The following is a 144,179-nucleotide window of genomic DNA, read 5'->3' on the forward strand; positions in this document are numbered from 1 at the left end:
TGCTGTTCACCCCCACAAAATCACACACACACTTTTGTACTGTATGTAGCTTTCACCCATGAACATTTAATGATAGTTGGGGTGGGAGGGGGGGCAATGCATATGTGAAGGTCCTACAGTTTTATCTTCTATAAAGGTAAACGCCACTAAAATAAGAGCCCAGTTGATGCAATTTTTTTTGCATTTTGAAAATGTTTAACATTTCCATAAAGCACATTTTTTTCCCTGCCGGTGGCTGTTGGTCGCGGTTTCTATTGCTGCTGCACTGCTGGAGCTGTGCGTCACACACTAATAATAATAATAATCTGAGGTGTTCTGGTAGCCTTAGCGTGATGAACATATTGATTGTATAGCTTTTTAGTGCAATACGGAATAAAAGTTGAATAAAAAAAGTGAACAAAACTGACTTTAATCAGTTTAAAGGAGGGTAATGCTAACAGTAAAATTGTACCCCGACGTGAGCGTTGACCTTGCACTGTGCAAACCGATGCATCGTAGCCGTGACTTATTCATTGTGGAAATATTTAACTTGGCTATACAGTTAAGCAAGTAAACCAATCGCGTCAAAAGAAATCACTCAGCGACTTTTAACAACGCTCTCTGTTTTCCAGGGTGGCTCCGGGCAACGCAGCCAGCCAAACGCAATGCAGCAGAAGTCTCAGGCTAACAAGACCGCCTATGCCAGTTCTCCATACTGGACAAACTAAAGCCTTTCACGTGGAAGGTGCAGTTTAAAAATATAATAAAAAATGATTCACGCAAAATAAAGGAAGAATATGCTAGAGCCCATTCCTGGAAGCCACCATTTATTTGAATATTTTACAGAAGAAAACAACTGTGATCAGCCAAAAACATCTGTGCGGGAGATATCTGCGAGCACCTCCTGGGTGTGACAATTGCCCGCTTTCTTTTTGGTTTGCTGTTGTATGTAATATATTTATGTATGTATTTGTAAATGTAATAGAGCCTAAATGTGGTTTTTCTGCATTTTGCAGCCTTTTTTTTTTTTTTTTCCTTTGTAGGGGGCATTTGAATTAACATCTGCATCAGTGCAAATATATATATATATATATATATATATATATTATTTTTGTTTTAAGCTCCTAGGTTTGTAAGGAAAGTGCCATTTTAAAAGAAAAAAAAAAAAGCTAGAGCCTTCTTATTTAAGTCAGATAAAATGTTACTGTTCTGACAGAAAAAGATTAATCACGTTTCTGTCTCCTACGTGTTTTTTTCATTGAATTTTTGTTTTGCTTTTCCACCATCTTCCATCGCAGAAAGAAAACTAATTTGGAACCAGAATGTTTATATTAAAGAGAATGGTGGTCCCCTTAAAAGTTCTGTCCATGTCTTCACGATCATAATCATCACATTTCCTTTTTTCTTTTTTTTAAATAAAACCTAAGGATCATCTGCAATTAAATATCTGTATTTTTAATTTGTCCATCCGCTCTGCATGAGTTTTGCACTTAGCCTAGCTAACAGTAGAAGTCTGCTGTTCACATGCTTTTTATTGTTAATTCCCGAGGCCATCATTGAAAAGCATTAATCTCTTGTTCTGACGTGATCTTTGTGTGGAAAAAAAAAAACCCCTACATTTCAATGACAATAGCTGAAATACACAATGGAACAAATGTAGAATTCCATAAACCGATTCGTAAAAGTTTTAATACATTACTTTTGTCACAACAGACCCCGAGTATACTGTCTAGCAGAACTTGTTATAATTAGAAATTTCAACTGTATAGCAGTTTCTTAAATAAAGTATATGCTGTGTCTTGCACCCTGTACTTTCCCCATACAGTTTTTACAACTGCTAGACAGGATTTGTGTTTGAGAGTAAACTTTAATTTTAAGGTCTTGAATTCACCGCAGTTTAGACTAATTTTTTGGGGGGAGTGGGGGGTTTATTAAACCAATTTTGGGCAGATCGAGGCACTATTGCACGGAAGCTCCCATTGAAGGCAATAATTTTTGTGTGATAGTGCTCTGATCGGCCGTATCTGTTTGTAATGAGTAAACCCCCTAGTATTCAAACATGTACAGCCCTCCACACAAACAATCCCTTTCCTTATGGTCTATGGAAAGTGACTTGGTCAGGGGGGAGCAAGCTGTCATTCTTATGAACCTGTTCCAGTGTGTGGGGAAATGGGTCCAGGGGCAGAGAGTCCTGCGTGTGCAGCCAACACAACATAGACAAACACACTTCACAATGCGGGTCTCCTCTAGGACAGAGGTACAAAGTGCATCTCTCCTCACACATTCATAATGCAATTCTTCATTTATTTAATGTGACAGCCAAGAACAGAGGAGTCACCTGATGAAAGTACCTCATGGGACCTGAAACGTTGTTCCTCTCTTCTTGGCGTTCACAATAAATGAAGAATTGCATTATGAATTTGTGAGGAGAGATGCACTTTGTAACTCTGTCGTAGAGGAGACCCACATGCAAAATGTAGTGGATTCATTGGAAGTGGTGAAGACCGCAACAGTAAAATGGTTCAGAAAAACGTATTTAACACACTGGTATCCTGACTATAAAGAAAAAAAAACACACAGGAACCAAATGAGAACAGCGTTTTACAGCAAATTACAAACACTGATTAGGTTAGCCGAGTAAATATGTTGCGTGAGACACAGGAATAGCAGGTAAATGTTGTCATTTTTGCTCCGTTTGCGCACGTGAAGGGGGGAAGTAAGGAAGAGAGATATAAATGAAAAGGAGGTGGTCACAAGACCAGTCAGAGTTCTTAATAGCACTGTGAAAGTGGACAATTTAATGCGGCAAAAACACCTATAAAGGGGCCTATTTTATATTGGCTAAAGTGGATGATTGAGGTTTTTGGCTGAAATTTCTCATTTGGTTTCAGCAGCTGCTTCAGAGAATGTAAAATAAACTTGGGCGAGTGCTGGCCATAACAGAATGATTTAAATGGTATTTATTAACGGCTCTAGCTCCAAATGACTGAAGAAGCACAAATGTCCAATTTCGGAAGGCCAAAGTGGAGAAGAGGTTTTGGTGAATGATGTCTAGTGGGGAAATTATAGGAAGACCTGCTGAGAGACTTGTTCAATATTTGATATTCAACTTACAAGATTCCAGGTTGCATAGATTTATAGTGGGAAGATAATGTCGAACGAACCTGATATTTTTTTTGGGGGGGGGGGGGGGGGGGGTGGTCTGGATAACCAATGTAAGAGCTTATGAAGTTTACGTGGATTACAGTAAGGAATTGTACACACTAACAGACTGATAAACAAGTTCCAATGCTTGTGTTTGGATATTGACGGTTGGGTAGCTGCTGTAGCAATAGACCTTTCTCATTGTTGATCTTGATGTTCAAGGGATTGTCCTCACTCAATCAGCCTGAATTCGCTCCAACCCATGTGAGACATTGATGGGTTCTTTAATATCTATTGGTGTCACTACAAATAATCCTGAAGGTAAAGTATGCCTTTCTGGAGATGATAAAGATCTGCAACAGGGATAACAAGGGGGTGGATAGGGAGTTTAAATGATTTGTTATTTAGAGAAGTTACAATTTAATGCCACAAAGTGCAAATTCACAATGCACTTGTTTCACAAAAATCCAAAAGCAGAATATAGGCTTAATGGCACTGTCAGAGGAAAGGGACCTGGAAGTCATTATTACAGCTGACAAAAAGTAGGCAAGCTATGTAACAATGCTATTGGTAAAGCCAGCAGGTTGCTAGTTTAGGGAGAGGTATTCGCAGCAGAACGAGAAGGGTGCTGATGCCACTATATAGATCGATTCGATCTCGCCTAGAGTATTGTTCAGTTCTGGAAACCATATCTACAGAAGGGCATAAATAAATTGGAGGTTGTACAAAGAAGAGCTACTAGAATGGTGCATGGTTACATCATTAAGCCACCAGGGAAGTCTTGGTCCCCTGTTGGTCTGTGTTGGTGTAGCTCGAGGCTTTGTTCTGCGCCCTATCGTTTTCTCTCTACACATTACTGTGAAGTGACTGCATCAACGCATTTGGCTTTAGGTATTGTCTCTACGCAGATATATCTATCAATGGCCGCCAACTGGGAGGAGACAGCTGGCACAGTTGTCCTTGGCTCGGACCCCTGCTGGCACATCTGTTCTCTGCAGGGGATTCAGATACAGGAAGCACTGGGAAAATCCCTTCCTCTGCAGAGCCCCTGACAGGGCTGCAGCAGAGGAAGGTGAGAGGGAAGGGCTAAATAAGGGAGAAATACTGACACGGAAGGGAAGAAATAAAACGGGAGAAAAGAAAGATGAGTGAGAAAGGGGAAGGAAAAGAGTAAAATATGCTGGGGAGAAAACTTGGATTGTTAAAGAGAGGATGACATGAAGGGGAAGTAAGGAAAAGATGGGATAGAAGGAGAAATGGAATTATAGAAAGAATGGGTGTTAAAATAGAATGAAATCGCGTGAGAAGAGAAGGGGGAGGATAGAGAGATGGGAAGAGAAAAAAATGGAGAGAAAGGGGGAAAAGCATGAGGGGGTTGAGAACGAAAACACAGGTTCCCTCATGAATGCATTCAGATGGAAATCGTGAGGTAAGTGGAGTATACTTAAAATCAATTTAATAAATAATACTTAATAAAAATAATTTTGTATAGAGGGATGTGTTAAGAAGGTCCAAAACCACCCCCTATTGACAGACCAAAAGAAGCTTCCACATAAAGTAAATAGGGAAAAAGACCTCTTCCACATAAAGTAAATAGGGAAAAGGCCTAGAGTGTCACTATAAGAGGCCAAATGGTATATAGGCTACGACATTAATTCCAACAGAAAAAATGCCCTTATGCAGTGAAGCGGCACTATTCACTAAAAAACTGGCAGTATAATGAAGTAATATCAACCAGTACTAAATCTGTGGGAATATAGTCAAATAGCGTAAAAGTAATTACCAAAAGATGGCCAATAGTAGGTACATAAATAATGTCATATAATGGTAAACATGAGTAGCGGTGTGTAGTCACAGCTCAAATGCACTATGGTACATAATAATAACCTACTTATATATTATAATCCAAATCCATAAATGAGGACACTATAGTGAAAACATGCGACCCTAAATAGGGCTAGCATAAAATATGCATATATAAAGCCCTGAGGCACGGTTCAAAGACCATATCCAGTTATAGCCTCTTAAAAATGGGATATCAGGAACACTTGCAAATGTATATAGGGTAATTAGGATCGTCACAAATAATCACACAAAAATACAATGTGGAATAGGTATCATAATAGTGTCCTTAAAATAAAGTCAAAACCTTGATTGAGTGTGACAATCAAGGTGTAGAAATACATGCTGATAAGGTATGAGTGCTACAATATAATAGCGCTCATTGTAGGTATGAGAGAAATACAGACAGCAGTGATCATACTAGCTGTCAGATACCAACGTGACACGGAGCTGCAAAGCTTCTGTACAAGCCCCATCAAGTGCAAAGTACCATTGTGTAGAAGGGGCTAAGCAACAATGTACTTAACTTGTTGCTGTTAGCAGGAGCTCTTTTATGCTGCCCTTAGAAGAAACACAAGCAGGAGTTCCAGCTGCAGTATGGCTAGCGCGTGTCTCCGTGTACCGAGCGCTGAGGAGTGACGTCACGTCATGAAATCACCTGACGTACGTTTCGCGCTCTAGTACATCTTTGCAGCTCCGTGTCACGTTGGTATCTGACAGCAAGTATGATCACTGCTGTCTGTATTTCTCTCATACCTACAATGAGCGCTATTATATTGTAGCACTCATACCTTATCAGCATGTATTTCTACACCTTGATTGTCACACTCAATCAGGGTTTTGACTTTATTTTAAGGACACTATTATGATACCTATTCCACATTGTATTTTTGTGTGATTATTTGTGACGATCCTAATTACCCTATATACATTTGCTTCTCATGCATTTGCAAGTGTTCCTGATATCCCAGGTTTAAGAGGCTATAACTGGATACGGTCTTTGAACCGTGCCTCAGGGCTTTATATATGCATATTTTATGCTAGCCCTATTTAGGGTCGCATGTTTTCACTATAGTGTCCTCATTTATGGATTTGGATTATAATATATAAGTATGTTATTATTATGTACCATAGTGCGCTTGAGCTGTGACTACACACCGCTACTCATGTTTACCATTATATGACATTATTTATGTACCTACTATTGGCCATCTTTTGGTAATTACTTTTACGCTATTTGACTATATTCCCACAGATTTAGTACTGGTTGATATTACTTCATTATATTGCCAGTTTTTTAGTGAATAGTGCCGCTTCACTGCATAAGGGCATTTTTTCTGTTGGAATTAATGTCGTAGCCTATATACCATTTGGCCTCTTATAGTGACACTCTAAGCCTTTTCCCTATTTACTTTATGTGGAAGAGGTCTTTTTCCCTATTTACTTTATGTGGAAGCTTGTTTTGGTCTGTCAATAGGGGGTGGTCTTGGACCTTCTTACCACACCCCTCTATACAAAATTATTTTTATTAAGTATTATTTATTAAATTGATTTTAAGTATACTCCACTTACCTCACGATTTCCATCTGAGTGCATTCATGAGGGAACCTGGGTGTTTTCGTTTATGACCCCCTCATCCCTTTTTGCACCGGATGAGATCTCAGATCACATCATTTACTATATTATTACTTTAAGCTGATGCGGGGGCTCCCTCCCTTCTCTCCCCTTCCCCTTGTTTTTCAGGGGTTGAGAAAGAGGAGAGGGAGAGAGAATGAGAAGAGGGAGAAAGTGGGGTGTGAGACAGAGAAGGGGAGAGAGAGTAAGGTAGGGGAGGGAGAGGGAAAGGAGAGAGAAAGGGGGAGAAGAGAGGGATATGAGTAAGTGATAGAAAGGGAGAGGAGAGAGAAAAAGAGGCGAGAGAGAAAGGGTGGAAAGAGGAGGGAGAATGAGAGGACGAGGAGAGAGAACAGGAATAGAAAGGGGGAGAGAGGGGGGAAGAGAGAAAATGGACGGAAAATGAAGGAAATAGAAAAGAGGAATAGAGAGAATGGGGGAGAGCAAGAGAAGGGAAAGAGTAAGAGAAAAGGAGGAAAGGGGGAGAGAGAGAAAGAGGAGGGAGAGGAAAAGGGGGGAAGACTGATAGAGAGAGGGGGATCTATAAATTGGGGGGAGGGGGTGCAGTTGGTAAAAGTTGCCCTGGGAGCAAAAATACCTAGTTCCCCTGTATAAAGGATTTCAACCTAGTACAGAAGGAGGTACAGAGAAGTGTTAAAACAAGAGGTTATGCTGAGAGCTGCATTGTGGCGAACACCTCTTTAATTCACTGCAATGGGGCTTGCAATGCAGTATGTTAACTTCTGGCAGCAAAGGTATTCACTTCTCTTTTGCATGTGGTGGCTACGTTACCTGGGTGCAATGGCAAATATTCCTTTGACAGTGAGAATCAATGCTATCGACCAAAATATACATGTATACTATGGCTCATTTATAAGATCAGACACATGGGGACAGTGTTACACCACAAATTAAGACACGCCAAGCAGGCTGGTAAATATTATTTCAGTTATTCTTGCCTCCAGCCCCATACCAAAATGTGCAAAAACTGCTGGATTACTGGTGCGCCTCTAAATCGGTTCATTCTGTTCTGTCTGCTGGGCATGAGCACACATCACCCAGCAGACAGAGGCGGGACGCGCGAACGTGAAGTACCTAGTCTGAACTCCGCCTTAGGCTAAGGCCCAGGTCTCTCCGCAGTAACGCGCTTTTGGCGGCGTGTTCAGCCGATTCCCCGGTCTGCAGCTCACTGCAGGAGGAGAGACCGGGGGGGGGGGGGCATGGCGGGGGAGTGACGGGGGCGCGGCCATGACGTCACCCGGCAGGTTCGCCCTCATTGGCTGAACTGCCGGGGGGCGTGCCTAATCGCTCGACGCGAGTCCTGCTCTCAATTCTATTGAGAGCAGGAATAGCTCTCGCGCGAGCGCTGCGGCCCCCCCTCGCAGCGGGCCCGGCGCCATTGCAGGGAGGGCTCTCGTGCGCGCAGCGTCCGCCACAGCGGACGCTGTAGTAGGCAGCGGGGGCAAGGCCATAGGCTGCGGACATAGAGGGGTTGTCAGTGCTGGACCGCGCTGACGCTGAGGCTCGCCTGCTGAAATCTGTGCGATTTCATGCCCATGCAGGCGAGCCAGCGGGCGCGATCGGGAGGGGGGGGGGGAGACTGAGGGAGGCGGGCAGTGACGTCGCTGGGCCAATCGCCCGCGACGCACCGACGTCACGGCGCCGTGACGTTGACGCTGCTCCGCGCTGATTGGATGTTTTCAGCCGACAGCGCTCTGAAAAACAGCTTGGCTGTCGGCTGAAAAATCCAGCGCCTCAGCACGCCTGCGGACGCTCGCGTGAGCCCCCTCTAAAGACATCCTCATGGAGGATGCAGGGGCTCAGCACGGCGCGTCAGCACGGCCTCCCCTGCTATGGACTCGGCCTTAGGTTCAACTTAAGCTGCTTGCCTGTATTAGTGTTTCTGCAGTAGATAATAAACTGGCTGCATATTCTGACTTAATACACGGCACACCAAAGCAGCTTCATCTACTCGCAACTACTACACTACTACTACACCACTACTAACTGCCCGTTTCATCTGGGTGACATGATCACACGTTCAGTCACGCACTCCCGACATATGTTTCACTAATGCTTCTTCTGGGGAGGAGCCACTCCTGTGAAAGGTAAGTTTAAATACCCTCCCCACCAGCAATGGGTGGGGATAGGGGCCGCATCAGGTATAGTTAACCCGTTGAGGGGTCGCAGATAGGAAGTTACAGTGAATCCTATGTGACAGTGTTAGGGATTTACCTCAATGCTTAAAGTATGACTTAATGCTTGAGATAATTCACATTTTAAAGTAAACAGAAAGCCTTAATTGAGGCCTTTTGGGAACTGGGATTGTAGTTGGTATATCCATTTTGTCTCTCTTTGTAGGAGAACTTTATCCCAGTTCCCTTTTCTTGGGCCATTTTTTAATATGATCAATACCTCTGAAACCCCCAGTTTCACATCACCAGCATGTTTTTCATTTATATGATGTGCCACCGGTCTAATTTTTTTCTTACCGAGCCCAACATGCTCCAGTACCCTTCACCGCATTTGTCTTCTGGTTTTATCAATGTATTGTTTGCCACATTTATAGACCATCTGGTATATTACTCCCTCTGTTGGATAGTTGATGAAATGTTTTACTACAAACTGTCTTCTATTTTCCGAGTCCTTAAATTTCTTTGAATGCAACATTAGGGGGCATGCCTTGCACCGCCCACATCTAAAATGAGCCTTTTGGCTTACCCGGAATCCATGATGGTGTTTGGAATAGTGGCATGTGGCTTCTAACCAGAATGTCTTTCAGATTCTTCGCTCTTCTAGATACGTGTAGGTACCGGCTTGGGTACTTCCTCTAGATCCTTGTCATCCAGCAAGGGTGTCTATTACTAATACACCCATGTCTGTGTTTATGCGTTTCCTATATCCCCCTTTAACATTAAGTTTATTAAAGATTTATATTTTTAACTAAGTCCATTTATCTGTCTACATAAGGGGTTTATCCCCAACACTGCCTGTTCCTATCAGGACATATATAGTGTTGAGGCCAGTGGAAGGCTACAGCCAGGGGCACTAGGATACATCCTCCCTCTGGTGATAATCTCCTCACGACCCCGCATGAGGAGCATAATTATGCACCACCAATAATTGTGCCAGGCCACAGAATTACAAGACATAGAAAAACAACACTGAAAGGTTAAAAATTGTATCTGTCAGCTCTGTTCTTTTCAGGGACTGAAAAAATTAAAACAGTATGTGTCAACCTTTATTTTCTCAGAAGACTAGATGGTAAAAGTATTTCAGCTTTGGACCAGCTTTCCCAGGATATCTATTACGTAAGAAATAAGATCATAAGAAACAAGACCACCAGTCTTATTTCTGACCCCATTAGTAGTTGTTATTAACCTTTTATCCCTGTTCCCACCAATTTATGGAAAGCATTCCAGATGGTATATGTAATTTTAGATGTATGATCTATACATGGGAACTCAGTTTGTAACAGATGTATAGAATTGACACACAATGTTTTGTCCTTGCCTTTGTTATAAAAGACTGCTCTGTGTGCATATTAAATCAGTTGTTAGAACTCGGCATTCATTGTGGTACTGCTTTCTCGCACTCCAGGCTCGTAACTATCATATCTGAGACCAGACGCATATAGCAGGGCCGTGGAAAAGCTCCCCGGGTCGAATAAAAAGGTTTCATGCCCTAAGTCCGACCAGGTAAATGGACCTATCAACTTGGTGTCAGAAGTAGTGGGATTTGCACAGAAAAAAGGTGAGTAAAACGTATTTTAGTGTTTCTCAACCTTTTCTCTGCGAATCTAAAGAATCTAAATTTTATAGGGCAGAAGAATCTAGGGTTTAAGTCCCTGATTTATATAACAAAGGGTTGAAGTCCCTGTTGTTTAATTGAGAATCGAGGGTTTAAGTCCCTGATTTATATAACAAAGGGTTGGAGTCCCTGTTTAAATGAAACAGGCTGTATATGGTGTCTCAGATATGATGGTAATTTAGGTTTAGATAAGAATTATAAAACTAACCTTATTGTATATTGTTAAGATAAAATTCCTTTATAAAATTGATTATAGGTATATGAAGAAATGAAGTTATGTTGAAGAAAAGGAGAATGTCGGGGAAATAAGATAACTCCAAATTACATTAATTACAAGGAAATTGAAGGGTCTGTATCAAAATATGTCAAAATCAGCTCTGTCTCTCTCCTCATTTGCCTGCATGTATAAGCTGCTCTAGCCCCCACCTTTTTTTCTCAAGTGATTTTGTTACACAGGACAGGCATAGGAATGTTGTAGACAGAGATCGTGAAAAGTCAGCAGAGCTCATAGGAGAGACAAAAGCAGAAAATCTAATTTTAAAACATGCAAACCCAAATTATTTGTGCCACATTAATGTTTTATACATATTTGCCACATATTTAATGTTGCCACATATTTTTTTCCCTCAGAATGTTTTTATTACATTTTCAGGCATGAATATGATAAAAAGGTTGATTGTATGAATAATCTCTGTGTGTGTGCTTGTAAGAATCTGAGTGAATTCTATTCATGTGAAAGTTTCATGTGTATTGAATAATAAGAATACCGGTTTATTGTATGTATACAAAATTACTATTCAGGGACTTGCAAGTGCTTCTAAAGTAAGAATACCGTTAACTGCTCATGTTGAAATCTAATTTTTAAAGGTGTACACCCCCACTATAATATAAACTAATTAACACTGGGCAGGGGAAAGTTTGTGGTATCTGTGGAGAAAAAGAAAGGATGAAGAAAGGACAAAATTCGGAAAAGTCATTTGATTTTTACCATCTTTTTGTAAACAGTCCGGTCACTGAAATAATAAGGATGTTTATCGTACTGGCCAGGCGATTTATTTCCTTAACCAGAATTACAATTCTTTTCCTCTAAATTTCTACAGATACAATCAGGTGAATAACAGGCATAATATATTCTAGACACAAAGCTAACTAGAAGCTCAGTATTTTAAAATTAGTTTAAAAAAAAAAGTTAATTATGATATGGGGAAAGAGAAGGATACCTTAATTAATTTAGTTTACAGGATCAAACTGTTTTGTTTTACTATTTACTAGAATAAGTGAGAAAATATGTGTTTGTTATTTTTCTAAAAGCTGGTGGAATGTGTGAGAGACTCCCCTGTTCTTCTCCTTGGGGACTTCAATTGCCACATTGATGACCCCTCTCTCCCTTGGGCTTCCCGCTTTCTTTCTCTAACCTCTTCTTTTGGCCTTCAACAGTGGACTGCAGCCAGCACCCACAAGGATGGCCACTACTTAGACCTGGTTTTCACTAAAAACTTCTCTCTCTCCGATTTCTCATTTTCCTCTCTCTGACCATCACCTCATCTCATTCTCTCCATCTCGCTTCTCCCCTTCTCCACCTCCGTCTACCCCCCGGTTTTGCAGAAACCTGCGCTCTATTCACTTACCTGACTTTGAGTCCACTTTACACTCCTCCCTCTCCTCTCCCAGCTCTGCTACAGACCCTGACAACCTGGCCAGGAACTACAACTCTGCCTTGTCCTCCTCTCTTGATCTACATGCCCCGCTTTCTCTCTGCCGCACTCGCCCTTCTAACCCTAGACCCTGGTTCCCACACGCGCATGCTGCGTTCCTCCTCTCGTTCCTCTGAACGCCTCTGGAGGAAATCTCATACTCTCGCAGACTTCCTTCACTACAAATTTATGCTATCCTGTTTCAACTCTGCCCTCTCGCAAGCTAAACAAGCCTACTTTTCTTCACTAATCAACATGCACAAGTCTAACCCACGCCGACTGTTCTCTGTCTTTGATACTCTACTCAAACCACCCTCAGCTGCCTCTCCTTCCTCCATCTCCGCTCAGGACTTTGCTGACTATTTTAAGGAAAAGGTGGAATCCATACGTCAGAACATCCCCTCTGTTTCTTCCTCCCATCCTACACCTCTTCCTAACTCTCCTCCTGCCTTCCTTGACTCTTTTTCCACTGTCTCAGAGGAGGATGTGTCGCTGTTGATCGCCTCTTCTCCCTCTACCACTTGCCCTCTTGACCCCATTCCCTCCCATCTCCTAAAACCTCTTGCTCCTACTATAATCCCTACGCTCACACACATTTTTAACTCCTCCCTCTGCTCTGGAACCTTTCCATCCTCCTTCAAACATGCAACAGTTATACCATTACTCAAAAACAGCAAGCTTGACCCTACCTGTCTTTCTAACTATCGACCTGTCTCCCTCCTGCCATTTGCCTCTAAACTCCTTGAACGTCTTGTATTCTCTCGCTTGCTCCATTTTCTCAACACCTATTCTCTCCTAGACCCTCTACAATCTGGCTTCCGCACTGCTCACTCCACGGAAACAGCCCTCACTAAAATTACTGACGACTTCCATGCTGCCAAAGACAGAGGTCATTACACTCTGCTCATATTACTCGACCTCTCTGCAGCATTTGACACCGTGGACCACCCTCTTCTCCTTCACATTCTCCATACTCTTGGTATTCGGGACAAAGCTCTATCCTGGATCTCATCCTACCTCTCCCATCGTACTTTCAGTGTCTCTTCTGCTAACACCTCCTCCTCCTCTATTGATCTCTCTGTGGGGGTACCCATGGGACCTCTTCTCTTTTCTCTGTATACACTCTCTCTAGGTGACCTAATAACATCTTTTGGGTTTAATTATCACCTCTATGCTGACGACACACAAATATACTTTTCCACACCTGACCTTACACCTGCTGTACAAACCAAAGTTTATGAATGTCTCTCTGCTATATCATCCTGGATGGCCCTCCGCCGCCTTAAACTCAACATGGCTAAAACAGAGCTAATCATACTTCCTCCCAAACCTGGCCCTACTACCTCCTTCCACATTACTGTTGGAACTACGATCATTCACCCAGTAGCCCAAGCACGCTGCCTAGGGGTCACACTCGACTCCTCTCTCACATTCGCCCCTCACATTCAAAACATTTCTAAAACCTGTCGCTTTTTCCTCCACAATATTACTAAGATACGCCCTTTCCTCTGTTGCTTGACTGCTAAAACTCTGACTCAGGCCCTCATTCTCTCCCGTCTTGATTACTGTAACCTCCTGCTGTCCGGCCTTCCTGCCTCTCACCTGTCTCCCCTACAATCTATCCTAAACACTGCTGCCAGAATCACTCTACTCTTTCCTAGATCTGTCTCAGCATCTCCCCTCATGATATCCCTCTCCTGGCTTCCGATCAAATCCCGCATCTCGCACTCCATTCTTCTCCTCACTTTTAAAGCTTTACACTCTTCTGCCCCTCCTTACATCTCAGCCCTAATTTCTCGTTATGCACCATCCAGACTCTTGCGTTCTTCTCAAGGATGTCTTCTTTCTACCCCCTTTGTATCTAAAGCCCTCTCCCGCCTTAAACCTTTTTCACTGACTGCCCCACACCTCTGGAATGCCCTTCCCCTCAGTACCCGACTAGCACCCTCTCTATCCACCTTTAAGACCCACCTTAAGACACACTTGCTTAAAGAAGCATATGAATAGCACTGTGGATATTCTGAACACATGATACATAAAGCTTGGCCCCCTGCAGACGCACTTATCAGAACTCCCTCCTACTGTCTCTGTACGTTCTCCCTAACTACCAATTAGACTGTAAGCTCCTCGGGGCAGGGACTCCTCTTCCTTAATGTTACTTTTATGTCTAAAGCACTTATTCCCATGATCTGTTATTTATTTTATCTGTTATTTATTTGATTACCACGTGTATTACTGCTGTGAAGCGCTATGTACATTAATGGCGCTATATAAATAAAGACATGTATTTACAAGTGTAAAATTCTGTTTGTTTTGTGTCTGTGCTCTGTGTTCTTTGTGTGTAAACAATAACTATAAACTGTTTAAAGTATGTTAAGCCTATAATTTTCTGTTTAACAAAGATCCAGTTTTAATTTTTGAATAACATAAATAGACAGACAAGTTCCTCCTTGAATGCACTCAGAAAGGTAAGTCAGAGCGATATGGTTGATAACATTAAAAACCTTTTAATCACCAAATAGTAAGAACATATTGTATAGAGGGAAATGGTAGAAGTAGTCCACGGCCAGTCCCTTAAAACAAACCAAGAAAAGATCTTCCTAAATAGGTGTATGGAAGATAGTGGGGACAATACACCACCTAGGTGTGGGCTACAGAAAACTGCAAAGTCTCGCCACAAAATAACTTCAGACTTGAGAACCTGTCCTGTTGGCAGGAATTCTATTATCAAAAACCAGCACACCTATAGAAAAAAGTATGCTGATACTAGATCTGAAGAAGGTGTGGGCTACAGAAAACTGCAAAGTCTCGCCACAAAGTAACTTCAGACTTGAAAACCTGTCCTGATGGCAGGAATTCTATTATCAAAAAACCGGCACACCTGTAGAAAAAAGTATGCTGATACTAGATCTGAAGAGGCGGTTCATATACAGTTCGTGAGTAATAAAGCCCTTACATCCGTATACATAGACCACAAGGAATGGGGGTGTATGTCAACTCCAGAACACAAATGAAGTCAACGAATGATGTGGAGAGTAATACATATAACATAAATTAAACCACATACATAGCTATTAACTACGTGGCTAGTGAGTAGTAACCTCTGCGTAGGGCAAGCACAAAGCGTGCTGTGCTAGTGCCCAGAGGCACGGTTCAGTGACCGTATCCAGTTATGGCCTCAGAATAATATAACACAGTTAATGCAGAGGTCACTGCCCAAACAGGTGTATGGACGATAGTGGGGACAATACACCACCTAGGTGTGGGCTACAGAAAACTGCAAAGTCTCGCCACAAGGTAACTTCAGACTTAAGAACCTGTCCTGTTGGCAGGAATTCTATTATCAAAAACCAGCACACCTATAGAAAAAAGTATGCTGATACTAGATCTGAAGAAGGTGTGGGCTACAGAAAACTGCAAAGTCTCGCCACAAAGTAACTTCAGACTTGAAAACCTGTCCTGTTGGCAGGAATTCTATTATCAAAAAACCGGCACACCTGTAGAAAAAAGTATGCTGATACTAGATCTGAAGAGGCGGTTCATATACAGTTCGTGAGTAATAAAGCCCTTACATCCGTATACATAGACCACAAGGAATGGGGGTGTATGTCAACTCCAGAACACAAATGAAGTCAACGAATGATGTGGAGAGTAATACATATAACATAAATTAAACCACATACATAGCTATTAACTACGTGGCTAGTGAGTAGTAACCTCTGCGTAGGGCAAGCACAAAGCGTGCTCTGCTAGTGCCCAGAGGCACGGTTCAGTGACCGTATCCAGTTATGGCCTCAGAATAATATAACACAGTTAATGCAGAGGTCACTGCCCAAACAGGTGTATGGACGATAGTGGGGACAATACACCACCTAGGTGTGGGCTACAGAAAACTGCAAAGTCTCGCCACAAGGTAACTTCAGACTTGAGAACCTGTCCTGTTGGCAGGAATTCTATTATCAAAAACCAGCACACCTATAGAAAAAAGTATGCTGATACTAGATCTGAAGAAGGTGTGGGCTACAGAAAACTGCAAAGTCTCGCCACAAAGTAACTTCAGACTTGAAAACCTGTCCTGTTGGCAGGAATTCTAATATCAAAAAACCGGCACACCTATAGAAAAAAGTATGCTGATACTAGATCTGAAGAGGCGGTTCATATACAGTTCGTGAGTCATAAGGCCCTTACATCCGTATACATAGACCACAAAGAATGGGGGTGTATGTCAACTCCAAAACACAAATGAAGTCAACAGATGATGTGGAGAGTAATACATATAACATAAATAAAACCACATACAAAGCTACGTAGCTAGTAAGTAGTAACCTCTGCGTAGGGCAAGCACAAAGCGTGCTCTGCTAGTACCCAGAGGCACGGTTCAGTGACCGTATCCAGTTATGGCCTCAGAATAATATAACACAGTTAATGCAGAGGTCACTGAATAGGGTCTCTGCTAGATGGAAATACAGAGGTTCACTGAGTGGAGTCTCCCAGATAGCAGGCAACAGAGGCACTGTACTTAATCAGAGTGCTCCTGGCAGTATAAATCAGTGCATAAGATGTTGTCCATAATGAGTGTTGCACAGAGTGATGTTGCCCTAAGTGTGTGTGGGTTACCCCTAATAATGCTAACAATATGGACCCCCCAGATAACACTCGGTTTAAGGAGAATGTCTGTCAGAGGAGCGGCTATAGTATATGCTGCTATCAGGTACAGTGACCTCAAAAAATACCTTCTGACTGACCACCCATAGTATAACTTAGCTTTATGGGGACTGGGGTTGTCCGTTGCAGCAGCTCACGATCCTACAGTGTAGGCAGAGGGGGCGGGGTGCCGAGTTGAAGGGTTGTAGCCTTCTAAGTCAGCCTGTATATATACCTTTGAGAAAGCGCGATCATGCGCGAAACGTACGTCAGGTGACCAGAACGTGATGACGTCATCACACCGAGCGGACGCCTCCTAGCAGTGGGATGAGACTGCTGCGGCTGCAGCTGCTGACTTAGAAGGCTACAACCCTTCAACTCGGCACCCCGCCCCCTCTGCCTACACTGTAGGATCGTGAGCTGCTGCAACGGACAACCCCAGTCCCCATAAAGCTAAGTTATACTATGGGTGGTCAGTCAGAAGGTATTTTTTGAGGTCACTGTACCTGATAGCAGCATATACTATAGCCGCTCCTCTGACAGACATTCTCCTTAAACCGAGTGTTATCTGGGGGGTCCATATTGTTAGCATTATTAGGGGTAACCCACACACACTTAGGGCAACATCACTCTGTGCAACACTCATTATGGACAACATCTTATGCACTGATTTATACTGCCAGGAGCACTCTGATTAAGTACAGTGCCTCTGTTGCCTGCTATCTGGGAGACTCCACTCAGTGAACCTCTGTATTTCCATCTAGCAGAGACCCTATTCAGTGACCTCTGCATTAACTGTGTTATATTATTCTGAGGCCATAACTGGATACGGTCACTGAACCGTGCCTCTGGGCACTAGCAGAGCACGCTTTGTGCTTGCCCTACGCAGAGGTTACTACTTACTAGCTACGTAGCTTTGTATGTGGTTTTATTTATGTTATATGTATTACTCTCCACATCATCTGTTGACTTCATTTGTGTTTTGGAGTTGACATACACCCCCATTCTTTGTGGTCTATGTATACGGATGTAAGGGCCTTATGACTCACGAACTGTATATGAACCGCCTCTTCAGATCTAGTATCAGCATACTTTTTTCTATAGGTGTGCCGGTTTTTTGATATTAGAATTCCTGCCAACAGGACAGGTTTTCAAGTCTGAAGTTACTTTGTGGCGAGACTTTGCAGTTTTCTGTAGCCCACACCTTCTTCAGATCTAGTATCAGCATACTTTTTTCTATAGGTGTGCTGGTTTTTGATAATAGAATTCCTGCCAACAGGACAGGTTCTCAAGTCTGAAGTTACCTTGTGGCGAGACTTTGCAGTTTTCTGTAGCCCACACCTAGGTGGTGTATTGTCCCCACTATCGTCCATACACCTGTTTGGGCAGTGACCTCTGCATTAACTGTGTTATATTATTCTGAAGCCATAACTGGATACGGTCACTGAACCGTGCCTCTGGGCACTAGCAGAGCACGCTTTGTGCTTGCCCTACGCAGAGGTTACTACTCACTAGCCACGTAGTTAATAGCTATGTATGTGGTTTAATTTATGTTATATGTATTACTCTCCACATCATTCGTTGACTTCATTTGTGTTCTGGAGTTGACATACACCCCCATTCCTTGTGGTCTATGTATACGGATGTAAGGGCTTTATTACTCACGAACTGTATATGAACCGCCTCTTCAGATCTAGTATCAGCATACTTTTTTCTATAGGTGTGCTGGTTTTTGATAATAGAATTCCTGCCAACAGGACAGGTTCTCAAGTCAGAAGTTATTTTGTGGCGAGACTTTGCAGTTTTCTGTAGCCCACACCTAGGTGGTGTATTGTCCCCACTATCTTCCATACACCTATTTAGGAAGATCTTTTCTTGGTTTGTTTTAAGGGACTGGCCGTGGACTACTTCTACCATTTCCCTCTATACAATATGTTCTTACTATTTGGTGATTAAAAGGTTTTTAATGTTATCAACCATATCGCTCTGACTTACCTTTCTGAGTGCATTCAAGGAGGAACTTGTCTGTCTGTTTATGTTGTTATTATAGTTTATCCTCTATTGCACCAGTTTGTGTGTTATTTGATTTCATATACTATCCTCATTTTGCTGACGCGGGAGCTTCCCCTTCCCCTGTCCCCTTCCCTTCCCCCACCCCCAGATTAGTTAATTTTTGAATACCAGTAAAATGTTATCCTGTATCGGGCTCTGTGAGGAGCTTCATATTTTAAGCTGCCCCAAATTGTATTGCAGTAACCAGTAATTAACAGTTTTTTTTCTGTTACAAGGTTTTGGCAGGAAGCCTAGAAAGTCATTTCAGCTTGTTATATGGCTGGAGATGGACACCCAGTTGTAAATTGACTAATGTAGAGTTCAAATGAACAGAGAACAGTAACCTAGAATGAGCACTCTAAACACCTTGTGGGTGGGTAATGAAGGGGTTAAAACGTAAATCTTTATTATCTGTGTAAAATAATGGGGATTAAAACAAATATTAAACGCTCAGATCCTATAGTATGAACACAATAATGTTCTGGATCACTGATGAACTGCACAGAATCACTAAACTAGTGTCTTGCAGTGTGAACAAGTGGATAAAGTAATCACTAGTCCAATGTAATCAGAACAACTTAAAAACTCTGGTGCTGGAGTACGTATAAGTGTGCAGACCCTGAAATAGCAGTAAAGCAACAGACAAGGAAAATGGACCCTAGCCAGGTCTGCCAGTTTACTAGAGGGTTCTAAATGGAATTATTTTTCTGCAAAGTTGATCAAATATTTAATATTTTATCATTTTTACCCATCTTTTTCTCTCAAATGTGTCCCACTTTTACATCTGTGTCTATAAGTTTTTTTAGGCTACAGGTTGTTCTTTCAGCAAACCAGATGTTATTTTGTGTTTTAAAAGTTTGTCAGAAGACTATAGCAGATTATATTTATATTCAGTAGGGTTTTGAGATTTTTTTTTAATGTAAATTTTATACCCAAGGTTTTCAGGTTTTCAAGCAATTCCATTAAGGTTATGCTTTAAATGCTGTTATCCTTTGTGTGATATTGTTCACATGTAATAAAAGTGAACAAAAAGGAGGGTATTATTGCTGTTATTATTGCTGGCTGCCCCTGAAACCGTATGGCAAGTGCAGAGTGTCAGCTCTTGAGTCTAATATTGTACCTTACTGTGTTGCCTATAATTTTTCCCTTTGATACTGTCCCCCATAGGGGTATAAGCTAGGAACTGTGTATGTGGGATTAACTGTGTAAGACCAGTGGGCTAGTTAATGCATTCTCTGTGTATTCCCTTTGCCTCATGGGCCTGCAGCTGCCTGTGCAAGCTTATAAGTGTATTGCCTTGTATGGGTGGCCTCTTATGAGAAATAGCTGCAGGGCAGAGTCTTCTGGCACATGAGGAAAAGGGGGAGGGGAGGGGGAATATTTTAACCCGTCTTGCCTGCCAGCAAGGTATTCTTAGCTGCTGTTTTAGAGAAGAGAAGGTTTTAGAACCCCACATGATAGGTGCAAATGGTGGAGTCTACATTTTGGTTTTATGTGTTTTAAACCTGCAATGCATTGTGTTTGTCCTGTGATTTAAAGCCAGGTTGGTGACAAAAGGCAGTGTGAATTAGCATTTCAATGCCCCAGCTCAGATATGGATTGCCTGAAAGTAAACTGACCCTGTTATTTCCTATGTCATGTTCCCTTAGCCCTTGAACTGTGAAATGTCTTGTGTGTCAGTTTTAGGGGGATATTTGGATTGAAATATAATTATTTTGGTTGCAGGAGTTGGGGGGGCCAAAGTGCTGCTAGTCATTTAATTTTCCCCAGCGAGCAGGCATGAGTTGACGGTACGCAGGATGAATTACTCCAGGGCCACCCTGTGTCCCCCAGACTCCTGGATTTCAAGCCCAAATCTCCCCAAGTTATTTCCCTAGTAAGTATAAGTATAAGGTCCCCCAAAGTATATTCTCTGTTTCTTGTGTTTCTGTGCGTTTCCGAGGTCTTATCCGAATAAACCGCAATTTATTTTCTGCCTGTTTTGCCTTGTGACTGATCCCTTAAATATAAAGGTGTATTTGGCCTGTCCTACAGTGACAATCAGAAATATTTTTTTTCTCATGGGTAGACCAATGGTCACCCCAGGTACCTTGTAGATTTAATGTTGTATGATTATGCTCCAAACAGACGATTTTAATCAGCGTCTATTGTGTGAAACTAATGCAATTGTTTGAGTGTCTCATGTCCAGGTGCAGTCCTTCCAATTAGATGAAGATAAAGGTGACTGGCTCAAGCATATTCTACGCAAAAGCGCTTTTCATCTAAAGTGGAGGCGCCCATTCCAGATTCTACCCCGTCAGAGTGTTTTTCCTGGATCCATGTTACACAAGTGCACCCAGTCGCTTCAAATTAAACCTCAACACAGGCGGGAAGGCCTAAAGACACAGCCGTTCTCAGTTGGTGTTTTGGGTCATGATAAAACCCGGCACTAACCAAAGGAGAAAAGTTCATAGGCAGAAAATCCAGGCCTCAATATATGAACTTTGAACTTTTTAATAACCTTTTTACAGGTTTTATTATTTTAATTATAATGTTTATTCTATTAGGTTTATATAAGTGGTGTCCATATGAGGATAAGGTAGTAACAGATATAGCTTGTTTAGCCATAATTTTTCTGTATGGGTTTTTATTGTCCTGTGTATAGCATATATGCACACCTTGTTATATAATGGAATCCTGGTAAACAAAGCCCACATCTTATGTGCAATGTAACCCAATGTACTATCCATACCCAATAGGTTTCACCTCAGGAACACGAGAACTATATTTAGCCCCTTGGAAAAAGACAATATGTTATAAGATATAGATGAATATATATATTTCATCTATAAGAAATTGGTTACAAAGAGAGTAGAAATACGAGTTTGCCCTACGAAGTTATTGACTCTGTGATAGGATAGATAAAGTATTATCCTGCAACTAGACCAGGTTATGTTATTTGGGAAAAGTGGTTATAGTGATTAAAGGTAGAGATGAGGGTTGGGATTTGTTGGGACTTGGTGGTTAGATTATTTTGCTGGGAGCGAAGCTAGTGAATGTTTTTGTATGTGTGTCTGTCCTACTCATTACGCTATATGTATGTGTTATGAACAGCAAAACTTTGGTCCAGAAGTGCATTGCAATCCCCCCCCCCCCCCAACGATGCCATGTCTCTTTTTGGTGATGAAGATGTCAGCAGTCCCCCAGAAGAAGAGACCGAAGGAGAAATCAACTGGGCCGATACAATGGCCAGAAAGGAATCAAGTTATGCACTATGGGACTATTTTTTTGGTCCGGCAGGACTATGATATGGTTAACTGTTCTTTAAAAAGACTGTCTCTAAAGGATAAGAGGGGGCTGAGAAGATTGGATATGAGGAAGGTGGGGAGGTCACCAAAGGGTGTGTGTCAACCACAAGGAAAAGATCACAATTCAACCATGGTACCCATTTTGTCTGTTCCGATATTCTGAGTAAATGTAGTATGTAAGATGTACGTGTTGTGCAGTCGCTCCTAGGAAATATTAACCACCACCAACCCCCACTTATTCTCAGAAATAGAATTTGCCTGCTTTTCAAATAATGTCCACCCCACCTAAGCAAAGAGTACGAAATTGAAGTGCATTAATTATTAAGAGTAGCTCAGTTAAGAGTTGCAGGAGGTCCAATACACTTTTTAGGAATGTATGATATATATATATATATATATATACGCAAAATGAGATTTTTTTTTAGTAGTCAATATAGATGCCATTTTTAACGATACTAAAGACGCTATTTTAAGGCTCAGTTGCAAATAGCAACAAATTACAGTAACAGTATTGCAAAATTGTATGGCATTACGTTATCTGATGATAGCACAAGGAGGGATTTGTTAGTTAGGGGGTAAAGAATGTTGTGCTTATATTGACAACCAATCAAAAAGCATACACCATGATATGGACACTAGCAGAAATTCAATCTAGAATGCAACAGGGTTCGATTGGACCTTTGGCCTTGGAAATTGGCTAGGTGTATTGGGAATTAAATTCTTTACGGAATCAGGATAATTGAAGGTTTATTACTCTGTATGTATTAATCCAGATGGCTAAAAGTGTAATCAGCTCTATTTTTGCCAAAAAGGCTGCTTCTGCTTCTAGCTCTGCCGTTATGTATATGTCTCCTACAATGAGAGCGAGAAATACCAATAGTCTTGGTACTCGTCAACCACCCATATGTTCATCTCTGATTATCAAACGAGATACCTAAGAGAGATAGGTTTCTGCATTCCCATGGTCTCTTGGAGGTTTCTCCCTTGGAGTTTTTCCTCTCCTGAGTGGTGTGCAGAAGAATAAATGGGCCTGGTCGATTGGATTGTTCTTCCAGAACAAAAAGGAGGAAATGTAAGGTTAAAATTGTTTCTGTCAGCTCTGTTCTTTTCAGGGACTGAAAAGGTTAAAACAGTATGTCAAGCTTTATTTTCTCAAAAGACTAGATGGTAAAAGTATTTCAGCTTTGGACCAGCTGTCCCAGGATAGCTATTACATAAGAAATAAGATCATAAGAAACAAGACCACCAGTCTTATTTCTGACCCCATTAGTAGTTGTTATTGACCTTTTATCCCTGTTCCCACCAATTTAGGGAAAGCATTCCAGATTGTATATGTAATTTTAGATGTATGATCTATACATGGGAACTCAGTTTGTAACAGATGTATAGAATTGAAACACCATGTTTTGTCCTTGCCTTTGGTATAAAAGTCTGCTCTGTGTACATATTAAATCAGTTGTGAGAACTCGGCATTCATTGTGGTACTGCTTTCTCGCACTCCGGGCTTGTAGCTATCATATCGGAGACCAGAAGCATATAGCAGGGCCATGGAAAAGCTCCCCGGGTCGAGTAAAAAAGGTTTCATGCCCTAGGTCCGACCAGGTAAATGGACCTATCAAACGCAATAACATTTTTGGCATAGTTCCTCCTGTCCAAGAGAACCTTTCGCCCAGTTGCAGTAGTTTCTGCTGTATGTTCCTCCCACCTCAAAATGCAGTACATTTTCTGGTGTAATCTCCCTTTACAATTTGCAGCACCGCCCCTGCCGTACCAATAGTAGTGATCAGGGTCTGGATTCTGTACAAGCTTACCCTCCTTATCAGACACTGTCACAGAGTAGCACCTATTCTTGCTGTACTCACTAACATATTCCACCCAGGTGGGATATTGCATCCCACCTGCCAGACCTTAACTAGGTGCCGTAACCGGGTATTTCGCACGACCTTCCCTGAATACAGCGGAAGTATTGTATTTAGGGGCCATATATTCTAACACTCACTCAAGTACTCACCGGAGCAGGAGTGTCACTCGGAAGATCCCGTTGAACGACAGCGTCAGTGGGAATAACCCCCACCAGCAGTGCTGGAGGAGTTATAAAAACAGCAACAGAAGTAGTACCGGCTGGTACTATGATCAGGGACACCTCTGCATCGGTCTGCAGGGCTGAAGCATGCTCATGGGCCCGCTCGTGTCGTAGGTATTCCTCCACACGCTCCTCAGCAGCGGCCACGTAGACTTCCGCACAGGCTCGGGCCTGCTGCATCTCCTGGTGTCGCTGTAGGAAGCGGTGGCCGATCTCATGGTCGGCCGGCCGCCCATGCCGGATCAATATCCTGGATTACCACTGCTGGGTAGTCATCTGGTGCCGGATCTACAGAGATGATCGTTACATCTGGAGCGATGGAGGCACTATCCAGTACCTCGATGAAGGACGCACCCTCACCGACCATCCGACTGGATGCTGGGATCACCGTCGGGGTTACCTCATGCTGGAAACCGGTCACGGGATGCAGACTGGAGAGCCGGCCGGCGTGGAAACAGGCAAGTCCTCCCTTAGTTCATGTGGCTCTGCTGGGCTGGAAATACCACTCTCCACTGTGTTCACCACTCCGTTCCTGAATCCGAGCTGGGGTTGTAGTACTCCCCACGAAGGGCGATGCTGGAAGCGTTGCGGCCGGGGTGGAAGAGATCAGACAAGATGGTTAGGTAGTCCCTCTCTGCATTCGCAGAGGAATTCTTCGCCACCTGCTGGAGCTTACAGATCAGATCAGTTTGACTCGACTCCTCACCTCCGCCGAGGATAAGGCTGATATAGGACGCTGGTCGAACCTCTTGTTGCCACCCAGCATCAACCCAGCTTCTGCCATGCCTCCTGCACTGTCCCACACCCGGGCCTCTGACAGCGTGCACCAGCTTGAGGCCTGGCGTGGGACAGTGCAGGAGGAATGCCAGCAGCTGGGGAGATGTCAGGTGACAAGAGGCCTTACCAACATAAATAACACATGAGAATTTAAGGGCATAAATTACCCAACTACTGTCACATGTGTAGAATTCCCTATATTCTATAATCTTCCCATTTAGGGATGATGGAATGTTTCTCCCCTGGATATACTGTTGCAATGGCAATAATATAAAACAGCTCAGTGTGCGAGTTCACAGGAAAAAAACCCTCCGCTCCATGATGTAATGGTGTACATAGCCAACCCTTCTGCCCTAGAAGCAAGTTCTTCGGAGGGGTTCTCACGGAGTCCTGTAAATAGGTTTGTGTTTTAGTAATATGTAGCAAGATGTGTCCTTTCACCATTTGTTGTTTTCAGTTAGGAACGTGCCCTTTAAGATAGCACCTGTTAGTGGAACCGGGACCTTTAAGTTGTGGGAGGGATTCACTTGCCCGGGTCTCAGGTTTGCCCCTACTGTAGCCTGACCACACCGAAATTGCCAGAAATTAATTTAACATTCTGCATTTATACTGTAGTAAGGACAAGTGTTAAGTTACGATATGTACAGACCAGCCGCTGGTTCTTTAATAACAAAGTATAAAACCCGCTTGCCATAACACAATGTCAGCCTTCTAGCTCGGAGCCACACATGGCATTAAATCCAACCCTATTTAAACAACTCTTCCACAGAAATTGATAGAAAGACAAGTTGATTCCATGAACCTTTGATATTATAATGCAGCGGTGCGCAAACTGGGGGGCGCGACACTGCCGACGGGGGGCGCGGGGTTTACAGAGGCCCCGCGCGCTTCCCGAAGGCACTTAAATTAAGTGCCGGGGGAGCTGCAGGGCCTCTGTAAACCTAACTTACCGTGGCTCCGGCGGCTTCATCCCTGCGGCGCCATGGCAACGCGGCGTCAAAATGACGCTGCGAGGTCATGTGACGTCACGTTGCTATGGCAACGTGACGTCATTACGCCGGAGCGCGGGTAAGTTGGGGTTGGGGGGGGCGCGGGAGCGAGGGGACAGCCGTCAGGGGGGCGCAGGGAAAAAAGTTTGCGCCCCCCTGTTATAATGTATGCCAGGGATCTTATCCTGACCTGCCACAACTCTTTAATTGAAATATTTACTGACTGGATTCACACTTATTAGTCCCAATGAACATTTAATAACATAAGATGGCAGAGATGACTTCGCTTGCAAAACCAGTCCCTTTTTGCACCACTTATCACTAGAGACCGGTCCCTTATCCTGTGATGTATCGCCGCGCTATCCTCTTATACAGCGCCGCTTTGCATTTGCACCTGGTTTACAAAGTGAACATTCATTAATATTTCAAAATTCTCTATATCTATATATTTGTGTGCCAATTTTAAGATATTAAAAACTGAAATTGGTGGCTTTTCAAACTCCAACAAAATGAATTAAAAAAAAAAAAAATCTGAAACTGGATTTTGGCCCAAATCTGTACTGCCAAGTTGGTCTCACTCAGAGGAACGCCAAGGCTCAAATAAACGTAACATTATACTAAGATAATGGACTGTAATCCCGAAATAATGTGACGTTACCCTATGCTAAGGAGTTCAAATACAGTGGTTATTTTGCAACCAATTGCCTTATTGAATCAATTCACTCCTTTTTCAGACAGTCTTCAAACACCATTTGCAGTGAGTGTAGGTTTGTCCCCTTAGGCTGCGCTTATAGTGCCGGCGACAGCGTCGAGTCAAAACAAATGCATTGCCGCCGTCGCGTGTGCTTATAGCAAGCATGACGCGACGGATTGACGGCTTGGTCGCGATCGCTGGAAGTCATTTGATTTTTCCAGCGACCGCAGCCTGCCGTCGCCGTCACTATAAGCGTAGCCTAACGTATACAATAAAAAGGCAAGCGTTCCAATGCTACATCCAATATGACAAACTATTTAGTACATTACTATTTTATCTATTCATATGTGAAAGAATATAGGTAAAATATATATGCTTTCACATATGAAGAGAATAGATAAAATACATAGTAATTTAATAGTTTGTCATACCAATGTAACATTGGTGCTGGTCTCTTGTTGTATCCGTTTCTGTTAAATGTAGCCTTGTTTGGCCTGGATCCCAAAGCACCGTTTAAAAAATAAATAAATAAATAAGTGCCTTACCTACAGCTATCCCAGATCCGGAAGTCTTTGTTTTTGTTTTAATATATGGAGTCTTTGATTACCTTTATTGAAAGCCAATTACCTAAGCTACCGACCAATTGATCGCAGGAGAACCAATCCGCAAAGATCCTGCTTCCCAGGTTCACTAAATGGCTGCCTTTCACATCAATCCTTCAGTCAGTGTCACTCAGCAGCTACAATGTATTCTTATATAACTAATGTAACATGATCTATTGTTACAGTTTGCAGCTCACATGGCTGGGAATATTAGCAACACATTATCACAAACAGGAAAGTGAGAAACATCTTGCACTGCTGGCAAAGTGTTTAAAATCTTCTATAGATAACGGATGCTCAGTATATATATTAAAAAATTAAATAAAAAACATTACAAATGGCATAGAGTTGAATTTAAAATAAATAAATAGAGAGGTAGTACGTATTATTCAATACTACAAGCATTATTTGTAAAGAAATCCGTTTTGAACAGCTCCTTTAAAAAAGGCACATTCACTTGAGTCTTATCCCAGGAAAACGGCAGATTACCTGTGCACCACTCGCCTTACATTTATTTGTATACATTGGAAATCGTGTGCTAATAATGTACTTAACATGCTAGCTAGCTTTGGGGCTAGTTTGCAATGCATTAAGAGCACTTGCAGCAAAAAGAAAGATTTAAATTAAAAAAAACAAAAAAACAACTGAAAGGATCAGGAGACATTGTGTAGCTTGTTCCTTTGAGCCTGAAGAACCCGGTTATTTGAGTCAGCATCAGAGAACAAACCCTGCTTGTGTTATTGTTGCTCTTTGCCAACTCTTCAAGGTGTTTCTATGCAGGTGATGAACACGAATGGATTGCTGCTGAGGCAGTAACAATTCCATACAAGTGCAGACCGTGGGAGGGCCGTGTAATGAGATGATGCCAGCTATGTAACAACTGATCAAGTCTCCAACCGATGACAAATACAGTGGGAGGGGATACCGAGCTGCTGTGTATAGAAAACACCAATGGAGCAGCAACATCTTTCAAGTATTATAAAGTGACCGGTTTTAGATATTGTTTTGCATCTTAACAATTAAGAGGCAGTGCAAGTCTGATGGGACAATATCATGCGTCCCTTAATCTCATCAGCAATGGACAGTAATAATGTCACCTAGTGTACCTATACAGCTGCTTTTCAGAAGTGGGGGAAATCAGAGTGCATAAACCCAACAAAGGTTCCATCTCAAACAGAATGTGCCGTGTGTAGACGCAGACAATCGCCACCAATATTTTATGTTTTATAGCCTGCTATGCAGACTAAACCAAACTGACCAGCAGGCTTATTGAGAGAGAACGCTTAGTGCAAGAAATGTTTATTTCAGGGATTGAATGCACCATATTTTAAAGCGTAAAAATAAGCTGTCGGTAAGCTTTAGGGGGGTTATGAGGCAAGTTGTGTTCAATTATACATCCTGCCTCTGGGTACCACTTGTCAAACTCAGTATTCCCATCAAGGTGCCGCAGACATGGTTTTATTTATTTTTTTAATTTTTATTATTTCACATCTTGCTTTATTGCCCTCCTCTGCTTTACAACAGTGATAGACACCCAAATACAAACATATTGCAAACATATTGCAAACATATTGCAAAAGCCCTGCAACTGCCGTTATAACCTTTTGCAGCCATGGGTGCTAGGACGCAAAAATAAAACAAAAAACAAAAAAAAAAAAGAGAAAAACAAAAAAACAAAACCCATTTGCAAAGCCGAAGCCACGACTTCTTGCACACCAAAAAAAGAAAGAAAAAAAAAAGAAGTGTTTGCACATAATCTTCTGGGTACTCTATCAGGGATGTAGCAACATGTGCTGTTAATTGTGCTGCATACCAAAATACATCAGTTGTATACCTGGCTTCATCGTTTAATGACATCACAAAAATAATAACCAGCACGAACGGGAGCAGTAACGAGGGCATCGATCAGACCATACAAAGGCCGACAGTGTCCGAGAAGTGCGGGGGGGAAGAGGGGTGAATACGCAGTTCTAAAGTTTCCCCGCTTCATAGCACGAGGCCTGAAGGGGTCGAGGTAAACAAACAAAGATGTACACACGTGATTACGGTGATCTGCTTCAACTTGCCAATATCTTGTAGATACTTTTCAGTTGGTGTAGGAGTTTTTTGTTTTTTTTTGCTGTGTGGTGCTGCATTGCCTCCATAAAGCCAGCATCCCTCAGGGACGAGGGGGGAAATAGCAGGGGGAGGGGATTTTGTGGCTAAAAACTCCCTCAAAAAAAAAAAAAGTATAATTGCAAAAAGAATCAAACCCAAAAATTACCGTTCAAATTTTTTTTTTTTGCTGCTTTTTTTCTCGATTTTTTAAAGGGATACAACAGAAAACGTGATTTTCTAGGAAAAAAAACTGAAATAAAATAAAGTGTTTTGCAATGACGCTGGGAGGTTGGTACAGCATACAAGAATTCCATAGATATCCCGTGACGGGCCTTTTTCCCCCGTCCCTTGTTCCTCCGCAGTAGGTCCATAAAATTGAGCTAAATCCATACGTGTGCGACTGCAGATCACAGAAGACTAGTTTGTTTTTATCCCAGTCAACAGGTCCTCCGTTTGCCGGTCTCCGGCGAGATCGGTGCTGCTCCATTTTTGGCCAGCAGGGGAAGTAGGGCAGCAGGAAGATGCCGAGAGACAGAGAGAAAGAGCGCGGGGAGGTCTAAGGAACAGGCCTTAAAAAGGTAAAGAGCCTCATCCGTGTAGGTCACGACTCCTCGTTCCCGGAATCGTCGTCGTCGTAACAGTCAGCGTCCTCTTCCTCCTCATCTTCATCGTCTATGTCATCGTCATACAAGTCGTCATAAAGCAAGTCTGAGCTGTTGTCGTTAGAAGGCACTTTGGTTTTGATGCAGTATTCTGCCAATGTGGTGGGGACTTTCACACCATCCTTCTCGGCTTCTGCTTTTGTAGATAAAACTTGCTTTCTGTAAATGGAGGGGGAAGAGGGAACAGGTGTTAAGACTATAAAAAGGTTTCTCATCATCTTAAATGTTGAAGATGCAATTCAATGCTCATTTGATGCATTTAAAAACTCTGGGCCAACAATTTCAAGAGATCCGTTCACAGCATTATTTCATAAATAAAAATATACCTAAACGTTTCCAAAAATATTGACTTCACACTATCAGCCACCAGATGCACTATAGCCAACTTCTGGAAAAAGGAAGGACCTCCACCAATGACAGATTTCACAGAACCTAAAAGATAATCTTCTTGAACGTCTCAAGTCTGTTAAACAGATCTTTTGATGAAGTGGGTGAGATTTGGCTCACCTGGGAATCTTCACAATATATCAGAATGTGATCATGTAAATATGTAAGTGTATTTTATCTGATTTGTACATTTATGATCAACTAGAAATCTATATTACTTGTACCATACCCCCAAACTGCTCATATTTATTGTCTTTGGTATCCCTCCCCATTCACATTTATAAAAATGTTTAAAAGTTAAAAATATAAAATCTGATATAACCTCTGTGCCATCAAAAATTAACCTAAAGGGTAAATATTTTAAACTGATCCGAAAGTTCACAGGCAAGTTAAATACAGTTCTGGTGTCTACAAATTAAGTCTATAAAAGATTCGTGTGTACCAATGACACCCTGGAGGCATATTGAAAATGTATAAATATTACACTCCCACCCAGGGTCATTGAAACTCAGGCCCAGGACCGTTGCACTGGAGGTCGAAGGAACTAGCCGATCGCAGAGGTCAGGGCCGACTTCATTCTGACAGGTCCCCACTTCTGCTGACTTTAGGAGCCAGACAAGGTGAGGTCCTCCAACTCCAGGTTGCCACCTTCAATTTTGTCCAGCACCACTCAGATGCAGGGAACCATATAGATAAGCAAAGCAAGGACGTGCCGAGACTGTCCCTGACCTAAGCACACAAAAGCCTGGAACACAGGGCAGAAAGTGGCAAATGTTAAATATAAACTAATGCCCAGTTCTTAGGAACAGCCTGGACCAAGCCACCAATACTTTGCTCCACGGTTCTGCAGATCATTCTCCATTGGGTTTAAAGTCAAAATACTCCCAAACCACTGTGGCTTTATACTAGTGCTCCACAGATGGAGTAATTGGTGAAAATCTTGTTTTCTTAATGTAGTTTTCCCAAACAAAACCTGTTCCCTTTATGCTTCAAGCCCTAAAGTAATGTCACAGCGTTAGAAGCTAAAATAAAATACAGGAACCAAGGTACAGGCGGAAAGTTAGAAATGTAAAAAAATATTTAAATAAAGGATTCTTGAAAACACGTATGAACTGAATGGGCTGTAATATGCCCTATAGACTTCCAACAAACCAAGCAAAACGTAAGTAGCCTACTTACACGTGTGCAGAGTATTGTTGGATCAAATGAGACAAAACAAATATTTGAATTACACTTTTGTATTCCTTAATTTGCTTATTTACCTTATGTATTCCTGTCAGTCTGTCTAACCTAAACACTAAATATAGAGTATAGTAGAAGATATCATTTTATTGCAAAACACCACCTATTATTTCACCAAGACATAATGTAGTGCCATATGTTGGGCATGGTTTCAAAGTAAATGGTTGCCATCAGATCAGGGTTGGCCAACTCCAGTCCTCAAGAGTCACCACCAGATCAGGTTTTAAAGAATATCCCTGCTTCAGCACAGGTGGCTCAATCAGTAGAGCTCAGACCTTGGGTGGAGTTTGCCACCCCTATCATAGATCGTAATACAACTCTTAAAGACTGGTCTTGAACCTGGGGGGGAAAAAAAGAAGTAGTAGTTCTTATCTGTTACCAATTCTATTTATTTATTATTGTTACACTAGAAACAGTTGGTGAAGCATCTCTTAACCAAAACCACACAGAAGTGATCGAGTCTACTTTTATCACTTGGTTGGTTTCAAATGTTCTATAAAAAAAAAAACAGGGATTGTCAACTCCAGTCTTCAAGGGCCACCAACAGGTCAGATTTAGAAGAGATCCCGGCTTCTGCACAGGTGGCTCAACCTGTGCTGAAGCTGGGATATCCTAACAACCAGACCAATTGGTGGCCCTCAACAGGAGTTGGCCACTCCTGTTCCAAAATGTACAGTGTCTTACCTAATGATTTCAGCATATTCTTTGTCTTTGCCTTTGCTGTCCCTCCATTTCCTAAACATCACAGAAGCATCAACATTGGCGGGAGAGAAGGTGTTTGGTTCATTCAGCAGGGAGATTACGCTCAGTAAAATAGTCCTGAAGAAAGAAATACAAAATACATAACAAATTAGACTGTTTATAACTTGCATTAATCTAGACCATTTTTCTTTACAAGTAGAAATATATCCCTACATCACACTTCTGTGAGCATTGGCCCCTTTAGAGATTAAAAGGGAAACGAGTACAGTCACGGACATGGAGCTTATCTCTATAACCAGCAGAGCTGCCACTCTCTAGATACCAACTAGACACTCCCTAATGTATGATACAGAACTGAGCTGTGTATTCATGCAACACTGTGCATTTACACAATTATTTCAGACCATACATGTAAAAAGCTTGTGATCACAGGGACTTCACTGATTACCATCTCCCGACAACAGCAGATGTTGCATAGCATGAAAATACACACCTAAGCAGCAATGCATTCAGAAGTGCATATAAATAAACCCACAGAGAAAGGAAAGTGTACAGAGCAACAACTTTTTAGAAGCCAGTGTCTACTACACGTGAGATCTCCATTGTTCTGAATAATTCACGCTTTCACTATAAAGTGGCGCGTTAGAGACTTGGGCCTCGGACATGGTCAAAAAGACCGTGCTGAGGCGCGCTGAAGGGAAACATTATCCCCATCAGCGCGGCTTTAGACGGCGCTTCCGCAGGCGTGCGGAACTTCAGCCGACAAGCCAATTTAAGTTTTCCCGCTGAGGGAAGCGCAGGGCCGTTCACGTGACTGCCAGAAGCCAATGGCAGTCCGTGACGTAGCGCGTTAGCCCCGCCTCCCGAAAGCCTCCCACCCGGCACACAAACGCGCTCGCTAACGCTCATGCAGGGACAAGAAAAATCTCCTGCTTGAGCAGGAGAGCATGAGCGTCAGCGCTGCCCAGCGCCGCTCCCTGCACCATGTCCCAGGCCTAAATGGGGTAATCCCTCCTAGGACCAAAGTGAACTAATTCCAGCGACATGTTTAAGGGGTCTCACCTGTGGAACGGATACCTTTTTTCGGACACGTGTAATATTATAAATCATATCTATAAGTTTGATTTCCTCTGGCTGCTCCCTTGCGTGAGGTCAAGGTGTTTTAAGCAAGTGTCCCCCCCCCCCAGGTAGTGAAGAGGTTTAAGGGTTTTCCATCGCATTGAATGTACTACCGATATTTGGGTTTCTTCTAGTCCCTCCATGCCAGTATGCTATATGAGGGAAATGTTATGCTACCATCTCAAGGCGAGAAATATGACTTGCGGATCACTTTTCATCTGTGTCAAAGTGGTCAATAAATCACTAGTCTGTTTCGGCAGGTAGATTCCCTCTTCACTCCCCCTCATTATTTGAACCAGAGGTCACACAGAGTTGATCCTGTCATTTCTGCAACATGACTGTGAAATACATTGAGCATTTTCCACTCAAGATGCTCCTCTGAAGAACAAAGTGTTGCCTAGAACCTAGAGTACTACCGCAAATTCTTATAATCTGTGTATCCCTATTCTTCAATCCCTAGAGACTTGCTGATTGGCAGCCAACAATTCCCCACCCCAAATCATTGTATGAGGGGCCGGGAGAGACTGATCACTATAGTAAGAAAAGCAAACAAATAACAATTCATTCAGTTTTGCCTCCTAATCTTGCAGTGCGATGTTCATTAGGCAGAGCGATTCCACCAGGCACCTTCTAGCTGACTCACTTAAATGGGCCACAATCTTGGCAGACACCAATATGCCCCGACTATTACGGTCATGACTTGTGCTAGGACCAAGACAGGCAACTCTCCCCTTCACTAGCACTACAGACTTCATAGTCCTACAAAAACAAGCAATAGCTGCGACAAGCTCCAGGGGGACAGAACATGATGCATCTGGCTTTCTCTGCTCTCTTCCATATCTGTTCCGGAGTTCTTAAAGAATACAGAGTCTGGGTAGGGACACAGACGGGAAGTACTGACACTATAATAGTTGTTTTCGGTAGAGGATTTTTACCTCATCTTAAAAGCGATTGATTCTAATGAACTTTAACCGTAATGATTAGACAGTTGTTCTTTCAGGATTATGCTAGCTGCGGAATGAGATCGGTTACAAAGTTCTTAACTGGAAAGCAATGGTTCATCTTACAGATGAAAGCCCAACCTAAAACAAACACTAAGCGCCTATTTGGCATCTCTGATATTCACAAGGGTTTTGTTCCTTTCCTTTAGGCTAAGGTCCCGTTGCACGCGTCCGCACGGCTGGCTTGCTTGCCGGCGGCGCGTGCAACTCGCTGTACCGCGATCTACAGGATGCTTTTCTCGGAGCGGGGGGGGGCGTGGCCAAACGGGTCGGGGGGGCGCGGCCATGACGTGAGGGGGCGCGGCCATGACGTGAGGGGCCGGAGCGTGAGGTGGGAGGATTGACAGGGAGGATTGAGAGGGAGGGGGGGCGTGGCTTGAGCGGAGGGACCCGCTACTCTTCCCCCCCCCTCCCTCCACGGGCTGCAGGTAAGTAAAAAAAAACACACACACGCAGTCACACACACACACACACACGAAGCATGATACTGTGAAAGAAACTATCTATATGTATACATGTATATATACATATATATATATATATATACACATGTATATATATACATATATATATATACACATGTATATATATACATATATATATACATATATATATACATATATATATACATATACATATACATATACATATACATATACATATACATATATATATATATATATATATTTATATATATATATATATATATATATATACACACACACACACACACACACACACATACAAAACGGCATTCACAGGTCTTTGGTGAATTAAAGTGATGGTTTTTGTCAACTGACATTACATACACACACACACAGACAGAGACAGGCACGCACACAGACAGGCACACACACACACACACAGACAGGCACACACATATACAGACAGGCACTCACCTGCTTTCACTCCACACTCCTCCCCGCTCCCCGAAGCCTCTCCTCCTCCCGCAGCCTCCCCTCCCCATTGGCTCACAGCCACACCACGTGACGCGTCGAAGCTAGGAAACACCATTCTGTGGTGTCTCCTAGCGGCTGACGCGCCACAGCGTGTGATCAGCTGTGCAGCCAGTGGGGACCGGGACCGACTCGCGAGGATTCCCCTGCTGGTGGGGACCTCGCTACATTGCCGCCCGCGCCAACGAGCGCAGCGGGTCCCAGGCCTTAAGCAGCAGTCTGGCGCTGCAACATTTTTTGGGGAGGAATTTCTCCTACCCGCCCCCATTTTTTAAACAAATATCGCGAGCAGGAGACGGGGTCCCCCAAAGGTCACAGAAAACCAAGAAAGTTACAAAAATTAGGGACTGCAGCTCCTGGTATGTATTTTGATAACGGAGGAGGCTTTTGCCATTTGCATACATTGTTAGTCAATAGGCAGAATAAGCCCATGAGCCGTTCAACAGCCATCTTATGTGAAGCGCATTATAACTACAATACAGTACTCTTTTCTTCCTGGTTCTTGGCTGCAGAGCCGGACAAATAAATACTCTATGGTCAACCCGGCAGCTTTGCATGAAGTCCCAGTGCAATGTTAAACAGGCAGGCCTATGTAGGAGGTGAAAATGTTTTAAACTGTATAATTTGCTTCCTTAGAAAGATTTACCTCACCCCTGTGAACAACACTTTTCCCCTTATTCACTGAATTCATGCACATCAGCTACTTGTGTAGCCATCTAATTAATGATGGCATCATAATTATTTTACCAAGTAAACAGACCGCAATTTATCTATACATTTATTCACTATGCTGCTTTGTCCTCCAATGCAACTACAACACACATCACTGTGAAATGCTCAAAGAACCAGATTGGCCATCACTTGTGTAGGCGAAAAGAAGTTCACCTTTCCTGTCTTGCCTTCAAATACTTTCTGGGCAAGCTTCTCGCCTATCTGAAGAAGCTCCTCACCCCTACCACATGCAGCACTTATCATCCGAGATCTGACTCCAAAAGACTGTTCATGGTCCCAAGGCTCAACAAAGTATCCGGTCGCTCCTCCTCTTACTGTGCACCCCAAAACTGGAACAATCTACCGGAGACCCTCACTGCCGCCACCAGTCTAAGATCTTTCAAAACTAAAGCTGTCTCATTTTAATCTGGTCTGTAACTGCTACATACGCATATAATATATATATATATATCTGTGCATGCAATGTCTTGTATATAATGTATACCCTGTTCATTTATGTAACAGTATTTGTAACAATGTATTTGTCATCTTAACTCTATGTCCAGGACATACTTGAAAACGAGAGGTAACTCGCAATGTATTACTTCCTGGTAAAACATTTTATAAATAAATTTAAGGGTTGATCAAGAGTCGTCATGCCACAAGACTTCAAAAGGATAGCCAAACTTTACCATGGAAATGTTACAAGTTGAAACTATCTTACATTTTCCTACTTGTCCATTTTTAGTTATTTTTTATTTTAAAAAAAAGGTGTCCCATAGCTATGCTCAGCCTATTAAACATGCTTCCGACCAGTAACCCTCCTGTCCCATTACGCAGCCTTCTCATGTGACGAGCAAGCCATTCATTTGCACGAAGCAGAACACACAGTGCTGCCGTAAAGAAGTCTTCTTCATTAGGAGGAAAATAACGCCATAACCCAAACCAGGGGTTCTCAACTCCAGTCCACAAGACACCCAAACAGGTCAGGTTAAGGATATCCCTGCTTCAGCACAGGTGGCTCAGTTGAAGACTGCACAACCTGTGCTGAAGCAGGGATATTCTTAACCTGACCTGTTGGGGGGGGGGGGGTGGGGAGGGGAGAGTTTTGAGGACGAGTTGAGAATCCCGGCCCTAAACAGCTTCTTAACATATGGACGTTGTATTTGCAGTACACTGGGGAAGTCACCATTTCCAGATGCCGTATTTACACAATCCTACAGAACGCAGAATCGCGGTGCAGCGATTATAGGATTTATATGGGGTTCTTAGGGAAATGCAGAAGTTATTTATGTGTTTACACTTATTTTCGTGCCTGTGGTCTATTCCCATCTTGCTGCCAGGGTTACAAGCCATGGGGGTTAGTGCATGCCAGGACAAACGGAGCCGTTTCATTACTTGGTTTCCTACCAATAGGCACATCTGCAGGGGGAGCAGTAAAGCAAAATGTAATGGGACAAGAGACTTGGAAACCAATATCGTGCAGCAGCGCTGTATGCAAACAGTGCTGTTAATCCGCTCATCGATGAAAGACGTAAAGAATCAAAAAAGGAGCCGGAGTGAATCAGCAAGCTCACATTTCTAAACAAACAGGCAGGTAAAATATTACCAGCATTATAGACATTGCACCTATTTCTATGAGTCTTAAAGCTGCAATACTCACTCTGTAACAAGCAGGAAATGCTTGGGGGGGATGGGTGGGGGGGGGCGGCATAGCAGTTAATCTCATGTAGGCTTCTGGGGGCGCAGCAGAGAAATTGCTGTGTCATTCAGTTCTTAAGGGATTAAAGCAGCAATGTTTTGCAATTGACACCACCAATGTAGGAAATACACCCGGGCTGCTGCTTCAGTTAACCCTTTGCTGCCAGGGACCCACAATCCATTGCACAGCCAGGTCCCTTGGCAACACGCACGAGCTGCAGCAAAGTCACTTGGCGGTGTAACCTTCTCCAACAGGGGGAGCTTGGGATTTAACATGCAAAACATTTGCCAAAAGCAGCAATTTCTATATTACGCAGTATAAACATACACTGCTGTTAAGGTCTTGCGTGTAACAGCATCGGTCGTATTGATCAGGGCTGAAGTCACGGATTTCAGAATGGTACGAGTTATTGTCAAAGGATTATAAATAAAAAAGAAATTTAAAAAAAGAGACATTTGCCTATAAGAACTGTTTTTGGGATTGAGAAAGTGAAGTTGCACTTTATTATGAAATCCAGGTCACAGTGTTTCACTAGAGGCCTCTGGTGATGGAAAAAGGTTGTGGTTATTCAACAGGAGGGGGTTATTTCAGATTAAAAATTGAAATTAAGCTAGCCCTTCAAAAAACGTGTTTGCAATTGGACTGGAATACACATTTTCCTTTTAAGCATTTTTTCCTTTAACAATGGGCAAAGAATAGCGCAGCTATACATTTCTGTATATTGGTCTTTTTGTGTTTCTATGGCAATCTTGGGGAAAAGGTTTCTTTTAGACACCCTGTTTATCAAAAGTGCTAGCTTTGTTTGTTACTTAAAAATTGTGCTTTTCATCCACCGCACTCAACGCATCCCCATTATTATTCCATTAAAGGCGTACGGTTTTATATGTTTGAGAGCCATCCTTCAAACAAAGTTCGAAGTTTACAATGATGGACACCCGCAGGGATACAGCCATGTGACGTTTTACAAGTAGTCGTTTAGACGCTTGTTCTTTGATTTATAAATGAAATTACTTGGCAGTGAAAACTATTGCAAACTACACAAGGGCGGCTTTCCGGATAAGCAAATATAAGCAAGAGATTGTTAATGGCATTGGGCGAATCAAGTTATTTGCCCCAAAAGACACAAATGAGATTCTTGGTATGATAATACAATGCAGAGTGTATATGGCAGGAGGTGGGGTTTTAAAGCAGTATTTCATGTTGGTAAACTGCACTTACTATCCACAAAACACTGCTATTTTTATGTTTAATGTATACCACTCGGAAAGAAATTCCCGAGACGACTATAAATGCAACACGTGGACAGGCGCGGCTTCCAAAAAGCACATACACCTCCATATACAGATTAAAGCAGCAGTCACTGCAGTCACACACGGGTTTGTTTGTTTAATGCTGTGTGTGTTTTAAGCAGGGGGGTCCCATATCCATTTCCAGCTCCGGGGATCCCGATATACGTATCGGGGAATGTAGCAGCGTTAAGTCCCATGCAGGGGATACAAAATGGCTGTCTCCCTCTCCCGCTTTACACGGAGCTCCGTGGTTTCCTAGTGGCTGTGTTACGTGCGAGATTGAAATACTGGTATCACTACCTGGAAGCATTTCAGGGACCAGTGTGTCCCCGGAGCGCACAACAGTTTCTATGGGGACCCCTTGTTCACATTCTTAGGCCGCGGGCATGGTATACAAGACAGAGCTGAGCCTGCTGACTTACCCCCTGCATCCGCATGGTGTGGGGCTTTAGTGCATGCTTCCGCAGGCGTGCGGAGGCGTACTGAGTTGAAGTCGACATGAAGACTTAAGTTTCGGCGCGGAGGGCCGATCACGTGACCGGGAACCAGCCAATAGGATGGAAGTACCAAGTACCTACAAGTACCTGTTGGTAATCGTGAGTACATTGAAGGAGCAGACTGGGAGAAGGTAAAATGGATCCTGCACTAATTGAATTACTCATTTCAGAGGTCTCTACGAGGGATTCCTTATATAATCAGCGGGCCAAATTATATCATGACAGGATGGTTCATGATAAGCTCTGGAAGGAGATAGGGCTGATTTTGAACATTTCACATAAGTATTTTCCATATCCCCTACAGTGTCCGCACCCCCCTGTGGTAACGTATTTTCCATACCCCCTACAGCGTCCGCACCCCCCTGTGGTAACGTATTTTCCATACCCCCTACAGCGTCCGCACCCCCGTGGTAACGTATTTTCCATACCCCTTACAGCGTCCGCACCCCCCTGTGGTAACGTATTTTCCTTAACCCCTACAGCGTCCGCACCCCCCTGTGGTAACGTATTTTCCATACCCCCTACAGCGTCCGCACCCCCGTGGTAACGTATTTTCCATACCCCTTACAGTGTCCGCACCCCCCTGTGGTAATGTATTTTCCATACCCCTTACAGTGTCAGCACCCCCCTGTGGTAACGTATTTTCCATACCCCCTACAGCGTCCGCACCCCCCTGTGGTAACGTATTTTCCATACCCCCTACAACGTCCGCACCCCCCTGTGGTAACGTATTTTTCATACCCCCTACAGCATCCGCACCCCCCTGTGGTAACGTATTTTCCATACCCCCTACAGCGTCCGCACCCACCTGTGGTAACGTATTTTCCATACCCCCTACAGCATCCGCACCCCCCTGTGGTAACGTATTTTCCATACCCCAAACAGCATCCGCACCCCCCTGTGGTAACGTATTTTCCATACCCCAAACAGCATCCGCACCCCCCTGTGGTAACGTATTTTCCATACCCCAAACAGCAATATTGTAATATGTAATATGTATTATAATACAATAATTTTTTTAATTTCTATTTATCGCTGATGTTGCCAAAAATAAATGGAAGAATCTAAGAGATGCTTCCCACAGAGAATTAAAGAAAGTGAAGCCACCGCGATCAGGGGACCCCAGTCCGAGCACCACCAGCGAATTTACATCAGCGTGGCCGTATTTTTAAAATATGTTTCTGAAGGAACAGGTGCTCCCTGCGAGAACCGAGTCCAACCTGGAGGAACCATGTACAGAGGACGACAGCATTGTCGAGCTGTCCTTCGTCGAAGACGATGTAGTTCCTGAGTGTGTGGCGGCTGCTGAACCAGTCGCCAAGAAAGCCAGGACCACGAACGATTTGCGTCGTAAAACGATGAAGATAGAGGAACAGAAATTTGGACTTGTACATGAAATGATGAAGGACAGCAATGAGGACTTGAGTTCTTTAAAAGTTTCTTACCTTTCATAGCACCACTAGACAAAATGTCAAAACTTTGTTGCAGGTGAAAATTTCACGACCTTGTGCATGATACTGTGGAGGAATTTGACGCCTCACAGTAGAAATGTATTGGCATGATGACAGACACACACAGACACACACAGACACACACAGACACACACAGACACACACAGACAATGCCTGCTGCTGTGTGGGGATGGCAGTGTATTTTGGCGCCGGCGACATACAATGACGTTGCCGGCGTGGTTTCCATTTGCGCAGTGATGTCGACGGCGTGATGCGGATCGCAAGCCACGCCTACGCCCCGCCCACAAAGCACACTCGATGCCTCGCCTGCAAGGACAGGTAAAAGCACCCGCTTGAGCAGGCGAGGCTGAGCAGGAGCGCTGCTCAGCACAGCCCGTGGCACCATGCCCGCGGCCTTAAAGGGTAGGGTTGTGGACCTAAAATGACCACGTCTACAAATGAAACCACTCCTGTGCAAATCTTAAATACAGACTTTCTCCACAACTACAAATACTAATCATGTAGTGACTAAAATAGGAGCTTTCAATAACCACAAAGTCAACAACTACTTCCTAATGGGAAAAAAAGGGAGATTCCAGGACATGTGCGGTACAAGAAAAGAGATTAAGCGATTCAAAACATTAGTCCGCTCATTAACATTGACACGGGAATATTTGTATTTGCTGTATGAAGTGTCACAATGTTTTAGAGGAGGAGCGGCCAACTCCAGTCCTCAAGGGCCGCCAACAAGTCAGGTTAAGGAAATCCCTGCTTCAGCACAGGTGGCTCAATCAGTGGCTCAGTCAAAGACCGAGCCACCTGTGCTGAAGCAGGGATATCCTTAAAACCCGGCCTGTTAGTGGCCCTTGCGGACTGGAGTTGGCCACTACTGTTTTAGAGTGGGAGATAGGCTTAAAAACTGAGCGACAAGTGAAGGCTTTTTGCTGTTACTGTGCTCTGTATGATGGCAGGTTCTCTCTCCTCTTGTATGCATGGTAACCGTCATGAGCACATGCTGAAAGCCTTAAGACCACTATAAAGGAGAAACTCTAAAGTTGAATACACACAAGTCTGAGAGTTCTTGTCTTCCTCCGAGCTGTACAAAGTGTGTCCAAGGAAAACAAGAACGATTTAACACTTTGCACAGTATTGTACACCAACCCCGGTCTCTGAAGTGGGACACATTGGGTTAAATCCATCACCAGCCCCATGTGACCTTGAACTGGTCTTCAGGAGTCACGTTTTACAATGTACTGATTGCACCAGCAACAACTAACTCCTGCCCATCGTGTGCAACACCGTGTACAATGGCAATACCCAGAAAACATTACAGCAAGAGATTCATGTCTGACAACAACAACAACACAAGACATGTCTGGCTATAAATGAGCTTTGCGAAGACACAACGCTTGTACGGCACTGTAACATTGCCGGCTTTACTTCCCTGCATCTTTGAACAAACACACACACAAAAACACACACACAAAAACACACACACAAAAACACACACACAAAAACACACACACAGAGTATCTTATAAATACAAATCTCAAAATATACCTAAACACGGCCAAATATTGACATCGGCACCAGATGCACTATAGCCAACTTCTGGAAGAAGGAAGGACCTCCGCCAATTACTGTGATGTTACAAACAGTAAGAGAATCTCACGGAACATCTCCCCAGCCTGTTACACGGACCTTCTCAGTGTCGCTGAGATTTGGATCCCCGGGGAATCTTCACAACATATCAGAATTTCATCATGTACATTTATGATCAAGTAGAAATATACATGAATTGTGCCGTGACACTCACCCTCCCTTTCCTCACCCCTATTATTTGTTTGTATCCCTCCCCATTCACATTTCTAAAAATGTTCAAAATAAAGTTAAGAAAAATAAATAAATAAATACAAGGCTGGCCCTGAATGCATTACAGGTGGGATTGTGAGCGCAGCATGTGACATCACAGCGAGTTACCTGACGTTCTGGGTGGGATTCCACCTCTCCGAGGGTAGCTCGCCGCTTTGTGGATCATCTACGGGCGGGTGAAGAATTGAAATACAAACGTCGCCATTCTAAAGAAAAATAAATATGTCTGTAAAGCATTCATGTAAAATGTGCAGGTTAGTACAATAACCCTCAAGCTGCAGTACTGCTTCATAAAGCCAAGAAACCTAAAGTCTCCCCGATTGGTTCCACATCACAAAGCCTGGGCTACACAGCAAAAAGTTCACACGTCCCAAAACATCGGGTCCTATAGCGAGATTCTGTTCTACAGCAATTAAACGTGCAGCTGGTAACCTCAAATATTATAATATACTACTCAAAGCAGCAGTGCTTCCTCTGAATACACTGGCAGCAAATGCCACACTGACTATGCATTTCAGTGTAAAAATACAAGTATACTTAAAGGTTGGCTTGAGTGGCCATTCACTAGTTCCTGTAGATAAAGACCTTGCTACCCGTCCTAAATGCCCTGTGAACCCAATCCAACCCCAGCAGAGGGATCTCGAATAGGTGGAAGAACTCTGGTGCTGATGGTCACTATATGACCAGCGTTCAATATGAATAGATGCTGCCTATTGAGGGTTATACACCATTATACATTGCTTTATTGGATTCATTGACTATACATCTGCGTTGCCCCAAAGGCGGACAGACTGATGGGGCTCCCCAAGAGCTGCTCCCCTCTGCACAGGACCAGCGTGCTAAGGGCTAACATTTGCTTGTACTTTGTGGAACGTCAACCCCACCCACTGGAATGTTAATGAGCCAAGAGAACACAAAGAACATTGTGTCCACAGCTGCATTGAATCTCTACTACCCCAATGTACATCTGCGTTGCCCCAAAGGGTGTGAGCCGTTTGCTGATGTTAAAGCTGCGCTATATCAAATCTGAAACTCACCAGCCCTTTATCCCCTATACCCAATTCTCCAACTCTGTCCATGAAATGTCTGTATAACCCTGTTTGTAATGCAACCATTATTATTTTTTTTTTTTTTTAACAACTATGCCCAGGACATACTTGAAAATGAGAGGTAACAATGTATTACTACCTGGCAAAACATTTTTATAAATGAATTGGGCAAATACATTCAGCTTTATAGCAAGAAAGGTTTGGTGCCAGATATGACCACAACAGAAGCGTTAACCCTTTCTATTGCCACCTTCCCCTCGTTCTATGCCTTTATTGCAGAAGAAAAAAACAAATGTGGAAACAAAAAAAGCCACCTGACTATCCATGACGTGTGATGCACGATCGCCGAGAGAACAGAAGCTAGGGTTTGGGTTATTCCACTTTCATTTTTTGTAATTCATATTAAAGTTACGATATTAGATATTTAAAAAAAAAAAAAAAAAACCTTCATGAGGAATTAGACTGCCACAGGTAGGAGCAAAAGGCAACAAGGAGTTTGGAAACTAACCCAGTGCATCGGTAAACAAAGGATTCAAATGTGGCCATTCCTTCCCCCCCCCAGTGTTAACATTGATACACATTTACATGGAATAAAAAACAGATGCCACACAAAAACACACTTAATATGTCAACAACTCACCTCATAAATGTTGGGATGCCACATCTTGGTCAGGAATCTGAAGGTTGGAGGAGAATACGGATAGTCTATGGGGAATTTTATATGAGCCTGTAAATACAAAACAAATATAGATACATTAACATACTATTAAATCACAGGGGTAGAGAGATGTGCATTGATTTGTTAGGACATTGTGAATGGTTATCCTGAATAACTCAGGAGGTGTTATAATGTGGAGTTTCTGCCGTGAATGAGGCTAGACAATATTTTTACAGGGGTGGCCCAGTGCAGTCCTCAAGGGCCACCAACAGGCAAGTTTTAAGGATATCCCTGCTTCAGCACAGGTTGATTAATCACCAACAGGACTATGACTGACTACACGAGCCAAACTATTTTTTTTTTAATCTTTATTTATTAACAGGTGTTTAAACAATACAGTGAGATATTTTCATATATACACAAAGAGCAGTGCAAAATCACCACAAACATAAAATGCATATATGCACACATCAGGTGTATATATTGTGTACATACATCAGGTAAACTATAAAGCCCTTTTCCTTTTCCCCCTCTGTAGTAATTTCAACGTATTAATGTTGTAAATGAGAAGAAAATAAACTTTGGCCGCTGGGATGGAAATATTGTGTGAGAGATTTGTACTAAAATACCAGCAAGCTCAAGCATCATAATAATCTGAGCACAGACAGGAGGCCGTCGCTAGGGCAGGCAGGCGGCCGTCGCTAGGGCAGGCAGGCGGCCGTCGCTAGGGCAGGCAGGCGGCCGTCGCTAGGGCAGGCAGGCGGCCGTCGCTAGGGCAGGCAGGCGGCCGTCGCTAGGGCAGGCAGGAGGCCGTCGCTAGGGCAGGCAGGAGGCCGTCGCTAGGGCAGGCAGGAGGCCGTCGCTAGGGCAGGCAGGAGGCCGGACATAACTAATCTGAGGTTGTAGAGATTTTGGGAAACTATTCACAAGCTAGCAGGTGTTTAAGGTCCCCATATATTGGAGTTACCTGAAGTGTCAGGATAATAAAAACTAATATTAAATCCTCAGCATTTAACCTAAAATATTCTTTACAGTTAGTCTTCAGAGCGGTGAGATATAGTGAGGCTTAACACATTGAACAGAACAGATAAAGTGATCTTCTCCCAGTCTCATGTTTCAACAAGGTGAGCAGTCACGCGGAGCCATTAAGAAAACATATAACAGAATCAATATAACATTATCAAACAGCATAGAACAGGAACACAACAAACCTAACCAGGTCTATGACCCAGTGATAAGAAAACCAGTTATATCCACACAGAGTGCAGCTCACGCAGAGTTAAACGTTAACCCTTTAGCAGTGATGGATTAAATGATTGTCTATAATATGGGATATTATACCTGAAGGGGAGCGTACATAGCGAGCGGATCCACCAGGACGGGCTGCCCCCACTGAACACCAGAAGCAGGCGGTCATGTGCCGCCATTTCCACACTGCCAACGGTAATCAGGGGTACAGCGTGTCCCCTCAGGGGGCAGCTCTGGGGCATTTTGAAATGTAAAATTTTCTGGTCGAGGAAGAAGAGAGAAACCTCTCTCTTGTAGGATTTTGAAGTGATCGTTTTCTGGCTCAGTGACTTATACATGACTGGACCAGGGCTGAGCTGGGGGTGTGGCGATACGGCAGCGGCTCAAGATGGATGTCGTAGTCTGAGCCCGCTGCTGGTAAGATCAGATGTGCCCGGTAAGGGAGTTCTTCCGCCAGACCTGTAAGCAATGGCTGGCTGACCGTTAGCTCAGGTAAGCCAGAGATGCTCATGCTGCTAGGTCCTGTCTCTAAAACTTCGTCCTGAGGCTGAACATTGATTACAATGCATTACCGCCCTGGGGTATTCAGGGGTGAGTTGGGCTGTGGCTGTTCTTGGCCACGCTTTGCAGGCATTACCACCCTGGGGTATTCAGGGGTGAGTTGGGCTGTGGCTGTTCTTGGCCACACTTTGCAGGCATTACCACCCTGGGGTATTCAGTGGTGAGTTGGGCTGTGGCTGTTCTTGGCCATGCTTTGCAGGCATTAACGCCCTGGGGTATTCAGGGGTGAGTTAGCTGCGGCTGTTCTTTGCCACGCTTTGCAGGCATTACAACACTGGGGCATTCAGGGGTGAGTTGGGCTGTGGCTGTTCTTGGCCACGCTTTGCAGGCATTACAACAATGGGGCATTCAGGGGTGAGTTGGGCTGTGGCTGTTCTTGGCCACGCTTTGCAGGCATTACAACAATGGGGCATTCAGGGGTGAGTTGGGCTGTGGCTGTTCTTGGCCACGCTTTGCAGGCATTACCGCCCTGGGGTATTCAGGGGAGAGTTGGGCTGTGGCTGTTCTTGGCCATGCTTTGCAGAAATAGTGGATACCTCCATTCAGCAATTTCTCTTTTCAGAGTACCAACGTATTCCCTCATATTGTCTAAATTATTCCATTAACTATGTGGTTAACAATTCTATATAATGAACATCAATTGTAATATCTTCTTGTTGCACCCTCCTGGCCTGCGTATCCACCATTTTAGCCGTTAAGACAGGCGTAGCAAGAATCTGTAATCTGAGGCAAAATGCTTCTGCTGGCAGGCAGATTATTTCCACAGCGACACTGCTCCGGACTCACCAAAAGCTCTGTCCACTGTTAGTATGTCCCACAGCCACCGTAAATGTGATAGAGGAGATAAGGATCCCCTCACTCACAGAGAGGAACAAGCCCTGAGCATGTGCTTCCCTGAAACTGCGGCACAGGGTTAGGCCTCAGATTTGCTTTTAAGTATTGACTTCAGGGGAGATGACCGATCTGATCAATAATGGTCTCAGTAAAGCAGGCTGATGGTACACTCCCTAGCGATGCCTTTTATTAGCACTTTTGCTGTAGAAAACCAGCGATATCTCCGGATTGTTGGTAAGCCGGACGGGAGCTCTACCTCCCGGAAGTTCAAACTCTGCTATTTAATGGTGGAGGGGCCGGGGGGGGGCAGAGATAAAGAGGGGGTTCGGAGTTTTTAGCACTAGCTTAGACTTTCCGAAACCCAGATGTTACTATAATTATTTTACCAATGCTTATCCGGTACCCCTTTAGTATATCTGTTCTTGCTTGTGCTTTACATAAGAAAGCTTTTGAAGGTCTATCATTTGTTAGCTTCTGTATGAACCAAACTGGGCGGCTATTTGCTACCAAATGTTTCCCAAAGCCTCAACGTTTCCACACTGAATGACTGAGCTCTGCAGGCAGGACACAGAGTACAAATCATTACACCCCCCCACCATCTCATGGATGCGAGAGCTGCCTGGGGAAGTCACTGACAGGTTTTAATCGGAGCATTACAGCACAGAGAGGGAGTGGAGGGGGGAGATGGATATTATTTTAGACACCCTGAACGTTAACCAACATCAAAAATTAAATCAACTGGAAGACAAAAATCAACAAATTGCCAAACTGATCAAAATTTCAACTTGCATGAAGAATCCACATGAGTATCACGTCTGTCCCCAATAGTAACACATGGAATTAAAACATCTACATTATAGAGTACCATGCTAATGTAAGAGAAAAATAAATACGAAGGAGACTGCTACATTCCCGCAGTTTGGCATTACAAATTGGGCACGGATTTAGGACCATACAAATCTACAGGTAACTGGTAAACCATTTCAGAAAGTGAAGGTTTTGATGGTATGTTAAAGCAGGACCACTACTTCCCCCCTTTCTTATTTGTATATGTAAAGCATGTGACAATATAGAATTCTACATTCTTACCTAAGCTGGCAAAAATTTGGTGCTTCTTTTATAAAGCTGTAAAAATCCAGGCTGTGCCTAACAATGGCTGCTTCGGTCAGTGTAACTCAGCAGCTACAATGTATTCTTGTATTACTAAGGTAACATTATCTATTGCTACAGTTTGCTGCTCAAACTGCTGGGGACATTGGTTACAAATTATTCCAAACAAACAAGAAGTTTTGCACAGATCTTGCACTGCTGGGGAGGTGGGTTAAAACCCGCTATAAAAATCAAAGGATGCTTTAAGGAGTTGGAAACACTTCCCCCACACCCCCAAAAAGATTTCACATATTTTCCTGCTTTAAATACCAGAGGCACAGGACCAAGATCCTTACATTCCATCTGTACTTGATTGTTGTATACGAGTATTATATATTATAATTATATATATATATATATATATATATATAAAAAACATAATACTGAGTTAAGTTATGGTGAGTAAAAAAAGTGACAAAAACCCTCCACAGGAAAGCAAATATGCAAATATAGCTGTATGCTCATCTGCATGTCTTAGGCAGGTCTGCAACCCCGCCTTTCCCCATTATCACCCAGCATACAGCACTTCCACTGCAGCAAGGGATTCTGGGAAATGACATGCAAATGAGCACACTGTGTCACCTTTAGCCTCAATAACCATTTTTAACATGGTTCCCTATAGGCTATATATCTATATATATATAGATATAAAAATGTGATCTGGAACGAGAGGGAAACGGTTGTATATTTTAAACTCTGCCTACAGGAGCAATCCAACCAGTTTTGTAGCTTCACTTTCTAATACAGGATTGAAGCACAGGGTCTCAGAAGTCGAGCCCCAGTAAGTTCAGCTCCGGGGAACACCCTGATTCCGGAGATACTTCCGAGGGGGGTGTCAGGATCTTCTGTGTCACATGGGCCAATATGAAGCCACACTGGGTGATATCACGGATTCCTATTGGCCAGCAGGGCCCGGGAGCTTAGAAAAACAGCCATATGATGCCTTGAGTGGCTACCGGCACCCCCTATGGTGGTAAATACCTCCAGAAGCAAGGTGTCCCCGGAGCTGAAATTAATGGGGTTCAGCTCTGGAGAACACCTGCTTCAATCCTGTATTTAAAAATAAAAATGGCTCACAATTCGTGTATTAGTAGGGTTAATTGCCTTAACCTCAAGGTTGCTAGCACTTTTGGGGACATTCAATTTAATGCAGATTATTGGTTATCAAGCATGTCTGGTGAAAACAGACTTCATTCCACCTGTAAAGCTGGAAATGAAGGAAGACACAACTGGAAGCAAGAGGAGTGAGCCCCTCAAAAAATATTTGCCAGTATTTCTTCCTGAACAGCTGCACATTAATTAGTCCATTTTCTGCACCCGTTTAATGCTTTTATGGATTCAGATCTAACTTTTACCCACAGCCCAATGGCAGAGAGTAGCAGAAAATCTGTCACCATTACACATTTAGAACTGGTGAGGCGCCCAGATTCTGGCATCTACACAGCAGCTGTGCTATAGTAAATTAATTACTGTAACTAGGAAATAACACCTTAAAGCAGCCCTAAATAAAAACAAAAACAGACCTGGGGTAAAGATAAATAATACTAATGGAAACCTGTACTGGCACAAAACTGAACAGATTCACGCCCCACTGAAAAAGTACAGAGAATTAAATTAAATTTAAATGAGCCGTGGAAAGTGAAGGAACTTGTGCCAGATATCACTCTAAAGTGACTTACCTGTGGCGGTTTAAGAGTACTGTACTAGTTTTACACCAGCAGGCATATAGGAACGGAGAGTGATAGTTCAACTTAAAAAAAAAATAAACAAAAAAGGTAGGGGGGGGGGGGGGGGGGGGTGGAATATTCACTAGTCCGATAGGTAGACTGGTGGCCTGCCTCCTTCTGAGGACATGTAGAGAGGTTTTCTAGTAACCCTGGAGACAGGGACAGGGACACACACGACTTTAGATGGCAAGTTCAGCGAACTTGTTTATCATGAAAATATTCGGTAAAGATTGAAATAATCCTCCCAAGCATTTGGTTACCAGATCACTTTTGAACGTGGTTGAAATTGCTGAGTTCTACATATTTCCCCCCCCCCAGAAAATAAGGCACGTTTTTACATTAATACTTTCACCAAAACAGAAAAAAAAAAAACAGGATTGTTTCAAAGAACAGAGCGAGAAGGTTTAAAAAAAAAAAAAAAAAACTAGAAGCAATTCATTCAAACTAGCTGCCCCTCTAGTGTATATTGTGCTGGCAGTGACTTGGTTAAATCCTGAGGCGTGATAGAGGCAGAATATTGAGCTTGTGCAGCAACAGGCTGCCTGCAAGCGACTGAAAAGGCTGGGCTCTCTGCCAGGCTATTTATTGCTGCAGCCTTGTCAGTAAGGGGGATTGGCACACGGTTACCCCCAGCCCCATCTATACAAGGCCAGACTCAATGCCACACAGAACCGGCTCCTGTAACCCAGCACTTTCTGCCACAGATCAGAGCTGAAGAGCTGTATAAACAAGCCGACGGGGACAAAGGGTTATGGTGGCAGGGCTCCCGTAATGCTTGCATTGTTCTCAACACAAAAATATTTAGCATCAGTGATCAAAAGAGAGTATTTAGGGACAGATTCACCAAGGTCCATTGCCGGTTAACACTTGTGAACGTACCATTGAATTGAATGGTGCGTTTGTAGAGGGAGAGAGGGTTTGGCCCGGTATTAAAGGGGTTGCACCCCATATGGCCACCCCCTGACCTCACCAGCGAGACAAGGGGTTAACTGGACTGCGGTCCAGGAATGTGGTTTGCACCTTGTTTTATCATGAAAATGTATGTTCCCCTGTTCCCATGTTTTATTATGATGTCAGTGTCTGCACCACACACACTGGGATCCATCCGGGAGGGCAAGGGTTAATAGTTGTATAGTGATTATAGCCCTTTGTTTCATTTTCCCGCCTTTTCAGGCACCATTTTGCAGGGTCCCATAGGCCGCCATTGAAGCTCCATTGTTTTCAATGGCGGATCTAGCTGTTTTGGACCTGTTTCCCTTGAAGACCAGCAGGTTGCGTCCGAGAGGAGGAGCGGCGGTTTCCCATTGTAAGTCAATGGGCTCATTGACTTCAATGGAGATTCCTCGACGGCGCTTTCCAGGAACGAGTTGGCAGCTGTCCAAACCGCAAAACTGCAAAGCGGACACAATGTCTGATACAGAGCTTTGATCACTGATTAGTCAAGTTCAACATCAAGTGGCGTGGGAATCTTAGGTTCTAGGGCACCCAGAAATAAAATTCTTTTTGCCCCTAGTTCCTAGGCCTCCCCTCACTCGACCACCACCGGGTCCCAGAATCCAGGACCCCCGGAACGGGTTGTGCTGGTAAAGCGGGTCGCGCCATAGGTTCCAATGGCGGCGGCAGAAGCAGCACAAGAAAACAACTAACTCAGAAACGCTACCAACCATAAGCCCATATCTCCGGTTCTGGAGGGTCCAGAGGGCCAGGGTTTGGGGTACCTGTAGTCACTGCTCCGGCATGGCTGCAGAACCATCATTGACCCTCTCTGACCAACCCGACAGAGTATGAACCACCATAAAGGTTCGGGAGTTTTTCCCATAGACTTCAATGGCGGCCAGTTCCCATTGACCGGCTATGGCGGAGAAACCCCATAGGCTTCAACGGCGGCGATGCCCCGTTGGAAGTCTATGGCGGCGGATTCCCATAGCTGCCAATGGCGGCGGTTTACCATTGAAAGTCTATGGCGGCGGAGCCCGTTGTTTTCAATGGGGATTTAGTGAAAAACCGTGATTTCATTTACAGCGGAGAATTTTGTATTCAAATAGGAAACGGTTTAAGTAGTATTTGTGTATCTCCAGTTCTGAAGGTTGAAGCAGGCTGAAACTTGGACCATATGGTGTCCCAGTTCCGGCATTGAGAACTGGGCAATTTGGACCCAACAGAACCGGATATTTTAATATGTTTATGTTTCACCTTTAATATTGTATTCCAAGACGGGGATAAAAACCCGCGAAGATTCCTTTACACAAAGGGAAGCAGATGGTCAGAGGGGCGACCCAATGTCTAGAGACTAAATGCTGGTCAAAAGATTTTGCCACCCTCACTGTTTACCTGAGGGCGGAGAAGCGTCAAACTGGAGTGGTTTGTGAGTGTCATATCTTACACTTCCATACAAAGAAGATCCTGCCAGATATTCCTTTTGGTTGACTGGCCGGCGTCCCTGATGTAAATGTGGGGCTACAGAAATGAGACCCTCTTGGTCCCAGTGCGCATGGGCTAACTAGCTGGGGGGCATGGGTTAAACTGTGTTTCCACGTTAAAGATTGGATACAGCTAATTGTTATCCAATAGCCTGTACTCAATGTTAGGAATAGGGTTACAAAGATATATAAACTGTGGTCAACCCTATATCCATTGTCTTCAAATACCATCTTGATTGTTACCGGATTGCTGGAGAATTGCTCTCTGATACTTCTCATCCTCCAACCCCAAGTAAGTGTTACCTTCTTGCCTGTTACTGTACTATATTGCTGTGTTCACCTATTTAAGGAATAAATATACTTTATTATATCTAAGCCTCGTTCAGTTCAACCCAGTTATTTGGTGTATTATTATAGCCTGTCACAAAGTTACCGTCACAGCGTTAACCCACAACAGACCTTAAGAACCCCCATAGTTTTATGTAAAACACCTTTTCATTACAAACTTGAATGTGTTAAATGAATAACGCCCATTGTGTCAATTTTCTTATTCTTTTGATACTTGTGAAACTCCCCCCACCAACATTCAGCAACCCACACCCCTGCCCAGGGATGCAATTGTTACATTTGGGCCTGTTGCTGCTCCTCTCACTCCTTTCCCCCATCAAATATATTCTACACTGCACTTGTAATATAAAAAATTATTCCATTTAGATTGTAAGCTCTGATGGGCAAGGACTCAATTGCCAACTTCCTGTTATATACACATTTGTGACACGGCCTGTTACCGTATCGCCCAGTACGGTCTTGCTAACCTCTGCGTTCACTGGTGCCAGAGCACCAATGGTACATCCCGACCTTACACCTGCTGTACAGACCCCAGTTTCTGAATGTCTTTCTACGATATCATCCTGGATGGCCCTACCCGCCATAAACTTAACATGGCAAAAATTAAATAGAGCTCCTCATATTTCTTCCCAAACCTGGCCCTACTACATCCTTCCACATTACTGTTAGAATTATCATTCACCCAGTAGCACAAGCACGCTGGCTAGGGGTCACACACTACTCACATTCAAAAGGTAGCTAAAACCTGTCGTTTTTTCCTCCACAATATTACAAAGATACGCCCTTTCCTCTGTTGCTCGACTGCTGAAACTGACTCAGGCCCTCATTCTCTCCTGTCTCACCTACTGTAACTTCCTGCTGACTGGCCTTCCTACCTCTCCCCTATAATCTATCCTTAACGCAGCTGCCAGAATCACTCTACTATTTCCTAAATCTGTGTCAGCGTCAGCCCTGCTGAAATCACTCTCCTGGCTTCCTATCAAATCCCGCATCTCGCACTCAATTCTCCTCCTCACTTTTAAAGCTTTACACTCTTCTGCCCCTCCTTACATCTCAGCCCTAATTTCTCACTATGCACCATCCAGACTCTTGTGTTCTGCTCAAGGATATCTTCTCTAGCCCTTTTTTATCTAAAGCCCTCTCCAGCCTAAAACCTCTCACCGACTGCCCCACACTTCTGGAATGCCCTGCCCCTCAATACACGACTAGCACCCCTTCTTCCCACCTTTAAGACCCACCTCAAAACACCTGCTTAAGGAAGCATACGAATAGCTCCATGACTGATATTTTACACCTCAAACATAAACCTTCGCCCTTTGCAGACGCACTTAGCAGAACGCCCTCCTACTGTCTGTTCTTCCTACCAACCAATTAGATTGTAAGCTCTTTGGAGCAGGGACTCCTTTTCCTAAATGTTACTTTTGTCTGAAGCGCTTCTTCCCATTACGTGTTATTTGTATTTTGTTATACGATTGGCACGTGTATTACTGCTGTGAAGAGCTATATAAATAAAGATATACATTGCGATCCCACGATCTGAGCATCACGGAAGGACGAGTTCTCCTCTTCGGTTTCCCTGCATGCAGGATCACTTTCCGCTCTATAGAACCCGATCTCCCCTGCAAAACTAGTACTAAAAAGGCACCGACATACCCACGTCATGGGGATCCTTGAGTGCACCCTAAGGCAGCGGTGCACAAACTGGGGGGGCGCGAGAGTTTCTTTGGGGAGCGCGGGAGGTTGCAGAGATCCGGAGCTCTTCCCCAAGGCATTTAAATGAAATGCTGGGGGACCGCATGAGGCCTCTGCCACCTCTACTTACCAAGATTCAGCCGGCTTCAGGACGCGTGACCATGGCAACGCGGCGTCAAATGAAGCAGCGGGGTCATGTGACATGGCTACCATGGTAATGTGACGTCAAATGACGCTGCGTGTCACATGACGTGATACGACCCCCGCAGTGTCGTATGACGACACCGCTCGAGGAAAGGGGGCGCAACAGAGGAGAGCAGGCAGGGGTGGGGTGAGGACGGGGGGGGAGGGGGCGCAGCAAAACAAAGTTTGCACATCCCTGCCCTAAGGGAGGCACGGGGCATTCCTGCCTAGTACAAAAAGTAAACCAGCAGTGGCATATTTAATAGGTTAAAATGACACAAGACGTTATATTTATTCAATGCCTTGTGCAGATAAGACTGTTTGTGAACAGAACTTGGAGGGATGACAGTCATTATAAGGCTTGAATTCAGAAAAATGTTTTTTCCCCCCCAAGACACAAAGTAAACCGTTACTTTAAAGCAGCAAAACATGTAACAATCTTATGGGGTTTTTTAGTATTAGATAGTGACTAATTTTTTTTTTATTCAACTCCGTGCCATTTTTAAAAAGGAGCAATCCAAGCGATATCCTACATGTTTTATTTATATATTAAAAAATAAAAATATTACTACCTTTTTATTTTATTATGCCATTTTCATTAGTTTTAATATACTGCGAATCCTTTGATTTATATAGCAGGTTTCAGCCCACCTCCCCAGCAGTCCAAGATCTTTATCACAAACAGGAAATTGTTATAATTTGTTGCCAATGTTCCCAGCAGTTTGAGATGCAAACTAAACAATAATGTTACCTTAGTAATATAAGAATACATTGTAGCTGCTGAGTTACACAGACTGAAAGATTGATTGAAACTGAAAGGCAGCCATTAGGCCAGTGTTTTTCAGCCAGGGTTCCCCGGGCCTCCCTGAAATTTTCTGGTCATTTGAAAATGGTATCAAATACAGAATAATTTACAATGCATCAGTTCACAGAGTAGCTATTAAAGATGGTTGGGGTACCTCAGAATTTCACCTAGGGTTCCTTAACCAATTAAAGGGTTGGAAACCACCGTATTAGGTCGAGATTATAGAGGCCGCTGCAGGGTGCACACGCAATGCGTGAATCCTGCACTCTAAACAGGAGACGTCGCGGGGGCATGGCGAGTGACGCCACACGGTTCGCCATGATTGGCTGAACCACTTTACGTGATGCTGACATCACGCGGCCGTCACATGGAGAAACAAATGTGTCTCCTGGATTCTGCTGCGCCTCCGCCTGGTTGAGGTCGCGCCCACGATGAGCACCTCAATAGAACATAGGTATGTTTTGGCACCGCTGCGGCCACTATAATCTCGGCCTTAGCCGCACATTCAGGATGTCTACAGATTTACAACAGGAGCTGCAACCGGTTGCCAGCTTGGGTAAGAATGTAGAATTCTGCATCACCTGCTGTACAAATAAACACAAGTGGTCCCTGCTTTAATGGTGGCTGAATCCAAGGAAGGTCATTCCACTGATGAAAGGTTTACCACGTACTTTGGAGTATATTTTACTAGGTTGGACGACACACGACTTTTAGATGCCAAAATAAAAGGTGGTTACACTCCTAAGTTAACATGACATTGGTGTCCTGTAACGTGTTTATTTTCAACAGGTATTGTGAAATTCATCTTGCAAAGAATTACTGTCCCGCTTAGTTTGTTTAGTAAATGCCATTACATTTACGTTACAAAAGACAAAATCTTCACAATTTGACTACTTGTGAAAACAGGCACAGCATAAAAAGCTTACTATGTAAATATGATAAATATCCTGCTAAGCATATCGATACCCAGGCAAACATTGAAAGGGTATACACAGGTCAAGAAGGTACTTAACCCCTTAGGTGCTCAGTAGAAAATAACGGGTGGTGCTGTAGGCCTTAGAAGCGGTAATAACATAGAAACCACACCACACAGCTGTTTTAAAACAGCATGAAAGTATGACCTGATGTCTCTCCCAGCGGCTGGCTCAGAGTGAGCTCCAAAACGCCGAGATAGAAAGACTCACGGTTGGTGGATGGTGTGGAAGATTGGATGATGATCCTCTGTGCCTCGGATCCGTCTGCAGCGCTAGGCCAGAAGTAATGGCCCTGGTTCCCGTAGGGAGCGTGGATGTATCCGCCGCCAACCCTCCTGCAACAGACCGGTCGCAGGGGGCGGTCACGTGACCGGCGGCTCAGGCGTCGCTGCGGAATGACGAGGAGCGGCGTGGGATCAGGGTGTAGGCGCAGCACCAATCCGGCGTGCCTGCGGTAGTAGTAGATAGAGAAAATCTTCCCCCAACGGGACAGGTAGACGGCAGCACAGCAATAGATGGAGAGAGGCTGAGGTGAGTTAAAAATAGACTTTATTCAGACATCGTGCTGTCAGGTCCTCTGACGCGTTTCGGTCCGGGGGACCTTTGTCAAACATTGAAAGGGGAAACTAATAAAGGCATTAGAGGGGGAAAAAAACCTATTTATTGGTTTTCCAAACAGGTGCCAATCAACTAGATTTAGCCCATTAAAAGGTCACTACCATTCATTTACCATGGCGTTACAATAAAGTTTAATAAAGCCTGTGACTAACTACAGGCCGTCCTCGGTATCCGACGCAGCACAATGAAGTCTCCGGACGCATTGTCCGACGCCGAATTCGCGTATCCGACGGTCACCGCCGACGTTTAACATTGGACCCGCTTTCCAATAGTCCGTTAACTGACGGCGGTTTGCGGGACGCCTTCCGTCGGGTAACCGAGGACCCGCTGTATTTGCTGGACTCGACCTTTGTCCTAACATGTTGGCCCTATTCAGTGACCAGGAGGAGGTCACTTCAAAGCATTAGGAATATTTAATTCCCTTTCATATAGAAATGGGCATAAATCTCTAGCAAAAGAATACGGCTTCACAGCACAAGCAAACACTGTCAGGAAACATCCCCGCTGCTTCTTTAGAGGCGCTAAAAAAGCCCAGGGCAAGAAAGCCCAGGGCAAGAAAGCCCAGGGCAAGAAAGCCCAGGGCAAGAAAGCCCAGGGCAAGAAAGCCCAGGGCAAGAAAGCCCAGGGCAAGAAAGCCAAGTTTCCTCCATAACAAGCAGTTTCCTGCATTGGTGTTGGAGATCTTTACAATGACATAGTTTGTCCAAGGTTCACATCACCTATACCACAGGTGGGCAAACTCCAGTCCTCAAGGGCCACCAACAGGTCTGGTATTAGGGATATCACAGCTTCAGCCACCTGTGCTGCAGCAGGAATATCATTAAAACCTGACCTGTTGGTGGCCATTGAGGACTGGAGTTGCCGGACTGATGCAGATCACAGGTATTAGTGGATTTTGGCCCTGCCTGCACCCTCCCTTGCTGGGAGCAGAGTGCAATGCGATGTTACAGGAGAAGTGCTATATAAAGGTTCTATAACCAGCGCATATTCATTTTGGGATGTGAGCAGTGTCAGGTAGAGCCAGAAACAGGCAGCTGCAGCCATCTCCTGCTTTTTTTCATTCAAAGGGCAATTCACCCCAGGACCAAAATTAGACTAATGCCAGGGACATTAAGGGGTTACCAAAATCAGATACATATTTTTACATCATTTTGCAAGTGTGTTTAGTTACTGGGGTAGCTGAGCCTTGAAGGGGGATGGGGGCTAATGTCCCTTCTCAAATCATCTTTACTGGCTCCCTGAAAAGGACAGGGTCGTCCAAGGGTAATGAAATCCCCATTAACCAACACTTCCTCAGAAATGTAACCGGTGTTTCAAAAATACATATCAATTAAAAGCAGACATTAGGGTGGTTAGATTTGTGTAGGGAAACCAATGTGTTCGATTCTTGACAAAAGTTGGTAATCTGGCTACATGAGATTGCAACGAGTTACAGCTCACCCATCAAATGAACATGCACTCTGGGGAACCCCAATGTTACTCTTCCACTGGGCTCATTTCCAGCAGGCAGACTTACAGCTGTGCTCCTCATCTCTCAAACATACACAAACTAATTAAGAATTCAGATTGCCATCTAATTGCCATCATTAAACAAGGAAAAAAATAAAAAATAAAAACCAACAACAAGCATCTGAAGAAATAATCATTTGCTAATTAAGCAGATAGACAAAGTTTGTAAAATGGTGCAAAATATCCTCGTTGCTATGGATTTCATGCGAGATCAATAAATGGGGAATACAACCCATATAACTTCACGGTTTTATTTATCAGATCATATACGCAGATTGAAAGCATGGGATAACCGGTTGTACCCAAGAGAAAGCAAATAACCTGCGTTATCTGTGCTATATACACAGTAAGACACATGCCCACAATGGAGTTTGCACTTTGAGTTGACAGTTCATGTAGCAGTGCAAAGGCCGACATCAAATACCTGCTGCAAAGAGCTTACAATCGCATGTGTTACCGGAGACCGTAAGAAAGGGGTCATGGTATATCTATATCTCTTACCCACTGTCTAGCACTGGATGTCACAGAAGACCAGATGACCAATACAGGGATCACATGACTAGGCAGTAAGAGGTTAACCAGGGGTTTATTCTGGCAAAAGCAAAAAGTTAAGATCAATCCAAGAAGTTTTATTAAAAAAAATCAATTAAAAAAATCTTTTTTTTTAATACAAGTTTGAAGCAGGATGTCTCAAGGGCAGAACTCCATTCCTTTCCTCCCCTGCTCCCAGAGATACTTACCTCCGACGGGGTGCCCGTATCTCTGCTGTTCTCAGTTACCTGGTCACATGGACCAAGCTGAAGCTGCATCGGATGATATCACGGCTTGCTATTGGCCCAGGAGCTTTGGAAAGCAGCCATATATAGTGAACTCTGGCGTGGCTACTGGCACCGCTTATGGAGGCACATACAGCTCCAAGGACTCCCTACTTCCGAAGGTATTAAAAACATGGCTTGGATTGACTCTTTAAACAACAAGTTGTCAGATACGGCACTTAACAGGGTTAACTGGGGTCTCCTAACTCATTAGGTGCTGGGCGCAACAAACCAGCTTACCCAGGTAGTCTCCCACAAATCTAGCCACGTCCTCTGCTACAAAGTCCTCTGATCACCACTACCCACGAGCAACATCCGACTGCCTGGGACTCCGGAGCGGCCTCATTTGTACATTTTCCCCTGCCATTCAAATGCATGGAAAACAGAGTCCAGCCAATCACAGCACTAACAAATAGACCAATCAGAAAAGAGAGAGGGGTACGGCTAAAAGAGAGAGGGGTACGGAGAGGGGTACGGGTACGGAGGTAGCCGATCGTAACGTCACATCAAGGGGAGATACGGATCGTCCAATCGAGAGCAACTACGGTGGCCATTGCCAGACCAAAGGATTAGAATCCGTTCTACGAGGGCGGATTGGATGGCGCCATTTTGGCAATGAAGAAGAAAAAAAAAAGTTCTGCTTTCGGTCCGTGTGCAAAACCAGCGGGGGTCCTTTGGTCACAACCTACCCTGGACTGTGCCAAGTTACCCCACCACAATCTTCAATCTACATATACACATACCTTTTATAGGGGACAAAGTGACAAAACTCATACTAGGACCGAGACACCTAAAAGATAGAACTCCGGTTGAAAAGCTCATGCACATGGTATGTGAAATGGTCATCCCTCCCAGCAATCTTAGGCTGCGTTAATAGTACTGGCTACAGCGACGGTGTGCAGCCGCAAAGCAACTTTTTGTAGTCTTTAGCGGCCGCCCATAGTGGGCGCGACTGCAGCGCGGCCCAAATAGCTGTAGTAAAAGAATGAGATTTCCAGAGACAGCCGCACCACGTGACTGGCCGCAGTCAATCACATAGACCCTCTCCGCCAGCGACATCGCACACCAGTGTGCAACTTTCGCTACAGCGACGACACGGGTAGCGTCGCTGTAACCAGTACTAGAAATGCAGCCTTAGGCTGCGCCTAGTGTTGGCTTCAGCGACGTCGCAGTGTGCATGCAGTCTGTCGCGGGTGCCCATAGTATGTGCGATGGAGCAGATTGCCGCGTGACGTCAGTGGCACGTGAGTGGTTCAGCCAATGAGGGTGAACCGTTCACGGCCACACCTCTACCACTCCTCCTCGTCTCCTGCACCATAAGCAGGAATCGCTATTACAACGGCGATGGCTGACATCACGCGGTTACGTCGCCTGCACTATAAGCGTAGCCTTATGCAGCGCCTCATGTCAACCAACGTTAAAAGGTGATCGAGGTTTGACTGGAAACATGTAATCTTGACTACAAACTGACAATAGGAATAAAGTACTGTAGTGGGAGAAGTCATGCTAATCCCAATTTCATTTATTAGTTATTTAAACATCTCTTTATAGTTTGCAACATAAACAGGGGTACGCCCAAGTGTCAAAAACCATCAGTAAGTGGATCCATAATTTGGGGTGAAACTGCAACAAATCTTTCTTGGCGCAACTTCTAGTACAACGACTCCACCATTGATTTGAAGTTTGCTTTTACACCTCGCACCGGGTGCTTGATAGCATCAAAGTTTCGCAGAGACGTCACGCTTGTCAGACAAAATTAAAATCCAGCCTCTAGGACCGTCAGTGTTCCCTGGGCATCCCTAAAGGGTTCCATGCAAATTTCAGGTCATTTGAAAAAAACTGTACCAAATACAGAAGAATTTGCAATACATCTGATCTCAGATGAGGGTTGGGGTTCCTTACAATGCGTTCTCAGACACCCTATTAGAGGGTTGAAATTATTTTGACAGATTGTAAAAGACTCCCAGACCAGATTGTTAAACTGGGAAATATTCCAATTGAAAAAAAAAAAAAACCCACAAATTATTTGCATCGTGTTGTGATTGTTGCTTTGTTTCTCTGCTCCCATCTGGTAAAGCTGCATTCCCACCCAGGGCCAAAATGACCTAACAGCAAAATGTTTTAGGTCAAATGCAACATCACTAACTGCAATAAACCGGCCACCCTCCCAAGTTCACTTGGGTCCCAGTTGGGAATACACATTTTTTATCAAGCACATGTCCTTTACCACAGCTAATGCAGAAAAAATGCACGTTGTGATGCCTTTTAGCCGACCAACAGTTCATAAATAACAGTTGAGAGCTCTCAAAACCATACAGGCGTCTTCATGTGTACCGATCTCCATCCAAAAGAATAAATGGTTTCTTGCAAATTCATGTACAAAACCTGCAATAAAGCAGCGTTCTTCCTGGAACAACGTGGGTAACAAAAACGTCACAATCTGGGCCGAGGAATGAACCACGAAGTAAAAAAACATTTTTAAAACGAAATAAAAAAAAAAACAACACACCTCAGAAGTATTAGCCGTAACTACGGGATGACAAACGCACACTAAGCATCTGTTCTAATAACGCAAAATCGCGGATTAACGTTGCGCTGAAATAGATTCCTGACCTTTAAAAAAGGTGCAATCGCATATAGCTGGCCAAAAAAAAAAAAGCTGAAATGGCTTCCTTAAATTTTAACTGTGCTAAAAGCAAAGACTTGGCATTTTTTTTCTTAAAAGGGGGAGGAGGGGGTGTTCTGTTTCACTGAATGTACATCGTTTACAAACCAAGGGCAGGTGTCAGATTTTGGTAATATATGGCCGCCAATCCACTGGTATTCCAGCCCTTAAACATGTCCCTCACTGCCAGTCAGTACACACTGGTGCTAGGAGGGAGTGGTCCTGCAGCCCCTCCGATTACATCAGTATCATTCGCTCACCCAGCTTTGTTGGAAGTGTTTCCCTGAATCAACAGAATTGTAAAAGCCCTCAGCGAGAACAGTGCGTATCCACAGCAAAGGCAAATAAAAGAAAGAGAAGCCTTTTGGGCAGATTGAGAGCACGACAAAGCATTTGGCTGACCAATGTGTGTATGAGGAATGTTTAGCACAGCAACCCAGAGCCGCCACCATAATATGTGGTCCGAAGAACAGAGGGGCTTAGCACTGGTGAGGATGGTGCATGGAGATGCTTGCCCTGCTAACGAGAGGCCACAGAACTATACAAAGCATAAAACCAAGATATGTCTGCTAGGAATATAGTAGCTGGAATACAAATAAAAGTTTTACACAAGTCGTTGGTACCTCAGGAGCGGTGGAAAACAGGGCGTCTAGTATCCATGGACCTTTCCCCAGCAAGCCAGAAAAGGTTACCAGGCAGGCAAAATCTGGGTCTTGTGTGTTTCAAACCACTCAAAAAAATGCCTCTCATGCACCCCATTCAATCTTCTTTCCAATGCACCCTCTGTCTAGGCAGTTTCTCAATTTTCTGCTCCACCATCTGTCCTGACACGTCTTTCTCAGAGTGGATTGAAGAAAGGAGTGGGCACTTCAGATTTGCACAATAAGTTATTATGCCATTAACAGGGAAACATGTCGGGGACATACTGTAGTTACATGGTACAGGAGGCTAAATAAATAAAGACATATGTCCATCAAGTTCAACCTATGCTAAATTTAGATAGATATTTATCATATATTTGTACGTAACAGTATATTGATCGAGGAAGGCAAACAAAAAACCCAGTGACATATCTAATGTCAGAGAGAAAAAATGCAATTTCTTACGGACTCCAAATATTGGCATATTACTTATTATTAGGTATATCACTGTATACATTTCCTTTCTAAAAAAAGATGTCCAACCATTTTTTTTAAACAAATCTATTATATCTGCCATCAGTCTCCATGGGTAATGAATTCCACATTTTAACTGCCCTTACTGTAAAGAACCCTTTCCTTTGTTGCTGGTGAAATCTCCTTTCCTACAACCTTAAGGGTTGACGCTGGGTCGTTTGAACTGCCCTTGGGATGAATAGATATTTTGAAAGCGATTTGTATCTGGTGATCATATCCCTTTAGACGCCTCATAGAATCAGATTATCCATCACCTTTATTTGGTGGCTCTGCACTCTCTCGTTCATAATGTCTTCATGGAGTGGTGCCCAAAATGATACTCCAAATTGAAGGTGTGATCTTACAAATGCTTTATAAAGGGGCATAATTATGTTTACTTCCTTTCCATCCATTGCCTCTTTAATGCATGATAAGATTTTGTTTGCAGCTACTGCATAACTTTGGGCACTATTGCTATGCCTGCTACAAGCACTCCTAAATCCTTCATCAAGGATTCCCCTAAATGTATCCCCATTTCGTTTGTAAGTCGCCTGTTTATTCTTTAATAAAAAATGCATAACCTTACATTTATCTGTATTAAACCTAATCTGCCATTTACCTGGCCACGTTTCCAGTCTCTGAGTCTTTCTGGAGAGAAATTACATCCTGCTCAAATTCTATTACCTTACACAATTTACTATAATCAGCAAAGATGGAGACTTTGCTCCCAATGCCAACCTCAAGGTCATTAATAATGTAGTTAACAGGGATCCCAGTACTGATCCTTGAGGTACTCCACTCACAACTTTATCCTAACCTTGAAAAAGTATAATTTACGACAACTCTAGTCTATCCTTCACCACATTTTTCAATCCAGATGCATATATTTTTAATGAGTCCAATTTGCTTTATTTTGTACACCAACATGTGGAACCATATCAAAAGCCTTTGTCAAATCTAAGTAAACCACATCAATTGCATGCCCATTGCCTAAATTCCTACTTCACTTCTCCAAGAAACTAATATAGTTAGTTTGGCACGACCTATCATTCATAAATGTATGCCGACTGTTACTAATTGTTTCCCATTCGGAATTCCTGAATATTAGCCTGTACTAAACCTTCAAGTAGCTTTCCCACTATACAAGTTAGGCTTACAGGTCTGTAATTACCCGGTTGTGATCTAGCTCCCTTTTTAAATATAGAGTTTATACCAATCTTGTGGTACTGAGCCTGTGGAAATTGAGTCCTTGAATATTAAATGTAATGGATTGGCTATTACTGAACTTAACTCCTTGAGAACGCTTGGATGTATGTCATCGGGGCCAGGTGCCTTATTTACTTTAACTTCCTCAGTTAACCAATTGTTTGTTCATATAGAGGTTGTGGCTTCTTCCTGCAGCACTATTGAAATTAATTGCTCTGTATTTACCAGGGAAGAATCAATGTTCAATACCTCTGCTTGTTATCTCCAATAATTAGCCTGCTCATCTTCCACTGAAAGTCCTAGATTTTCCTTTCTAAATTTCTCTTATTGAAAGATACTTAAAGAACTTTAGGGTTGATCTTACTTTCTATTGGTATCCTTTATTCATTTTTGCCAATTTGATTGTCCTTTTGCAACTTTTGTTAGATTCAAATTCTAATATGATGCCTCTTGTCTCTTCTGACTAAGAATCTAAATGCCTGCTGAAAAGTCAGTTTGTTAATGGCATTAACTTTATTTTGCAAATCCCAAGACATCACTTTTTTCTTCAACCCAAAGCTGTAGGTCTGCCCCAGTATTTAAATTACTTTCTATACAATATAGTCCTATTTTTTGGAGTGCTCCAGTATACTCTCTTTAGAACTACTTTCTCTGAGGACTTAAACCATTTTCTCCACAGTCCCATCTTTGTGCTAAAGGATTCCCTTAGTCCCCACTTTCGTACTGCACAGCAACCTCAGCTGCGACCTACTCCGCCCTTTTCCAGCAGGGTGGAGGTCACTGAAAAGAGGCGCATGGGCCAAGGTATGAAGGCATCGAGGTGTGACAGAGCATGCACAAAGAGTGCATTTTCCAGGCTTTCCCATCATGGTCTTGCACAGCAATATAAAATTAGATTAAACATCTGGAATGTCTGTCCACCTCTCAAATAGATCCAAGCATAGAAAATTATGCATATGTAACACCTTTCTCCACCCCAAAGGAGATTTGTATGCTACATATGTTATGGTGCCAACCTGCAGGCTCACAGAAGGCCTGGCCTGTGCCTCCGCTAGCAGGGAGCTTGGGGGTAGAGGGTTCAGCACCTGCACCCGTGGGGATCCCAGCCTAGGCGGGATGGCTCCTCACAGGAACATATTTACAGTAATAACCACAACACACAGCAGTGATAAGCAATACCTTTTTACCAACAGGTCCCTCCTGATACACATGACAAAATAGGAACAGTATACCCCCAACGTGATATACCCAAATACTCGTTCACTTGGGCACCAAAACAGCGCTAGGTGTCCAGCAAGGCAACCCCAAATATATGCGAGGGCAGCTCTACCCTCCCTGGTGCATGTTGGTACCTTCCTGGTTACAACGGTAATCCACCGTAGATATTAGGAGCCGCAACCGTGGTCCTGTGTAGTGGGGCCTCTTAATATTCTCCTCACTCCTTACTTCCGGCAGCTGCGCGGTAGTACTCATCCTGGGGAATCCTCCTTAGCGAGTCATCCTGCACCGTAGTTCCACAGGTAAACAGCTAACAGGAATGTCCCCTATATATGGCCGTCCCAACAGTACTCAGGTAGGGTGGCTCAGGGCCTAACTCGGGCTTACGGGGTTCTGTGGCCTTGTCCTGTGCAGCCCAATTGGCCCCCCAGACACAACCTTCTCTCCGCGGCCTCCGACAGTTTCGAAATGCGGTATCCAGTGTCCAGAGGATATCCGTCTCTCTCTAGTCCTTTGGGGAGTGCCAACATAGCTGCCGCACCTCCGCTATATAGAGTCTAAGGAGCTGCACCTGCTCCCTCTGGATGTGCGGAGAACAACCCTGCTACACATACAAAGAGGAAAGGACACATCAGTGTACACACTTGCTGGGTTGCTACATCAGCCTATGGGGGCTGATCAGTTTTCAGCTAAAATGTCCAATTTAGAATAAGTCCCTAAACACCTACTGTACATACTGAAACATTGCTACGCCTTTTTCTGACCCACCGATGGGTCCCTCTGTTACCAGAGAAGTGCTCATCAGCCAAAATAACACGAAAAATAAATAAATAACTGTACCGTTTAATGCAGCTCCACTTCAGGTAACTGACGAGAACGTTGTCTCCCCCTCCCCAAATGTATTTATTTCTTTTTTTAAAGCGTACTCCATATGAAGGCATTTAATGCAGATTACCGACTTGAATTTTTTTTCTGGCTGCTTTTTATGCGCCCACTTCTTTCACCAGGCAGCACACATCAGTTTTCCATGTAGACTACGAAGGATATATTGTCAGATCGGGTCTTTATGGAGGTCTGCTAATTGTCACAAAGTGAGAGGAGGATTCGCAGGCACACTTTTTTAAGGAACAAAATCCACTCGTTGAAAGATCAGCGAGCAGGAAAAACTAGGAGGTGGAAAGAGACACCAAATTGGTGCAGTAGTGTGACAATCTTAAAAATAAACACACAGCAGGAACGGCCTCTAAAGTAACCCTGCAATAACCAGCATCCGCCAAAATAACCGTTTGAAAAGTAGCAACATGTCCTCACCCCCTGAATCAGGTCACAGCCATGGAATGCCACAACGGACCCATGATCTGTATCATAACCGGAGCAGCCGCCAAGGGACCATGGAAGGCACCAGAAAGAAACAAAAAGCAACATCACTCAGACCCAGGCAAACAGAGATGGGTGGCACTGGAGAAGGAGTGCTGTGCACCAGTCGAGTTGCATAATATAATCTGGCTTCCCAAAAAATGCTTGAATACAGCAGGAGTGCCGCTGCGGACCATGGCGAGCTCGCTGGCGGTATGGGAGACTGCTAAATTTCGATATAACCTAACCCATAAATATTCCCCGATGACCCCATTAGTGAGGAATCCGGATTTCGCTCCGGGAATGTTGGCAATAATTTTGTGCTCTGGATACAGGCGGGATATAAACGTTTACAAGATCTGGAGGGGAGAAAATTCATTAAAACATTTGAGCAGATTAAACCTGAAAAAAAGCTAATAAACTAACATCTAGGATGTACAGGGAAGTAGTCTGTCCTGAGACGCCTGACGCACCACGACTTAAGTATTTGAGACAGTGGACCTCGGGGAGACTTTAGAGGATGAAGACTGGGACCAAATCCTGCAAGCTGCAGCCAAAAGCTCATTCTGCACAACGTTAAAGGAGAACGCATACAAGGTCCTTATGCGTTGGTATCATACCCCACTAAAAGTCTAAATTTGTCAGTGAATACTCCCCGCTCTGCCCAAAACAGTGCAGGGAGATTGCCAACTTAAGACATGCTGTGGTCTTGCCCGAGAGTGGTCCCGATTTGGGAACATATTAGAGAATGTTTACAAAGGATACGCAATTTGGAGATCCCCCTGGACCCGTGGTTGTTCCTGGTGGGCAGGCGGGTCCAGGGACTGTCAAAATCGACACAAACTGGTTGCGCATTTTGAAACCGCCACGAGATGCGAGATGGCAGCATTGTGGAAACAAGATGAATTACCAGTAATTCCCAAAATTAGGAACAGAATCTGGCATGTTTGCCAGATGGAACAGTTGACTAGCTGGGTCAACGACACTGGCTCAAATTTGCTAAAAGTCTGGGCGCTGTGGCTAGACCAGACGGATATCCCCGGGGTGGATGCCGGCAAAATCTTGCATTGTTAGTAATAAATGCGTTCTCCTTGAATAAGACAGGATTCACGACCATGTAGCAACGTGACAGGTAGGTTTTACTTCGCAGGCGACAACCGGCCTGGGAACTGAATTCGACTAGCCCGAAAACTGAGGCAGGAGCGGCAGCAAACTCTAGTCATGGCCAATCTAACCCACCCCCACCCTCTTGTGCTTCCAGTTGTCTTGTCCCTGTTATGTGAGTCACGTCTGTCTCGTCCTGTGAGTAGGTGTAGTTTGTTAAGTGGGTTACACGTCTAAATGTTATCCCATGTAAGACTGGGATGGTCAGTTTATTTGTATCTTGGTGAAGCACAGAAATAGCTCAAATCAAAGCCTACAACTTTGAACACCAGAAAACTGTACATATCAAATTAATACAACATCTTCAGGTTCAAAAACCTTCAGCGTGCAACAAGAAGCATTAAGCAAATACCTAAAAATAGCAGTGTCAGAGGGGATAATAAACAAAGTACTTCAACATCTGACATGAGAACGGTGTACCGTTTTTTGGAAGTGTTTGTTTAAAAGATACAGTCACATGCACACATCAGTGTTCCAGTTGCATTGGGCAATGTTTATCTTCAAATAGATTAATGAGGCAGAACACAACACATTCACCCTTTCCTGCGTCACTCGGCTACTGCTAAAAACTAAGATACCCTCATTCTCTCCCATCTCTACTATTGTAACCTAATGTCCAGCCTTCCCGCCTCAGACCCATCTCCCTTAAACACTGCTGCTAGAATCACTTTACCTCCTCATAAATCTTAGCCTCTCTTCTGCTGAAATACCTCTCCTGGCTTCCTATTAAATCCGGTCTTCAAAAATTCCCCTCTATTTTAAAGCTACACACTCCTCTGCCCCTCCTTACAGCCTTTATTTCTCACTATGCCCTTCCTTACAGCCCTTATTTCTCACTATGCATCGACCAGCCTCTGGCGTCCCGCTGATGTGGAATGAAGAAAAAAAATACGTGCGCCTATCAATTGGACCGTGAACTACTCAGCTGACTAATAAAATGGTTGATAAATATAACCTTCATATATATAAGCACATTAAAAAGCAATTAAAAGTGATGTGACATGAACCATTCAGGAACATCAAGGGTCTGGCTATAAATGTGATACAAATAAATTATACAAAACGGTATGTAATGCCAAAAACCCGAATATACTTGCAGCTTCAATGCAAGGGACCCAAGTCCTTGATATAATATAGAAAGAAAAGAGATAAAGAAAAAAAAAAATAGGAAGCGCAGAGAAACGGGAAAAAGGCAAACAAGCCACTTTATAGGTAATAAAAAACACAATGATAATATATAATAAACAAACAATATGATACTAAAAGTCTCTGCAGAATAATGTCCATGTGGTAAACAATAAACTGGTAAGGAACAATCAAGCTGTCCCTTCCACGTTGGCTGCACGCAGGAGCTGTAGAAGAGGAGAGCGGGACCCAGACCAGGAGCTGAGTTTGAGGTAAGGGTCATTGCCTCACTCAGACACTCCGGTTTATCTAGTGGCCCACACCGCTCCCTTCCCACAGCCCCACATGCCATTCATGACACCATAGGTGCATCTGCTTTAAACCGAAGCGCTTGACAGCTTTCTGTTTACATTTTTTTGGAGTCCTGGCCTGGGCTCTAAAAAGGAGGAGTGGAAGGACTCCGCAAGGAGCAGCTCAGTGAGTAAAGACAGACTGTCCATGAGACCGAGTTTGAATCAAGGGAGCCGCCCGATTCAACCCCTGGTGTCAGCTCCTTGTGACCTTGGGCAAGTCATTCATTTTTCCTGTGCCTACAGCATCCCGGATAAGGTGCTATATTAAATAAACTAGCTGATATACCCGGCGTTGCCCGGAGGCCGTGAGGGGGGGTGTGAAAGGCAGGGGGGGCTGTGAAAGGCAGGGGGGGGCGTGAAAGGCATGGGGGGGGCGTGAAAGGCGGGGGGGGGGCGTGAAAGGCGGGGGGGCGTGAAAGGCGGGGGGGGGCCTGAAAGGCGGGGGGGGTGGCGTGAAAGGCGGGGGGGGGTGCGTGAAAGGCGGGGGGGGGCGTGAAAGGCGGGGGGGGCGGCGTGAAAGGCGGGGGGGGCGTGAAAGGCGGGGGGGGCGTGAAAGGCAGGGGGGGCGTGAAAGGCAGGGGGGGCGTGAAAGGCAGGGAGGGCGACACACACACACAGTGTCACACACACACACACACACAGTGTCACACACACACACACACACACACACAGTGTCACACACACACACACACACACAGTGTCACACACACACACACACACAGTGTCACACACACACACACACACAGTGTCACACACACACACACACACACACACACAGTGTCACACACACAAACAGTGTCACACACACACACACAGAGTGTCACACACACACACACACAGTGTCACACACACACACAGTGACACACACACACACACGTCACCTAGAGCGACACACACGCGACACCTACCTCTACTTCCGGCCGCCGCCATCTTCTCACTCGGCGCCGCGAGGGAAGAAGGGGGTCCTTCCGGGCGCGCCGCCATCTTAGGCGCCGCGAGGGATGAAAGGGACGGAAGAGGTGAGCGGAGGGAGGGAGACGTGAGGGGAGGGAGACGTGAGCGGAGGAAGGGGAGAGATGAGCGTCGGGAGGGGAGAGATGAGCGCCGGGAGGGAGGGAGAGATGAGCGCCGGACCTCTACTGGCGCCGCGAGGGAGGAAGGGGGGGGGGGAGATCCGGGAGGGGAGAGATGAGCGCCGGGAGGGGAGAGATGAGCGGCGGACCTCTACTGGCGCCGCGAGGGAGGAAGGGGGGGAGAGATCCGGGAGGGGAGAGATGAGCGCCAGGAGGGAGAGATGAGGGGAGGGAGGGAGAGATGAGCGCCGGAGAGAGAGGTGTGTGTGTGTGTGTGTGGCGCGAGCCGAGGGGGAAGAGAGTGGCAGTTGGGTGACGTCACACACAGCAATCTGATTGGCCAGAGGCTGAGGACCAATCAGATTCACCGCAGATAGCACTAACCTCACTAACCATTCGATTTTATATATTAAGATGAGGGGAGGGGGAGCGGAGAGAGAAAACGCACATACGACCACTGCAGACGCGCACAAAATATTCCCACGTATCACGCCGCATCGCAAACCTGTTCCACAGCAACGAGGTTACACAGCGGAAAGAAGTAACAGATCCACCCATGAGCCCTTTCATTGCAATGCATTGCTGGCCTGATGCTGATTAATGAGCAGAAACACATTGCATAACCTCATGGGAGTAACAACCTTCCCGTGGAAGACTTCCATGACGAAGCCAAATGTTTCAGCTGATTAGGCAGGACAATAGTCAATCCACATCGTTAGCGTGTTCAGGTCTTAACTGGAGGCCCAATGTCAAAAGGCTTTACTTGGAAAGGTGCAATCCCACAAAGTGTTATGTCAGTCAAGTGTATTTTCTCCTTATTCCCCCACCCTGTCCTTAGAGACCAATTCAGTTAAGGGGAGAGGGGAGACTTGCTCTACAAGCATTCACAAGAGGGAGCAGCCAGAAAAAAAAAATGAAACCCCTCAAGTCGAAATGTAAAAAATGTCATTATAAAATACAAGTGCCAGATTACCCACACAAAACACGTCTCTGGAATTCATTCACTATGATCCTAGGAGGGAATTGCCCTTTAAACCAGCAATCCCACCAAATCCCCCTTCTTTTTCAGGAGGATGATTCAAGGGGGGTATCAGAGGGGAGATAAAAAAAAAAACGCAGCTTCCAGGTTTGGGAAGGAGCGTAACACAAAGGAGGAGAGAGATGTAGACCAAGGATGGGCAACTCCAGTCCTCAATGGCCACCAACAGGTCCAAGGATATCCCTGTGTCAGCACCTGCCTTGTTGGTGGCCCTTGAGGACAGGAGCTGCCCATCCCGGGTGTAGACGCTCTGGTGAGAAGATCCCAGAGAACCTGGAGCAAGAAAAAGAACAAAAAAGTTGTTTTCTGAACTCTGCTTTGTGCCCACAAAATAAGAAATTTAAACACCTGTAGCTTTGTTTACAGTCAATAAGAAAAATGCTAATAATTTGGGTGAGAAGAGTATGAGAATCTGAAAATCTCTACTTCCATCTTTGGAAGACTAAAAAAGGATAGTGGATCTGTAGATTTAATGCCTGGAAAGATAGCAGAGGATATTGCAAATGTGTAACCGGTGGAAAATAAGGATTTAGATACAATAAATATTGTACAACACTTTGTTTTAGATCTAAATCTGTTTTAATTCCTTTTACAGCTTTAGATAATGCTCTGGATATTTTTCACAAAACCATATTCATTCTGACATGCAAATCTGTCAGAGGTAAGAGATGATTTATCATGGAATGAGCGGGGTGGGGGGGGAGGTGGCGGTGAGGCGCGAAAGAAGCTTTAAAGATAAGTAGTAAATCAGATTTTTAATCCACCTGATAAAAAGGGAGGTAATGTGGTTATAATGAGTAGATAATTATATGTTTAACAAGCATGTCATAGTAAATAATGATGAATCAAATAATTGCAGGGTGATCCCAGAGAGGATTATAAGGCGTTAAATAACATCTTGATTAACGTTTAAACCCTGGAATTATCCAGAAAATCGTAATTTTCTTTATGTAGATTTTCTAAATAAACCAACCTTCTACCAAGGAGAGATCGAAAGATCCATCGATCTATATAAAATAATTAATTTAAAAAAAAAAGTATCCACCAGGAAAACCCATCATGACATGTATGGGAACTTTATTTAGGAAAATGGTCTGTACGTATATGGAGATAAACATTTTTTATTATATCATTGATAAGGGGTATGATATATACATACAGGATTTTAGATGAAACAATAGATGTTGAAGTGCTCTAGTCTACAATCCACAGGGACTGCATAACAATATTTTTAAGGGAGGGCTAAAGGTTGTTGGCAGTCTAACTGGGTTTTATTGTGCAACCATTGGAAAATGTTTTACACGCAATGCTTTGTTTAATGCTAATTTATATTCTTTTCTTTGGGAACGGCTATGGGAAGCACTTTTACTCAGTGTGATCATTTGCTCCCGTGCATATGGGAAAGGGCGCGCTTTAGAGAGGATTTAAAATTAATTTGGAACGGGACAGTACGAGTGCGCATTCTTTAATATGTTAAAGGCCGATAATTTGCACTTCAAGCACAGAACCAATGCCGCTAGAATTTACAGTACAATCAACTAAAGAGATCTCAGTAATGGGCTTTCTATAATGTTTGTGAAAAGTTTTTCATCAAAAACATACAATTGAGAATATTTCTACTGGAGAATTCTTAAGGTTGAGACTTAAATTGTTCAGATAAAACGTGAAGGATTAAAAATATATATTTTTACAAAGAGGTTACAGTGACATTGTTAATGAAGGCTAAAGAAAGCTGTGAACAGTAGGAGAGAATATATTGGCGCCGAAAACCAGAAGGATACAAACCTAGCGTCACTTATTACAGGAGTGCGCAGTTTTTTTTCTTTGCTCCCCCTGCCTGCTCTTCCCCCCCCCCCCCTTACCTTCTCTCCTGCATCATGCGATGTCACGCTGCCATTTGACGCCACATTGTCATCATGACGACACTTCGCTAGAAGCCGACTGAGAGCAGGTTAGAGGGAGGTAGCGGCCTCGCGCGCTCCCCGGCATTTAATTTAAATACGTGGGTGAGAGCGCAGGGCCTCCAAGCACCATGCCCCCCCCCACCCCCCCAAGAAAATCTCAAGCCCCCAGTTTGCACATGGTTTATTGCATGGCAACACACTGCTTGGAAAGAAGCTTCCTAAATAGTTCGCAAGATTTTATTCTCAAATGTGATCCGGTCCCAAGAGAAAGTTACACCAAATATTAATATTTAACAGTGAAAGAAAACAGAACTGGTGTATGCGGTCTATTTTAGTTGAGGTGGATCAGGCTCCCAGTGGCCCATGTTTTCTTAATCATACGCCTAAAGGAGATCTTCAAAGTGGTTCATGTACAACTTGGCAAATGTCGCGCAAGATTCCAGTGTTGATCATTGTAAAACATTCATCTGCATTAACTCCTCATCTGTGGCTTGCTGATCCAATATATGTGGGGTGTGGTAAACTGCAAGCGTGAAATTAAATATTTAGGTCACAATGCAAGTAGGAGTATTAAACAATGGATATGAGCACATTAGTTACAGAATTAAAAATTAAGTAAATAAAAAGGGAGACAGTGTGCACCAGCTGGTCATATGCAAGACATGGGGTGATAAAAACATCTTACAGCTAATTAGCAACAATGGACCGGAGCAGCAGCAATAGGCTAAAAAAGGGGGTCAACTTCAGGACTCAAGGGCCACCATCAGGGCAGGTTTGTAGGATATCCCTACTTCAGGAGAGGTGGCTCAGTCTTCAACTGAGCCTCCTGTGCTGAAGCAGGGATATCCTGCAACCTGGCCCGATGGTGGCCCTTGAGGACTGGCATGGACCAGCCCTGAGCAAAAGAAACTTCTACAACAAGACAAAGCCCTTTGGACAATGACAATAGATTACTTAAAACACAATGCACTAAAGTTGAGAAATTACTTTTTTGCTCATTATGGATGGGTTTAATGTGTGTATTTAGTGTTATTGTAGAGCATTAGCCAAATATCAAGTCTCTACTGGTGATTTGTTCCATAGCCACACATACAATTTTACCAAAATGTGTGTTGGTGATGGGTTAGTGTTGATTTTTGTGGGAGATGGGGCAGAGTTGAATCAGATTTAATTCATCTTCTGGTATTTAAATGGCAGAGTTGGGGGTAAGGTCACTACAGCTCATGAAAGCCCCGTGGGAGACACGTATTGGGCTACACACATTTGCCTCGTTGCAGGTCTCCAAGTACTTTAATGATTTTGTAATTATTTTTATGATGTTTTCAGATTTAAAATCCCTTTACATATTTTTGGAGATGTGCAGTGTGATCTAAAAAATTGGAACCAGTTTTGGCCGAATCCACAGAAATGGGTAACGTCTTCTGCATTCAGAGGTCAGTAGAGGTGCCATGACTGCTGCATTTCGGAAGTTGGTGCTGAATGCAATCCAACCATACACAAATAAAACATGCACTGTAAATTCATGACATTTCAGCTGCTAAGATTAGACATGGAAAAGCGTAATGTAAATCTAAGGTTTCACTTTGAAATGTTATTGTGGTTAGGGTGGGCTGCCAAAGGGCTGTGAAGAATATGTGGACTTATCACAAGCTCAAAGTGACCTTCGTCAAGTCCTATTCTCTTGGCCAGTTATAGGCCAATAAATAGCATGTTCAGAACAGCTACATGGAGATATCATGGGTCCAATAAAGTCAAATTAAACAAATACGGCAAGGCCTTTACAGCAGTGGTGTGTGCCAGTCATGTGGTCAGGAATTAGTCAAGGAAGGATTTTCATTACAATTCTGCGAACGTTTAAAGAGTTAAAGACCACCGCTGTATCTCTTCCGGAGATGCCTACCTTCCTTGACCGGCTGAAAATATGAAACCACCTGGTACTCTTTGCGGCTTGCAGTTCAAGCCACGACCACAACGTTCTGAGCAGAACTTGGCCCCGAAAATTGGGACTTAGAAATTTCAAGGCAAGAAATGTTCTACCTTGAAGCCAGGCGGACACGGATATCAAATCTGCTACGGGCATGCGCCAACTTGGCACCACTGCCACTTGCTATGCAAAGCCCAGCCGCCGTGTCAGGCACCTCAGTCTGGGGCTGGGCAAATGGTCGCCCGAAAGCCCCAATTCATGTCAGGACGTGGGAAATATATATATATATATATACATACATACATACATACATACATACATACATACCAGTGCTTAGATTACAGAAAGTATTACAAGAACATAGTTCTAAATAAAATCTATAGATCCCCATAGGTCATATGTTTTCCCCAGAGAGGTCACTAGTGTAAGAAATGAGACCCAAGCGTTTGGTCCAAATGCACCTCTGTTGAAATCTGATTTTTCATAATTTTTGCCCAGACTTTAAGGACAATTTTCCCCATTGCAACAACATAAGGCCATCCCCATTATAAATCGGCTGTGAGATTGACAGTTATACGACACTAAAGTCCTTCCTACAAAACGATGTTCAACTAAACCCTGCAATATCCAAATAAAATTAAAACAAACAGGCTGGGAAAATAAAACAAAGTGTGTTTTAGCAGAACATTGCAAAAAACAAACAAGATGAGCAAAACATGCATATGGTTTGGGTACAAGTTTGCAGATGGGCATAACCAATCAGTTTGGCACACGTGAGTAAATGTAGACAACTCTTCAAAGTATTTAAAGTGTAAATACATTGTACACCAGGGACACACACACACACACACACACACACACCACTTATGTGGAAGAGAGAAACAAAACGCCATCATACAAAAACATAGAACAGCAGATGCTCAGTGTTAAGCTGTCTTTAAAGCCAGTATCGCCACACATTACCAATGGACTGTTTTAACTAGCGATAAGATTTGTGGCTGTACATAATTCCTTGAAATGCAGACTCATGTAGGCCGATTGCAAAGCCAAGGAACAAAAAATAGCATTGTGGCTTCTTGCATGCTAATGTCAACAGCACACAGAGAGCCTACCATGAGCTTTAGGAAAACTACCAACGTAGACAAAGCACAGGTACTAAAATCAGCCTCTTTCCAATGAGCACCTGCTAGTCCATTATAGAACAGAGCATGATATTTATTTGCATCCTCTTGAGCACACTGCACTTAAGGATTAGCTGTTCATGCAATAGAATTGGTCATCTTAATGTTACGCCATCAAAAAAAACGGCATTGGACAGCCGTTTTAAGCATAACACTAGGTGTTGATAATTAAAATGGGGTTTATTTCAATGCTGTAATTTTCTTTAGGTCAAACAGCAGCTTTGCAAACGAAAGGAGGAGAACGTCACAACCCAAATTAACCTGGACTGTATATAAACACTTGTGTATGTATACGTAAGACATGCATACAACGCACTTACCAAAAATCCCTCCTACCGTCGCTGTACGTTCTCCCTACCTACCAATTAGACTGTAAGCTCCTCGGGGCAGGGACTCGTTTTCCTTAATGTTACATTTATGTCTGAAGCAATTATTCCCATGACCTGTTTATATTATCTGTTATTTATTTGATTACCACGTGTATATTACTACTGTGAAGCGCTATGTACATTAATGGCACTATATAAATAGAGACATACAATGTTCTATACAGTATTATAAATGCAATTAAATTGAATATCAGACGTTGTAGATTTTACACCAAATCTCAAAATATCACACATAGTAACTAAAATGCTAAACAGTAACATGAATGAAATGTCAAATCCTATAGAACAGCCCACAGGTTGTAACAGCAGGTTCTGTGCATAAGCTTGGGGGCCCAGATACCCAGCTTCAAAGTAGCAGAATGAGACATCAAAAAGATCAATAATTCATGCAAAAAAAATATTTTTTTTCAAATTGGCATTCTGACATTTGACATACAAATTGTAAGTTTAAAAGTATCCACACAGCAAGAAGCAACCCGAGACAAGAAAAGGCAACATCAAAAAACAAACATTCACAGCCATCTGTGGTATTACACAGCTACTCGTGTGTACAGTTTGAAGGGGTTAAGTATATGGTCATTAAACAATGCTGTGTCAGGGTTGTGCCCCCTCTGTCGCTATGGATCCTTCCCTGCATCACGTGACAGCCCTTCGGAGCGATCCCGTGATCAGTTCCGGTCTTCGACTGAGCCACCTGTGCTGAAGCAGGGATATCCTGAAAACCTGACCTGTTTGTGGCCCTTGAGGACTGGAGTAGCCCCCCCCCCGGATGTACAGTGTACGTCATAAGGGCAATGAAAGCGTTTAAAAATAAAAGTAAATGTTAAGTAAAAGACCAAGGCCGATTTAAAAAGCAGATGCTACAAAGAATATTGCAACACATGGTGCACTTCTGGGAAGCAAGGCTGGGTGCTGGTTTAATAAAAACTACTGGAACAAACCCTTGTGTGTGGTTCTGGTAAAAAAACACAACGTACCAGCAACGTAGAAATAAGATGGAGGATGCCACCAGGGACCTATTGCAGTTTGCACACGGCAAGTCTCTGCTTAAAAGTACAGATACAAGGGGGCGTGTCTATGACGTCATCCAGGACAGTCGGGTAAAAGCTGAGCTCCAGAGACCCTCCTGAATAACTGCAGATCTAAACCCTTTTATCCCAGGCAAAAACCCTGAAAAAAGCCCCTGACAACCCTCTAAAACCAGAGAGATGGCTAATAAGGGTAAAAATCCCCTGACTCAGGGAGTGGGGAAGTACTTCTCTCCTGCAAAACAGCCTGCTGAGACAGGGAATAGAAAGCAAGATGGCCCCCAGGCTTCGGGCCCACGAGGCAAACAAGGCCTCTCAGACTCAGCAAGCCCTACCGAGACCCCCCCTTCCCCGGACGGGGGGATCACAAAGGCATACCTGGAGGAACTCCATGCCAAGCTCCAACGTTCACTACAGGCTAATATAAAGGACGCGGTAGCGGAAATTAGGCATGATATCCAGGGGCTGCAGGAACGCACTACCACACTGGAGACCAGGCTGGATGAGGCCTTACACCACCAGTCAGAGGCCGATGACGAGATCATACGCCTGGGCCAAGAAATAAATATACTACGTGACGGACTGGAGGACCAGGAAAACAGGGATCGCCGCCAGAACCTGCGGATCCGCGGCATCCCTGAGGCGGTCCTACCCACGCATCTGCGCGCATACCTGAAGGACTTCTTCCTTTCCATATGCCCAGACCTTGATTCCCGGGACTTGGAAATGGATAGGGCGCACAGAGCCCTGGGCCCGCGCTCCGAGGACCCCAACCGTCGCCGGGACGTGATCGTGCGGCTCCACAGCTACTCCAAAGACAAACTAATAGGAGCTAGCAGAGGGAGGGACACGATCGCGTTCCGCAGCGACCGGCTTCAGGTCTATAACGACCTCTCCAAGCTTACGGTGGATCGACGCAAAGCACTACGTCCCCTAACATTACTCCTTCGTGCGAAAGAAATAAACTACAGATGGGGGTTCCCTTTCAAATTGATTATTCCCCACAAGGGTAAATTCCTCACCATCCGGCACCCTGAGGATATGATGCACTTAGTAAAAACCCTGGGCCTTCCCGTGGACTCCCTCCAACCTGCCCACCCAGCTGGTAACCGGGACCAGGAACAAGATGACCAACCTGTGAGAGCCTCGGAGCGGATTGCCGAGCAAAGACAATCCCGCGACAAATAAAGATACACTCAGAGACAAACCAACCTCCCGCCCGGATCCACGCCAGCATCAGCCTTGAAACTCACCCAAAATGGCGCCTGATGCGACCTTACCCCCTTACCTTCCCATGGAGAAGACCTCCGGATCGCGGCAGCGGGGTGCCCTTCTTCCTCCCCGGTCCCAGAAGCCCCACCAAGGATAATCGGAGGGCGGACACTGCGCAACCAACTGCGGATCTTCGCGGCTACTCGCGGTGATCCACAAGGAAAACGCCATCGCCTGCTCCAAATTTCTCCCCAAAAATGGCGTCCGGAATGAACTTACCGGTCCACGTGGCGCCCCTGGCTGAGTTGCAAGCTCCCTCCACAAAATGGCGCCCGCTGGGGACGTCCCCGCCCGCGGGGCTCCGTGGGACCTGCTGGCGCGCCACGGCTGACGTCAGCAGGAGGCGCGCCTCACATCCGGCGCCAACGGAGACCACGCCTGCACCCAGAAGCCGTCTCCGCCCGCGGAGCATCATGGGGCTCACGGACGAGCCGCAAATGACGTCAGCAGGGTGCGCGACCCGCGCCCGGCGCCGACGGAGGCCTCGCCTGCTCCTGGTCCAGGGGGCGATACCGGGGCCAGAGCGCCGGGCCCCCCGAGCGACTCCCAGCGGCTGAGTGACACACCGCTGATACCACAGGGTACTCCCAGCTCGGGGCAGCCTGGCGCTCCCCCCTCTCGGCCGATGGGCCCTTCCGGGGCAATCTTATACCCTCACCGGATCCCGGGCTCCCTCTCCCTCCCCGGAGGAGTGCTGCCAGCGCAAGTCTCCACAGCCCCACATGAGCCCTTCCGCGGTTATACTTCCAGGGATGGGGTCTGTAAAACTATGATACTCACATATATTCCCCTCTGAGTCTCTTCCTACCACCCCTAAGAGTCAGCTGGGTACCCCGCTCACTACCCTATAGTTGTGTTATCCCCCACTAGAAGGATTATCAGGATTAGACACTGACTCCTTCCCTCAAGCTCCCATTCCTTTATCGTTAGCGTTATAGAGGTTCCCCCATTTTGATGTTGATTCAGGGCCCCATGAAAGGGTTCTGTTGTTGCTGCTGCGAACGTTACTGTTATTGCTCCGAATGGAGCTCATGTTATTATGCTCGCTTCACTCACAGGCTGAGACTAATTGTTGCTCATGTGGATATATGTATCTCCCCCCCTGTTCCCATACCCCCCCCCCCGTTCCCCTACCCCCCCCCCTCTCCCCTTCCCCCCCCTCTTCCCTTCCCCCCCCTCTCCCCTTCCCCCCCTCTCTCCCCTTCCCCCCCCTCTCTCCCCTTCCCCCCCCTCTCTCCCCTTCCCCCCCCCCTCTCTCCCCTTCCCCCCCCCCTCTCTCCCCTTCCCCCCCCCCCTCTCTCTCCCCTTCCCCCCCTCTCCCCCCCTCTCCCCTCCCCCCCCCTCCTCTCCCCCCCCCCTCCTCCCCTCCCCCCTTCTCCCCTCCCCCCCTCTCCCCTCCCTCCCCCCCTCCTCTCCCCTCCCCCCCCTCTCCCCTCCTCCTCTCCCCTCCCCCCCCTCTCCCCTCTCCCCTCCCCCCCTCCCCCTCTCCCCTCCCCCCCTCTCCCCTCCCTCCCCCTCTCCCCTCCCCACCACCCCCTCCTCCCCACCACCCCCTCCTCCCCCCACCACCCCGCCCCCCCTCTCCCCCCCCTTCCCCCCCTCTCCACCCCCCCTCGCCCCCCTCTTCCCCTCTCCCTCCCTCCACCCTACCCCTACCACCAACCCCCCCCCCCCCCCGCCTTCACCAACTCACTACCCTCTCACTCTGCTAAAACTGTTCCCACCAACACACAGGTGAGAGAGACACTGCTCGGACTAAAAGCAGGAGGCAACGTTGGTATTGAATGCTATGCTTATGATATGTCAGAACTGTTCTCCCCCCCCCCAACCCCCTCCCGTATCATCCCCCTTTTCCTCCCACACCCTCCCCCAACTCCACCCCCCCACCCTCCTCTCTTTCCCCTCTTCTCACACCAAGGACCACTCCACGGAGGGGACGCACCCGAACCTCACCGCCCCGGGAGGGCCCAAGAGACCTCAGGCTCATTCAACACTTATAGACACCTACCCGAGCGGTCAAGGTACACTATATGAGCGCCTGTAAACACAGTACAGAAGCTAGGTACACATTAATCGGACTCTTCCCAGAAGCGGTCCCCTACCCAGCCTAACCCTGAACGCCCCACCCACTCACCTCCCCCCCACCGCCCACCCTCAGAACTGAGCAGCCCTGCGCCTGCCCTCTCCCCTTCCCACTCCCCATAGTGCCCATACAGGAGAGAAACCACATCTTCTAGGACACCCATGGTCTGCATGTTTTGGCTGTCACTTCCAATAGCTAAGGGTCTCTACTCGGCCCACCCTTACTGGAGACAGTCGTCGGACCCGCCCCCCTAGGGTCTTATACCACCCCAGCCGGTCTTTAAACCAGATCGGTTTCAAACTTTACAGACCCCAATAGGGTCTACCTTCCCTCTTTTCAACCTCCGCTGATCCTATCCCAGCGGTTCCCCTCCCACCCTACCCCCCGTCCCACTTGGCTGTCCAGCTACCATCTTAACTTAAAGTTTACAAATAGTCAACGTCCATTCCAAGCAGAATGTCACGCCAACAAGCTCTAAAGTTTATTTCCCTAAATGTCAAGGGCCTCCACAACACCAGAAAAAGACGCCTGGCCCTACAGGAACTTAAGAGGTTGGGTGGCGATGTTGTTTTCCTCCAGGAGACACACTTCACATCTCAGGAGCCGCCTAAAACATTCCAGCATGTGTATCCGATGAGCTACTTCGCCTCATATAGTAGTAAACGCAGAGGGGTCGCCATTCTGATTCGTCAGGGCACCCCATTTAATCTTGCTAAAATCCAGGCAGATCCAGAGGGAAGATTTATTGTGGTCTACGGTTCGCTCTCAGGCTCGGCAATCGCCCTTATTAACCTATATGCCCCAAACGAGAACCAGACAGATTTCTTAAAAACAGTTCTGGCAGAAATTGACCCCCAATACCTATCATCGCTACTTATTGCAGGCGATCTAAATATGGCTCTCAACCCTAAAGAAGATAAATCGAGCCTCCCAGGGCGACAACAATCCACCCAGTCACAAAGACTGGGGAAAAAATTCAAGGACATAATGGGGGACTTTTCACTTTTAGACATCTGGAGAACACAACACCAGGGACAAAGGGATTATACCTTTTACTCGGCCCCTCACCAGACATATTCCCGTATAGACTACTTTCTTGCTACCAAGAACATCCTAGAAGCCGCCCTAGATACTGACATCGGCCCAATCACGTGGTCAGATCATGCTCCCATCACCCTGACCCTATCCATCCCATTCGTGAAAACAACCTCGTATTCCTGGAGACTGAACGACTCCCTACTGAATCACTCAGAGACAGTACGGGAGATCAAAAAATCCCTCAAGGAATATTTCCGGACAAATATAGGTACTGTTACCTCTCCAGCGAGCCTGTGGGAAGCCCATAAGGCGACAATTAGAGGACATTTCATCTCGATTGCCTCCCATAGGAAAAAAACTAAACTTAAACGAACCAAAGAGCTAACAGACAAAATAATAAGTTTAGAACAACAGCATAAAAATAACCCTTCCCGGAAAATTTATAAACAGTTGACTTCTACCAGAAGCGACTTAAGAATAATCCAAATGGACAATGTCGAAAAAGCTCTTAAATGGACGGGTCAGAGGTATTACGATAAAGGGAACAAGGCCGACAGACTTCTTGCTAGCAAGTTACGAGGCATACACAAAAGATCGCAAATAACGGCGATTCGGAATAGTGCTGGTGAGCTCCTATACAATGAAAAAAAAATTGCAGAGGAATTCACTAAATTTTACTCTAAATTATATAACCTACGGGCTCACTCTGCTAGCCCAGACCCGAAGGAGCTATCGGCTACCATTGATTATCTAGCTGACTGCGACCTCCCCTCATTAACAGAGGAGGAACTCCTTCTCCTGAACGCCAAAATAACGGCGGAAGAACTAGAATGGGCCGTTAAGGCCTCCAAAATTTCTAAAGCACCGGGCCCTGATGGTTTCACAAATGCCTACTATAAGAAGTTTCTCCCCACTCTGTCCACCCACCTTTTACAATTGTTCAACTCATTTTTAGAAGGATGTCCTATCCCATCTTCAATGTCGTCCGCCAATTTGGCCATAATCCTTAAAGAAGGGAAGGACCCCACACAATGCGGTAGCTATAGACCAATCTCACTGTTGAACAATGATCTAAAACTATACAGTAAAATACTGGCGAACAGACTTAATCCAATTCTTCCGAGACTAGTACATATGGACCAGGTCGGGTTTGTCCTGGGCCGTCAGGCCTCAGACAATACCCGTAAAATCATTAACCTTGTTGACCAGGCCCACCTTACAGACTCACAAGCTATGTTACTAAGCTTAGACGCAGAGAAGGCATTTGACAGAATTGACTGGCTGTTCCTAGACCAAACATTAAAAAAATTCGGATTCAGGGACTCCTTTCTTACGGGTGTCCAGGCGCTCTACCAAACTCCATCCGCCTCAGTTAGACTATCGGGTGGAGGAGCGGAACAAATCCACATTCGAAATGGTACCCGACAGGGTTGCCCCCTCTCCCCTCTCCTTTTCGCTCTCACGATTGAACCACTGGCGGCCAAAATAAGACAAAACCCAAACATCCAGGGTATACCTATGGCCACGGAACAATACAAAATTTCCCTATTCGCTGACGATATTATCCTGACCTTGACCAGACCCCTAACTTCCCTCCCCAACCTCCAGATGGAACTGACGGAGTTTGGAAAGGTTTCAGGATATAAAATAAATAGCGACAAATCTGAGGCCCTAAATATTAATCTTCCCGACCCCACAATCAAACTCCTCAAGCTGAATTTCAACTACCGATGGTGCCCCTCATGCATTAAGTATCTGGGAATTAGTGTATCTAGGCACTATCGGGACCTATATAGGGATAACTACCCGAAACTATGGGATCAGATCAAAAGGGATCTAGATCGGTGGGAAGGTTATCAGATCTCATGGATTGGGAGGATGATCTCTACCAAAATGAATATACTCCCAAGAATGTTGTACCTATTCCAGACGCTCCCAATCCAGGTCCCGGCCGCCGATCTAAAATATATACAGAATAGACTACTCCACTTCATTTGGCAGGGTAAGAGACCCAGGGTAGCCAGATCAGTCCTGATGACCACGAGATCCAGAGGAGGGATGGGGGTGCCTGACCTATATAAATATTATCTAGCCGCTCAGCTCAGGCAGGTAGTAATGTGGAACTCAGACCCGACCCGATGTTGCTGGGTGGGAATGGAAACTCGGTGTGCCAAACTGCCTTCTCTGCAAGCCTGCCTCTGGAGCCTGAACAGAGGTGATGGCCACTTACACAATCTTAAGCTACAGGCCTCACGATTCACGTGGGACACCTGGTCCAGATGCAAACTTAAATTTAACCTCACATCCATAAACTCACAACTCACCCCCTTCGTTAATAACCCTAAATTCCCTCCAGGATGCGGATCTAAGCTGTTCGCCCACTTTCACACACGGGGTATAGAGGCGATTGCCGACGTACTGAGCCTAGGGAAGCTCCTGAGCTACCAAGAACTGAGGAACAAATTTAAAATTACAAAATTGGACACCTTTAAATATCTACAAATTAGAAACTTTGTCAGAACTACGTGCCCTCATCCAGAATACCCCACTCTCACGACGTTTGAACTCTTGTGTGAGGACAAGTCTTACCAGAAGGGACTTATCTCTGATATATATAATATCCTAATGCGCTCAACGTCCCCTACACAGCACGACTATATGCTGCGATGGTCAGCTGACCTAAACGTTGATATAGAAAGAGAGACTTGGGAGGAAATCTGGCAGGCAGCCTCAGAAACTTCCCTTTGCACCACAATTAAGGAAAACATCTATAAGATCATGTTTGGCTGGTATCTTACCCCAGCACGATTAAACCAGATCTACCCTCTGGCATCAGACCAATGTTGGAGAGGCTGTGGTAATAGAGGGGACATGGCCCACATCTGGTGGACCTGTCCAGAAATTGTGAAATACTGGGCCAAGGTCCAAATTCTTATAAAAGAGGTCACAGGCCTAGAAATTCCTATTGAACCACTGACCTTCCTGTTGGCTGCACCCATGCCGAATATAGTTCGGCCCACCAGGAAATTAATATCCTTCATTCTCACTGCGGCGCGATGCTGTGTTGCGGCCTCCTGGAGGAAAACAGCTACGCCAGCGCTCAATACAATAAAGAAAAGGATTGGGGAAGTTATGACCATGGAAAGGCTCACAGCCAACATCAAACAAAGAACCCCGGCCTTTGAGGATATCTGGGAACCCTGGTTCCACTTTTCCAGAGCGCCCCGATCAACCCAGGGAGGTGGGAGACTAACTCCCCCCCCATAAGACAAAATTAGTACGAACCTCATCAACCACACTCTATCAGCCCTGTAGGACGACAATACCCTCCCCCCCCCCCATTCCCCTCCCCCCCCTTCTTCCTCCCACCCCCTCAACCACCCCTCCACACCTTCTCTCTATGAAGGCTCCCCCCCCTTCTTTTTTTTTTTTTTTTCTCATGGACAACTTAGGTTGCCCTTCTTTCCCCCCCTGTAAAAAAAATATATGTTTTGGAAAATGTTAGGCAACAAAATTTGTCAGAAATGTTGTACCCTCTAAAAATGCCTAATAAAAACATTGAAAAAAAAAAAAAAAAAAAAAAAAGTACAGATACAAATGCTAAAGGAAACAAAAACAATGAATGTTTTGTGTGTGTCATGATATGAAATATTAAGTATTTTAATCATGCATGTGCTTCAGGGGTTAATGGAGCTCCAGATTGATTTAAAAAAAAAAAACAAACACAAAATATTGGGTTTACTACAGAGCAAGACGCTTAGAGTCTATTCAGAGCGTCAAAGAGGACGTAATTGGTGGATTGTCACTCATGGCCCACTAAAAGTACCAGATGTGTTATATGGAGCTGACAGTCGAGATAAGGGCAATTTTGCCAGAAATGGGATTCAAATATTGCTCTTGACAACTTTGAAATTTGGCTCTAAAAGATCCTGTTTATAAAGGCACTCTAGAGGGTTCTGCAAGGTTCAGAGAGTGTGGCAAAGCATTCAACCAAAGAGTGACTATTAAAAACGAGAAGATTACAAATATGTACCTGTGATGTAGTGGCAAAAAGAAATCAAACTGTACCACACACTATGGGCAAGAGGTGCCACGGATAGATATCCGTTTGTCACTCAAATGTAGGCGCTAGACTGTCAATTTGTCTTGTTACAATCGTCATAATCATCTAAATCTATTGATATGATGCACGTGTGTCTAAGTACCAGAAAAAGGAAGTTATGAGTACGCTTATATATATTGAGGCAAAACAGCAAAAGAGTTTCTCTACTGTAAAACCGTCAATGAAGCAGCCGATTTACGACAGGGGTAGGCTTATGTTGTATCAATGGGAAAAGAATGGCAGGGATGCACAACATTTTCTGGGTGGGTGGAGGGGGAGTGGCGCGGCGCTTCGAGGCCCCACACTCTTCCACAAAGCATTTAAATTAAATGCCGGGGATCGCAGGAGGCCTGTAAAATTCCCTTGCCCGACTTTGGGCAACGCACCGCAGACTTAAAGGTTTGCGCACCCCTGGTATATAGGGCTTGCTCTAGAATGATGAAATCAGAATTCAGAGGCGTTTTGATCCAAAAATGTGAATTCTTATATTTCTACGCCAGTGACCTCTCTGGGGAAAACCTATGGCAAAGTATTGTTTTGGGATTTCGGGCCTGCTACTTTAACAGTTTTGCATTTACTGTAATTATCATTCTGTAATCTAAAGTGGTGTGTCATTTTGCTACAACAGATTGTGTGTTAGTGCATACAGCTGAACCCAGTTATAACGCCGTACTCTGGGTCCACATAATGAGACCGCGTTATAACCAGGATTGCGTTTTTTTTTTTTTTAAATTAACAAATCACGAGGCTCTGTCCGTCAGCGAGCATGCTGGGAGATGTAGTGTTTGGGTACACACGAGAGCTGCAGATGTGGGTAAGTCCTCGCGGAACCCCTGTTCGTGCGGCCATTTTGTTTAAAAACGGGAGCCACGCTGAGACCGCGTTATAGCGGATCGCACTATAAAAGGCTTGAGTTGTAGTTTTTTTCTATAACAGTGACACGAGACCCTGGCAGATATGTATTAATTATACATATTTTGCATAATTTCTCAGGTGGTGGCAGCATATAGATGCTTGCAATGGATATTAGCTTATTGAAAGTACCTTGCGCAGAAGAAAAAGGGAGTTGGCTAGAGTAGTCATTTGTATGAACCCTAGTTGCATATCTAAGTCACGTGCTTACTTGTGTGCCGTTTGTGACAGGTGGTATATGGGGACTTGAGGAGAGATGGTGTTCGTTTGAGAAACCTTTCCGAAGGTGAAAAGTGGGCCAGCTTGCGAGCGGTGTATTAACCCTTATCCCGTATGCAGGTCACATGCTCACAGGTGTGCTGTACGTGACAGTATGTATTGGGCTTACTGCAAACAAGAAACACTTCCAGCGTATCGGTGGTAAAGAGGTAAGTCATCTACAATTAAAACACTTTGAGAACCGCTGGTTTCAGTTAACCTTCAGGATGAAGAGTTTTTAAAGAGAAGGCCAACACGGACTACAGAATACATTGAACCCGCAATCACATGCTGCCTTCTCTTATCTGTTCAAAAAGTTTTGTTTATGGTTATATTACATGAACCAGAGAGTTTCCCCCTGGGGTCTGTTCTCCGGCCACAGACCCCGAAGTGCAAGGTATTTGGCGTTTCCACCACCTAATTTCATAGATGTCAGCAAAAAACACAACATGGCTGCCTGGGTTAGAACGGTCCAGACTGCCAGCAGAGATGTTCCTGTAGCCATACATGTAGCCATCAACAGAAACTAGCACACGAAAACAATATATTACAAATCTCAGGGACCAAATGGTTAAAGGTCAGGGAACCCAATTTAGTTACGAGTAAAAGATAAAATGAATGAAAAAGATAATAACCCTTCAGGGATAAATGCTGCTGAAAAAACCCAATGCAAATGGTCAAGTGTTGTAGGTCTGATGTACACACTAATCCCAGATTAATTGCTGGGGTAGGGGGGCCATTTTGTTTTTTTGTGGAGAAGTAAATGGCTTCTTCACTGAACCAGGGGGGAGGTGGGAGAGGGTGGGAGGAATGTCCTAGAGTAGCACAGGTAAGGGTGCTTAAAACAAGCAAGGTAGCTCAGAGTAGTGTTACGTACCTTATGTATATTTATATAAAATCGCCAGTGTACACAGCTTCATCGAAGGACAACAATGTACAGGTACTGCTTTTTCCTTTGCAGCTGAATAGGACATGAATCGTCTCCTATTTACCAGCTCGAGCTACACTCAATTTATCCTCCCACCCCTTAAAAATTGGAGCCATAATACAAAGTGAGTATGCTGTACCAGTCTATTCCATGCCTAAAAAACGAGAGAGAGAAAAAAGGGAAAAAGCGAACAACGGTGTAATACAGGGGTGCGCGGCTCACTTACCCGGGTTCAGTCCACGCGTATCCATAATGACGCCGTGCAGTCATGTGACGTCACATGACCCCGCGTGTCATTTGACTACATTTGAGGTAAGGGGGGCGCGACGCAGGGGGAGGGCACAGAGCAGCAAGTTTGCGCACCCCTGGTGTAGTAAATAAAAATTCTTTCAGTGGAGATCATTTGTTTACTACAGCACAACGCTTTTTTCTCTTTTTTTCCCTTTTGGTTTCATGAGATGTTGAGCCATGTTCTGCTGTTAGCAGCCAACTCTCACTTACCTTATTTAAGGTCACATCATTTGTTTTCAGTGGCCTAAAATTTTGGCCCTTGTATTTTGCACTTCCCACTTTATTATATTATTCAATTATTCGTATATAAAATCATTTGTGCGCGGTTCATTCGTTAACTATTCCCTGACTACCATGGTTCTAAAAACAGAGATAGATAAAAAAAAAAAAAAAGACAGCATTGCTAAAATAACTGCAGAAAGCATCCCAATAGCCTGCACTCGTGGCTATTGTCCCACACTCAGTCACTCCCAACACCCATTGTGACCAAGCACTGCCATCTACAGCACTTACTCCCTCACCTGCTGTCTGTGTAAGTTTCCCATAAAACCTCTAAGATTGTAAGCTCTTCAGGCCAGGGATTTCCTTTCCTATTGTCTGATTTTGCTGCACTTATTGTATATTTATAATTCCCTGTACTGTATTCTTTGTGAAGCGCTGAGTACACTTTTAGCGCTATATAAAGACATACAATCACAAGTAAAAATAAACGGAATCTGTTTTTTTTTTTTTTTTTTTTTAAGACAGCGTGCAACGTATATCAGTTTCAGATTATTGTATTAATGGGCCATTTATAAAATCATAACCTTTTAAGATAGTTACATAGTAGAGGTGGATGGGAGAAAAAAAAATTGTCCATTAAGTTCAACCTATGCTAAAGTTAGAAGACAGATACTTGATCCTATATTGGTACTTGCAGTATATTGATCCAGAGTAAGGCAAACAAATATCCCAGTGACATCATCTAATCTCATATGGGGAGTAACAAATTCCTTCCTGACCAAGAATTGGAAATTACTCCCTGGATCAATAGCCTTCCCATGTTTACTTATTTGGTATATCCCTCTACACCTTCCCTTTCTAAAAAGATGCCCAACGTTTTTTTTAAAGGTATCTATTGTATCTGCCATCAGTCTCTATGGGTAATGAATCCCACATTGTAACTGCCCTTACTGTAAAGAACCCTTTCCTTTGTTGCTGGTGAAATCTCCTTTCCTCCAAACTAAAGGGATACTCCCGAGTCCTTTGTTCTGCCCGTGGGATGAATAGTTCTTTTGAAAGCTCCTTGTATTGTCCCTGAATATATTTGTATATAGTTATCATATCCCCTCTGAGACGCCTCTTTTCTAATGTAAAATAATCTAATTTAGCTAGCCTCTCATAAGTTAGAATGTCCATCCCCTTTATTAATTTGGTGGCTCTTCACTGCACTCTCTCTAGTTCCTTAATGTCTTTTCTTAGGCGTGGTGCCCAAAATTGTACTGCATATTCAAGGTGTGGTCTTACCAACTGGTGTCAGAGCATATGCAGTGATATCTTATAGCCAAGCTGTGTATGATGTAAATGCACAAGACTATAATAGTTACCCGTCTGAAAGGCTACCTCCCATCCAACGACCCCCTTCGTCCACGTGCCGTCCTTTAGCCCTGTAATCCGCGTAGCTTGCCTGTGCATGTCTCTTGGTGGCACGTAGCTACAGAGTCTCTGGAACGGTGCTACTCGTCCCCCGGAAAGCGCTTTGTTTTCCTGGTTGTTTCTAACTCTTGTGCATGTACAGTAACAGCAATATCTGGGTGGTCTGTATGACGTCCATTTGACGGGGAGAGGAGCTACATATTGCATTATGCATAACTTTATTAAGTGAGGTAGGGACATGGTTAGTTACCATCTGAAGCCGTAAATTAGGGCTGTTATATAGTGCGGGCGTGCGTAAAAAATTGGTAAAAATAAAATATTTATTAAATTTGTGTACACACGCGAAGAGATGATCTTACCCGTCTTCGCTGCTATCTGTCGGCTCCCCGCCGTGCGCGGCACCATTCTGGAAAGGCTGACTAACGTCAGCCAACTAAAATCCCCCCTTCCCTCCTCTCGCCCACCACCATTCCGTTTGCCCCACCACCACCACTTCGTTTTACCCCCCCCTCCACACCACCACTCCGTTTTACCCCCCACCACCACCACTCCGTTTTACCCCCCCCCCCCCCCCCCCGTTCACATCTCTCCGTTTTCGGTTTCGTGTGCCCCCCCCCCCCCCCGTGTCAGAGCACAGCAACCAATGCAATACAATGCAAGCTCCCAATGCTTGTATTGCATTGGTTTTGCATTGCTGTCCTCCGATTGGGTAAATTTAGTCATGTGATCTGAAATCGGAGCTACAGATTCAAATTTTTGAAACTCTTGTATCTGAGCGCCGAGGACAGCTCACGGGCACGCACAGGGGGGGCGATCACGCAGGCCACACACATTGTTGCAATGTGTCTCATCGTGGCCAGCGTGGGCGCCCGCACCAGCTCAGCGTCACCCTGGACGCAGCCTAAGGACAAAGGCAATAGATGTAAGGGGAGCCAAAGTAAGAGCAGGCCCACCAAGCAGAAGAAAAACATAAACTCATCAATACAGTATAATTGGCTGTCTTTAAATATTTAATCAGCCTAAGGGAGGAAATATGTTGTAAAAAACAGCAAGGTATTGTTAACTGAAATACTGTAAATATCCAAACGAATCCATCACTTGCCCCATAACCTCTAACCCCCTCCCCCTCCCACCATCTGAAACTGTTTGGATAATGATCTCATACTAAAGTGAAGAACCCTAGAGGGGAGAACTTTAACTGGAGCAATGTTTTAGAAGTAAAGTAACTACATTTTATACTGTATAGGTGCAAATGAATTCCCATCTACATGTTAAGTTATTAAAAAGTTAAAATCCTTGCAGTTTACAGACTAAAATGTTGTAAAGCATGTAATTTATGTTCTTAACGAAGCTTTCTTGGAAATTAGCACGCAACGTTTCTTCTGGGCCGCTGAATGGGGGAGAGGTTCGTCAATCAACCGTATTCTCTACCTTTATTCCCCCTCCCCCACCCTGTCCCTAAAGGGGGATCCCTTCTGAGACCACCACATCGAACCAATTCCAGTGAAAAGCTCAAGGTCAGGGGTGGCCAACTCCAGTCTTCAAGAGCCACCAAACAAGGATATCACTGCTTCAGCACAGGTGGCTCAGTCAGTGACTGGGCCCACTGATTGAACCACCTGCGCTGAAGCAGAGATCCTTAAAACCTGACCTGTTGGTGGCCCTTGAGGACTGGAGTTAACCACTCCTGATATGAGATTGATGCCTTTTTTTACCCCAGACACAAGTACTTAATTATTTTTTAAGTTAGACTTGTGTGATGTCGCTGTGATCAGCAAGTGCTTGAACTGCCAGAGTTCCCGCTCGTTTTAACACTACTGGCTCTCCAATAAGGACCAAGTGAGACAAGGGGAAAGAAAACACCATTGGAGAAAAAAAAAAAACACTTCCCTATTCAGAGGCCCCAAAGAAATTCTACTTTTAACTCCTTTCCAATTTCTTTACGGAAGCTGGTTAGTCTGTAATAAGTTGTCTGTCCGATCATGTTGGATTTCACCTTTAACAGAGCCAGTAAAGGTAAGGCAATGTCATTTCTCTTCTGAAAATCGTTGAACACCCTGTGATGTGTTCACATGCAGCAGCAATGTGGGGTGTTGCACCCTGATCCAGCATGGACTGCCATTCAAGCCAGAGGCAGTAAACACCGTATCCATAAGGGTAATCAACAAAATTAGAATTAAAAAAACAGTTGATTCATTATGCATCTCTGCAATTCGAGTCGCAGTCCCACATACAACTAAACGATGGGGGAATTCCTACACAGCGAAGCTTAGTGCAAAATAGTGCGCAAGGAGCATAAGCCGACCCCTCCCCCAATCTCACTTCCCACCAATGCCCTATAATTGGTAACGATGGAATGCTGCATTCTTCCATTCATTGGGTAATAGAAGGGAGGACTTGTATGGGGAGTGTGGGTAAATGGATTTAGAGGGCCTATGCCTGGTGGATAACATGAGCAGTACTTACAAGGGCACTTGCAGAGACTGAATGTCACACTGCACTAGCACGGAAGCTTTTTTTACACTCTCCGTGGCTCTAAACAAAGATGCCCATGTGTGTAATTATACAGACCCTCTATACTTTAGTGAAGATCCTCCTGAGTAATCGTTTTTTCTCCTCTTCCATGTCTATAAAAATGTAAGAATATATGCATACTGCCCATACATTAGTAGTAATGAAATCGATGCTTGAGAAAAAAGGCCTGATCTGTCATTTTCTGCCAAAGAATTCGATTTTTGTTGAAACATGTTACTCTAAATTAGCCAGCAAAAGCTAAAAGAAAAATAAGCTCTTTTTGATGGCCTACAGGCATTTGGAAAGTCAATTACAGTGTTACAAACCAACAGGGCACAATGGATCTGGATTCTCTTTTGTTAGTCTCCACGAGGAGCTGCTTGAGGGTACTTTGACTAGACTGGCTCACAGGTATCAATTCTTCAGGATGAGATCGGTCAGCTCAGAGTCTCATACACTTAGACCATTTCTTATGGTCTAGGCGTTATTTTTATTGTCAATAAATATTCCACACACCAATGCACAATATTTCCAGCATCAATGTTACTTAAGTGCAAATCTTCATAAACAATTATATTATACCTACATCTATAAATGGTGACATTTGCCGTGTGTGAAGTGGGGAGGGTGTGGAACAGAAGAGGGACAAATTGGGGGGGGGGGGGGAGTCAAGCACATATTTTCCTATTGCATATAATACATACAGTATACCTTTGCATCATTTTCCCATCTTGCTTTCTCTAAACGTCACAGAAATGTAAACCTGATTCTTGTAGTTGACTTATATCTGAAATGGAGTGACCTTCCAATACTAAGATTCACCATCTCTCTCCCCCAATACGAGAGCCTGTCTTTCCTCTTGACAATTTTAAGAAGGAATCCCATATTATTTAGATTCCTAAAACATCTCCATTATTAAATGGATTTCTTCTGTCAATCTTTTAATATGAAAAACTCTCCCTCCAACTCTGATGGTGGGACCATTCTGCTCTATTCATTGTGATCTTTTTTGCTACCACCAAGATAGAAAGGAGTATTTTAGGTGGCATTTTGTGGTCTTTCATACTACACGTGGAAATATTTCCCAACAGAACATTTTCCTCTGTTATATGGATTTTAAATATTTGTTTTATATATACAGTACTGTATAGCATTACTTTATTCCCGTAGTTTGCCATTATAGCATTACTTTATTCCCGTAGTTTGCCATTTTTCGACAGCTCCATATGCAATGGAAAAATCTGCCCTGTCACAACACTTAAGGCAGCCAACTACCTATTGCGGAGTCATACACATGCCTACACCATGTAAGGGGGGGGGGGGGGGGGAGTATGCTCAATGCATACATTTCAGTAACATTTCCTGGAGACAGAGGGTACACTTTCCATACCAACTACTATTCCAGGGGTCTCAAACAGTCCTCAAGGGCCACCAAACAGGCCAGCTTTTATGGATATCCCAGCTTCAGCACAGGACTCAAACATGGAGCCACCTGTGCTGAAGCAAGGATATCCATAAAAGCCTGGCCTGTTGGTGGCCCATGAGGACAGAGTTTGAGACCCCTGCTCTGATCAAATCTGCTTCTGAAATCAAACCTGTTATATTGCTCTTCCACGACCAGAACCAACACCCCTTTATCATATAGTCATTATTAAACGGGTTTTAATTTCATCTTTAAAAACACTTTTTTGGAGCTCGGTAACTCATTTTCTCAAGACCATTCTCTCCAAAGATCGGTGAAAATCTCTAGTATCGACTTTATGTAGCGTTGTATCTGGCAATATGCAAATAAAATTATTATTATGTATATTATACAGTTTCTTCAAAGGAATATATGACCTTATTTTCTGCATCCCACAGGTCTATTATTATAACTATCACATCTTGCAAAAGGTTGAAAGTGGGGATTCTCCGTGCCTGGTATAAAGTCTGGGATTTCCCATCACAGGTAAGTAGTAAGAGTATAGCAGAGGTCTCCTAAAGGTCTTACAAATATTAACCCAAGCTTTGTGTGTGTCCTTTACCAAAATGTCCTTTCAGATTGCCTGCCCAGAATTTATTTTCTGAAGAAAACCTGCAAAAATCAACCGGTTTGATAATTTCCAATTCTACATCAATGTTCAAAAAAAATCTGCGGATTTAGTTAGCCCATCGTTGATATGCCTAAAGAAACATGCTAAATTATACCTCTTCATTTTTGGGGGTGCTCTATTGCCTATATTTTTTGGTTGCATACATTTTTGTAAACTTATTCTGTGTTTTATAATTCTACTAAAAAAAAAATCTGCTGAACTGTACTTGTTAAAAAGTTTGATGCCATTGTTGCCAATTAATAATGGTAGCATCATCAATGTGTACATAATCTTTTGGAAGCTTGATTTAACTGTAGTGCATCTGCCCAACAGATTAAGATAAACCAATTTCTCCACATCATGTTACACTCAACAAAAAAGGTGTGTAGTATGTCGTACATATACAGTATACATACACAATATATCAGCAGGACTATTTATTCAGAAATATTTTAAATGGATTTTTGCCACTTTAAAGGCAATCCCTCCACATTCATATATCCTTTGTTCCTCTTTATGGTCTAACCAGAATACTTCTTATTTGTTAAAATATGTTTTATATCCTGAAAACAAAACAAACGCTAAAATGGTTTTAAAAAAAATTAATGGTATGGATTTTTGGGGGATGCGAGACAAATAGCACAATATAGTCTGCAAATGAAGCTATTTTTAGTTCCTGTGTACCAATTTTTATCCCTTTTAATTCTACAGTGCTCTCAAATTTGTGTGCAAGTGGTTCTAACACAATGTCAAACAGCAAGGGCAATAATTTACATCCTTGTCCCCTTTATTTCGAACGCTTAACATATATCCGTTATAAATGTTTTATTTTTATTCCAGGATTTTCAGCGCTTCTTTTAAAGTTGCTAGGCGTAAAGTATTAAGCGGAGTGTTCTCAAAAAGGTGCACTGCTTTTATCTAGCACATGTATGCCTGGTAGAAAAGAGCATGTCACAGTACGCTCTTGCTGACGGGGAGAATCGCGTTTTATTACAGTGATAAAAGAATTTTTTATAACGTGTCTCTCCCAAATGACAAAGCCGGTTTTAAAGCTGCAGTTAAAACTGTTTGTTTTTTTTAGATAAGTTATTTTTTTCTTCATTCAATATGTGCATCAACACAATCTACACACCGATAAGTGATTAACTAAATTGCTGATCCATCCGTTCTCCTGTAAAATCAATGGATGAAGTTTTGGCTCGGGGTTCACCAAATGCATCCTGGGTTCTCTTCTGCTGCACCAAGAGTCAAAGTTCTGTGGGGAAGATCATGTGACCAGGCAGGCACTAGATTCAATTGGTTCACTGATAAAGAGGGCAGGTCTCAAAATGGAGGTGCTGTTTCAGAAGGGGATGTGACTAAATTGTTGCTATAGGAACAAACATGCCTGTTTCTTTAAAATACATTACAAATGTCTTTCAAATATTTTTTTTATTTTTTTAAATGCTACAAGTATTTTCTCATAGTACAGAACTGATTTATTAAACACATGTAGAATATTGTTTGAACTGCAGCTTTAACCTCTAGTGTCCTACAAACACCTACAAAGAAAGATTTCCATTCGAGAAAGACGCCCCTGCTGATTGTAACTTTTTACCACAAGTAAGCAGGGACGTAAACAAATTCAATATAAATGGGCGCTGCCATCAAAGACCAAAGTTAACTAATGGCAGTGGCATGTTTAAAGGGCTAAATATTGTCCATTTTGAATCTTAAAAGTATTATGGCTGTGTATCACCTTAAGTGTCACATTTAAAGTGTCTGTACAGTTAATTTTGGAGTTGAAATTGGAGGTGAAGATTAGAGGAAGATCTGGACTCTGCACCACAACAACAACTTTGCAACTGTGAGAACTTGACTTGCTAAATGCCGTGATTACTTGTACTCTTCCTATCCTTGTGACGGTGAAGAGGTAGCCAGGCTCACTAATAAAGGTTAAGCCAGTTTGGTTACCTCTGATCCATGTTTTGGGGTTCAGGAGTGTCAGCTCTTGGACCCAACTGTTGTAAAAGCATTACCTGTAATTATGCGACAAATAATAATTTGTGTTACCTTTCCAGTGATGCCAGCAAGCAGGGATTGCTGTGGTAGGAGTTTCAGGGGGTGGTTTGCAGAGAAAGTGTTGTCAGATTGTGTCTATCTAGTCAGGGCCCAGAGTTGCTGGTTCCCCTAAAAATGTACCCAGGAATCAGGTCGACGCCTGGCTACATGGTCTCGGTAATACCTCTCCTTGAAAACGCTTGCGCGACTCACTAGGGGTCCCTGCTTCAGCACAGCCAAGAGAGGTAAACTTGGCATAGGGATGTGAGGTGTCCCTGAAACCGTCAAAGGGTCCCTAGGTTAATGGGGATACCAAGTAAATGCCCAGTTCGCCCAGAACCAGTATCGGGGTCTGGGGTACTCCAATCATCTACAAATGTTGAGGGTCCTTTTAAAAGTCCAGTCCTAAGTTTATTGTAGAGAATGTGGGGAATATGGCTAGTAATAAATAACATGCAGCTTCTTATTCTATTCCCATAACCTAAAGACTTAGGATATTTTTTTAAAGTGTATATTTTATGGAACAGTATGTTTTAAAACACACTGTTCCATAAAATACACACTTTAAAAATATCCTGTTTATGCACAGAAATGAGCTGGGACGTTCAGAGCCAGTGTTCTCAGTAAGCCAGTGGGCTACTAACTTGGGTGCCACTGTGTCTACTCATACGGTGGAGATGAAAGCTACAGAGGATGTGTCTGAGGTGTCAAGACCATTTGGACAGGGGGGGACAGACAAGTATTCACGTCCTGAGATCAATGGACACTATTTGCATGTGCATTTGCCCCACCAGACTGGCAGGAGCCGGTCACCGTGGGTGGCATTGAGGGAACCAGGGTCAGAGGTGCCAAAATGCCCATGCCCCTTAGTTAATTCAGATTTCAAGGTAACCCGGTTGTGTCTACCAGCTTGTCTGATTGGCAGCTGGGAAACTTCACGCTTTGGATTGGGCTATAGTATTTTTTGAATGAAGGTCAGAGGTATTATAACCCCTTGCGCAAATCAGATTTAGTGTTTTTCAGTGTTCTCCTAGGTCTCAACGTTTTCTAAGATTCTAAGCACCAAGTGAACTCCAGCCCTTTGGAGAGGGGAGCTGTGGCGTTTGGAACTGCAGGTTGATTTCAGTTTGAAGACTTTTTAGGTTAAGCTTTGGATTGATAAGCCCCTAAACCTAGGAAAGTATAGTTTTTCAACCCCAATTCCCAAGTATCTTTTTGCTGTAGTTTGTGTAACATTGTGTTTTTGCCTTTTCCTGTGAATAAATTTACAATTTATTTCATTAACTCGTTTTGCTCAATGCATAATCCTGGTGAAAAGGTGTAAATGGCCGGGTCTCCCGTGACAATCCTCCAATAACTGGGAAGTCTCTCCTCATGTCACTATGTCCTCCCCATTGCTTTTTCTGTTCACGGTTTCCTCACTCCTTTGTGAACGTCTCTATTTTTTCCAACTTCCCCACTCCACCATTTATACACCTCTCTCCCAACAACTTCTTTACCCCTCAATAAAAATTTAAAAAAACACCCACACAAATCCTCTATTCACACCCTCTACCGCAGGCCTGCACAACTCCAGTCCGAGGGCCATAAACAGGCTAGGTTTTCAGGATATTCCTACTTCAGCCCAGCTGGCTCAATTAGTGGCATCCCAATAGCCTGCACTCATGGTTACTGTCCCACACCCAGTCACTCCTACCAACCATTGTGGCCAAGCACTGCCATCAACTGCACTTATTCCCTCACCTGCTGTCTCCAAGTCTCCCATCATACCACTTGGATTGTAAGCTCTTCGGGGCAGGGACTTCCTTTCCTATTGTCTGATTTTGCTGTGCTTATTGTATAATAATCCCCCGTACAGTATACTTTGTGAAGAGCCAAGTACACTTTTGGCGCTATTTAAATAAAGACATACAATACAATTAAGAAAACAAGTTTACATTTTTATTTTATTTTTCTTTAATTCTAGGCTCTCTTGGTAACCAAATGTTATAGTTTTGTTATGAATGTATTTTAATAGTCCTTATATAACAAGGATAAGGATAATAATAGTTTGAGGCTTTAAAGAAACCAGACACAATTATCAATCCTATTTTTAAAGTAGGATGCCTTCGTTGGCCAAACAGATATGAATTTCATCGTATTTTACACAGTATACAAACACTGTAATGTAAAAGTTAATTGAATCTTTGTAAGGAAGCAATTTATAATGATCTGTTGCTTAATTGATTTGCCTTTTTGTGCCTGCTTACGTGGGATTGCAGCCTTTGCAGTCCTGCCACGGATCTGTCAGTAACCAACCACGTGATCGCCTGTGTTGTGAACACATGGTCGCAACCAGGCCCCAATGACTTGAATGTGGGGGGGAGGGGGAAGAGTTGAGTAAGACCAGGGAAATTGAATCTAGGAGTGAAAAAGCAGGAGGTAGAACATCAACGCTCCCTGGTTGTGCCAGGTCCTTGCGACTGTTTTGGGAACAAAGGGGTTAAATCGGCATAGATTCCTAGATGTTAGTTTGAGAAAGCGGCACAAGAGGCAGAAAGGTCAGACGTTCAGTGGCAATATACGAGAAAGGGTGGTTGAAAGAATAAAATATGCATTTTTAGCAAGTCACATTAAGATGGCTGCTTCCACAACTCTCCCTTCTGCCATAAACACCCCCCTATATTAACCCACAGCGATACTGAACGGAGGAAAGTAGGAATAGCAAAGTAAACTGCCCACGCTGATTTTTTATTTTTTGTGCAGTTTAATAGATCTCTTCTCCCCCTATCAATGCTGTTTTTTAGATTTTAAATCTGGTGCCTAGTTCAGGAAATAAGCACCTGAAATAGTACGTGTCCGGGAGATTAAAATGAAGTTCTCCCAGAGCCCACTACAGGCATACCCCGCATTAACGTACACAATGGGACCAGAGCATGTATGTACAGCGAAAATGTACTTAAAGTGAAGCACTACCTTTTCCCACTTATCGTTGCATGTACTGTACTGCAATCATCATATACGTGCATAACTGATGTAAATAACGCATGTGTAACAGGCTCTATAGGCTCCCCGCTTGCACACAGCTTCGGTACAGGTAGGGAGCCGGTATTGCGGTTCAGGGCGTGCTGACAGGCGCATGCGCGAGCTGCCATTTGCCTACTGGGCGACATGTACTTAAAGTAAGTGTCCTTAAACCGGGGTATGCCTGTATAGTGTAAAAAGGTTGCAATATTAACCTGAGAAGCTAGAGGTGAGACGCGGGACATGCTTATGAGTCAAGTTACTAACATCATACAGGTAAACTCATTCAGGCTTTTAATGGGGATTGTGGCGTTACGGCTAATGTATCCTGTATATAAAGAGCCACGCTTTCCAGGCCCCATCTTGCAAAGGTTTGCTAGGACACTTGGTAGGAGTTGACCATAAAGGTCTGTAAATTAGTGGTACACTAAGCCCACTCTGTACCCTCAGAGCACCAGGCATTGGAGGTGTACTTCTAAAATAAAAAATAAATAAAAAAAGGTAGGTGTAACACAGTACATGTGAAAAAGAAAATGTGGCTATAGTGAGGTCGGAAAACCTAGTGTTCTCTCCCATTTAGGTACTGTATATACCTGTGACATTTAGTTAAGCGATGTTTAAACCATACTTCACACGCAGTAGATAAAATAATAAGAATGATTTAGGCCAGCTTAGCATCTTCATTCCCCCTTGCATTAGATTAAACACAACCCCATTACCCACACGTAACATGTACACTATTAAAACGTACATGTTACTGTAAGACTATTCCAAACAGCTTTGGGTATAAAGGCTACGGCATTGGAAGCGGCACCTGTGTTCATTGTGACCAGATAGCCCCCGGGTAAAATAAATAACAAAATAAACCTGGTCTGAGCCAGGGCTCACAAGGCCCGCGTTGTGCCGATATTTACAGGGCATCAGTAATGTAGGGCAGCGTACGAGGCATCCGCTTTACATAGCAACTAACTTATAGAGTTCGAACAATGTAGCCCAGTCTCAAAGAGATTACCAACCAACCTATGTTTTGCTCGGTACCTCGCCAAAAATAGCACAAATGCACCTTCTCCACGAGCCGCTTTACAAACTCACTGAAATATTACAGAATAATAATAATGTAATATCCCCAACCTTTTGAAAGCTGTTACTTAAAGCAAAAAGCTCTGTGGCTCAAAATAATGTACACACTTGAGCATCCCTTTCGACTCACTGCGTAGCTGTAACATACTAGGTGTGTGTAGAGGGCTCAGCTCTACTGTTCACAAAATATGACCACGAGCTTTATGAATAATAGGGATTGGAAGGTCTTGGTTAATATAGATATATACCATGAATTTAAAAAAAAGTGCCTACTATTGGTAAGATCTTAGCATGTCTGTACCGTGCTCACGGATACCATCTATTAGACACAAGTTTGTTTGTATCCAGTAGGCCAGGAGTGGGCAACTCTAGTCCTCAAGGGCCACCAACATATCAGGTTTTCAGTCTCCCTGCTTCAGCATAGGTGGCCCAGTCAAAGACTGACTGAAGAAAGGATATCCTACAAACCTGACCTGCTGGTGGCCCTTGAGGAGTGGAGAGGCCCACCACTGCAGTAGACGATGGCCCAGGAGATCAGTGATTGACCGCACCCCCGGTGCAGTCACACTGTTGACAAACACTGGTGCGTGGGCGCTTACCTTGAAGTAACCCCCCTCGTACAGCGTGTTTGGGGGTCCGAAGATGGCCACCTCCCAGTTGTATAGGTCGCTCTCGTCCACCAGCGTGATACGGAAACCCTCAACCGGCTCCTCCTGCAGAGATTTGAGCTCCAGCATCAGGGCCTTCTGCGAACTGGTCATCTGTTGATGCGCCATGGTGGGCAACACTAGCGCGCCAAGAGGGGAGGGAGGAAGTGGGGAGGGAGGCGGCAGGAAAAGGCCAAAGCTTCTCCTTACCCAGCAACAAAAACAAGCAGCCAAGAGGCAAGTCAATGGATGGAAGAGCCAAGGAAACCGTGGAGAGGGGTAAAGTCAATGGGGGTAACAAACTAAGCCCGGGGCAAATACTGTGGAGTCGAGTGCGGAGCGCAAAGCGAATTCTTGAGCGAATAAGTTACACGTTATCCAGCAGCGAAGGGGAAGGCGGACTCCTTTACGTTCCTTTCGGTCGCTACCCAACACTGGTCAGGGTCACCGGGTTAATACAGCAGAGGGGGCCGATGTGGAACGCGTCGCGCACCTTACACACACGGTCACCAACAGGGTCACGCACCGGACGTACGGCAATAAAAAGGATTCTCGACGACGTCTCCTTTGGGGGTCACCGTCTACACGTAACGTTGCGAGCGGTTAGCAGCCGCGTCCGCAGCCTGGCATGTAGTTTATGCCGTGTAACGTGTACCTCAGTGTATACAACTCTGAGATGAACACACGGTCTCTTGCTGCAGAGGCCCAAGCAGTCTCTCCCCTTGTATAGAGCGTGTCCCTTGGAAGCAGTCTCTTCCCCCTGTATACAGCGTGTCACCCCTGTATAACGTGACCTCCCTCTCTGTGGGCACAGGAGAAGCTGTCCCTTGGCTTGCTCAGTCACCAGCCTGTAAAGTAACGCGGTGCTGCGGTCTCTCCGGTGTGTGAGCCCTCTCTCTCCTCCTGGGCCTCCCGGTGCTGCCGCCTCTCGCACTCTCGCAGCCCCGGGGCCTCGGTGACAGTGCTCCGTGGAGGTGCAGGGTCAGGCCGGGAGGTGACGTGTGACGGTGCCCCTGCTGTCTGCCTGTGAGTGCTGCCGCGGTGTCTCGCGGTGCTGCGGCTGTCTCTCTCTGTGTGTGTCTCTCCGCCGGACGCCAGCGCTCTCTGGCAGTTCCTTTTGTGACGTCACGATCGCGGTGATATCACGACGCCGCCCAGAGGAGGGTGCGTGCGCGCTGCTGGGGTGTGGGTTGCGTGCGCGTCTCCGCCTCCTCTCAGTGTCTCCCTCATTTTTTTCTGATTTCTTTCTGAATTCATTATGATTTTTTTATGATTTCTGATGAGACTTTATTCTGTGTGAGGGGTTTCTGATCCCTGATGAGACTTTATTCTGTGTGAGGGGTTTCTGATCCCTGATGAGACTTTATTCTGTGTGAGGGGGTTTCTGATCCCTGATGAGACTTTATTCTGTGTGAGGGGGTTTCTGATCCCTGATGAGACTTTATTCTGGGTGAGGGGTTTTCTGATCCCTGATGAGACTTTATTCTGGGTGAGGGGGTTTCTGATCCCTGATGAGACTTTATTCTGTGTGAGGGGTTTTCTGATCCCTGATGAGACTTTATTCTGGGTGAGGGGGTTTCTGATCCCTGATGAGACTTTATTCTGTGTGAGAGGTTTTCTGATCCCTGATGAGACTTTATTCTGTGTGAGGGGGTTTCTGATCCCTGATGAGACTTTATTCTGTGTGAGGGGGTTTCTGATCCCTGATGAGACTTTATTCTGTGTGAGAGGTTTTCTGATCCCTGATGAGACTTTATTCTGTGTGAGGAGTTTTCTGATCCCTGATGAGACTTTATTCTGTGTGAGGGGGTTTCTGATCCCTGATGAGACTTTATTCTGTGTGAGGGGGTTTCTGATCCCTGATGAGACTTTATTCTGTGTGAGGGGGTTTCTGATCTCTGATGACACTTTATTCTGTGTGAGGGGTTTTCTGATCTCTGATGAGACTTTATTCTGTGTGAGAGGTTTCTGATCCCTGATGAGACTTTATTCTGTGTGAGGGGTTTTCTGATCCCTGATGAGACTTTATTCTGTGTGAGGGGGTTTCTGATCCCTGATGAGACTTTATTCTGGGTGAGGGGGTTTCTGATCCCTGATGAGACTTTATTCTGTGTGAGGGGTTTTCTGATCCCTGATGAGACTTTATTCTGTGTGAGGGGTTTTCTGATCCCTGATGAGACTTTATTCTGGGTGAGGGGGTTTCTGATCCCTGATGAGACTTTATTCTGTGTGAGGGGTTTATATGATTTCTGATGAGACTTTATTCTGTGTGAGGGGTTTTCTGATCTCTGATGAGACTTTATTCTGTGTGAGGGGGTTTCTGATCCCTGATGAGACTTTATTCTGTGTGAGAGGTTTCTGATCCCTGATGAGACTTTATTCTGTGTGAGGGGGTTTCTGATCCCTGATGAGACTTTATTCTGTGTGAGGGGTTTCTGATCCCTGATGAGACTTTATTCTGTGTGAGGGGTTTTCTGATCCCTGATGAGACTTTATTCTGGGTGAGGGGGTTTCTGATCCCTGATGAGACTTTATTCTGTGTGAGGGGTTTCTGATCCCTGATGAGACTTTATTCTGTGTGAGGGGGTTTCTGATCCCTGATGAGACTTTATTCTGTGTGAGGGGGTTTCTGATCCCTGATGAGACTTTATTCTGTGTGAGGGGTTTCTGATTCCTGATGAGACTTTATTCTGTGTGAGGGGTTTATATGATCTCTGATGAGACTTTATTCTGTGTGAGGGGGTTTCTGATCTCTGATGAGACTTTATTCTGTGTGAGGGGTTTATATGATCTCTGATGAGACTTTATTCTGTGTGAGGGGGTTTCTGATCCCTGATGAGACTTTATTCTGTGTGAGGGGTTTTCTGATCTCTGATGAGACTTTATTCTGGGTGAGGGGGTTTCTGATCCCTGATGAGACTTTATTCTGTGTGAGGGGGTTTCTGATCCCTGATGAGACTTTATTCTGTGTGAGGGGGTTTCTGATCCCTGATGAGACTTTATTCTGTGTGAGAGGTTTCTGATCCCTGATGAGACTTTATTCTGTGTGAGGGGGTTTCTGATCCCTGATGAGACTTTATTCTGTGTGAGGGGTTTATGATCCCTGATGAGACTTTATTCTGTGTGAGGGGGTTTCTGATCCCTGATGAGACTTTATTCTGTGTGAGGGGGTTTCTGATCCCTGATGAGACTTTATTCTGTGTGAGGGGGTTTCTGATCTCTGATGAGAGTTTATTCTGTGTGAGGGGGTTTCTGATCCCTGATGAGACTTTATTCTGTGTGAGGGGGTTTCTGATCTCTGATGAGACTTTATTCTGTGTGAGGGGTTTATATGATCTCTGATGAGACTTTATTCTGTGTGAGGGGGTTTCTGATCCCTGATGAGACTTTATTCTGTGTGAGGGGTTTTCTGATCTCTGATGAGACTTTATTTTGGGTGAGGGGGTTTCTGATCCCTGATGAGACTTTATTCTGGGTGAGGGGTTTCTGATCTCTGATGAGACTTTTATTCTGTGTGAGGGGTTTTCTGATCTCTGATGAGACTTTATTTTGGGTGAGGGTGTTTCTGATCCCTGATGAGACTTTATTCTGGGTGAGGGGTTTCTGATCTCTGATGAGACTTTATTCTGTGTGAGGGGTTTTCTGATCTCTGATGAGACTTTATTCTGTGTGAGGGGTTTATGATCCCTGATGAGACTTTATTCTGTGTGAGGGGGTTTCTGATCCCTGATGAGACTTTATTCTGTGTGAGGGGGTTTCTGATCCCTGATGAGACTTTATTCTGTGTGAGGGGGTTTCTGATCTCTGATGAGACTTTATTCTGTGTGAGGGGGTTTCTGATCCCTGATGAGACTTTATTCTGTGTGAGGGGGTTTCTGATCTCTGATGAGACTTTATTCTGTGTGAGGGGTTTATGATCCCTGATGAGACTTTATTCTGTGTGAGGGGGTTTCTGATCCCTGATGAGACTTTATTCTGTGTGAGAGGTTTTCTGATCCCTGATGAGACTTTATTCTGTGTGAGGAGTTTTCTGATCCCTGATGAGACTTTATTCTGTGTGAGGGGGTTTCTGATCCCTGATGAGACTTTATTCTGTGTGAGGGGGTTTCTGATCCCTGATGAGACTTTATTCTGTGTGAGGGGGTTTCTGATCTCTGATGACACTTTATTCTGTGTGAGGGGTTTTCTGATCTCTGATGAGACTTTATTCTGTGTGAGAGGTTTCTGATCCCTGATGAGACTTTATTCTGTGTGAGGGGTTTTCTGATCCCTGATGAGACTTTATTCTGTGTGAGGGGGTTTCTGATCCCTGATGAGACTTTATTCTGGGTGAGGGGGTTTCTGATCCCTGATGAGACTTTATTCTGTGTGAGGGGTTTTCTGATCCCTGATGAGACTTTATTCTGTGTGAGGGGTTTTCTGATCCCTGATGAGACTTTATTCTGGGTGAGGGGGTTTCTGATCCCTGATGAGACTTTATTCTGTGTGAGGGGTTTATATGATTTCTGATGAGACTTTATTCTGTGTGAGGGGTTTTCTGATCTCTGATGAGACTTTATTCTGTGTGAGGGGGTTTCTGATCCCTGATGAGACTTTATTCTGTGTGAGAGGTTTCTGATCCCTGATGAGACTTTATTCTGTGTGAGGGGGTTTCTGATCCCTGATGAGACTTTATTCTGTGTGAGGGGTTTCTGATCCCTGATGAGACTTTATTCTGTGTGAGGGGTTTTCTGATCCCTGATGAGACTTTATTCTGGGTGAGGGGGTTTCTGATCCCTGATGAGACTTTATTCTGTGTGAGGGGTTTCTGATCCCTGATGAGACTTTATTCTGTGTGAGGGGGTTTCTGATCCCTGATGAGACTTTATTCTGTGTGAGGGGGTTTCTGATCCCTGATGAGACTTTATTCTGTGTGAGGGGTTTCTGATTCCTGATGAGACTTTATTCTGTGTGAGGGGTTTATATGATCTCTGATGAGACTTTATTCTGTGTGAGGGGGTTTCTGATCTCTGATGAGACTTTATTCTGTGTGAGGGGTTTATATGATCTCTGATGAGACTTTATTCTGTGTGAGGGGGTTTCTGATCCCTGATGAGACTTTATTCTGTGTGAGGGGTTTTCTGATCTCTGATGAGACTTTATTCTGGGTGAGGGGGTTTCTGATCCCTGATGAGACTTTATTCTGTGTGAGGGGGTTTCTGATCCCTGATGAGACTTTATTCTGTGTGAGGGGGTTTCTGATCCCTGATGAGACTTTATTCTGTGTGAGAGGTTTCTGATCCCTGATGAGACTTTATTCTGTGTGAGGGGGTTTCTGATCCCTGATGAGACTTTATTCTGTGTGAGGGGTTTATGATCCCTGATGAGACTTTATTCTGTGTGAGGGGGTTTCTGATCCCTGATGAGACTTTATTCTGTGTGAGGGGGTTTCTGATCCCTGATGAGACTTTATTCTGTGTGAGGGGGTTTCTGATCTCTGATGAGAGTTTATTCTGTGTGAGGGGGTTTCTGATCCCTGATGAGACTTTATTCTGTGTGAGGGGGTTTCTGATCTCTGATGAGACTTTATTCTGTGTGAGGGGTTTATATGATCTCTGATGAGACTTTATTCTGTGTGAGGGGGTTTCTGATCCCTGATGAGACTTTATTCTGTGTGAGGGGTTTTCTGATCTCTGATGAGACTTTATTTTGGGTGAGGGGGTTTCTGATCCCTGATGAGACTTTATTCTGGGTGAGGGGTTTCTGATCTCTGATGAGACTTTTATTCTGTGTGAGGGGTTTTCTGATCTCTGATGAGACTTTATTTTGGGTGAGGGTGTTTCTGATCCCTGATGAGACTTTATTCTGGGTGAGGGGTTTCTGATCTCTGATGAGACTTTATTCTGTGTGAGGGGTTTTCTGATCTCTGATGAGACTTTATTCTGTGTGAGGGGTTTATGATCCCTGATGAGACTTTATTCTGTGTGAGGGGGTTTCTGATCCCTGATGAGACTTTATTCTGTGTGAGGGGGTTTCTGATCCCTGATGAGACTTTATTCTGTGTGAGGGGGTTTCTGATCTCTGATGAGACTTTATTCTGTGTGAGGGGGTTTCTGATCCCTGATGAGACTTTATTCTGTGTGAGGGGGTTTCTGATCTCTGATGAGACTTTATTCTGTGTGAGGGGTTTATATGATCTCTGATGAGACTTTATTCTGTGTGAGGGGGTTTCTGATCCCTGATGAGACTTTATTCTGTGTGAGGGGTTTTCTGATCTCTGATGAGACTTTATTTTGTGTGAGGGGGTTTCTGATCTCTGATGAGACTTTATTCTGTGTGAGGGGTTTATATGATCTCTGATGAGACTTTATTCTGTGTGAGGGGGTTTCTGATCCCTGATGAGACTTTATTCTGTGTGAGGGGTTTTCTGATCTCTGATGAGACTTTATTTTGGGTGAGGGGGTTTCTGATCCCTGATGAGACTTTATTCTGGGTGAGGGGTTTCTGATCTCTGATGAGACTTTTATTCTGTGTGAGGGGTTTTCTGATCTCTGATGAGACTTTATTTTGGGTGAGGGTGTTTCTGATCCCTGATGAGACTTTATTCTGGGTGAGGGGTTTCTGATCTCTGATGAGACTTTATTCTGTGTGAGGGGTTTTCTGATCTCTGATGAGACTTTATTCTGTGTGAGGGGTTTATGATCCCTGATGAGACTTTATTCTGTGTGAGGGGGTTTCTGATCCCTGATGAGACTTTATTCTGTGTGAGGGGGTTTCTGATCCCTGATGAGACTTTATTCTGTGTGAGGGGGTTTCTGATCTCTGATGAGACTTTATTCTGTGTGAGGGGGTTTCTGATCCCTGATGAGACTTTATTCTGTGTGAGGGGGTTTCTGATCTCTGATGAGACTTTATTCTGTGTGAGGGGTTTATATGATCTCTGATGAGACTTTATTCTGTGTGAGGGGGTTTCTGATCCCTGATGAGACTTTATTCTGTGTGAGGGGTTTTCTGATCTCTGATGAGACTTTATTTTGGGTGAGGGGGTTTCTGATCCCTGATGAGACTTTATTCTGGGTGAGGGGTTTCTGATCTCTGATGAGACTTTATTCTGTGTGAGGGGGTTTCTGATCTCTGATGAGACTTTATTCTGTGTGAGGGGTTTTCTGATCTCTGATGAGACTTTATTCTGTGTGAGGGGTTTTCTGATCTCTGATGAGACTTTATTCTGTGTGAGGGGTTTTCTGATCCCTGATGAGACTTTATTCTGTGTGAGGGGTTTCTGATCCCTGATGAGACTTTATTCTGTATGAGGGGTTTTATGCTCTCTGATGAGACTTTAGACAAGGGCCATGGTGACGCAGACCATGTGGAGGCGTCTGCACACTGAGCGACTAGAGTGCATTAAGGCAGTGTTCGCGTCCATGCGGATGCGTGTTGCGTGAGAAATCAGTTAAACTGATTTCTCAGTGCGACAGACAGGTCACGTGTGCGGTTCACCCAATGAGGGTGGACCAGCTTCGTGATGTCACTAGGCACGCCCCCCACGGCGCGTCTAGCATGGATTGAGACTCCACTGTTTTGTGGGGGTTTTACTCTTTAAGAGTTTTCATTTATCATTTCATTATCTTTTGAGCTGCTGCTTTACTGACTGGGTGGATGGGTGACTGGGTGGATGGGTGACTGGTTGGATGGGTGACTGGGTGGGTGGGTTACTGACTGACTGGGTGGGTGGGTGACTTGGTGGGTGGGTTACTGACTGGGTGGGTGGGTGACTTGGTGGGTGGGTTACTGACTGGGTGGATGGGTGACTGGGTGGGTGGGTTACTGATTGGGTTGGTGGGTTACTGACTGGGTGGGTGGGTGAGTTACTGACTTTACTGGGTGGGTTGGGGGGGAGCGGGAGGTTGGCGGCTGAGGGGGCGGGCGAGAGTGGCGGCCTGGGGCAGGAGGCGCACACGGCGCTTCCCCTCCGTTCCACGTTGTGAGCGGGTGGGGGAGCGCCGTGTGCAGCGGGCCTTCTCTGTGTCTGCTGTACCTGGATTGCAGCAGGCCTTCCCTGTGTATCCTGTGCCTGTGTCACTCACTATCCCTGCTCCTCCGCACTCACTATCCCTGCTCCTCCTCACTTACTATTCCTGCTTCTCCTCACTTACTATTCCTGCTTCTCCTCACTCACTCACTACCCCTGCTCCTCATGTCACTCACTATCCCTGCTCTTCCGCACTCACTATCCCTGCTCCTCCGCACTCACTAACCCTGCTCCTCCGCACTCACTATCCCTGCTCCTCCTCACTTACTATTCCTGCTTCTCCTCACTTACTATTCCTGCTTCTCCTCACTTACTATTCCTGCTTCTCCTCACTCACTCACTACCCCTACTCCTCGTGTCACTCACTATCCCTGCTCCTCCGCACTCACTATCCCTGCTCCTCCTCACTTACTATTCCTGCTTCTCCTCACTTACTATTCCTGCTTCTCCTCACTCACTCACTACCCCTGCTTTTCGTGTCACTCACTATCCCTGCCCCTCCTCCCTCACTCACTATACCTGCTCCTCACTCACTATCCCTGCATCCTCCTGTGTCACTCACTATTCCTGCTGCTCACTCACTATCCCTGCTCCTACCCTCTCTCACTCACTATCCCTGCTCCTCCTCTGTCACTCACTATACCTGTTACTCCTCACTCACACACTATACCACACATGGATTGCAGTGGGCCTTCCCTGGATATCCTGTACCTGGATTGCAGTGGGCCTTCCCTGTGTATCCGGTACCTGGATTATAGCGGGACTTCCCTGTGTATCCTGTACCTGGATTGCAGCGGGCCTTCCCTGTGTATCCTGTACCTGGGATAGCAGCGGGCCTTCCCTGTGTCTCCTGTAACTGGATTGCAGCGGGCCTTCCCTGTGTCTCCTGTACCTGGATTGCAGCAGGCCTTCCCGGTGTATCCTGTACCTGGATTGCAGCGGGCCTTCCCTGTGTATCCTGTACCTGGGATTGCAGCGGGCCTTCCCTGTGTATCCTGTACCTGGATTGCAGCGGGCCTTCCATGTGTATCCTGTACCTGGATTGCAGCGGGCCTTCCCTGTGTATCCTGTACCTGGGATTGCAGCGGGCCTTCCCTGTGTATCCTGTACCTGGATTGCAGCGGGCCTTCCCTGTGTCTGCTGTACCTGGATTGCAGCGGGCCTTCCATGTGTATCCTGTACCTGGGATTGCAGCGGGCCTTCCCTGTGTATCCTGTACCTGGATTGCAGTGGGCCTTCCCTGTGTATCCTGTACCTGGGATTGCAGCGGGCCTTCCCTGTGTATCCTGTTCTTGGATTGCAGCAGGCCTTCCCTGTGTATCCTGTACCTGGATTGCAGCGGGCCTTCCCTGTGTATCCTGTACCTGGGATTGCAGCGGGCCTTCCCTGTGTATCCTGTACCTGGATTGCAGCGGGCCTTCCCTGTGTATCCTGTACCTGGGATTGCAGCGGGCCTTCCATGTGTATCCTGTATCTGGATTGCAGCAGGCCTTCCCTGTGTATCCTGTACCTGGGATTGCAGCGGGCCTTCCCTGTGTATCCTGTACCTGGATTGCAGCGGGCCTTCCATGTGTATCCTGTATCTGGATTGCAGCCGGCCTTCCATGTGTATCCTGTACCTGGGATTGCAGCGGGCCTTCCCTGTGTATCCTGTACCTGGGATTGCAGCGGGCCTTCCCTGTGTATCCTGTACCTGGATTGCAGCGGGCCTTCCATGTGTATCCTGTACCTGGGATTGCAGCGGGCCTTCCCTGTGTATCCTGTACCTGGATTGCAGCGGGCCTTCCCTGTGTCTGCTGTACCTGGATTGCAGCGGGCCTTCCATGTGTATCCTGTACCTGGGATTGCAGCGGGCCTTCCCTGTGTATCCTGTACCTGGATTGCAGTGGGCCTTCCCTGTGTATCCTGTACCTGGGATTGCAGCGGGCCTTCCCTGTGTATCCTGTTCTTGGATTGCAGCAGGCCTTCCCTGTGTATCCTGTACCTGGATTGCAGCGGGCCTTCCCTGTGTATCCTGTACCTGGGATTGCAGCGGGCCTTCTCTGTGTATCCTGTACCTGGATTGCAGTGGGCCTTCCCTGTGTATCCTGTACCTGGGATTGCAGCGGGCCTTCCCTGTGTATCCTGTACCTGGGATTGCAGCGGGCCTTCCATGTGTATCCTGTATCTGGATTGCAGCGGGCCTTCCCTGTGTATCCTGTACCTGGGATTGCAGCGGGCCTTCCATGTGTATCCTGTACCTGGATTGCAGAGGGCCTTCCCTGTGTATCCTGTACTTGGATTGCAGCGGGCCTTCCCTGTGTATTCTGTACCTGGGATTACAGAGGGCCTTCCCTGTGTATCCTGTACCTGGATTACAGTGGGCCTTCCCTGTGTATCCTGTACCTGGGATTACAGAGGGCCTTCCCTGTGTATCCTGTACCTGGATTACAGTGGGCCTTCCCTGTGTATCCTGTACCTGGGATTGCAGTGGGCCTTCCCTGTGTATTCTGTACCTGGATTGCAGCAGGCCTTCCCTGTGTATCCTGTACCTGGATTGCAGCGGGCCTTCCCTGTGTCTCCTGTACCTGGATTACAGAGGATCCTCCTGTGTCACTCACTATTCCTGCTGCTCACTCACTATCCCTGCTCCTACCCTCTCGCACTCACTATCCCTGCTCCTCCTCACTTACTATTCCTGCTTCTCCTCACTTACTATTCCTGCTTCTCCTCACTCACTCACTACCCCTGCTTTTCGTGTCACTCACTATCCCTGCCCCTCCTCCCTCACTCACTATACCTGCTCCTCACTCACTATCCCTGCATCCTCCTGTGTCACTCACTATTCCTGCTGCTCACTCACTATCCCTGCTCCTACCCTCTCTCACTCACTATCCCTGCTCCTCCTCTGTCACTCACTATACCTGTTACTCCTCACTCACACACTATACCACACATGGATTGCAGTGGGCCTTCCCTGTGTATCCTGTACCTGGATTGCAGTGGGCCTTCCCTGTGTATCCGGTACCTGGATTATAGCGGGACTTCCCTGTGTATCCTGTACCTGGGATTGCAGCGGGCCTTCCCTGTGTATCCTGTACCTGGGATAGCAGCGGGCCTTCCCTGTGTCTCCTGTAACTGGATTGCAGCGGGCCTTCCCGGTGTATCCTGTACCTGGATTGCAGCGGGCCTTCCCTGTGTATCCTGTACCTGGGATTGCAGCGGGCCTTCCCTGTGTATCCTGTACCTGGATTGCAGCAGGCCTTCCCTGTGTATCCTGTACCTGGGATTGCAGCGGGCCTTCCCTGTGTATCCTGTACCTGGATTGCAGCGGGCCTTCCATGTGTATCCTGTACCTGGATTGCAGCGGGCCTTCCCTGTGTATCCTGTACCTGGATTGCAGCGGGCCTTCCCTGTGTTTGCTGTACCTGGATTGCAGCGAGCCTTCCCTGTGTATTCTGTACCTGGGATAGCAGCGGGCCTTCCCTGTGTCTCCTGTACCTGGGATCGCAGTGGCTTTCCCTGTGTCTCCTGTACCTGGATTACAGAGGGCCTTCCCTGTGTATCCTGTACCTGGATTGCAGCGGGCCTTCCGTGTGTATCCTGTACCTGGGATTACAGAGGGCCTTCCCTGTGTATCCTGTGCCTGGATTGCAGCGGGCCTTCTCTGTGTCTGCTGTACCTGGATTGCAGCAGGCCTTCCCTGTGTATCCTGTACCTGGGATTGCAGCGGGCCTTCCCTGTGTATCCTGTACCTGGATTGCAGCGGGCCTTCCCTGTTTATCCTATACATGGATTGCAGCGGGCCTTCCCTGTATATCCTGTACCTGGATTGCAGCGGGCCTTCCCTGTGTATCCTGTACCTGGATTGCAGCGGGCCTTCCCTGTGTATCCTGTACCTGGATTGCAGTGGGCCTTCCGTGTGTATCCTGTACCTGGGATTACAGAGGGCCTTCCCTGTGTATCCTGTATCTGGATTGCAGTGGGCCTCCCCTGTGTATCCTGTATCTGGATTGCAGCGGGCCTTCTCTGTGTCTGCTGTACCTGGATTGCAGCAGGCCTTCCCTGTGTATCCTGTACCTGGGATTGCAGCGGGCCTTCCCTGTGTATCCTGTACCTGGATTGCAGCGGGCCTTCCCTGTTTATCCTATACATGGATTGCAGCGGGCCTTCCCTGTGTATCCTGTACCTGGATTGCAGCGGGCCTTCCCTGTTTATCCTATACATGGATTGCAGCGGGCCTTCCCTGAATATCCTGTACCTGGATTGCAGCGGGCCTTCCCTGTGTATCCTGTACCTGGGATAGCAGCAGGCCTTCCCTGTGTGTCCTGTACCTGGATTGCAGCCGGTCTTCCCTGTGTATCCTGTACCTGGATTGTAGCGGGCCTTCCCTGTGTCTCCTGTACCTGGGTTAGCAGCAGGCCTTCCCTGTGTCTCCTGTACCTGGGATCGCAGTGGGCTTTCCCTGTGTCTCCTGTACCTGGATTGCAGCGGGCCTTCCCTCATCGAGATAGAGATCACCGGTATCAGTATTTCAGATTTAATTTTGATTTTTGGAAAGATATTAGATAGGTTTATATCCAACATCCTAAACTATATATCATTTGGAGATAACAGAAGAATAAAACGGTAAATAGTGTGACGGGAGGGGGTAACGAGGCTCTCTAATAAAGGTTCATCCTTCTGGTTACCCCTGAAACCGCGGGGTCCCTGGTAGCTACATAAGCACCATAAGCCAGGGAACAGAGATACAATAATACATGTTGAAAATAAAGTGACCCTTGCTTTTTTCTGTTTTCATGTTCCCTTGGCCCTAGAACTGAGATTTCTTGTGTGTCAGTTTTAGGGGGGATATTTGAGTAGAAATACAATTATTTTGTTTGCAGGTGTTCGGCGGCTGAAGTTACCAGTAGTCCTTTAATTCAACCCGGCAAGCAGGCATTATTTGCCGGTACGCGGGGTGAATTACACCGGGGCAACCCAGTGTCCCCCAGACTCCTGGATTTCGAGCCCAAATATCCCAAATCCATTTCCCGTATAAGTAGAAGGTTCCCTAATGTGTATACTGTATTAAAGTGTTCTTTATAAGGTTTTAGACATTTGCTATAATACTCTATACAGTCAGCCAGTGTCACGGGAGACCAGGTTCTTCAACACCTTTTTATAACCGGGATGATTTGATTGAGCAAAACAAGATGGTAAAATAAATGGTAATTTCTTCTCGTAGAATGATAAGTAGGTAGTACACGCTTGCGCTGCCCACGAGCAAGACAGGACCCCGGTACTGAGGTGGGGAAGTAGCAAACCACGCACCCACAGCAGCGGAAGCGTGCCTGGCAGGCGGATTGTCAAACGTAGCCGGGTCTGGGTTGGAGAGAGTGGGTTAATCGGTACTTGCCAAGGTCTTGGAATGAAGAGTTCAGAATAGTCAAGTCCGTTAGCCGTGGTCTGGGGTTGGAGAGATCAGAATCGTGGAAGTCGTATAGCCGTGGCCTGGGGTTGGAGAGGTTAGCATCGTGGAGGTTCGTCTAGCCGTGGTCTGGGGTTGGAGAGGTTAGAATCGTGGAGATCCGTATAGCCGTGATCTGGGTTGGAGAGGTCCGCAGAGTCGAGGGTAAGCCGGGGTCAATATCCAGAGAGGTTCCAAGGTCAAGCCGGGTCGGTATACGAAGGGTTATACTGCAAGATAAACACAGCACAAGGAGTAAGGCACAACGGACGCAGGAGCTCAAGGCTACAACAGGTTATGCTCAGCAAGGTATGAGAGGAACTGCAGGGTTATGTAGCACACCGGAACCAGTAGCAAAGGAGGCGGAGCGGAGGCACGGCCTCCGTGGAGGCAAGGATTGGCTGCAGGAGACAAGTGGGCTAAACGAGTACTTGCCAGGCAGCTGGGGAGCGGTGCACGTCATCACGTGCGCACAACAAGCGCGGCGGGTCCGAGGGGGCGGAGCTAAGCTCCATGGCGCTCTAGAAGAGTTGTGCGTGCGCGCTCGCTCTGTAAGCAGAGCGGGGGTGCACGCACGCGCTGGTGCCAAAGCAGAGGTCTGAGAGTTTACTGGTAGGGAGGGAGCACGTTGCAAAGGACATGTTCCCCGATTCCTTACATATCTCTACATGCCTACTTTGATCTTGTAACGGGAGTACTTTGCCTCCAATTTCTTCCCTTTTTTTACCCATCTTTTTTACCCATCTGCACTATATTGTGGTTTTTATTTTTACCACCCCTGGTAGTTTTACGTTCTGTCTTCTACCATAATTCCTGTTTGATGCCTGAAAACATCATCTTCAATCAGAGCTACATCCCCACCAGAGGTCATACAGTTTTATTTATATGTAACCCTTTTTCCATACCCCCCCTAAGTGAGATTGAGGTGTATGCTCCTTTCTGGCTACTCTTAGGTGGTTGGGCTGTAACCTGTTGGTGAACAGGAAGGCAGAGGGCTCCGCGGTGTGTGGGGAGAGCCAGGACAGGGACAGGTTACCTTGGTCTTTCTCTGGTGCAGTGCCTCCAGCCAGCAAGGATCCCCTATTGATATTCAGGGGAGGGACCCCCACTGACACTCCTTCATTCTCAGAGACAACAGGAACACACAGCATGTCTTTTCTGGTATTTATTGGCAGTCAGCTCTAGGATAGAGAATGGCAGGCTTCACATAATCTTCAACAGCATATACATTCTTCCTGAACCTCTCTCTCTCCAGATCAGATCCCTGACTAGGTAACATAATTCCCTTCCCTCCCAACTCAGCATGGGTGGGAGGAAGAGACTTGTCTCTGTGCTAACTGACTTCTTCTCTTCACTCTAACTCTCAACTGAACTAACTGACAATTTGGGAGGCTGTCCCAATTCGAATATCTTTGGGGAGTGTCTCTGACTCTGACTCATAGCAAGCCAGAGCTGGATACAGATTGGTCCACACACCAGAGGGCGTTCCAACCAATATCCACCCCTCAGATTGACATCCTCAGAGTTGCTAGGCCTGCCCTTGAATGCTGATACATTATTCAAGGCTGGAATACACACACACAGGCCTAAGAAAGGAATTAACCTTTCCACTGCCTGCAGTAACAGGACTGACAGAGGAAAGGCCCAGAAAAAGAAGTAACTGCCGGTAGGCTATGTTACTTATATAATATTTTTTCACTCGGCACCTTTTTGAGGGGGATTATTGTATATTCACTATTTATCACTGTAGGGTTTTTATTATTGGATTTGTTCCACAAGCAAATTGAAGTTGTGCTTGTTCTTTCCTGCGCTCATAGCTGATAACATGCCAGAGGACATAGATCCGGATTTAGTGGAGGATCCGGAGGTGTCACCTGCTGAAGCTGAGAAAACTAAGCTGGGGCAGAAGAGTCAAGTCTGGAGTAGGCTCATTGCAAACATCTTTGCATGTAAGTGTGTGGGTTTAAGTCTATAACATAACACTATTGAAATAAGTAATACTGAACCGTTAATGTAAGTTAAATATTTAATAGCAAGCACACTGTTTAAAAACTTGCAGGACATTTGGAAAATATAACACATCACATTGTGACATTTTTACAAAACGGTAACAACAGACCATGGGCTGCAGAAAAATGGATACTGGAAGGTGGAAAAATATATACTTTCCTCTACCCCTCACTTCCCCTCTTTCATGGGCTCTTCCATGCAGTAACTGTGGTTGGGGAACAGATTGAAGAGGAGAAGGGAGACAGGTGACACTGGATGCAGCCGACTCTTTAGATACAGCTGGTATTGACAGATTTGAAGAAGATCGCTTCACCTCTGCAACTTGCTTCTCAGTCCATGTCAATCCATTCACTGTGCCCCTTACTAGACCTAGACAATACGTGAAATTGGTATTATGTTGCCTCATAATACCACAATCGCTCTATGAGCGGCTCAGTGAGTAAAGACACTGACTGGCAACGAGTTTGAAGCAAAGGAACCTAGTTCAATTCCCGGTGTCGGCTCCTTGTGATCTTGGGCAAGTCACTTTATCTCCCTGTGCCTCAGGCACCAAAAACATAGATTGTAAGCTCCTGTGGGCAGAGACTGTGTCTGCAAAATGTCTCTGTAAAGTGCTGCGTAAAATTAGCAGAACTATAAAAGAACATATTATTATTATTATTTATGGACTGATACGCAGAATGCTGCATGTGCATCAAGTCCTGTAGATCTTTTAGAATCGCCTCATCATGCAATAGAGCAATGGAGAGCAGCTGGTGGAGGTGCCATGGGAGTGGCTAGTGCTAGAGGAATGGTATACCAAGTAAAGTAACTGAGTCCTCTTATTCCAGGACACATATTGTAGCACTTTTGGAAATACAATATGTGGAAATATAACCCCCATTATCGTATATAACATTATATGTTTAGCTTAAGTTGCATGGTTTAAATCTTTGTATTACATACCCTTTTTACAGATATAAATGTAGCCAAGTGCCCCTGGCTATAGCCTTCCACTGGCCTCAACACTATAAGTCCTGATAGGAACAGGCAGTGTTGGGGTTAAACTCATGCGCAGGGCCTAGCCTGCAGTTGCAGCCTGGATGAGTACTATGTTGCCATATCCAGGTGCAGGCCTAAACCAGAGAAACACCCACGTAGTGGCCAGATCTCCGTGGGAGGGGGGAACAGGTACTACATACACTTTATACATAACCTAATATATTATGCTTAATGTAACATACTCATAGTAAGTCACTATAATGTGAACCGCGGAGAAGCACCATGGCCGTGGAGGCTCCCAGTGCTGTCGAGGAGGTACCTGCGGCTGTTCCAGGTGACGCAACGAGCATCGTGAGCCAGTGGAGCTGTGAGGAAGCATCCCCTTACTTCCTCAGGCGCGGCGGAGGAAAACGGAAGAAGAGGCCTTGCCAGGCGCCTACTTCCGTGTGGAGGATCACGCCGACCTTCCGGTGCCACACCCAGCGGATGACGTACTTCCGGTGGGGGACTTGGACCTGTACCATGATTCCGCGACGTCTCCACCCGATGACGTCACTTCTGTGTCGACCACTGGAGCGGACCGGGACTGTACTGATATCGATCCGGTGAGTACTGCCCTCTCCAGGGAAGACATGGAGCACTACATGCATGCGGTTACGGGACGAGGAAAGAGAAGGCCTGTAAACCCAGACTCTAAGAAGACCACAACTGGTCGAAGCATAGCCTGGCTCAAGGACTTTGTCCAGGACTCTGTTGTTCCCAAGGCCCCAGCCCCTAGCGCCACTGATATTGCCCATGCCTCATCTAGTTCGGGGTCCCGACATAGTCACCATGGGTCAGGGGTAAGAAAAAGATTACCAAACCATCCACAGACTGGCGGGACTGGGTGGAATCTGATGGGGAAATTCCTGTCTCCAGTATGGTTCCTGTAAAGAATCCCACGTCATATAGGGAAATGTTTAAGAGTAAACCTAACAGTTCATCTTACTGTCCCTCAGGCACTTCTGGTGTGTCCTCTAAAGTAGACACAGAGGATGAGTCAGCTTCTTCCGTGGGGTCACTAGGCACTATACGCAAATGGTGGGATCCCTTATTTCAAGGGTACTCAGTGCCTATGAAGCGCACCAGATTTGTGCTAATTGATGGGGAAACTGTTGACCATTGGTGGGATGAGGGAACTTATACCACAGAAGAGGCCACAGAAGAACTTCGAAAACGGGTTAAGGAAATAAAGTTAGGCATTGTAAAGCCTGCCAGGCCCTCCATATTATACAAGGAGATAGCCCCAGAAGAACCTATATACTGGGTCTTACCAGGAAAGGCTCAGGGTAAGAAACTGACCAAGATCAGTAGTGCAGATAGGGCAATAGTGTCCAGGTATAGACAGTCTCCCTTATGTACCCTAGCCTATCATGAGAGAGATTGAGGCTAATAGAGAGGCTTGGCTCAGAGATGCAATTATTGACTACCTAATAATAATAATAGCATATTCTTGTATAGCGCTGCTAGTTTTACGTAGCGCTTTACAGAGACATTTTGCAGGCACAGGTCCCTGCTCCGTAGAGCTTACAATCTATGTTTTTGGTGCCTGAGGCACAGGGAGATAAAGTGAGTAGCCCAAGGTCACAAGGAGCCGACACCGGGAATTGAATCAGGCTCCCCTGCTTCAAACTCAGTGCCAGTGAGTGTCTTTACTCACCGAGCCACTACCTAAGATCCAGAAGTAGTAGTTCTGCTTATCAGACTGAGGAGAGGGTATGTTACCTCATGAGGGTCTGGAGTGTAGGCCGAGGGATCTTTATGGACAGGGTAGAATACCGACCTGAGAATGGCCCATCCAGATCTTCCTTCGTGCAAGTACCAGACCATACTGGCAGGATAATAAAGAAATCTGATCCCAGGCATTATTATTAGAATAGGATTCTTCCCGTTGGAGAAAGCCAGGTTATTATAGTTATCACCATCCCAAGGTGGGTGGGTAAATATCTGTGTGTACATATGACAGTATTATTAACTGTATACCCTTGTTATTGGTTGTGTGACAAACAGCTTACTCCGGGGCTCCGCTGCTTGTCCGGGACGGTTAGAACACGGTCTTTTGGGGTAGGTTAAATGAGGAGGCGTCACGTACTGTTCCTTTAAACAGGCTGTGCCTGGTTTATTCAGTCCCAGGCACTGAGACTGCCACAGTGCATACAACAAAACACATCAAAACAAAAACTGCTCACCTGAGCGATAACTTAACTTAGATTTCCCTAACTCAGGGTGGAAGTGGCTTTTCCACTTTCCAACAACAAAACAAGGTACTTTTGCAGAGTTAGCCAAATGAATAGAACAATTGAACCTGTGTGGGGAAGGGGCTTCTTCCCACTGTGTTCAGCAGCCTTCCAGGCTCTGGAGAAGAGACCAGAGCAAACAGGAAATCAGTCTTACATACCTGATTTCTAATTAGCATGACAGGTGACAGAAATCCCTCAGTTCCAGCGCTTGCCCGAAACTGTGGGATGGAGTGCATGTATTATAAGGCTGCACTCCCAGGCCAGACAGGATAGAAACTGTTCAGTATCCTGGGAGCCCTATATATGGAATTTATTACCATCCCCTGGTTTCTGTCACATATCCTCCCCCCCCAGCTCAGACCCTGAGGGATGAGCGACCATGGATATTAGGGAGTGCATCCTTGACAACCCGTCAGCATTGCCATGTTTGTGCCCTGACCTGTGTTCCACAGAAAATTTAAAGGGTTGTAGGCTTAGGAACCACCTGGTCACTCTAGCATTCTTTTCCCTGTTTTGACACATCCAGGTAAGGGGTGCATGATCTGTGACCAACCGGAATTTTCTCCCCAACAGGTAGTATTTGAGCGTCTCTACAGCCCACTTTATTGCGAGACACTCTTTCTCTACTATGGAGTAATTTTTCTCCTGGGGATTTAGTTTCCTACTTAAATAAAGGATGGGGTGTTCCTCACCTTGAGACTCCTGGGAGAGTACCGCCCCCAGCCCTACCTCAGATGCGTCGGTTTGGACTACGAACTCTTTGGAGAAGTCAGGTGTGACCAACACTGGTTGGGCACAGAGAGCTTCTTTCAGGCTTCTAAAGGCCTGTTCGGTTTCGGGGGACCACTTTACCATAAGTGGTCCTCTTGCTTTTGTGAGGTCGGTTAGTGGGGTTGCCTTAGTCGCAAAATTGGGAATAAACCTTCTATAGTACCCAATTAACCCCAAAAAGGTCCTTACTTGTTTTTTTGTAACTGGCCTTGGCCAACCTTGTATCGCCTCCACTTTGAGTGTTTGGGGTTTGAGTAAACCTCTGCCAATAGAATACCCCAGATACTTGGCCTCCTCCAGACCAATGGTGCATTTAGCGGGGTTAGCAGTTAGTCCAGCAGACCGAACTGCGTCGAGCACAGCTTGGACCTTTGGAAGGTGGGATTGCCAATCTTCACTATGGATTACCACATCATCCAGGTAGGCAGCAGCATACCGAGCATGTGGTTTTAAAATTTTATCCATCATTCTTTGGAATGTGGCGGGAGCTCCATGTAAGCCAAAAGGCAGCACCCTATACTGAAAGAGGCCGTCTGGGGTTGAGAAGGCTGTCTTTTCTTTTGCCCTTTCTGTGAGGGGAACCTGCCAGTACCCTTTTGTTAGGTCTAGGGTTGTGAGATATCGGGCTTTGCCCAGTCTCTCTACAAGTTCATCTACCCTGGGCATAGGGTAAGTATCAAATTTTGACACCGCGTTTAGTTTCCGGTAGTCATTACAAAACCTTGTTGTACCATCTGGCTTTGGGACTAAGACTATAGGGCTGTTCCACCCACTTTGGGATTCCTCAATTACGCCTAGTTTTAGCATTTTTTTAACCTCTAAACTTATAGCCTCTCTTTTGGCCTCTGGGATTCGGTACGGTTTAAGGTTAACTCGGACCCCCGGTTCAGAGACTAGGTCATGTTCAATTACGCTAGTTCTACCTGGCTGTGTAGAGAAGATTTCTTTGTTTCTGCTCACTAAATTCTGAACCTCTTGTTTCTGATGAACGGACAGGGTTTCAGCTATGCTAACCTCTGGGTCAGTTTCTTGACTCTCTGACGGACCTGGGGTTACTAGGGTTGACAAGACTTCTCTATCTTTCCAGGGCTTGAGTAGGTTTATATGGTAAATTTGCTCAGGTTTCCTCCTACCTGGCTGTCTTACCTTATAATTTACTTCTCCCACTCTTTCCAAGACCTCATATGGCCCATGCCATTTAGCAAGGAATTTACTTTCCACGGTGGGAACCAGAACTAGTACCCTATCACCTGGAAAAAAAATTCTGACCCTAGCACCCTTATTATACGTATTCCTCTGTGCTTCTTGAGCTTTCTCCATGTGTTCCCTCACTATGGGTAGGACTGCAGCAATGCGGTCCTGCATCTGGGCAACATGCTCTATTACACTTCTGTAAGGGGTAACCTCGTGTTCCCAAGTCTCTTTGGCTATATCCAGTAAGCCCCTTGGGTGTCGGCCATACAATAGTTCAAACGGGGAGAAGCCTGTGGATGATTGGGGAACTTCCCTAATGGCAAATAACAGGTACGGTAACAAACAATCCCAGTTTTTCCCATCTTTATCGACCGCCCGCCGTAACATGCTCTTTAATGTTTTATTGAACCTTTCCACTAAACCATCTGTTTGTGGATGATAGACTGAGGTTCTGAGATGCTTGATTTTTAGGAGTTTACATAACTCTTTTGTTACTTGGGACATAAACGGTGTTCCCTGGTCAGATAGAATCTCTTTAGGAATTCCAACCCGGGAAAACAGAACTACTAACTCTTTTGCTATGTTTTTGGCAGAGGTGCTACGTAGGGGAACTGCCTCCGGATATCGGGTGGCATAATCTAATATTACCAATATATGCTGATGTCCCCTAGCAGACTTTATTAGGGGTCCTACTAGATCCATAGCAATCCGGTCAAATGGTACCTCTATTATGGGAAGGGGTACCAATGGGCTGCGGTACGCCTTGAACGGGGCGGTGATCTGACATGCTGGGCATGAGGAACAATAATTCGTAATTTCTGCCAGAACCCCAGGCCAATAGAAGCTTCGGAGAACCTTTTCTTTTGTCTTTTCCACCCCTAGGTGTCCCCCCAATGGATGACTATGTGCGAGGTGTAACACTACATTACGGAATGTCCGTGGTACCAACAATTGTTTAGTTGTAACTGATTTTCTTTTATCAACCCGATATACTAGGTCGTTCTCTACCTCGAAGTAGGGGTAAGCAAGCGACCTATCTGGTTGGCCAAGAGTACTATTCAGGTCCCGTATATTTCCCCTTGCTACCTCTAATGTGGGGTCCTCCCAGTGGGCCTTCTTAAAACTCCCAGGACTGACCTCTAGGTCAGCGAGGGTCTTATCCGGTTCTGGGGTGGTAAGTGTCTGATCAACATCCTGATTTGGGGTATTCCCTACCAAAGTAGTGATGGGGAAGGGAATTTTACAGCACTTTTCCTTTTCCCCCTTCTTATTTGGGCCCTCGTCAACCTCCATTTCTGAAAACGGGAAAGGATTTATTTCTTCTAATACTTCGTTATGGTCCGCTATTGAACTCTGGGCGCTATTCTGAGCGGGGGACCACATTTTTAGAAAATGGGGAAAGTCGGTCCCTATTAACACATCATGTGCCAGTTTGGGTACAACACCCACCTTGAAATCTAAAGAACCAAACTCTGTTTCAAAAAAAACATCAACAGTGGAATATTCATGATTATCCCCATGTATACAACAAATTGCCATTCTTTGTGAACTGTTTCCCTGTTTCTTCTTAATGGGCAAGAGGTATTCGGACACTAGTGTGACCATGCTCCCAGAGTCCAGAAGTGCCCGAACCCTCCTACCATTAACCTTTACAAATGCCCACAGATGGTTATTCAAGGGGTCCTCTGGGCTAGGGCGCATACATTGGGACAACAGCGAATAAGGTTCCACGCTGTTGCATTGCATGGGCTCATCATTTAGTGGGCAGATTTTTGCTGTGTGGCCCCTCTCATGACAATTTACACATTTAGGTAGATAGTCTGTGTCCCACTTAGAGCCTTTTCCCGGCTCCCCATGTTGGCTATTGCCCTTAGTGTGCGAACCACTGTTGCTGGTGCTGCGTGAAGGTGGTCGCCGCTCTTCAGCTCCCCTTAACCCCGGTACCCTTTTACCGTCTCTGGAAGAGTCTTGGAACCTCGGGTAGTGGGGTTGCTCCACGACTGTGGGTTGCGGGTGCTCTCCTGCTGCATTGTACCTTTCTACGAGGGCCACAAGCTCATCCGCATTGTGGGGGTCACTCCGACTGACCCAATGGCGTAAGGCAGAGGGAAGTTTCCTCAAGAACTGGTCCATGACCAACCGTTCCACGATGTGGCTTGCTGAGTTGATCTCGGGTTGTAGCCACTTCCGGGCGAGGTGGATGAGGTCATACATCTGGCTTCGGGTGGCTTTATCCATCGTGAAGGACCATGCGTGAAACCTTTGGGCGCGAACAGCCGTGGTTACGCCGAGGCGGGCGAGGATCTCGAACTTCAATTTTGCATAGACGTTAGCTTCGGCTGGCTCTAGATCAAAGTAAGCCTTCTGGGGTTCGCCGCTTAGGAAGGGTGCGATTAGACCAGCCCACTCAGCTTCTGGCCATCCCTCTCTCTGTGCCGTGCGTTCAAACGTGAGAAGATAGGCTTCCACATCATCCGAGGGTCCCATCTTCTGAAGGTAGTGGCTTGCCCTGGTCATTTTCGGAACTGGGGCTGCCGCTGCCAGTGGAAGGTTACTGATAGTCCCCCTCAGGATCTCGAGTTCCTGCTGTAAGCCCTGAGCGAACCGCTGTTGCTCCTCTCTCAGCAAGCGGTTTGTCTCTTGCTGGTTTGCATTCGCCTGTTGCAGGATTGCATTAGTCTCTTGCTGGTTTATTAACAGCTGTCGCTGGGTTTCACTCGCCTGTTGCTGGGCTTCATTCGCGTCTTTCTGGACAGCGACATTGCGTACCAGCGCACTCACCACGTCTTCCATCTTGTTTGGAGAGAGAGAAAAAAAAACTTTTTTTTTTTTTTTTTTTTTTTTTAAAGTTCTTTAACCCCCAGACCTTTTAGTGTTCTGCCCGCATTCTCCACCATATGTGACAAACAGCTTACTCCGGGGCTCCGCTGCTTGTCCGGGACGGTTAGAACACGGTCTTTTGGGGTAGGTTAAATGAGGAGGCGTCACGTACTGTTCCTTTAAACAGGCTGTGCCTGGTTTATTCAGTCCCAGGCACTGAGACTGCCACAGTGCATACAACAAAACACATCAAAACAAAAACTGCTCACCTGAGCGATAACTTAACTTAGATTTCCCTAACTCAGGGTGGAAGTGGCTTTTCCACTTTCCAACAACAAAACAAGGTACTTTTGCAGAGTTAGCCAAATGAATAGAACAATTGAACCTGTGTGGGGAAGGGGCTTCTTCCCACTGTGTTCAGCAGCCTTCCAGGCTCTGGAGAAGAGACCAGAGCAAACAGGAAATCAGTCTTACATACCTGATTTCTAATTAGCATGACAGGTGACAGAAATCCCTCAGTTCCAGCGCTTGCCCAAAACTGTGGGATGGAGTGCATGTATTATAAGGCTGCACTCCCAGGCCAGACAGGATAGAAACTGTTCAGTATCCTGGGAGCCCTATATATGGAATTTATTACCATCCCCTGGTTTCTGTCACAGTTGTTAATGTCCTGATGTATTGTTACAGGTTACTCATCGGCAGGATGGACACGCAAATTTGGTTCCAAGTGGGGACCATTGGATTCCACCAGAGGTAGAGTGTAGCCAGGGCTGGTTTCCGGCTACCAGTCTGCCCTTCTCCTGGCAGTAAGCCCTGGTAAACGCAGACTGCCAGGTCTAATCCTGGGTTTTCCCCACCCCCCACAGCTTCAGTGAGTCACAGGGGAGGCGATGCAACTAGGCCTTGTGTCCAATTAGGGACTCAGACCTGGTTCCTGCTTTTCCTGTACTTAAGAGGCTGCACTACCAAATTCAGCAGTTTTGCCTCTACCCTTGAGAGAGGCTGGTCTATCCGAATAACTGTGCAGGGCTCTGTCAGTTTGTACTCCCTCCCCAAGGGGAGTGGAGTGAGAGACTATTCCTCTTACTTCACCAGGGAGTAAGGGAAGAGCTAGGACTGCTTCAGGTGGCCTTGGCTTGGAGTGAAGGTCCAGGGTACATCCTGAGGGTGAAGGCCCTAAGAACTGCCTGTTGCTGTGAATGCGGTAAGATCTGCAGTGTGCAATAAAGTGTGCTCCTGTTTTACTATGCAGTCTCAAGCAGGAAGGTCATCTATCAGGGGAAGGGTAAAGAAGTTCTCCTGCAGGGCTTGTCCCTCACATCACTTGGGTCTGCAAGAGATGGAGGCGCTGTCACCGTGAGTACGAATCAGTTATTACCCCAGAAACCTGTTCTGACATCCCCTACCACCATGCGGGAGACTCAGGTCTACTGTGAGCCAGCAGGTATGCACCCACCACCCCATGTAACAGCAAAATCTCCCAGAGGGGAGGGGATGGGGGGCGGGGGAGGGGGGCAGACATGTGTTACATAAATGAAAGACTTTGGGGATGCTTAATCGTCCAGCCAGACTTTAAAAAAATGAACTAGTTCAACCTGTTTGGGTCAGTTAATGTGACCTTCTGCAATTTAAATGGGTATTTCCTCCTTGGACCAAAATGAATATGTAATATATCCGATTAACACCATCTTAAAAGAAACTAGACCTTAAGTATTTTTAAATAATAGCCCTTTGTACCTACAGCCCCAGTGTGTGTTAATGTTGAGCTGGGAGTTTTGCCGGGCTCGGAACAGTGACGGTTTTGGCGAGGGGACTCTTACCTTCTCCAGATTGGCATCCCGTTCTGCTATGTCACGTTGCCATAGCGACGCGGCAGGAGGAGATGCCGACTCCGGAGAGAAGGTAAGAGGCACTTTCCGTGGCCCTCCCCTGACAATCGGTTTCAATGTTGTGGGGAAGAGCACAGGGCCATCACTGATGATGGGACGGAATGGGAGGGGTCCTCTTTTCCCATTACAGTCCCGTAGAAAAATGAGTTGGGCCTTTAGGGCTGAAGTGCCAGACCCCTTGGCGTAGTAGCTACGTCCAAAGGGCACCCAGGGGGTTAAAAGACCTTTCCTTTCCCCTGCATTTACTCCCTCCTTCTCTGCAGCACGGCAAGCCCGGTTGGCATTTGGTTTGGTTGGTTTTACATTTCCTGCCATACCTCAGCATTTCACACGTGCCTGTTTATCAGCCCCTGGCTTCTGCAGCCATTCCTTCGCAGGTCATGTGAGGAAACAGGGTGTCAGTTGACAGAGCCCGTGAAATGAAGCTGAAGTCGAACACGCTGCACTGAGACGGGCAGCAGTTCGGGAAAGCTAAAAATAAACATGACGCTCAAATCATCCTGAGAACTGATACTGCAATTATTACCACTCAAAAAAACACATAAAGGCAGACCTCCCTAGAAGAGAAATCCTGCTTTTATTAGGTGAAGCAGCTTTTGTGTGACACTTAGCTACGAAGGAACCAGCTATGTAGAATAATGATTCACTGGTTCATTCATTCATTCTTCAGCAGCAGCAGCAGCAGCAGCAGCAACAGATTCCACGTGATGAAGAAAAGTGTTTGTAGATGGCTCTGTGAGGCAGAAATAAGAGGGAGCTGCCTCGTGGTTAAAAAGCCAGACCAACCTCCCCTCCTCCCCCCCCCCCCCCAACATTTTGTAAACTGTTTACTAATGTATATCTTTATCTATATAGCGCCACTAATGTACATAGTGCATCACAGCAGTAATACACGTGACATTCATATAAATTACAAATAACACATAATGGGGAGAAGCGCTTCAGACATAAAAGTGACATTTAGGAAAAGGAGTCCCTGCTCCGAAGAGCTTACAATCTAATTGGTAGGTAGGAAGGACGTACAGAGACAGTAGGAGGGCGTTCTGGTAAGTGCGTCTGCAGGGGACCAGGGTCGATGTATGACGTGTAAAGTATCAGCCACGGAGCTCTTCCTTCTTAAATCAGAAACCCCCCATCTGATTTGTTTGTTTTTCCCCCCAACTTCCCTGGACAAAGTGGGGTCTCTGATAAAGAAACCCCCAAGTCTTACTGACTGTGACACCCAGTCCGAGAAATATTCCCCAGTACAGAGACTCTCCGCTGCACCGTTTGGAAATAAAAGTGCCCATCAACGCTTTATTGCTGGGGGTGCGGTGAATAAAGGAGGATCCCTATAATGGGGGGGGGGGGGGGCGGATTCCCCTTATCCATTGGTAGGCCGCCAGTTTTCCTTCCAAAAAGTTGCAGGACGTCGGAAATAAATGTAACGGTTTTTCTGAATCCGGCCTGACCCACCCAATCTCATATTGGCCCCTGTGGTCTAACCGGTCCCCATTACAGTGTGATGTCTGGTGGTGCACCTGTTGGCAACAGGACTCCTGAGTCTCCTGCATGATGTTGTATTGGGGATTGCCAACCCAGACAGGCAGCTGAGGTAGTGTGCTTGAGTCCTACCTAGATCCAGTGCAGTGCCTCCACCTCATCAGGATCCCAGCGTCCGCTTGTGGATGGTCCTGGTGAGGAACTCCTCTGTGGTGCAGCCCCCTGTGTAATCACTCCACACTTACACACGAGGGTATCTTTTGTCAGCGTCATCTTTATTAGTACGGTGGGCCAGCTGCCCTCCACAATGGGTGAACTTAGCCCTCCATTGTTCACCGTACTTCCCTTTGAAAGGTATTGTCCTCCTAATGTAGGGATTCCCTATCCCCGTAGGGATATCTATTCTGCGCCAGGTCCCTGGTCACAGTCTCATTAGTCCTGTAGTGTACCAACTCTGAACTTCAACTACTTAGCAACAATCTCTGAACTAAGTTTTGATCAGTGCTGTGCCTTATGTATCCTCTGGGGCTGACACAACTCTGACATCACCAACCAGGGAGTCAGAACCTGTGACCACTCCCATCCATACATAGGGCACCTCACCAGGGTGTGAGGGCAAACCTCCATAATTACTGCTGGCATGCCCATAACTTACCAGGCCTTACTGCCAGCAGGAGAGATGACTGCAGCCATTTCACAGCATGGTTACATATATATTCCATGGACACGGCATCAGAAGGATCTTCATCCGAGATAACTCCCGATTACAGGAAGATTTGAAAGAATATATTTTCTTTAAACATAATAACTCTAACAGCATATGGTCATTAAAAAAAAAAAATCAAAGGATCAAAATAGACAAGTTAAAAAGCTGATAAAGAAGGTTTCCCCCCCTCCCCCCTTCCCTATGTATTTGTGCGTTATAGTATTTATTTAAACGTGTTGTTATTATTACAGTAGTTTTTCATTTGACCCCATCATCACTGTTCAAATTTAAATGTATGTGAAAACTGCTAGTTGTGGTCCTGAATGTTCCCTTTTTATTTTCTGTATCCCATTGAAAACGGCAAATACAATTTAAGTTGAAAAAAAAAAATATAATAAAAATCAAAGGATTGGTGGAGGAACAGTTATCATTTGCACCAGTTGGCGGCTGCTCAATATGTCTGAGATTTTTTCATTTTAACTTGACACTGAGCAAATTAAATTACCGCCACCTCAGACCTGGCGGGAATAAATTGCTGCAGAAATAGGAAAATAAGACAAATACATGGTGCTTGGAATGCAAATTATGCATTTTGTAGCGGCCCAGATACTTTTCAGGTGTCAAGCACAGGTATTCTCACAGTCATCCTTATCGTAAACTTCGTTTGTAATAATTGCGGCTTTTAGAAAGATATGTAGAATTTTTTTTTTGCTGGCTATAAATCATAGAAACTGAGTTTTTCCTAAAATAAATCCCCTTTTCCTTTTAACAAGAACTGTAAGTGGATCAATAAAGGAGCAGTGGTCTGTGGGTCCGCAAAGAAAATGTAATGGTACAATACTTTCTAGTGCCATCTGCGACCGCAGGTTCCGGCCACATTTTCTTACGTAAAACAACTTGCATGTGATTGGTCGGAAGCTCTCATGCCTGGGGGTCATGTGTTATTGCTTTCTCTGGTTCATAGGTCCATGGTTAACTCGGGAGGGGGAACTAAACATTTGCCCAGCCTTAGAAATCCTCCCTGTTTTGTTTATTGCTTTGTAAAACCCCCGCTGTTTTCAGGCCTCCGTTTTAAATGAAGGCCTCAAAATATAACAAAAATGTACCTGTGCCCTTAAAGCTGCAGACCAAGAAATATCCTACATGTGTTTTTTTTTTTTTAATAACTCTGTTCTGTAGTATGAGAAAATACTTGGAGCATTTTTTTTAAACTCCTCTGAATGACATTTTTAATGTATTATAAATATAATGTAACAAGCATTTTTTTCTTTCTAGAGCAACCATTTACAAAGTCACACCCCCTTCCTCTTCTGAAACAGGCTCTGGCACATCCCTTTGTGAGCCCTACCCTCTCTCTAGCAGTGCACCAATTGTATCTAGTGACTGCCTGGTCACATGATCTCCCCCACAGAACTTTGCATCTTTGGTCCTCTTCTGCTGCACTGACAGCCATTTAATGAACCCCCGAGCCGAATCTTCGCCGATTGATCACGGAGAACCGATAGAGCGGCAACTTAGCCAATTACTTATCATTGTGAGGATTGTATTGATGCACAAATTAAAAAACAAAACAAAACACAAACATTTGTTTTTTTAAACGACAGCTTGGACTGCTACTTTAGAGCAGCAATCCCCCCAGAAGTGTATATGAGTTTAACTCATATAATATCAGTATCTTGCCTCCTGAGTATGTCCTGCTGTTTAAAAAAAATTAAAAAAAATATATTTTTTTATTAATGTTAAAAATGATTATTTTTAATCTTTAGACTGCACTGGCCTCTGGGGAGAGCTCAGTGTTAACCTCCAGTTTAATGATGATCAGTGCAGATTGCTAGCCACTATCTCACGGGGTCTTTCACTCCAGGGTCCCCCTGGCGTTGTGGGTTTTAAGCTCATTTTGCTGTGGGAGAACGCATTCTGCGCTCCTGTATGTGATCTTTACCAGAGCCGTAACGGAAAAGGAGAATTTCCGCCTCTTCCGTGGCGCTTCATCCGTGACACTGCGATGCCGTGATCGCAATATGCCAGAGGGGCTGTTGGCACTCTGGTGCTGCGGCCCTTACAGCGCACAAAGGGTTAAGTACCTATACAAAATAAAATGTACTGACTATCCAAATGTGATTTCTATGACTGGATGATTCTGAATGTACCATGTGTATGGCATCTGCTATGTTGATACATTTAACTAGCAGGTGTGGCATCACAACTACTTCCCAAATTACCGCTTTTTTGGGGTGACGTCACATTAAAGGGATAGACTCCGTATTGGGACCTCATTCTAAGGTGAATAAACACTGGATATAATACAATAAGTTCAAAGATATGGCCGCAAAAACACCAAACAAACGCTGCTGTTGATACAAGCCTGGCGGTGAATGTCTCCTGTTGCTCCTACGTCTGGACGCTGCCACTTCTGATGACGTCACCTATGATGGCAGCTATGTTGCCATGGTAACGTGATGCCGCATTGCATCATGACATCACGTAGCGTCCCATTGTCATGGCAACGTGCCAGTCATGTCATGTTCACTGCAGTTGGCGGGGGAAATGCAGGAGAATGCCGGAGATGGCGCCACACCCCGCCGCCACCCGGAGATTGACAGACTAAACCCGTAGCCCAGAGGTAAGTGCACGAAACCCAGAGTCTCCGGGTGAAACCCGAAGAGGTGGCAACCCTGTCCATGGCTGCAACAATGCATCTGTTGAATCCTATCAATCTCATATTGTCTTCACAGTATAGGTAATAGTAGTATTCATAGTGCTCAAGGAGCACACAACATCACTGGTTTATTAATAATAGGATTAGGGAATATATACAATGTCTACCCGGGCCCTCTAAATGAACGTGACCATGGGACCTCCTCTCAGGAATCCTGGGTCTGCAGTGTGGGTGTTGCAGGGTACATACAACCACACGCTTATTTATTGAGCCTTAAAAATATGGCACACAAAAACAAAACAGCTTCATTTCAGCATATAGAACAAACAGAAAATAAGTCCTGAGCAGGGCTTGGCCCTTTTCCCAACAAGGGCTCTTCAGATTCCAGCGTAACAATATAGAAAACAGTCCATCAAAATAGCATAGTGAAGACAGACCTTAGCAGTAGTTCTCCCTCAGCATGTCAGTATCTCACTGGTTCAGGAAGGCTGCATGTGTGTGCAGCCTGGGGTTTTTAAAGCTCCTTGATGAGGCAGCTGGGACCAGACTAATTGACAAGAGCTTCCCAGCTGAATGTTAACCCGGTCACTGCTGCACTGCAGACCTAAACATAGGTCTGCCAGGCTTAGGGCTGGTGACGTTTATTCACTCTTGTCACAGTGGGTTTATGAAGAACCTCAGCATTTCCGCTGTACATATTGTCCCACCAGACAGACAGAAAACCTCTCCTATGCGTTTTGCCTTGACAAAGCACCTGGAGGCGCGAAATGCATAGGAGATTTTTTTTTTGTCCTTTTAATATGATTGAATAAAGTCTTTTTTTTTTTTTTTAAATCTGGTGTTCTGTAAACTGTTCTATCAGGTGGTGCTTTGCTATTCTTTGTTATCTTTTTTTCAAGATACTTGGATTTTTATAGCCTGTAGCACTCCAGTGGGACAATATGTACTGTATAACGGAAATGTTGAGGTTCTACATAAACCACCACTGATGACCCCGTGTTTCTGACAGGAGGTCCTATATTTCCTTACCCTGCCACATTTATTATTACTAATGAGTCACTTCCCTGGAGAGATTATGATCTAATTTTGGTGCCTGAGGCACTGGGAGACAAAGTGACTTGCCCAAGGTTACAATAAAGTGGAACCATTGTAACTTCCTTTAAAGTATTTACCATCTTGATTGCGAATGAAACGACAGGAGAAGTTTTTTCTGCTTTGTAGACCAAATATCTGGTGGTAAAATGTCTCCAAACTCCATCATAATTGGTTGCTTCATTTGCATAGAATTAAAAAGCTTCTGGGGTACAGGGGTGCAGAGTACAATGTCCGGTTTTACAAAAGACAAGAAAATCTTTAGAAAATTGTGCTGGGAAAATACCAGCAATGTATCAAGTCATTTGTTGGAGTTTTAAGAATGTATGCCATTTTGTTAGTATTTGTACACGATGTGTATGTACAAAATGCAGTAAGCTGCATATAAGTGAAGCGGACATCAAAAAAGCGGGACTCACTGAAAATCAGAGAGTACTGATCAGTCAGTAGAACCATGTGAAGAATCTGGAACTGTGCAGTCAGACGTGAGTCCTTGTCAGTCAGTAGAACCATGTAAAGAACCTGGAACTGTGCAGTGAGATGCATTCTGTAATCCCCTACATGTGATATAGATAGCCCCACTCCTGGATTGCATCCTGATTGGCTGAGTACAGCACATACTGGACTCCAAGTATCTATTCCTTTCCAACTCCTTCCTCCCTTCCCTCTTACCAGCAGCCACAAACCTTCTCGTTACCTCCAGACCCCAGGGTTATCAATCAGGGTGCTTTGTGTCTGTCACTAACTGTGCAGTGCATCTGTCTGTCATTGGGTGTTGTCTGTCAGGGTACAGGTAGGAGTGTGTATGTGTTTGTCACTGTGTGTGTGTGTGTGTGTGTGATGTGTCTATCACTGTGGCTGTGTGTCTGTGTCAATGTGCATGTGTGTCTGTGTCACTGGTTGTGTCAATGTGCATATGTGTCTGTCTGTCACTGTGGCTGTGTCTGTTGCACTGTTGCTGTGAGTCTGTCTGTCACTGTGGCTGTGTCTGTTGCACTGTGGCTGTGAGTCTGTCTGTCACTGTGGCTGTGTCTGTTGCACTGTGGCTGTGAGTCTGTCTGTCACTGTGGCTGTGTCTGTTGCACTGTGGCTGTGAGTCTGTCTGTCACTGTGGCTGTGTCTGTTGCACTGTGGCTGTGAGTCTGTCTGTCACTGGCTGTGCCTGTTGCACTGTGGCTGTGAGTCTGTCTGTCACTGGCTGTGCCTGTTGCACTGTGGCTGTGAGTCTGTCTGTCACTGTGGCTGTGTCTGTTGCACTGTGGCTGTGAGTCTGTCTGTCACTGTGGCTGTGTCTGTTGCACTGTGGCTGTGAGTCTGTCTGTCACTGGCTGTGCCTGTTGCACTGTGGCTGTGAGTCTGTCTGTCACTGGCTGTGCCTGTTGCACTGTGGCTGTGAGTCTGTCTGTCACTGTGGCTGTGTGTCTGTCGCTGGGAATGTCCTGATGCGAGAGTAGGTATAAGTGTGTTTCACGGTCGTCAGACAGTACTAACCGTCATTGTATGGTTACCAATATGATTGTTTTCCAGATGATGCTCACAGTGTCCCCTTTTTGGGGAGATGCAGTATGGCGCCCCTCTACTTGACACTGTAACACCCCGACATTGCTACACATGGTCCAGCTGACATGGATTCTCGGGGGGGGGGTTGGAAAGTAGAACATCTGACATCACCTGTCATTTCGCAGAACTGAAGGTAATTTCCAATCTACAGAAATGACCTAGACCTAAAACAGTCGTCCGTCAGCACCCAAAGGAAGCTATGTGGTCTCAACAGGTTATGTGCAACATCGATATACTTTTTTATATTGTCCTAATATAAAGTTAGCACAACCTGCAAAGAATCTAAAGCTGAAGTCACAGTTCTGTTTGCATGAATCTAGTGCAGCCCCAAACATAGGCACTAACCCCTTCACTACCAGAAGGACCAGCATTGCATTCAACCACTATGTGTTGCTGGTTCCTCCGGCAGCAAAGGGTTAATAGAAGCTTCCATTGAAGTGCACTATAAAGGGAAAGCACTTGTGATACTACTGTATATAAAACTGTTTATGCAAGTTTTCAATGTTTAAGATACCTGGGGAATCATTGCAGGTCACGACTGAGAAAACTGGTAGGAAGTTTCTAATCATAACCAATGTGTATGGTTGCTAGGTGTCCAGTATTGAACCGGACTGTCCTGTATTTGGACACTGTCCAGTATCACATGAGAGATAATACTGGACATGTATGTGTATACCGGTATTACCTGTCTGGACAAAGTGCCCACACCAGCTTGGGGGGCCACAGGATTTCCCCGAGCAGGGAGAGAGCTGGGCTGTTGCTTGGTGGCTAGGCAGCTTCCTCCATCCTTATTGGCTGCTGCTGGGTAATGCTGCCAATGAGGAGGAGGTCTCAGGAGCCTGGGGTTGGGGCCAAGGAGAGGAGGAAACAGCGCGGAGCAGAGAGGGGTGTGTGTCTGTGTGTGTGCCTAGAGCATGTCACACCTTTCAACATTGTGTCCAGTATTTTTGGAGAAGCCACCTGGCAACTCTACCAATGTGAAATGTTACGGAGTTTGCCTCCGGATGTTAAAACATTCTATCAATATGGCATTTATTCACAAGTGTGAATATTCAGGGAGAGATTAAACAAAACAAAAAAAAAACGAATTGATTTGCCTAACTTAAAAAAGCTTTTAAAATGCATGCGAAAGTAGGCAATTCTGCCACTAGTAGCAAAGTGTCCTAAACATTCGATTCTTCCAGACACTCTCTCTCTACTGTATAAATACAGTATATATATTTCAGGGTCTTGGCGAATCGAATATTTAGGACGAATTTGCAAATGGTAGCCACCGGCAGGCTAGCCTATATTCACATTTATTTTTTGACAAAACAACTTTGCAGGCAAATATCCACCGGAGGTGCGATTATTAACCCCAAATTCCGCAAAATATTTACGGCCCGAATTTTGATGAATTTTCGCCCATCTGTACTTCCTACAGATAACAGCGGCTAGGGATGTTGGAAACTTTAGCACACGTTCGCCAAACAAGTAAATATTGTACTTCGGCGGCTCGCAAAGAATGCGTGAGAGTGTGAACATTTGGAGAAATACGCTAAGCTAAGAAATATGTAATTTTAGTCAGAAAAGTGCCCTATTTAGCAAATGTGCTTGAAATTCGTTACTGCACGCAACACCGCGAGGGCACAGAAAAACAAATACACCAGTAGCACATTGGCATTCAAGTTGGAACATGATAGTCTGAATAACACTGACAAAGTGATGATCAGGCCGACGGACGGAGTCAAGTGATGATTACTGGCTGATTTTAAACAGTGCTAGTTTGAGGTTTGGCATCCTGCTAGCTAATGGGCCGTGACCTCTCTGGGCAGGTGCTGGCTCCGGGGTGTGTGTTGGGAGTTAGGAACACCGTGGACGCCCAAACGCTTCTATATCTACTCTTGAAGACCATGCTTAGGAGTAAGATTTAGGAAGAGTCCGTAGACGATCTATTCCTGAGCCTCACTGTTAAGAGCAATACAGGTTACTGAACGTAGCATCCTCTCATCCAGCCCTTAGGTGGAGAGCACACAAAGTTTTACGACCTGCCATTGAGGAGACATTGTGGTGCCTGGTCAACCTCTGGTCGATCTGTATACTCGCTGCTTGTCAACTTGCTGTAAACATGGTGGTTGAGTGGTTTTGTTACGGCAAAGCCAGATCAGGTCACTTTTAGATAACCTCTCCAGCAAAACAGTATTTACAAAATGTTCCATTAACCCTTTTGTTACTGCATTTGTTAATACAGCTGTAAAAAAAAGGCCTTAACTTGACAGTCTCTTAAAGGGCCAGGCGCCAATTTATGTTGCCTGATAATAAAACAGCAAAACTGATATTCTTGGATCCTGGTTAACACCTGCATTTAGGGCTGACAGGTGACGTCTCCAAAAATACTGGACACAATGGTGAAACGTGCAACACGCTAGAGACACACACACACACACACACACACACACCCCTGTTACCTCTCTTCGCTTCATGCTGTTTCCTCTCCTTGGCCCCAGACAGCTCCTCCTGTTTGGCTGCTTCTGGGTAATGAAGCCAATCAGGATGGAGGAAGCTGCCCAGCCCCCTAACAACAGCCCTGCTGCTCTCTCTGCTCAGGGGGAAATCCACCAGCCCCCCAAGTCAGTCCGGTCACTATGTCCAGAGAGGTAATACCAGGCGCATACATGTTCAGTATTACCTCTCGTTTTTTACTGGACAGAATGTCCAAATACGGTTCAATACTGGACACCTGGCAACCCTACCAGCTACAGCCACTGGGCCCAAACTGAGATAGGGACAGAGGGGGCCCCTGGAGTCTGCCGGGTCACACATAACTATTGGAGCGTTAAGTCCCCGCTTCAACCTGAATGGACATTAGTGTACAGGTGACGCTATGATAACGCTTTATTTGCATATCATTTACATGTCATTATCACTAACCGCCGCTACAGTTAACGCTATGCTCTTTACCGGAGAAAACGTGTCTTAACCTTTATGTTATTGTCCTTTGAAGGTACAGAGTCTTCATGTGACTATATGTTAGATCAGGGGGACTCAATTCCAGTCTTCAAGCCCCCCCCCCCCCCCCGCCCCCTCACAGGTCAGGATTTCAGGATATCCCTGCTTCAGCACAGATGGCTTAAACGGAGGCTCAATCGAATACTCAGCGTCTGATTGAGCCTCCTGTGCTGAAGCAGGGATATCCTGAAGACCCGACCTATGGGGGAGGGGGGCTTGAGGACTGGAGCTGATCACCCGTACATTAGATGATCGCGGTATTAAGTGACGTTATGCAGCTCTGGGGATCTGAGCCTTGGCCTCTCTTTAATATGCTGCGGGAAATGTTTTCCTGCGCGGGGTAAACGTTTAGCTCCATTCAAATGAATGCGACCGAAGTAACATCCGGACCCGGTAAGCCGTTACTCACAGCATGTTAAACAGGTTCCTTCGCCTGGGAAAGAAGCAACACAAGCGGACAATTTTGTGTGTGAATTGTTTTATTTTATAACACGGGATTGGAGCAGCTGAGCCCCCCTTCATTTCAGCTGCAGTGACCCCCTGTTTTCGGAGGTACAGACCTCCGCAGGGGGGTGCCGGTAGCCACTCAGCAGGGTTCACGTAACGGCGGTGATTCAAAGCTCTCGCTCCCTGCGGGCCAATAGGAAGCCGTGATGTCATCAGGTTCAGCTTCCTATTGGCCCACGCGACGCGGGGATCTTTAAACGTTGCCGAGATCCCGACACTTCCCTTTGGAAGTTTGTATCTCAGAAAGCAGGAGGTACCCGGTGCTGAAATGAATGGGGAAACCCCCTGCTTCAAACCAATGTTAAAATGTGTTTATAATAACAAATATTGCATGAATGGCTCCTTTAAAGGAGCAAGTGGTATTTAGAACAAATACGTGGCTTTTTATTATTGCATGAGGTTCGCCTGCAGTCCTGCCTGATACAGGAGGAAAGCAAAGGGATGACTCAGTGGAGAGCTGAGTGAGTCTCTGATTGACCTGTTTTGCATTCACTCATTCTACTGTATAATTATAGCCATCATCTTCCTTTTTGCCCTTCCCACATACATTACTTTTGTTGATAGCTGCGTGGTGTTCTTGTGGCTGTACTGAGAACCGGGAAACCAATGACAATGTCTTTGTTGGCAGATTACACACTGCTGCTTGCGATTGTGCTGCTGCACTCAACAAGCCTCTGAAACTACAAAGACAATCAAACAGAGATGTAGTCCAGAGAAGTGTTTCAAAAATGGGTGGGGCGTAAAGACAGGAGGAGGAGGAAGTGCAAAAAGGGGTATTAGCGCCGATGAGTATTCAGAATCCGCCATCTGCTGCAGCCTCAGTTGGTCAGTAAATATCAGGTTACCAAGAAAGAGCCTGCAGTAGGTACAGTAAACCTGATGTGCTGCCTAATCAGATAGGAAGCCTAAGGTTGGACAATTGGATTTCCGTATACAGTAGTTACATAGTTACATAGTTACATAGTTACATAGTAGATGAGGTTGAAAAAAGACTTACGTCCATCAAGTTCAACCTATGCTAAATTTAGACAACAGATACTTTATCCTATATCTCTACTTACTTATTGATCCAGAGGAAGGCAAACAAAAAACTCCAGTGTCGTATCATCCAATTATTTCACATAAGGGGAAAAATAAATTCCTTCCTGACTCCAAGAATTGGCAATCGGATTAATCCCTGGATCACCACCCTTCCTATGTATACTTATTTGCTATATCCCTGTATACCTTTCCTTTCTAAAAAGATGTCCAACCTTTTTTTGAACAAATCTATTGTATCTGCCATCACAGTCTCCATGGGTAATGAATTCCACATTTTAACTGCCCTTACTGTAAAGAACCCTTTCCTTTGTTGCTGGTGAAATTTCCTTTCCTCCAACCTTAAGGGATGGCCCTGAGTCCTTAGTACTTGCCCGTGGGATGAATAGTTATTTTGAAAGCTCCTTGTACTGTCCCCGAATATATTTGTATATAGTTATCATATCCCCTCTTAGATGCCTCTTTTCTAATGTAAATAAATCTAATTTAGCTAGCCTCTCCTCATAAATTAGATCAGCGGTGCGCAAACTGGGGGGCGCAAGATTATGAAGGGGGGACGCGGGCTGCTTGCAGGGAAACCTCAGGGCGGGCAGAAGCTCCGTGCTGCTGCTTCTGTCCGCACATGTGACGATGTGCACCGCTCCCCAGCTGCGTGGCGAGTACTCGTTTAGCCCACTTGTCTCCTGCAGGCAATCCTTGCCTCCGCGGAGGCCGCGCCTCTGCTCCGCCTCTTTTGCTACTGGTTCCTGTGTGCTACATAACCCTGCAGTTCCTCTCATACATCGCTGAGCATAACTTGTTGCAGCCTTGAGCTCCTACGTCCGTTGTGCCTTGCTCCCTGTCCTGTGTTCTCTTGCAGTTAACCTTTCGTGTACCGACCCGACTTGACTTTGGAACCCCTCTGGATACTGACCCCGGCTTACCCTCGACTCTGCTGATATCTCCAACCCAGACCACGGCTATACTGATCTCCACGATTCTAACCTCTCCAACCCCAGACCACGGCTAACGGACTTCCATGATTCTGACCTCTCCAACCCCAGACCACGGCTAACGGACTTCCATGATTCTGACCTCTCCAACCCCAGACCACGGCTAACGGACTTCCATGATTCTGACCTCTCCAACCCCAGACCACAGCTAACGGACTTGACTGTTCTGACTATTCACTATTCCAAGACCTTGGCAAGTATCGACTAACCCACTCTCTCCAACCCAGAACCGGCTACGTATGACAATCTCCCTGCCAGGCACGCTTCCGCTGCAGTGGGTGCGTGGTTTACTACTTCCCCACCTCAGTACCGGGGGTCTGTCTTGCTCGTGGGCAGCGCAAGCGTTACACCTTCGCATTTACTAAATGTCTAAATGATGTGATGGAACGCTGATTGTAAGCTTGAGGCAGGGACTAAAGTCTCCAGGTGCCGTAACTCGGTTGGGCTGATTCTGGTATAGTACAGGAGAAAATATAAAATAGTGTAGTATATCTAAACAAACACAGCAATTTGAACAGGAATCATGATTGGGAACTCACATTCTCCCAGTTGTAATACAGCATTGAATAGCAATAAATGTAGTAAGGAGACTCAGCAGTATTCAGGGGGGTCTTGCTTGTATACACTCCCTGATGTCAGCAGGACAAACCCTCAATGGAATGAAAAAAAGACAACTCTAGTGCAACATTGTATGTTCACTATTAGTATATTCAAAAAAGCAATTGTTATTGGCAGCTTCGTCAGCGAAACGCGTTGAGTGAACCAGCAGCAGTCCAGAAGTGTGCCCCGAATGCCCCAGAACCCGTGTGAACCCATTCTGTGATCGATCACGAAACCGGAAGTGACGCGATGGGCCGGACCGGAAGTCACGCGACGCGACCTCGGGAGTGGGGTGGATGGAGTACACCTATGCTGCGCATCGATTTTTACGTGTCTAAGCACATGTTGCTCATGTAAGTGCAATAACAATTGCTTTTTTGAATATACTAATAGTGAACATACAATGTTGCACTAGAGTTGTCTTTTTTTCATTCCATTGAGGGTTTGTCCTGCTGACATCAGGGAGTGTATACAAGCAAGACCCCCCCCAATACTGCTGAGTCTCCCTACTACATTTATTGCTATTCAATGCTGTATTACAACTGGGAGAATGTGAGTTCCCAATCATGATTCCTGTTCAAATTGCTGTGTTTGTTTAGATATACTACACTATTTTATATTTTCTTCCTTATATATATATATGGTGAAACCTGCGCTCCCCACAAGCTTCTCCCCACCATCTAAGACAGGAGAAACTGGATCTTCTCCCAAGAGGGTTGAGCAGCGAAGTTTGCCATTCTTATTATTATTTTTATATTTGAGCACTTTTGGATTATTGATATTTATCACATTATCTTTATTTGTTTATACATTTCACCTTCAGAAGTAGCACCTCACATTTTTTGTTCTACAATAGTACAGGAGACAAAGCTTTGTTCGACTGGTTCTGTTACAGTGCAGGGGATGTAACTTGGTTGGGCTGGTTCTGTTACAGTGCAGGGGATGTAACTTGGTTGGGCTGGTTCTGTTACAGTGCAGGGGATGTAACTTGGTTGGGTTGGTTCTGTTATAGTGCAGGAGACGTAGTTAGGTTGGGCTGATTCTGTTACAGCACAGGTGAAGTACCTCGATTGGGCTGGTTCTGTTACAGTGCAGGTGACGTAGCTTGGTCGGCTGGTTCTGTTACAGCGCAGGTGACGTAGCTTGGTCGGCTGGTTCTGTTACAGCGCAGGTGACGTAGCTTGGTCGGCTGGTTCTGTTACAGCGCAGGTGACGTAGCTTGGTCGGCTGGTTCTGTTACAGCGCAGGTGATGTAGCTCAGTTGGGCTGGTTCTGTTATAGCACAGGTGATGTACGTTAGTTGGGCTGGTTCTGTTACAGTGTACGTGACATAGCTTGGTTTGGCTGGTTCTGTTACAGTGTAGGTGACGTACCTTGGTTGGGCTGGTTCCGTTACAGTGTACGTGACGTAGCTTGGTTGGGCTGGTTCCGTTACAGTGTACGTGACGTAGCTTGGTTGGGCTGGTTCTGTTACAGTGTAGGTGACGTCGCTTGGTTTGGCTGGTTCCGTTACAGTGTAGGTGACATAGCTTGGTTTGGCTGGTTCTGTTACCGTGTACGTGACGTAGCTTGGTTGGGCTGGTTCTGTTACAGTGTACGTGACGTTGCTTGGTTTGGCTGGTTCCGTTACAGTGTACGTGACGTAGCTTGGTTGGGCTGGTTCTATTACAGTGTAGGTGACGTACCTTGATTGGGCTGGTTCCGTTACAGTGTAAGTGACGTAGCTTGGTTGGGCTGGTTCCGTTACAGTGTAGGTGACGTACCTTGGTTGGGTTGGTTCTGTTACAGTGTATGTGACGTTGCTTGGTTGGGCTGGTTCTGTTACAGTGTACGTGACGTTGCTTGGTTGGGCTGGTTCTGTTACAGTGTAGGTGACGTACCTTGGTTGGGTTGGTTCTGTTACATAGTACGTGACGTAGCTTGGTTGGGCTGGTTCTGTTACAGTGTAGGTGACGTACCTTGGTTGGGCTGGTTCCGTTACAGTGTAGGTGACGTACCTTGGTTGGGTTGGTTCTGTTACAGTGTAGGTGACGTACCTTGGTTGGGCTGGTTCCGTTACTGTGTACGTGACGTAGCTTGGTTGGGCTGGTTCCGTTACAGTGTACGTGACGTAGCTTGGTTGGGCTGGTTCCGTTACAGTGTACGTGACGTAGCTTGGTTGGGCTGGTTCTATTACAGTGTAGGTGACGTACCTTGATTGGGCTGGTTCCGTTACAGTGTAAGTGACGTAGCTTGGTTGGGCTGGTTCCGTTACAGTGTAGGTGACGTACCTTGGTTGGGTTGGTTCTGTTACAGTGTATGTGACGTTGCTTGGTTGGGCTGGTTCTGTTACAGTGTACGTGACGTTGCTTGGTTGGGCTGGTTCTGTTACAGTGTAGGTGACGTACCTTGGTTGGGTTGGTTCTGTTACATAGTACGTGACGTAGCTTGGTTGGGCTGGTTCTGTTACAGTGTAGGTGACGTACCTTGGTTGGGCTGGTTCCGTTACAGTGTAGGTGACGTACCTTGGTTGGGTTGGTTCTGTTACAGTGTAGGTGACGTACCTTGGTTGGGCTGGTTCCGTTACTGTGTACGTGACGTAGCTTGGTTGGGCTGGTTCCGTTACAGTGTACGTGACGTACCTTGGTTGAGTTGGTTCTGTTACAGTGTACGTGACGTAGCTTGGTTGTGCTGGTTCTGTTACAGTGTAGGGGATGTCCTGGAACAGGATTGTGTTTTCTCTGTCTTCAGGCTGCCAGCACTCCTCAGCCTAGCTGTTGCAACAATGTTGCTACCCCTTGTGGGTTTCTTGGCTTCAGCCAGTTGCCTTGGAAACCCCCCTGCTCAGGGCCGCCGAGAGAGGGGGGCACAGCTGGGGCTGGTGTCCCAGGCCCGCTTGCTGGGGGGGGGGCGGCTGGCCGGCGCTGCAAATTTCCCCCTACCTCTGGCCAGGCCCTGCTGCCGGTCGCGGCTGGGCCCTGGCTCTCAGCTGCCTGCAGGACCTTTCCTCTCTCTGCCCCACGCTGCCGAGCAGGACCTTTCCTCTCTCT

At 45.2% G+C, this 144,179-nt stretch overlaps 2 protein-coding genes across 17 annotated transcripts in view; one reads left to right on the forward strand and one right to left on the reverse strand.

Annotated features, from left to right (window-relative positions):
* Positions 1-1,423, forward strand: part of UBAP2 (ubiquitin associated protein 2) — a 66,657-nt gene extending 65,234 nt beyond the window's left edge. For all 16 annotated transcript variants that reach the window (XM_075582892.1, XM_075582755.1, XM_075582940.1 and 13 more), the window contains one exon: positions 612-1,423. In XM_075582892.1, the coding sequence (XP_075439007.1) occupies positions 612-707 (96 nt within the window). In that variant the 3' untranslated portion in view covers positions 708-1,423. The remainder of the gene's footprint in view (positions 1-611) is intronic.
* A 27,244-nt stretch (positions 1,424-28,667) lies between these two features.
* On the reverse strand, positions 28,668-103,262 carry UBE2R2 (ubiquitin conjugating enzyme E2 R2). Its single transcript, XM_075583043.1, has 5 exons — positions 102,096-103,262; positions 44,589-44,675; positions 43,008-43,105; positions 32,284-32,418; positions 28,668-30,129 (listed from the first exon to the last, which is right to left on the reverse strand). Exons 1-5 carry the CDS (start codon positions 102,270-102,272, stop codon positions 29,910-29,912), a joined length of 717 nt encoding a protein of 238 aa, XP_075439158.1. The 5' UTR covers positions 102,273-103,262; the 3' UTR covers positions 28,668-29,909.
* Between the last annotated feature and the right edge of the window lie 40,917 nt (positions 103,263-144,179).

The sequence above is a fragment of the Ascaphus truei genome, chromosome 1, assembly GCF_040206685.1.
Source record: "Ascaphus truei isolate aAscTru1 chromosome 1, aAscTru1.hap1, whole genome shotgun sequence".
NCBI classification, from domain to species: domain Eukaryota; kingdom Metazoa; phylum Chordata; class Amphibia; order Anura; family Ascaphidae; genus Ascaphus; species Ascaphus truei.

What these genes read in the sequence shown, in the direction of transcription:
- UBE2R2 (XM_075583043.1), bottom strand. Translation starts at nt 102,272, where the DNA reads ATGGCGCATCAACAGATGACCAGTTCGCAGAAGGCCCTGATGCTGGAG. An exon ending in ACGAGGGGGGTTACTTCAAG is followed by an intron (nt 44,676 to 102,095) that starts GTAAGCGCCCAC and finishes TTGTATTTACAG; the next exon opens with GCTCATATAAAATTCCCCAT. An exon ending in GAATATGCTGAAATCATTAG is followed by an intron (nt 30,130 to 32,283) that starts GTAAGACACTGT and finishes CTCCATTTACAG; the next exon opens with AAAGCAAGTTTTATCTACAA.